Below are 112,173 nucleotides of genomic sequence, written 5' to 3'. Positions count from 1 at the left end.
GTGGCCTGAGACACTGACAGGGCCATCACTCTGGAGACCTGCCGCTCTCCCTCCGTGTGGCTCAGCCCCTCTTTAGGTCTCAGTATCCTCAGTGCTTTGTACGTGAGATGTTCTCTGAGGACCATTCCAACTTTATAATGTTTTAAGAGGAGGATTCATGGGCTTGGCAAATTCCAGAACCTGAAGAGAGATTAAGAATTAAGACTTCTGAAGTTTGGGTGTTACACAGAGGATGGGATTTAAAATGCCAGAGGGCATTTATGACTGAGCAAAGGGGCTTGCTTGGCAGGATAAGCCTTACCCTTCCCTTGACACTGATTTCAGGGGCCAGCTTAGCCATACCCCCCACTCGCCATTTGACACCAATGTGGTCTTCAAGCTCCATATTTGTAAAAAGGTCAAGAGGTCAAAAACCAAACCCATTGCTGTTGAGTCAATTCTGACTCATACTGACCCTACAGGATGGAGTAGAACTGCCCCATAGAGTTTCCAAGGAGCACATGGCGGATTTGAACTGTTGACCTTTTTTGAGTAGCTATAGCTCTTAACTGCTATGCCATCAGGGTTTCCAAGATGTCAAATAATGCTAAGCATAAAATAAGGAGCAGCAACTTTCACTCACTGAGTCCCAGTTTTGCTTAAGCCTGTGCTAAAAAAAAAAAAAAAATTGTGCTAAGTACTTTAAAAATAATATTCTCATAAAATTCCCACAACAACTTATAAGTAAGTTCTATTGATGTCTCCATTTTACATGGGACAGAACTAACAAAAAAGGTTACCAAACTTCCAGTGTCAGGACTGATTCATTAAAGTCAGGTTTGGAACTCACGTCCAAATGCTTTTAATTGCCATCGCTCAGTCTTCTGACTCTTGACAGACTTTGGGCTCAAGCATAGACATCTGTCTTTGGGGAAATTGCACCAGCTTCTGAGTAGGACTGCCACCAACAAGCGCACTACCGTGCCACATAGCTCCCTTGGGCCACGCACTTGTGACAACCAGGCAGCTGCAGAAAACCTAAGCCCATTTGGAGCTGAAATTAAGCCAGGTAACCTGTTGCCATTGAGTTGATTTGGACTCATAGCGACCCTGTAAGACAGAGTAGTACTATCCCATAGGGTTAGCAGGTGGCACCTGTTGATTGAGGACTCTGAGCATGCATGGTTCCAGGAGCAAGGCAAGGTGAACATCAGGTGAGAGATGCAACCTTCACCTTCAGAAGCCCTCACAGGCTGATGAATTTTCATCAGCGAAATGCTCCAGTGTGCTGAGGCAGAAGGGGGAACGAAGGATGGTGGTCCTGGATGGACACATGTGAACAACTGTACAGTGCTAGGCCATACCCTGCCCTGTCCCTTGAGGAAATTTCACTAAGTCTCATGCAAGATAAAGTGACATATGCCGAGCAGTGTCATTCTATCCTTGGCAGCACTCTGGAAATGTTAGGCTGGAACAGTCCCCCATGAAGTCAGCACAGGTTCAGTGGGTCTGTCCTGGCTCACCAATCCTGAAGACAATTCCCCAGTGCTCAGCTGTGGACTCCAAAGAGTGCCCCTGATAGGTTATTATTACACAAAGATGACCTAAAGATGAATGCAAAGCCACTCATTCATTCATCCAACAAGTATTTGTTGAGGCCTACCACAAACCAAGCATCATGATGGATGCTAAAGCACAACGATGAATAAGACACAGTTCCTGTCCTCCAGGAGCTCAGCATCTAGGGCAGGAGAACTACCTACCAAGTACAGTAGGAGTCCCCTGGGTGACACAAATGGTTAAGCGAGGCACTACTAACAGAAAGGCTGGCGGTTCAAACCTACCAAGAGGCTCCTTAGAAATAAGGCCTGGTAATCTGCTTCCAAAAGGTTACAGCCTTGAAATTCCTATGGAACAGTTCTGCTCTGCATACTTGGGGTCCTTGTGAGTTGGAATTGACTTGAAGGCAACTAACAACAACAATATGGTGGGAGCAGAGAAGAAATGACCAACTTGGTCTGACAGGGAAGGAAAAGCTTCCTAGATAGGTGTCATTGAGTTGGAGCTTAGAGGACAGGAGAATTTGCTATCTGAAAACAGCAAAGGGCATTCCATACAGAAGGAACAGCAATGTGAAAAGTTGGATCAGCTTCGAAGGCAGGGCATGTTCAGAAACAGTCAAATGTTTAGGATGATCAGAAGGAGGGTGAGTCAAAGAGGCATGTTGAAAGCTGAGAGTCTTGAAAAGGGTAGTAGGTGCAGGTATGAAAAAGAGGAGACCGTAACATGCTCTCAGTTCTGAGAATTGACAGTAAGAAGGGCTACAGTACAATCTGACTAAAAAATACCACACTAAAGAAACCCAATGGAAACAGTGTGTCTTAGTTATCTAGTGCTGCTATAACAGAAATACCACATTTGGGTAGCCTTAACAAACAGAAATTTATTTTCTCACAGTTTAGAAAGCTAGAAGTCCATATTCAGGGCATTGGCTCTAGGGGAAGGCTTTCTTTCTCTGTCAGCTCTGGGGGAAGGTCTTTGTCTCTTCAGCTTCTGCTTCCTGGTTCCTTGGAGTGCTCCACGTGGCTTGGCATCTATCTTCCCCCATGTCAGCTTGCTCCTTTTATATCTTGTAAGGGATTGACTCAAAACACATCTTATATTAATCATGCTCCATTAACATAACTAAGACAACCCATTCCTAAATGAGATTATAATTACAGGCATAGACATTAGGATATATAACACAGATTTTTGTGGAACACAATTCATAACATGCAGATTTGAGGTAGTTGGAAAATACAATGACAACCAGCCTCCTATCTAACTGCCAGGCACCCAGCTACGTACTTTAAAAAAAAACCAAACCTGTTGCCATCCAGTCGATTCTGACTTATAGTGACCCTATGGGGCAGAGTAGAACTGCCCTATAGGGTTTCCAGAGAGCTGCTGGTGGATTCGAACTACCGACCTTTCAGTTCTCAGCCAAGCGTTTAACCACTGCGCCACGTTCACCAAGACCCCACTTTGTATACATTGTCTCATTTTTTTTTTTATAATTTATCACCCACATTTTACAGAGACAAAAACCACGCTCAGAGAGGCTAGGTAATTTGCCTAAGTCTCACAGTTGGTGAATGGCAGAATTTGGTTTTAAACACTAGGTCTGTTTGTCTCTAAACTTCTGTTTCCCTCTCTATGCCCAATTTTTTATTTTGAAACATTTCAAAACTACAGAAAAGTTGAAACATAGTACAAGAAACATTCATATAATCTTCATCTGGTTTCACCAACTGTTAACAGCCTGTGCTTTTTGCTACAACATCACCCCCCTCTTCTAGAGGGTGCTGGTTGGGAAATGACTGGTACATAGGATAAAATCCAAGGTCTGATAGAAGTCATGGAAAAAGGAGTTACTTAAGAGAAATCCTTCTACAGATGACTGAAGAATGCATAATAATGTATAGACATCTGGAAGCCAGAGCTGGAATAGGCAGAAGAGCTATGAGTTGCCCAACTTCTGTCAACAGACCAGGGCTGGGGGAGTCATTGCCAATAGAAATGGAAGATCATCTCTAAAGCCCAAACACTGAAGGGAAAACAGCAAAATGGATTTCAAACCCTTATATCTAAATCTATATAGGTGTTTGGCCAACACCCATTTAGTGCTATTTTTTTTTTTTTATCCTGTGCTAGGTGTTTTTGTTTTTTTCAAACATTTTCTGTGTTCTTCAATGCATCCAAAAATAAACAAAAACCAAACCTGTTGCCATCGAGTCAATTCTGACTCATAGTGACCCCACAGGACAGGGTAGAACTGCCCCATAGAGTTTCCAAGGAGTGGCTGGTGGATTTGAACTGCAGACCTTCTGGTTAGCAGCTGAGCTCTTAACCACTGCACCACCAGGGCTCCTTTAATTCATCAGAATCCAAAAAATAAGACTCCAGGTTAAATGGTGAGTGCTCCTACCAGATGAAGAGTTATTTCTTTTTTTCTCAACTTCTAGACCACACACATGGCCCACACATGGCCAAGCTGAAGAAGAAACTTTGGGGTTTGCCTGAAGCAGTCAAGGGCTCGGAGGATAGAAGGATCAAAGTTCAAATCCTGATCTTACTACTTATTACATGACGTCTGATTGTTACTATATTTCTGAGCCTTAGTTTCCTCTGTAAAATGGACACAACTGTATCAATCTCAAAAGTTTATGAGAACTACACGTGATCACTTAAAAGTACTCCTGATAGTGTCAGTTACACCCCTTCCAAGTCACAATAAGGAGGAGGGAAACCACACGCCAGACTGAGAACAAAGACCTTGTCTTGCTCCGCTTTTAGCTCCAGAACTTGGCAGTGCAGCATAGGATTTTTATAGATTTCTTCTTCACCCCAATACCAAAAACCAAACCCTTTGCCGTCGAGTCAACCCTGACTCATAGCCATCCTATAGGACAGAGTAGAGCTGCCCCATAGTTTCCAAGGAGCGCCTCGTTAGCACACTCTCCTTCAACTGGGGGCTAGACATATACTACAGAAACTTTACATATATGACAATCAAGGGTCCCCGATTTCAAAATCTTGGCTGCTTGTCGGACCACGCAGTCAAGTGCGGTGTCACTGTCTGGACTATTTATACTGCTAAAAGGAAACCTAACGGCAAGGAAATCTCGGTAGCCTACACCCCGGCGTCCAGGGAGCTCCGAGGGCCGGATTCGGGCCACATCCTCGGCGCGGGGGATGCTGGGGATGGTAGTTTTTCATCTGGCTTCCGGGGGCGGGGTCAGAGGGATGGCGCTCGCCGTCACGTTTCCGGTCGCAGGCGTGCTCGGGAGGAGGATGAGCACCGAGGCTCCCCGCGGTGTTTCCGGTCGGAGGCGGGCTCTGGAGGAGGAGGAGATCCTAGGTTCGCGTTGCGTTTCCGGTCGCTCGCGAGTCTGGAGGAGGAGCACATCGGCCGACGCGCGCGAGGCCTCCTGGGAGATGGGGGCGGTGCGAGCGGGTGCGCGCGCAGTGGGCCGGCGGCGGCGGTGGCAGGTCTGGCTGGTGAGCGATGGAGGAGGGTGGCCGGGACAAGGGGCCGTTGCCCCAGCAGCCCCCAGTGACAACTCCAGGCAGCGCGGACGAGAAGCAGAGCGGCAAGGAGCGGCGGGATGCTGGGGACAAGGACAAAGAGCAGGAGCTGGTGAGGCACGGCTCCGGGAGCCAGCCGAGGAGGCCACGGGCTGAGTCACGGCGGCCCCGCAGGCCTCGGGCCCTACTCCCAACGGCCCCGCGGCGCCCTGGAGAGGGCGGATGGGGCGACCCTCGGGGCTCTTGGCCCCCCGCTCTCTGCCCCACCTCCCCCACCCCGCGCTGTCATCTCTGCGGTCCCCGCCAGCCCTCGCGACCGCCCCGCGAGCTGGGGTCGGGCGGGTCACTGTCGCCCACATTTCAGAGAACGGCGTTCAGACAGCCTGGCCCAGAAGCCAAGGTGCCTTCCCACCAGGTTTCCCCGTTCCCGCTCTTCTGGTCCACCTGGTCCCTCCTGAGGCGGCAGGCTCTCACCACCTGTCCCAGGGTGAATGGGAGGAGGATGATTGGGATTGCTTGTGTTGATGAGCTTCTTCCCCCAACCCTGCAGTCTGAGGAGGACAGACAACTTCAGGATGAACTGGAGATGCTCGTGGAGCGACTGGGGGTGAGTCAGGACGTTATCCTGAGCGGGTGAGGGCGTTAGGATCTTCCCCATTTGTCTGCTTTTTTCCATTTGAGGCCATAGCTGATATGTGAAGTGTGAGGAAAAGTAGACTGTATTTCAGGGTGATTGTTGTGATGATGGAGCCCTGGTGGTGCAGTGGTTAAGAGCTTGGCTGCTAACCAAAAGGTTGGCAGTTCAGACCCACCAGCCGCTCCTTGGAAACCCTATGGAGCAGTTCCGCTCTATTCTATAGGGTTGCTGTGAGTCGGGATCAACCTGATGGCAGTGAGTTTGGTCTGGTTGGTTGTGATAGTGTTGTGAGGGGAAGAATTGCAAATAATACATGAAAAATTATGTAGTTTTGTCTTGTCGGAGAAGTAGAGCCGTTGAGCTCTTAACTGGGGTCATTTGTGTTTCTGTGAGGGCACTGTGCAGGGAGTTGGGGAATCAAAGATAAATGAGATAGTTACTTTTTTAGAAGAGTTGTAATTTCACATCTCCATGTTATGACTTGGGGAGCCCTGGCGGTACAGTGGTTAAGAGCTCAGGGGCTGACTAAAAGGTCAGCAGTTCGAATCTACCAGCCACTCCTTGGAAACCGTGTAGGGCAGTTCTCTGTCCTTTGTGGGTTGCTATAAGTTGGAATCGACTCGACGGCAACGCGTTTATTATGTCTTGGAGAGATGTGAATCCTCTTTGTCTGAATCCTAACGTATCCTGAATCAGGAGAAGGACACGTCCTTATACCGACCAGCTCTGGAAGAGCTGAGAAGGCAGATTCGTTCCTCTACAACATCTATGACTTCAGTGCCCAAGCCTCTAAAATTTCTGCGTCCACACTATGGCAAACTGAAGGAAATCTATGAGAACATGGACCCTGGAGAGAATAAGGTAAAACTATCTCAGAAGCTGGTGGAGGTCTAGTTTAGGAATTCTTTTATCTAGGCTTTGGGGCTCATGATTAACACTGGAAGCCTGATAGACTAAGACCTGGGTTAGTTAACAAAGCTCATCACAGCCAAAATACCCCCAAGAGAGCTGAAAGAGGAGAATAAATTTTTCATTAGACACTTTCTGTCATTTATGTTGGACCCTGAGGCTTCATTAGTATGACTTAGTTGTTATGTTTAAGTTTGTTCTTTTTTTAATTTCCTTTATATCGCATATCCATCCATTTACTCTAGCTCAAAATATACTCTCAGTTCAAACACTTCTCCACATGTTGGTACAACCATAATCCAGGAAACCTTCCAGTTCTTACCTGAACCACTGCAACAGCCTCCTAAATGGCCTTTGTCCTTGACCTCCTACCAGGGCTTCAAACCAGTTCTTTTCAGGTTCAAACCACTGCTGAGAATTTGCATTTCCAACAGGATCCCTGGTGATGCTGATGCAGCTGGTCAGGGACCAGTTCTGACAACCACTAGTAGAGCAGTGGTTCACAAAGTTTATTGTGCGTAAGAATCACCTGAGGATCTTGTTAAACTGTAGATTCTGATTTGGTATATCTGGGGTAGAAGTTCAGATTCTCAGCTGGGGTTTGAACCAGAACAAACCAGTTTCAACTTTCTGCTTCCTGCAGTCTATTATATAGGAACCATAAGTGATCCTTCTAGATTTGTGTGTCTTCTGCTTAAGACTCTCTAATAGATTATTATTGCAATTAGACTGAAATTCAGAGTCCTGGCTTTCTCCACTCTCACCCTTGTTTCCCACCCTTTAGCCATGTTGGTTTAGAAACAAGATAGTGACACCAGCCTTAGGTCGTTGTGAGGCTTAGCTTAGATAACATGTAAGTTTGTAGTACAGAGATTGGTATGTGGCTAATACTGAATTTTGGAGGCAGTGACAGTGATCTGGATTGCATAATGTCATGCTCCCCTTCCCTTGGACCATTGGATTTGACCTCAAAGGACTGGTCTCTCTGCAGCGTTTTGCAGCTGACATCATCTCCGTTCTGGCCATGACCATGAGTGGGGAGCGTGAGTGCCTCAAGTATCGGCTTGTGGGCTCCCAGGAGGAATTGGCATCGTGGGGTCATGAGTACGTCAGGTAAGGCCTTTTCTTCTGAGGAGTGTGAGGGAGGGGACAGTCTGAGGTAGAGTTGTGATTCTGCCATGGAGTACCAGCGTACCCGGAGTTTCCCAGAACACTGAATTCCTTGCCACACAGGGAAGGACTTCCCGTGCTCTGCTCCTTTAATGGTCTGGGCCTGTTTGTAGGCATCTGGCGGGAGAAGTGGCAAAGGAGTGGCAGGAGCTGGATGAGGCAGAGAAGGCGCAGCGGGAGCCACTGCTGACCCTGGTGAAGGAGATCGTCCCCTACAACATGGCCCACAATGCAGAGCACGAGGCCTGTGATTTACTTATGGAAATTGAGCAGGTGGATATGCTGGAGAAGGACATCGATGAGAATGCATATGCGAAGGTCTGCCTCTATCTCACCAGGTGAGCAAGCGCAGTAGGGGCAGCAGGAGACCTGCCCTCCCCCGCTCTCCTCCCTCAGTGGTGCTGCCTTTCTCGGGTTTGTGCTTCCAGGTTTGCATCTGGCCGTAGTTAATCTGATGTCTGTGGGCTTCTTAAGGTCAGAGATGTTGTGTCTCTTTACTAGTCTCAGCATTGAGTATAGTACCTGGCTCAGAGTAGGCATTCAGTGTCTATTTCGGGTAAGCGAATTGAACGGAGTGAACGAACGCTTGGTATTTGCAATTCCTTTATTAATTTTACTTTTGTAGTTGTGTGAATTACGTGCCTGAGCCTGAGAACTCTGCCCTGCTGCGTTGTGCCTTGGGTGTGTTCCGGAAGTTCAGCCGCTTCCCTGAGGCTCTCAGATTGGCGTTGATGCTGAATGACATGGAGCTGGTAGAAGACATCTTTACCTCCTGCAAGGATGTGTACGTAGGGAAGAAGCTGGCAGAGGAAGTGATGAGCTCGCAGATGGGATATTTGCATGAAGAGCTAGGACTCCTAGTTTCCAGTTTGGGTTAGGGCCCGAAGGACTTCCTGGATGCTTGGCAGATGGAGGCCGAGCAGATACGGTGGCTGTCTCCCACAGGGTAGTGCAGAAGCAGATGGCGTTCATGTTGGGCCGACATGGGGTGTTCCTGGAGCTGAGTGAAGATGTAGACGAGTATGAGGACCTGACGGAGATCATGTCGAATGTGCAGCTCAACAGCAACTTTTTGGCTTTGGCTCGGGAGGTGAAGCCCTTTGCCCTTTTCCATCAAGGCTCTTTGGTTGTAATTCTGCTTGGCATTTCACCTCCCTGACTGTGCCTCTGACCAGACCTTCCTGGGTTAGAATTGCCATTCAGTGGGCTAGCAGAAGGGACAAGCGGGGAAGGACTAGGGGAGTAATTGTGACCCTCTGTCTTCTCTCCAGTTAGATATCATGGAGCCCAAGGTGCCTGATGACATCTACAAAACCCACCTCGAGAACAACAGTGAGTAGCTATCGCTGTGTGTGAGGAGATCGAGGGATTGTTAATTGTGCCCCTTGTGTTGGGAATGAGGAGCCATGGTGGCAAAGCGGTTAAGAGCTCAGCCGCTAACCAAAAGATTGGCAGTTCAAATCCAACAGCCGCTCCTTGGAAACCTTGTGGGGCAGTTCTGCTCCATCCTGTAGGATCATTGTGAGTTGGAATCAACGCAGGGGCAACTAGTTTGGTTTTTAGTAGGGATGATGGTTTGGCCCAACATGCTGATCCTTTCGAGCTCAGAATTCTCTAGACCCTGGTAGAGATTCCTAAGGGTACAGCTCAGGACCAGAGACCTGGCTGCCACACCGTGTTCCTTTCTTGTCCTGCTCTAACCCTTCGTTCCTGTCTCGTCTCCTCTTTGCAGGGTTTGGGGGCAGTGGCTCTCAGGTGGACTCGGCCCGCATGAACCTGGCCTCCTCTTTTGTGAACGGCTTTGTGAACGCAGCCTTCGGCCAGGACAAGCTGCTGACTGATGACGGCAACAAATGGCTTTACAAGAACAAGGATCACGGTATACTTCTGTTCTGCTTCATCTTCGTGTTGCTTTGGCTGTGCTTGGTGCCCTCCTAGCTTCATATGTTACCTGACAAGAGATTTTGTGCAGTTCCTCAGAGAGCCCTCTGTGACAGTGTTCTCAGGTAGGGCCATTTGAAGACTGATGGGTTTTTGTTTGGAATAGGCATGTTGAGTGCAGCTGCGTCTCTTGGCATGATTCTGCTGTGGGATGTGGATGGTGGCCTCACCCAGATTGACAAGTACCTGTATTCCTCCGAGGACTACATCAAGGTTGGTCTGGGCACAGCTTACCAGTGGGGACGTCACAATCCCGTGTCTTGGGGCCCAGCAATGCCTGCCTTTCACTGCTCGTGTCGTCCCAGTTTTTAACTCTAGTTAAGGTGGGTTGTTGTACTGAGGCCCACGTGGCATCCTTTGTGGCAAGGGGGTCCAGTGGTCCAAGAGTGGAATCTCTTCACCCTCTGCAGTCAGGTGCCCTCCTGGCCTGTGGCATTGTGAACTCTGGGGTCCGGAATGAGTGTGATCCCGCCCTGGCACTGCTCTCAGACTATGTTCTCCACAACAGCAACACCATGAGACTTGGATCCATCTTTGGGTAAGGCTTCTCACTTGTTCTTCTGGTAGCACTCAGCCTGTAAGCTCTGGGAGAACAGGAACTGGGTCTTTTTTGAATGTGTGTTGAAATGATGACTGAATGACTGGTCCTCCTCTTGTTCCTTCCCTGCCTTGTACCTGGGTGTGCCTTGATGGACTGCCTCTCCCTGGCTTTTGCAGGCTGGGCTTGGCCTATGCTGGCTCAAATCGTGAGGATGTCCTAACGCTGCTGCTGCCTGTGATGGGAGATTCCAAGTCCAACATGGAGGTGGGTAGTGGTTGTTGGTCACTTAAGTAAGTAGGGAAGGTGCTCTGAATCCTGTTACTCCCTGGGATAGATTGTGACAAAAGTGTGTTGGGGTGGGGGAGGTGGCAGTGTCACCACAGTGAAATTTCTGGGAACTGGGATTCTAAGTCTCAAGTGACGTTGAGTTTAAAGAGTTAACTATTAATTGCTTAAGGTGAAATCATATAGACTAAATTAGTTTCTCATTAAGCAGTTAACATACAAATTGTTTTATGACATTGGTTGCCAACCCTGCGATGTGTGAACACTCTCCTCTTCCCTACTCCAGATTCCCTGTTGCCATTCATCCAGTTTTCCTGTCCCTCCTGCCTTCTCGTCTTTGCTTTTGGGCTCGTGTGTCCATTCAGTCTTGTATACGTGATTGAACTATGAAGCACAATCCTAACGTGTGTTATTTGCCCTGTAAACATGTCTAATTTTTAGCTGAAGGGTGAACCTCAGGAGTGACTTCAGTACTGAGCTTAAAGGGTGTCCGGGGGCCATACTCTTGGGGTTACTCCAGTCTCTGGCAGACCAGCAAGTCTGGTCGGTCTTTTTTTTGTGTGTGTGAATTTGAACTTTATTCTACACTTTTCTCCTGCTCCATCGGGATAAAAGGTTAACATTCTGGCATTGAGTTTCTGCCTTTGGGATCCATGAGAAATACACCAACTGGAGTGCGGTGTAACTTAACCAGCTTGGGTTGGGTGGTTCTCAGTGCTTTAGTCATTGGCCATCCTTAAGTTATCTCACTTTTGCAGAGTCGCTTTAGTGATGGTTAAATCTAGTAGGCTTTAGAGTCAGAAAGGCCAGAGTTCAGATCCTGCTACATTTGCTTATAAGTTAGGTGATTTTGGGCAAGTAACTCAATCTTTTTAGGCCTTATTTTTCTCATCAATAAAAGAATAATGGTAGGACTTGTTTCATGAGGTTGTTGTGAGGGTTAAAAACTAATAGTATGCAAAATGCCTGGCACATAGTAAGTCCTTGGTGAATGGTTGCTGCTGTTGCTTTGATCTATTATTATTGTCTGGTGTGGTTAGTGAGGATGCCTTACAGTGGACTGGAGGAATCAGCTATCTTGAATCAGGATAACTAAACAAGTATTTTTAGTGATTTAACTTACATCTGTTTTTAGGTTGCAGGTGTAACAGCTCTGGCCTGTGGAATGATAGCTGTGGGCTCCTGCAACGGAGACGTCACCTCCACTATCCTTCAGACCATCATGGAGAAATCAGAGACAGAGCTCAAGGACACTTACGCTCGCTGGCTTCCTCTTGGACTGGGCCTCAACCACCTGGGTGAGGGCCTGCTTCTCCTGTTGGGCAAAAGGCTGACAGTAACTGGATCCAGCAGCGGGGGTTTACGTGTCAGCCTGTGCCAGATGGGGAGCAAGTGTCCTCTGACCCCATGAATCTGTTGTGCAGGGAAGGGTGAGGCCATTGAGGCAATCCTGGCAGCGCTGGAGGTTGTGTCAGAGCCGTTCCGCAGCTTTGCCAACACACTGGTGGATGTGTGTGCCTACGCAGGTCTGTGACTGGGGTGCTTCCTCGGTGGCTCTTCACTTCTCTCTTGATCCTTTTTTCAGGTGGTGGTTCTCCTCTCACTCATTCTGATCTGCTTTCGATTTTCTAGGCTTCCTCTATCTGCAGAGGGAGGTTTTCCCTGGTGGCTTCTTATCTCTGCTGTTTCTCCCCCCTTGCACCCTGCTGCAGGCTCAGGGAACGTCCTGAAGGTGCAGCAGCTGCTGCACATCTGCAGCGAGCACTTTGACTCCAAGGAAAAGGAGGAAGACAAGGACAAGAAGGAGAAGAAGGACAAGGACAAGAAGGAAGCCCCTGCTGACATGGGAGCGCATCAGGTTATGTGGGCCTTGAGTACACACAGAGTGAGGCCCTGAGAAAGGACAGGCTCGTCCGTGCGGGACCCAGGGAGCTGGGCTTGGCTGTGTTTGAAAGTCCCTCTGGGTATCTTTGTGCGTTGAAATAGTGTGAGCCTAAGTTCTATGTGTAAGAGGTGAGGTTGTTCCCTGTAGTGTGACTTTTTCTTAGGATTGAGCCAAGGGTGGATGTTTTCAATTCCTTGAGCTTACTGGGTTCTGCTGCTTCATTCACAGGGAGTGGCTGTGCTGGGCATTGCTCTTATTGCTATGGGGGAGGAGATTGGTGCGGAGATGGCGCTACGAACCTTTGGCCACTTGGTGAGCAGAGGGTGAAGATGACTGCGATGTTGGGCTCCCTGGGGAGACTTTCCTGGCAGGCTTTCTCAGCAGTGGAGTATGAGAAAATGGCCTTTTTGAGTGCCCTTTGTACCAAATTTGATGAAGCCCCCTTTTTACCAATCAGCCTGTTCCTGTATCTGAGTTTCTTCTTTTCACCTGCTTTCCCTGAGACCCTTGTTGTTTGCTTTTATCATCAGCTGAGATATGGGGAGCCCACACTCCGGCGGGCTGTCCCTTTAGCACTGGCTCTAATCTCTGTCTCAAACCCACGGCTCAACATCCTGGACACCCTAAGCAAGTTCTCCCACGATGCAGATCCAGAAGTTTCCTATAATTCCATCTTTGCCATGGGCATGGTGGGCAGTGGTGAGTAAGGGGCAGAAGGAGAAGACCACAGGCGGGCTGGGGGAAGGTCTGAGGCCCTGTTTGTTTTCAAGGCTCCGTAACGCTTTACGTTTCCAGGTACCAATAATGCTCGTCTGGCTGCAATGCTGCGCCAGTTGGCCCAGTATCACGCCAAGGACCCCAACAACCTCTTCATGGTGCGCTTGGCACAGGTAAATGTGGAACTCTTCCTTAGAGTATGCCAGGAGCAGTGCCTGGTGATGGAAGGGGCACGTGTCATGACATGAAGGGGACCTGGGAGGGAAGATGTGAGCGACTTCTGGGATTTCTGTGTGGCTGGCTTAGGTGATGGCTGTTTCTTCAGGCGTGACTCCCCACCTCCATTTGGTCCCCTCTCTTTTTTCAGGGCCTGACGCACTTAGGGAAGGGCACACTCACCCTCTGCCCCTACCACAGTGACCGGCAGCTCATGAGTCAAGTGGCCGTGGCTGGGCTGCTCACTGTGCTTGTCTCTTTCCTGGACGTCCGCAATAGTGAGTGCCCGTCAGGGGTCTTAGGGAATGGCACATGGCGCCCGTCTCCACCCTGCCAGGACCTCCACTAGCTTTGTACCACTCTGGGCTCCTGGGGTTCTTTGGGCCTGTGGTGAATGATCAGGTGCTGGGCTTCTTGACACTTTCACCTCCCGCGCTTTCCATCTGGCCCAAAGAGATTTTCTTCTAAGCGTGAAGATCTGAGCCAAGCGTCTACTCCTGAGGGGCCAGGGGAACCTGCTACACCTCTAACCACAGCTGTCCTTTGTGCTTCCTTTAGTTATCCTAGGCAAATCGCACTATGTACTATATGGACTGGTGGCTGCCATGCAGCCCCGAATGCTGGTTACATTCGATGAGGAGCTGCGGCCATTGCCGGTGTCTGTCCGTGTGGGCCAGGTGAGGGGTTGAGGAGGGGTGGAGTTCCACGGGCTGTACTTAGAACTCAGTAGATGTGGCTGGCTTCCTTGACACTTACGTGGGTAGGGGGTTGTTGCTGCTGTCCATCTGGAGTCCCTTCATGAGATTTTCTCACCCTGCAGGCAGTGGATGTGGTGGGCCAGGCTGGCAAGCCCAAGACCATCACAGGGTTCCAGACACACACAACCCCAGTGTTGTTGGCCCATGGGGAGCGGGCAGAACTGGCTACTGAGGAGTTTCTTCCTGTCACCCCCATTTTGGAAGGCTTTGTTATCCTTCGTAAGAACCCGAACTATGACCTCTAAGTGGCCTTCAGGGGGACCCGACCTGCAGCTGGTGTGTCAGTGGGCTATGCTTCCTGCTGCTGGGGTGGATGCTGCTCCAGACCTTTGGGGGAATTGTACCTCCTGTTTTTTTGTTACTGAGTGAGATAATGTTGGTGAATAAAGACCTTTATCCCCAAGGTCCCTCTGTGTCTCTTTTCTGGGATATTGTGACTGGAGGCTGGACTGGGGTAGCAGTGCATGTGAGAAGGCATTGTTCAGACCAGCTCTGAGCCTCAGCTAGCAGGGACTCTGCCTTGAATGGAAGGAACGCAGCCCCTTTCTCCTCTGCCCTTCCTTCCTAATCATGTACTGTTTTGTTTGCCTTAAAACAGTGGTTTATTTTTAGGAGCGTGAGCCTTGAGAATCCGTTAAAAGCAATGAATCTTCTTTCTAGGAAACATGTACACACAACCATGTAACTTTCCAAGGGGCTCTCTCCTTTCTCCACACCCACCCTCCCTGCCAACCAATACACCCACCTCAAGCCCATCATCCCCTGGTCTTAGGCTAAAGATCTTGCCCTCAGGAGCAGAGTCAGCGGCACGCTTTTCTAATGCAACCTCTGTGCTGCTGAACAAAAGGAATGGCTTTATGTCCTGTGACCCTCTGTCCTTGGGAGGCTGCTGTTTGAGAAATTTGATCATGTTAATATCTACTGGACTTCCTTGCAGAAATTGGGTGTGAGAAAGCTTGACCTTGACCTCTGAGAATAGCAGTGGGAATGAGGAGTGTCTGCCTTGTTTAGTTCTGGGCCTCCTTCCTGGAATGTAATCACTCTCGATCTGCAGTGCTCCTTCCTGGTGGGCCTGGTGTGAGTATAGCTACACTGGACTCCTGTGAGTGCAGTGGAGGAGTCCGTGTGGCTCTGACAGATAATCATAGCATTATCCAATACTTGCTGTGGGTCTAACCCTGAAATAATGGCTGGCACTTAATAAGTCTTCTATAAGTGTTGAAAGAATAATCATTCTACATGCTTTACATAATTATTTATTTGAGACCTCACAACAACTTGTCTTGCTTCATGAGGAATGTGAGGTTTGGAGAGGCCAGTAACTTCCCCAGAGTCACAGTGTATAAGTGGTAGATCCAGGGTTGGAACATAAGTTGTCTACCTGACTCAAAAGCCCATGCCATGTGCCTCTGTAGACTTGGAGAGTTGTGGACCCCCTTCTAGCCCAAAATCTTAGCTAGCTGGAGAAGCCACAACTTTGGGTTGAGTGTCTCCATTGTCTTTTTCTCTCCCTTGTCATTTGGCAGCCCTCTATGAAAGAAGCACTGGACTTGGAAGTCAGCAGACCAGTTGAATCCCTTTAATGTGACTTGCTCTAATCTTGAGCAGGTTAACATCTTTGATGAGCTTCTGTTATCATTTGTATAATGGGGACATAGGAATTGTCTTAATTTCTAGTGGTGGTGTGGTTAAAATAAGATGAAAGTGATTTGTAAACTAAACAAAAATAATGAGGTACGATGGGTTGCTTTTATGTGGCCTTTGTCACCATGGTCTTGTAACTCCTACCAAATGACTGGGTGGGACTATGCAAATAAGGTGCTTGTGGCCCACCCAGAAGATTAGACAGCTTGCTAATTATATAAATAACTGCATGGCACCCTTGTGGGGGTGGGACCGTGCATAAGGTGTACAGAACCCTAACAAGGGGATTGGTCAGTTTTGCCATCCTGCTAGACTTAAAATGAGCAATCTCAGAACACAGGGGGGCCCTGACTACCACCAAAAAGAAGAGATGGGAGTGGAGTGCATCCTTTGGACCTGAGATCCCTGTACTGAGACCCTCCTAGACCCAGGAGACAGAGCTGTAACACCGGAGATGGCAAGACAGCAAGAAGCAGTGGCAGAGAAACAGCAGCAGCAGAGGCAGCAGAACCAGGAGACCTACCAAGAGACAGCACAGTGGAATGAGAAAGCCAAACACCTTCCAGCAGGAGGTTTCTTGGTGGAGTTAAGAGTTTTATAACACTTGCCCAAGCAGAGCAGAAGCAGGGAGAGGCCTGCCTGTGGGCATGGCTGAGAAGAGGCTGTCTTGATTGAAGAACTGTATCCTGATCCTGAATTGTAACCTGTTACTTCCCTAATATACCTCATAACTGTAAGTATGGTCTGTGAGTTCTGTGTGGCCATTTCAATGAATTATTGAACCCAGCAGAGAAGTAGACTGTGCCATGGAAGGGACAGTTGGTGTCAGAACTGGTAAAAAGATTGAAGGGTGGAGGTGTGTTCGACCTCTGCCTCATAGGAATCAGCCTTGGGCTGTTGATCTTGAATCTCCTTCCTCTTTGTGAAGTTAGAGGAGGTCAGATGTCACCACCACACCATTTTTACTGTTGGTGTCAGAAATGGGATTTGTTGCAATGGCTCCAGACTCATGGAAGCGTGGAACTTTGTAAGAGAAAGAATGAAGGGGCATGGGAAGTGAAACTTGTGATTCTTAGGTGGTTACTTTGGTGGTTGTTACCTGTAATGACTGAAAGGAAAGAGATGTTATGCTGCAGCTGAGGGGAGAAAAGCTGCATCTGCAGTGGCCTGAGGCAAAAGCCAGTTTGATCAAATGAGATGAGGCCATATGTGTATGAATGGGAAGACAGTTAAGGTGTGAAGAAGAGAAGATGAAACTGGAATGTTTTAAAAAGTGTCACATGTTTATCTGCATGTACTCTGGATATTGAATGTTTCTCCTACTTGGTGTTGTAAAGCAGACCTAAATGTATGATGGAAGTGAACATTGGGAATTATACCTCCAGAGAGGCTCAGAGCAAGGGAATAATCTTCTGTTGATTAAATTTTTCCCATCGCCGTCAAGTCGATTCCAACTTGCATTTGAAGTATGGTGTTGGTGAAGAATATTGAATATACCATGGGCTGCCAAAAGAACAAATAAATTTGTCTTGGAAGAAATAACAGCCAAAATGCTCCTTAGAAGCAAGGATGGCAAGACTTAGTCTCACATACTTTGAATATGTTTTTAGGAAGGATCAGTCCCTGGAGAAGGACATCATGCTTGGATAAAGTAGAGAGTCAGAGAAAAAGAGGAAGACCCTCAATGAGATGGATTGACACAGTGGCTGCAAAAATGGGCTCAAGCATAGCAACAATTGTGAGGATGGCGCAGGACTGGGCAGTGTTTCCTTCTGTTGTACAGAACGGACTCGACGGCACCTAACAACAACATCAACAGTTAAATTTTATCAGAGGCTAGAAAAGATGAAGCCAAGATGGCTTTTGGAGACCTGACCAGATCAGATGGATACCTGCAGCAGACCTGAATGACTGGTACCTGAGTAACCTCACCCAGAGGCCTCTTTGCCCTACGGAAGTACTAATTGTTGATGACTGTTTTGGACTGACAAAATAATTGGAAGGGGGAGGTTACTCTCCAAGTATGAAAACTATGGCTAGAAAAGTCAGAAGGTGGCCTGCAGTGCAACTGATCACTTTTACACGGCCTTTCTCACCATAGAAACCCTGGTGGTGCAGTAGTTAAGAGCTACAGCTGGTAACCAAAATGTTGGCAGTTTGAATGCACCAGGCACTCCTTGGAAACCCTATGGGGCAGTTCTACTTTGTCCTCTAGGGTTGCTATGAGTCAGAATTGATTCTTCGGCAATGAGTTTGGTTTTGATTTCTCACCATGGTCTTGTAACTCCCACCAAATGACTGGGTGGGACTGTGCAAATAAGGTGCTTGTGGCCCACCAAGAGACCTGGACATCTTGCTAATAGTACAAATAAGTATATGGCACCCTTGTGGGGATGGGACCATGCAAATACAGTATATAGGAACCCAACAAGGGGATTGGTCAGTTTTGCCATCCTGCTAGCCTTAAAATGAGCAATCCCAGAGCACAGAGGGGGACCTGACTACCATCAAAAAGAAGAGAGGGGAGTGGAACACATCCTTTGGACCTGGGATCTCTGCGCTGAGACCCTCCTAGACCCAGAGACAGCGAAAGAGAACCGTAACACTGGAGATGGCAAGATGGTGAGAAGCAGTGGCAGAGAAATGGTGGCAGCAGAGGCAGCAGAACCAGGAAAGCTGACAGGGGACTACTTGGTGACCTACCTGGCCCATAGAGCAAGAAAGCTAAGTGCCTTCCAGCAAGAGGCTTGGTGGGGTGGGTTGCCTCTGGGCATTTATTGGTGGAGCTAAAGAGCTTTGTAACACTTGCTTGAGCGGGGCAGGGTCTAGGCTAAGGGGCCAAGGGCCAGAAAGAGGCCTGCCTGTGGGCATAGCTGAGAAGAGGTTGTCCTGATCCAAAGAAGTATATCCTGAATTACTGTTTCCTGAACTACCTGTTACTTCCCTAACAAACGCCATTACTTTGAGTATGGTCTGTGAGTTCTGTGTGGCCATTGCAATGAATTATCCAACCCAGCAGAGAAGTAGGGAGTGCTATGGGAGGGACGTTTGTCATCAGAATTGGTAAAAAGGTTGGACGGTGGAGGTGTGTTTGACCTCTGCCTCATAGGAATCAGCCTTGGGCTATTTTTGATTCTCCTTCCCCCTTGTGAAGTCAGACGCCTCTGCCATGCCATTTTTACAGATAATTTTCTTCCAAATTGGTTACTGTGTTTTAGAGTAAGAAATTTTCATAGTGGTTCTTAACCTTTCATATTCAACTGTTTGTTCAGCAACAAATATCAACAGAACCTTATTCTGCATTGAACCTTATTCTAGTTTGGAGAATGCAAAGATAGAAAAAAAGATCCAATCTTTAAAAAGCTTACACAATGGAAAAGAAGACGGATAATTACATGAAAACAATTGTGATATATTGTGATCAATACCGTACTGGGGGCGAACAAGATACCCTGGGATCATTGGGATAGGGCCTAAGTGCTTGGATGAGTGTGGTGAAATTTCTTGGAGGAAGCTGAGACTTGAAAAAAGAAGAGTCTGTCCAAGGGGAAAGAGGGTAGGAAAATATAGGTAAGCAATTAGCAAAAGCAGGAAGGAGGAAAAGCTGTATGTGTTCAGAAACCATGGATAGCTTGGTTTGGCTAAGTCTACAGGGACCAGGGAAGAGTATGGTAGCAGATACAGCTGGAGACACAGGTGTAGACCAGGTTTAGAAGAGCTTTGTCATGCCAAGAAATTGACAGTATCTCAACAGGGACCATTGTATGTCAGCAGGAAAGTGACATGATCAGCTATGTGGGTAAGAAAGCTCACCCTGGAAGCCCAGAGACTAGACAAGGGAAATGGACACCTGAATTAGGACAGTAGAAGTGGGGAGGTGGGTAGGGGTAAAAGGAAGTTTTGTTCAAAAAAGATAAAATCAATAAGACTTAGTGTTTGATTAAACGTAGTGTGTCGATGGGAAGGAGTGTAGGATGAAGCCCAGATTTTCAGGTTGGGCATTAAATTATGGCACTATTCATTGGAAAGCCGTATATGAGCATATTTGTTTGGGGTTGAGATGGGGGAGTCTGTTCACGAATTCAGGGAGAAGTGACAAATTCCTATCTGAACACACGCAATTTGAGATGCCAGTGGGACAATTAGGCAAGGACATCTTTTAGGTAGTACCTCGTTGTCACTGGAGTTTGAGCGTGGTTTCTGAGTTAGGAAGTCACTCTCATGAAGGCAGTAATTATTTGTCAGTGCATGGATGAGTCTCCTTAGGGACAAAGTAGAGAAATGAGAGAGCAGAGTCCTACATGACAACAATCACAGAGCGCAAATGAGCGTCGCGGAGAACACCAGATCCGTGTGTTTATTCTCCTCCAGGTGTCTCTTTTGGTCTTCGGAGCTGCTGCCCTACTTCTCTTAAAAGCAATGACTATTGGGTATCTTTGTGCCTAAGTATGCCCACCCTACAGCTGTACTTTCTTGATGGGGGTGATAATGGGGGCTGTTTTATGACACCCTCACCTAGCTACATCAAGTCCTGCAATATATATCAGGCTCTGCTTCCGAAAGGTCACAGTCTTGAAAACCCCGTGGAGTACAGTTCTACTCTGCACACATGAGGTTGCCATGAGTTGGTATTGATTCGATGGCAACTTTTGTTTTTATTTTGAGGTAACATATGTGCCGTGTAGATAGACCCTTTGCTAAATGTCTAGGCATTGTTTCAAACACTTTCACATGTACTAACTAATCCTCAAAATCCAATAGTGTAGATGTCATCATTGAGAGAAAGCATGGTGGTTAAAAGCTCAGACTTGATCCACACCACCTGGTTTCAAACCTCCCCATTTTACATCTTGCCCAGAGTCCTCAGGTAGTAAGCAGGTAGGTAGGTGACAGCCACGTGGTAAGTAGTGAAATCAGGATTAAAAACCAGTAAGTGAGTTGCACTCTAGGGCACTCCCGTCTGGCTTCCAAGATCTTTCTGGTGCCAGGCAGGGGTTTTGGGATTGACTCTCTGGTCATTATTCTCAGCAGTGGGTTTTTTTTGGGTTCCTTGATTAACTTTTGCCCCTCCCAGGAAGGGGTTGATCTTTGTATAAAACAAATCTACTCTTGCTAGTCTCCTAGTTAGAATGTTTCAGTCCTTTCAGGGTAACATTCAATCTCCTTTGTTAACGAGCCTTTCAAGCATCTAATCTACATTACCTCCAAAGACTGTATAATTCGCATTTCTTTGCATATTGCACCATGATTTACTTAGCTAGGACTCCTTAATTTCCATATTCTCCGCACTTCGCCTTGCAGTTAGTAGGCACCCAGTAAAGTCTCAATGGAGTAAAGGACCACCAAACAGAGACGCACAAGGCAGCTCGTCTGGAGTTCCACAGTCCGGGAGGGGACATGGGGGCGGGCTGTGGCTGTCACGTGACGGGGCGGGACAGAGCCATGTGCTCCGCGGCGCCCTGCGGCCGGGGCGAGGCTCCTCCCCCTGCGCCGGTCACGTGGGGCGCCGGCTGCGCCTGCGGAGAAGCGGTGGCCACCGAGCGGGATCTGTGCGGGGAGCCGGAAATGGTTGTGGACTACGTCTGTGCGGCTGCGTGGGGCTCGGCCGCGCGGACTGAAGGAGACTGAAGGTAAAGCCGCCATGTCCGGGCCCGACCCGGCCCCCCCACCCCCTCCCCCCGCATCCGCCGCCATCCGGGCCGGGACCGGCCGCCCTGCGCCGCCGCCCCGCCGCCCCGGCCCCGCGGCCCCAGCCCGGGCCCCGGCCCTCCAAGGCGCGATCCCCGGCCCACGTGTGCCCGGCGCGGCCCGGCCTGGCTGCTGGGCGGGGGCGAGGGGGCGCGGGGCCGGAATGTGCGCCCCCGCGGGCTGGGAGGGCGCCGGGCTCGCTGGCCGGGACGTGCCACCGCGGCCGGCCCGGGGAGGCCCCTCGGCCCGCCGGCACCGCGGCTTCTCGGCCCGGCGCCCCCTCCCCCTTCGCCGCCGGGCCGCCGGGAAGTGACACGTTGTTCTTTGGCACTGGCCGGCGCTGCGCAGGGAGGGCGCAGGCAGGGCGGCGGCGGCGGGCAGGGAGGAGCCCCCGGCCGCGCCCGCCCTCCGGGCCGACCCTCGCTTGCCTGAAACCGGCTCTTCCTCGGCCGCCGCTCGCCAGGCCTTTTAGGGCCCGGCGCCCGCCCTTCCTGGCCTCGGCTCCTGGGCGGCGGCGGGCGTCGCCTCCGGCCTGCGCGGTGCCCCCGCGGCCGCTCGCGGCAGGCGTGCCTTGTGTGTCCCCGGGCCGGGCCCCGAACCCGGTGTCCCCGGGTGGGGGGTGGGGACGCCACGGCCGAAGCGGCTAGCTCCGTTTGTGAGCCGGGAGCCTGGTGCCAGCGAGACCTGGAATTTCCGGTCTGGTTGGTCTGGGGCCCCGCGGAGCCGGGTTGATACCCCTCACCTCCCAACCCCAGGCCCTCGGATGCCCAGAACCTGTAGGCCGCACCGTGGACTTATTCTTAACCGAGGGGGTGAGTGAGAGCGCCGTTTCTGCAGGTCAGGGGGGTGGATGGCGGTGATGCGGGCTTGACAGCATGTTAGTGGGTACACACAGCCTGGGTCGTTAATGCTTCTTCACTCCCTTGGTGCCTCTGCGGCTCCGATTTGGACCCATCCCTTGCTTAACCCTTCCCCCACTCCACTTGCCTTAAACTTGGGTCTCTTCCTCTTTCCAAGCTCCACTCTTTCCCAACAGGTGTTGGGGGGACCCTGATGTGGCACCAAATGAAATGAACAAAGCGCCACAGCCCACAGGCCCCCCGCCCGCCCCATCCCCTGGACTCCCACAGGTAATTAGGGAGGGAGGCTGAGGAATTAGCAAGGACCAGAAGGGTGTAGGGAAGGCCAGGCAGCCGGTCAGGAACAGGTTCCAACCTCTGGATTTTCCCACCCCCATCTGCGTCAGGGCAAAGTGCAACGGCCTGTTGCCAAATTGAGACAGGGCCCCTGGGCTGTTCCCAGGGGCTGTCCTGGGGAGGGGGATGTGGACTGCTGAGGCCTTGCCACAGACTTACCCCTCTTACTTCACCAGCTTGGGTTTCTGCCCCACCCGGGTTTCCCCACTTGCTGAACTCTGGTCTCCCCCCTTCAGCCAGCGTTTCCCCCGGGGCAGACAGCGCCGGTGGTGTTCAGTACGCCACAAGTGACACAAATGAACACGCCTTCTCAGCCCCGCCAGGTGAGGGGCCGTGGGGAGGGGAGCAGGGGGCCTGGGTGGGGAGCTGTGGCAGTCTCGGGCCAGTTCGGGTCTCAGATGGAGACTACGGAGGCCATGTACCTGGTTCTCAGCTCCTGACACTTGCTCTGTGTTCTTCCGTGCAGCCCTGCACTTTGCGCTGTTGATTCCTTAGGTGGCTGGCCCCTTGGGGAGCGTGCAGCCGGTGGGGGTGGCGTTCCCGGGGACCTGGTGCTGCTGAGGACTGGAGGCAGTGCTTTGGGCCCTGGTGCCAACTCCTGTTTTCCTGTTTCTTTACCGGGAGGTGGACATTCCTCTTCCCTGCTTTCTCCTTGGAGCGGCCAGAGAATCACTCCAGGTGGTTCTTGCCCTCCTCTGTTCCCCAAGTTCTTCTTCGCTAAGTGGGAAGATTTTTGCTTTACTTCTTCCACATTTTCTGTTCTCATCACCTTGGGGATAATTCTCTTCTTTCCTGTCCCCATGTGCTCTCAGGGAGGATTCAGGTCTCTGCAGGTAATTCTTCTTTCCTAATCCTGGACCTCCTCCTGGCCTCACCCCACCGTACACCCAGTTAGGGGTTAGATCCAGGGACTGGGGCTCTTCATGGTGGGGACTTGGTTGTCGTCCAGGCTGTCACTGTAAGGCTGACCCATAATGCATGTCAGTGGCTAAGTTTTGCAGCGTGCGTGCATATCTGTCTGGTGATTGGGAGACTTGCATGTTAGGGGTTACCTCCTCAAGCACCTTAGGGTGGAGCGGTGCATGCTGGGGAGTGTTTGCCTGAAAGGGCCTTCCTTCAGCGTGTGGCATCTGGGTGTTAGGAAGCTTCTGCAGAGCACTAGTCTGGTGGAGGTTACGTGAGTGTGCATGGCAGTGAGAGGGTAAACACGTACAGAGTGCAAAGCCTGTATCTGAACACAGAGGACATGTGTGAGTACAGGGGGCCAAGTGGGTCTTGGAGAGTTGGATCGCTGTACTCTGGCGCCCCCAGGGCTCCTCTCCAGCCTGCAGTCCACTTCCTCCCCTTCCCTATGCCAACGGCCTTCCTCCCTCCTGACAGCACTTCTACACTAGCCGGGCCCAGCCCCCGAGCAGTGCCGCCTCCCGAGTGCCCAGCGCAGCCCCTGCCCGCCCTGGCCCAGCTGCCCATGTCTACCCTGCTGGATCCCAAGTCATGATGATCCCCTCCCAGATCTCCTACCCAGCTTCCCAGGGGGCCTACTACATCCCTGGACAGGTGAGGCTGGAGGCTTGGGAGCTGGAAGCCATAGGGCCTTGTCCTCCCAGTCCTCGCCCCCGCCCCTACCCTGACTCTCCTGTCCCATCTCTTCTCTAGAGGTGGGGCTTCCTTTGGTCATTGACCAGAGTCAGCTTGTCCTGTCCTGCCCTACGTTCTCTTTGTAGGCTCATGGGGTGCCTATAGCTCCCTAAACTCGTGTTCTCCCTGCCCCTTCCCCTTCTCCCCACCAGGGACGTTCCACATATGTTGTCCCGACACAGCAGTACCCCGTGCAGCCAGGAGCCCCCGGCTTCTATACGGGTGCAAGCCCTACAGAGTTTGGGACCTACGGTAAGCGGAGGCGGGGGGGGAGTCAGGTGAGAGTGTGTCCCAGGGAGTATCTAAACTCATCTGATTTCTGAACAGAAGACCCGGGTTTGGCTCGTGGTGTGCACATGATAGGGTGAATAGGTGGTAGGGATCGGTGCTTGGTTTCAGCTAGTGTTGGTGGTGGGGAGAAGATTCGTTCCTATCGTCAAACAAGTTGGAGTCCTCCCCAGGTCAGGGAATAAGATCAGGTGCCAGCTTGACACTCCTTCCATGGTTTAGGGGAGCCCTGTACACGGACTTGGGGTTTTTTCGTATGTATTTTTCATTTATGTTCTAGGGAAGGATTAGTCTGTCCTTTATGGCAGTGGTTTCCAAAATTTCTTGATCACCTGTCAGGAAAAATTTTAAGTATGTACTTTTAATGCATGTATGTTTTTGGTTGTTCGTGCATACATATAACTTGAACAAGTAATACAGTTCTGTTGTCGGTGGAAATGAGCCAGTGGAGATCATGAATGAGACTTAAGAAATATAGCCCACTTTGGAGACCATTGCTTTAAGGAGTGGATTTTAACTGATTTTGGGCCCCCTTCAGAACGTCCCTTTTTGGCTCTTTGCCCCTTAGCTAAGGGCTGGAGACTGGAACTGGATTGCGCTGGAGTGGAACAGGGCTGGCAAATCAGTTTTTCTCATTTGTAGCCAAAGACCTGATTCTGTTTCAGGTTAAGTAGTCGCTGCTCCCTCAGAGTGTGTGGCTATGCTGTGGGGGTGGGGTGGCTCACACAGTGCCTTCCAGGGTGGAAGAGGAACAGATCTAAGCCCTCCTGGTAACCTGTGTGGTGGGGAAGGACTGCATGCTTACAAGGCCTGTGTGTCAGTGTCAGGAGTTCTTGTAAACGCAGCTCAGACTGGTTTCTCAGCTTTGATAGACACTTAATTCCCTGGGGGAGGAAGGTGGGGCAGGGCAAGGGGCCGCCTGTGGGTGATGAGAGCTTCTGGGGGTGGGAGGCGTTCAAGCAGGCATTTGTATATGGTTGGGCCCTGACGCTGCCACCATTCTTCCTGTCCGTCTCCCCCTTCCCTCCAAGCTGGCGCCTACTACCCGGCCCAAGGCGTGCAGCAGTTTCCCGCTGGTGTAGCCCCCACCCCGGTTTTGATGAACCAGCCACCCCAGATTGCTCCCAAGAGGGAACGTAAGACGGTGAGTAGCAGCAAGGGGCTCTGGGACGTCAGGAAGGGGGAAGAGCAAGGTCAGGAGTTCCCGGGGCGTTGTGGGCCAGGGAGGAGGAAGCTGAAGGAGGTTCTTGGCTGAGAGTGGGCAGAGAGTGAGGGTCTGTGGAGTGCTTGGCTTCTATGGAGGGTGCTCACATTTCAGTGTAGAGAAGCTCGCAGGAAGACGAGTGACCGGTGGGGAGATTCCTGAGACCTGGGCTCTGGGGGGCCACAAGGACTAGGCTTGGTTTGGGGTTTCTGGTGGCTTGCCTTTGGAAAAGGTTTGTTTTCTGTGTCCCCCCTCCCCTACCTTCCCGCCCCTCCACCCTGGAAGCTCTTGAGGCCTCCGCCTCTGCTTAGTCCTCAAGCCCTGGGCATGGCGCCCAGAATAGGGTGCCAGGGCTGGGGAAGCCGCTGAGTCACCCTGGCTCCACCCACTGGATCTGGGCCCTGCCCCTAGAGATCAGACCAACGAGCCACAAGTGAGCTGATGGGTGCCAGGTGGGGGTCCTGCACCCTGTGGAGGGCAGCCACTGACTTGGGGACTGCTGGCGGGCAGGGGTGAGAAAGGGAGGGGCATTGTGATGTCCCGGCAGCTTTGTGAGGTCAGGGGTCTCCTAGGGTGGGGGCCAGGGCAGGGACTACAAGAGCAGCCGGATGGCTTAACAGTAGAACTCATGGGCTTCCTGGCACCCACCTGCCTGCTTCCCATTGGGTGCCGGGGGGGTGGCCTGGAGTCTTAGGAGTGGGGGCAAGGTGGAGAAGTAGGCTCCCCACTCATGACGTAGCTGTCTTTCCCCAGATCCGAATTCGAGATCCAAATCAAGGAGGGAAAGATATCACGGAGGAGATCATGTCTGGGGCTCGTACCGCCTCCACACCCACCCCTCCCCAGGTACCGCCTGCTCTTGGAGAGATGGCTCTGGCTGGGGTGGCTGTTTTGCCCTGGACTACCAAGCCTCTTGAGCCTTGCCTTCCACTAAGGGCTTTATTTCCCTGCTTTCCTGGATTTCTAGGTAGAGCTAAAGTAAAAATGGCTCTAGGGAAGAAGGGTGTTGGGAGTCTTCAGGGCAAACCTGGTAACCCTTTGTGTCCTGCAGACGGGAGGCGGTCTGGAGCCTCAGGCTAACGGGGAGACTCACCAGGTTGCTGTCATTGTCCGGCCAGGTAGGCAGGCAGATGGAACAGAGCTTTTCTGGGGAAAAGGAGTGTGACAATTTATAATGCTGAGGGGTGGAGTGACCTGAATTGGTGTCAAGAGAAGAATGACTTAGGTTTCATTAGTAGGATTTTGAGAGTGGATTGGGTTTGGGGTGAAAAGGGCAGATAGCTTAGGTGGGAAAAGATTGAGGGGGAGGCATTAGGTTAGGGGTGGCTTGGCTGGGAGGAGGAGAAGGGGAAGCAACAGCCGTGAAGGGCTTGCCTTTAATTGCTTATTCTTCCTTCCTGCGAGGCAGACGACCGGCCACAGGGAGCAATCTTTGGGGGTCGGCCAGGGCTGCCTGGCCCAGAGCACAGCCCTTCAGAATCCCAGCCTTCATCACCCTCTCCGACCCCATCACCACCTCCAATCTTGGAACCGGGGTCTCAGCCTAATCTTGAAGTCCTCTCTATTTCTGGGGACACTGTAACGACAGGGATGAGACAGATGTCTGTAGAAGAATCAACCCCCATGACCCATGAAGCTGGGGAGCCATATTGCCTCTCACCAGAACCCCCTGCCCTCTCTGAACCCATACTGGAGGTGGAAGTGACACTTAGCAAGCCAGTTCCAGAACCTGAGTTACCTTCCAGTCCTCTCCCGGTTCCCACCCCCCTCGCATCTCACAAGGTGGAAGTTCTTCATGAGCCCAACGGGGTGGCTGCATCTGAGGATCTGGAACCAGAGCTGGTGCCGAGCCCCGAGCTTGCCGCTCTCCCTCTGGCTTGCCCCTCCAAACCCCCCGTGCCCATTGCTCCAACTGCCCAGCCCGAGGAATTGCTCAACGGAGCCCCCTCACCGCCGGCTGTGGACTTGAGCCCAGTTAGTGAGCCGAAAGAGCAGGCTGAGGAAGGTACAGCGCCAGTGGCTCCCTCCACCATCCTTGCTACCACTCCAGCTGTGGCACCTCCAGCTCCTTCCCTTGCTCAGGAGGAGGAAATGGAGGAAGAAGAGGAAGAGGAAGAAGAAGGAGAAGCTGAGGGTGAGAAGGGAGGAGAGGAATCACTCCCCCAGGAGAACAACCCTGCCCCAGCCCACCTGTCCCAGAATCTGGAGGCGGCAGCAGCACCCCAAGGTAAGGTGTGGTTGCTGGGTGGTGGAGATAGGGCAGGCTGGGGGATGTGGCTCCTTGTTGCCATTGCTGACTTCCCATTTGTGTTGTTGTGTCTGGGCCACAGAAGGCCTGTGGTGGAACCCAGATAGATCTGACGAAGGAATTGGCAGCCTGGAGAGGGTGTGATGGAAATGTAGACGCTGTACTGCGGCTGCTTTTCAGTTTTCCCAGGGGTTAAGAGTACTAGGTAAATTATTCCCACCTTCATTCTGTTTCCTTTTTTTTTTGAAAAGTGGCAGTGTCTGTGCCAAAGAGGAGACGGAAAATGAAGGAGTTGAATAAGAAGGAGGCTGTGGGAGACCTCCTAGACGCCTTCAAGGAGGTAAGGGAGCAGGTGGTGGTGGAGGGGAGAGGACAGAGTATGGCTAGGTGGGGTCATCTGCAGCTTAATGCGGATGTTCTCTGGTCGCAGGTGAACCCAGGACTACCAGAGGTAGAAAATCAGCCGCCCGTGGGCAACAACCCAGGCCCAGACAATGAGGGCAGCAGCTTGCCTCCGCGGCCTGAGGAAGCAGATGAGACCTGGGACTCAAAGGAAGAGAAAATTCACAATGCCGAGAACATCCAGCCTGGGGAACAGAAGTATGAATATAAGTCAGGTACGTAGAAGGAAGGGCTGAGGGTGGCTGATGACACTTGCTGGGGCCCCAGGAGACAAAAGCGTGGTGGCTTCTCTGCTCTTCTTGTAGATCAGTGGAAGCCTCTAAACCTCGAAGAGAAAAAGCGTTACGACCGGGAGTTCCTGCTTGGCTTCCAGTTTATCTTTGCCAGTATGCAGAAGCCAGAGGGCTTGCCCCACATCAGTGACGTCGTGTTGGACAAGGTTGGTGGGCCTGGATGGGCTGGGGAGGAACCTGAGATCCTGAAGGAGTAGTCAGCAGCTGCAGTCCCCTAACACCACGGCTGATCTCTTTGCAGGCCAACAAAACACCACTGCGGCCACTGGATCCCACCAGACTACCGGGCATAAATTGCGGCCCAGACTTCACTCCACCCTTTGCCAACCTTGGCCGACCGGCTCTTGGTGCCCGTGGGCCCCCCAGGGGTGGGCCAGGTGGGGAGCTGCCCCGAGGGCCGGTGAGTGGGACTGCTTGGAAGGCAGGTGGGCCTGGGCTGTGGGGGTGGTTGGCTCCCTTGTGTGTTCTTGTTGGGGGCTGGGGGTAATCTGTCCTGGAGATGTGATGGTGTCACGTGTTGTGCTGACTAGTCCTGTGTCATGTCCTCATTCCTTGCTTATTAGCAGGCTGGCCTGGGACCCCGACGCTCTCAGCCAGGCCCGCGGAAGGAACCACGTAAGATCATTGTCCCAGTGTTGACTGAAGACATAAAATTGAACAAAGCGGAGAAGGCTTGGAAACCCAGCAGTAAGCGGACGGCAGCTGACAAGGACCGAGGGGAAGAGGATGCTGATGGCAGCAAAACCCAGGTACTGGCAAAGCCTGGCTCTCGGTGCCTGTTCCTTCTCCCTAAGCTCTGCCCTCCAAGCTGGTGCTGCCTGCTCTGTTTCTGTCCGTCCTCAGCGGCACATGGCTAGCCCCCAGCACCCTCTCTTGTCCTTCCCTGTGGTCTCTGTTGCGAGAACCTCACTGGATCCGGGTTTCTTCTCTGCCCCCGTTCCCCCAGGACCTGTTCCGCAGGGTACGCTCCATCCTGAATAAGCTGACGCCCCAGATGTTCCAGCAGCTGATGAAGCAGGTGACGCAGCTGGCGATCGACACCGAGGAGCGCCTCAAGGGGGTCATCGACCTCATCTTCGAGAAGGCCATCTCAGAACCCAACTTTTCTGTGGCCTATGCCAACATGTGCCGCTGCCTCATGGCGGTCAGTTTCCACTGTCCTTGAACCCACTCCTGTTCCCCCGACTTTGGAGTCTATCTAGCATCCTGCTCCTCCTCCAGCCTGTGCTGTGGGTGGTAGTTAGGAGGAGGCCCAGCGGGGGCCAGAGGCCTTACTGGGTCAGGTAGTCAGAGACCCCTAGAGGGCCTTCAGGTCCCTGGGTGATGCAGACAGTTTGCACCCAGCTACTAACCTAACGGTTGGCCATTCTGACTCACCCAGCAGCACTGTGGAAGAAAGGCCTGGTGATCTGCTTCCATAAAGATTAAAGCTAAGACAACCTTATGGAGCAGTTCTGCTCTGGAACACACGGGGTTACCACGAGGCAGAATTGACTGGATGGCAACGGTGTTTTTTAAGAGGACCTTTACTGTTCTAGGAGCCCTGGTGGCGCAGTGGTTAAGTGTTTGGCCTCTAACCAAAAGGTCGGCAGTTCGAATCCACCAGCCGCTCCTTGGAAACCCTATGGACGGTTCTACTCTGTCCTACAGGGAGGGTCTCTGACTTGGAATCAACACAGTAAAACATTGGCAGTTTGAATCCACCAGCCGCTCCTTGGAAACCCTGTGGGCAGTTCTACTCTGTACTGTGTGGTCGCTATGAGTCGGAATCAACTCGACAGCAACGGGTTTGGTTTTTTCTTTTGTTTTTACCAGCTCTGGTGTAGTCTGAGCATGGCATTCTCTTTGACCTACAGCTGAAAGTGCCCACTACAGAAAAGCCAGCGGTGACTGTGAACTTCCGAAAATTGTTGTTGAATCGATGTCAGAAGGAGTTTGAGAAAGACAAAGACGACGATGAAGTTTTTGAGAAGAAACAAAAAGAGATGGACGAAGCTGCTACGGTGAGAGAAAACCTCCGCCCACTCCACCCTGCCTGCCACCTCCTCCACCCAGCTATCCTGAGGCCACTCAGCTGTAGAATTTTGGGTGGGGGGTGAGCAGCGTCTGGGGGGTGTTTCTCTGCCTCAGGAGGATTTAGTGGAGTCGCTGAGTGCCTCCTCGACCTGATTCCTGTTCTCTGACTGGCAGGCAGAAGAACGAGGGCGCCTGAAGGAAGAGTTGGAAGAAGCTCGAGACATAGCCCGGCGGCGCTCTCTCGGGAATATCAAGTTTATCGGGGAGTTGTTTAAGCTGAAGATGTTAACTGAGGCAATAATGCATGACTGCGTGGTCAAACTGCTTAAGAACCACGATGAAGAGTCCCTCGAATGCCTTTGTCGTCTGCTCACCACCATTGGCAAAGATCTGGACTTTGAGAAAGCCAAGGTGGGGCTCACGGGTACTAGGAGACCTGGGGTGTTGGAGGAGGATGGGCTGAAGTGTGTTGGGCCCTTGGGCCAGGGTCACCAAGCCACAGAGATGGAGCTGAGGGCCTGCAGTTGGATTTTAGGTGTTGGAAGTTCCCTTTGCTCCTTTCCAGCCTCGAATGGATCAGTATTTCAACCAGATGGAAAAAATCATTAAGGAAAAGAAGACGTCGTCCCGCATTCGCTTCATGCTGCAGGACGTGCTGGACCTGCGACGGGTATGCGTCCTCTTCCGCTCCTGGTTTGCCGCCTGACTCGCAGCTGCACGTGCTGCCACAAGGTGGTAGTCTCACGACCCTGAGGTAACTACTCTGTGACTGGCTTGTCCCCACAGAGCAACTGGGTGCCACGCCGAGGTGACCAGGGTCCCAAGACCATCGACCAGATCCACAAGGAGGCCGAGATGGAGGAACACCGGGAGCATATCAAAGTGCAGCAGCTCATGGCAAAGGGCAGTGACAAGCGCCGGGGCGGCCCTCCAGGCCCACCCATCAGTGAGTTCAGGGCTGGGCTTGAGACGGGGTGAGGGCCTGAGGGGTATGCTTCCACTGATGACGTCATGTTAGTGCCACGTGTCTGGGCCACTGAGACTCCCTGATGGAACTGAGGATCTGAGGAAGCCTGGGTGGTGTCGGCTCGGGGAAGCGGCTGGCACTTACCCATTACCCCAGTGTGCCCTCCTCTTTGTCCCAGGCCGAGGTCTTCCACTTGTGGATGATGGTGGCTGGAACACAGTCCCTATCAGCAAGGGCAGCCGCCCCATTGACACCTCACGACTCACCAAGATCACGAAGGTAGGGGTGGTGTGTGCTGGAGGGGGCAGTCTTGGTGGTGGGGAGGGTCACGGGGGCTCAGGTGGTATTAGGCACACATTTGAGGGTTAGTTCTCCTTTTCTGAGGTAGGAAGGTGACAGCTAAATTTTTTCTCTCAGTTTGGTTATGTTGCCAGACACAGAGTTGCCATGCCGCCCAGCTCTAGGGTGGGTGCGCACTGGCCCAGGCCCGGGCCCAGCAGGTTGGCAGTCACACTGTGCACCATATCTGCCTGTCACCTGCCTCTGAACATCCCACCAGCTAAGGCTGCTGTTTATATTTTTAAATTGTTGAAAAAAGGTAGTGGTATTTTGCGATGTGAAAATTCTAATTTCAGTACCCATAAATAGAACTTTTCTGTAAGACAGCAGGCCCGTTCCTCTAAGTACCACCTATGGCTGCTGTCATGCCATGATGACAGAGAGTTGAGTAGCTGCAAACACGACTCTGTGGTCTGCAAAGCCTAAAACGTCTTCTGTCTAATCCTGGTGGTGTAGTGGTTAAGTGCTGCTAACCAAAAGGTGGGTAGTTCAGATCCACCAGGTGTTCCTCAGAAACTCTCCGGGCAGTTTTTACTCTGTTTTGTAGGGTCAGTACAAGTCAAAATCGACTCGAATGGCAACGGGCTTGGGGTTGATCTGGCCCTTCGTAGGAAATGAATGTCTGTGAGCTTCTGGTCAAGGCCACTCATGGCCTGTGTGGCCGTATGTGGTGGTGTTGGCTGGGGGCTTGGGTCAGGTCAGTCCATGATTTTCCTCTCTTTACTCTTTCTCAGCCTGGTTCCATTGATTCAAACAACCAGCTCTTTGCACCTGGAGGGCGACTGAGCTGGGGCAAGGGCAGCAGTGGAGGCTCGGGAGCCAAGCCCTCAGACGCAGGTAGGGAGGCTGCTGAAGAGCAGAGTGGTTATTCATGTGAGTGCTCTGGAGGGCTGAGCCTTGTTTACAAGGGAGCCTTTTATACAAGGTAGTTAGGTGGTGCCAGGGTGTGCACTTAGACTACCGGCTCAGCTGCTTTCTGGTGGGGGCTGGGACCAAGTGTGCATAACTGGGAGGTAAGAGAGATACGCAAGGAAGTGGAAAGGGATTTTAACCTAGCTTTTCTGCCTCTCCAGCATCAGAAGCTGCTCGTCCAGCTACCAGTACCTTGAATCGCTTTTCAGCCCTTCAGCAAGCAGTACCCACAGAAAGCACAGATAACAGACGTGTGGTACAGAGGTGAGGTTTCTTCCGTGTCTTTGTCTTCCCCACCGAGAGTGCTATGGTTGAGTCCTGGTTGTCTCCATAGGACTTCCTTACACCTGGAATGCTTGGGGCCCCTGGCTGAGGTTAGGGGAATATCCTGCTGCTGAGAACAGGCTCCGGCAGTTGTTCAGTGTGTCGGGCAATGATGCGAGAGAGCACCTGGGCGGTGCAGGTGGGGGACAACATGCTTCTCTGTCTTCCAGGAGTAGCTTGAGCCGGGAGCGAGGTGAGAAAGCTGGGGATCGGGGAGATCGCCTAGAGCGGAGTGAACGGGGAGGTGACCGTGGGGACCGGCTCGATCGCGCACGGACCCCTGCCACCAAACGGAGCTTCAGCAAAGAAATGGAGGAGCGGAGTAGAGAGCGGCCCACCCAGCCTGAGGGACTGCGCAAGGCAGCTAGCCTCACGGAAGATCGGGACCGTGGGAGGGATGCCGGTGAGGGCCCAGGAGAGGAACGGAGGAGAGGGGTGTTGGCTAATTTGGGACTCGCTGGTCCCCAAACAGCATTTGCTGGCCAGCTAGAAGTGAAGAAGCTGTGTTTTGTGCTCTCCGCAGTGAGGCGAGAAGGTACCCTGCCCCCAGTCAGCCCCCCGAAGGCCGCGCTCTCTGAGGAGGAGCTGGAGAAGAAATCCAAGGCCATCATTGAGGAGTACCTCCACCTCAACGATGTGAAGGTGGGCGAGGCAGGGGGCTGAACATGGAGAAAAGGGCTGATACCATGGGTGTGGGGTCTGGGCCAGGCTGACGCTCTCTCCCTTCCGTGCCCTCCCCCTGCAGGAGGCGGTACAGTGTGTGCAAGAGCTGGCCTCCCCCTCCCTGCTCTTCATCTTTGTGCGGCATGGTGTCGAGTCCACGCTGGAGCGCAGCGCCATCTCTCGTGAGCACATGGGGCAGCTGCTGCACCAGCTGCTGTGTGCTGGGCACCTCTCCGCTGCTCAGTACTACCAAGGGTATGATCCGCTTCTCTGGCTCCCGCCCTCGCATGTCCACAAATTTCCCTCCTGCTCTGCAGGACCCCTTGAGCCTTGGGTGAGGGTGTAGGCCCCTAAACTGGTCCTGGCCAACACTCCTGGTGGGATGTGACACACCTAAGGACAAGAGATGATGGCCCACGTCTAGAAAACGTCCCTGAGACGCTCCACGGTTGATCCTTTAACCATGCCGGGTCGCCCAAGAAGCTGGGTGGGGGCCCAGCTCATCTTCTCTAGAGTAACTCGACTTTGAGTTCCCGTTGCAGGCTGTATGAAATCCTGGAATTGGCTGAGGACATGGAAATCGACATCCCCCACGTGTGGCTTTACCTGGCGGAACTGGTAACGCCCATTCTGCAGGAAGGTGGGGTGCCCATGGTGGAGCTGTTCAGGTAAGCCCCCCGCCTTGGTGAAATTCAGGGTAGGTACAGGAGAAGGAGCCCTGGTGGCACAGTGGTTCAGTGCTTGGCTCCTAACCGAGAGGTTGGTGGTTTGAACACATCAGCCACTCTGCAGGAGAAAAAGAAAGATGTGTCAGTCTGTTTCCGTGTAGATTATAGCCTTGGACACCCAGTGGGGCGGTTCTACCCCGTTCTGTAGGGTCGCAGAGTTGGAATTGACTTGACGGCAACAGGTTTGGTTTAAAGACAGGTGGCAAGGGAAAGTGTCAGGAGGTGTGGGTGACTGGATGCTGGGTTTAAGGAGGGATGATGGGCAGTGTTGAGACGGCTTGTGAAAAATAATACTTTCTTCTCATAGGGAGATTACCAAGCCTCTGAGACCCCTGGGCAAAGCTGCTGCTTTGTTGGTGGAGATCCTGGGGCTTCTGTGTAAAAGCATGGTGAGTGAGAGGTTTTCTGAGAACATAACCACCGTGAGGTTTGGCCTGCTGGCGGTGGTCTTGAAGTCTCCTGGTCCTTGTGGTGGGGGTGATGGTGATGGTAGTATGGCATGGGTACCTGGGAAAGCAAGTGTCAAAGCTAGCAGTCTCCCTCAGACGGCTTTCTGTCTTGAATTATGGCCAGGGCTGGAGGAGAATCAGACGCTGACGCCTGATTGATCTGTTCATTCAGCTCGTGTTATTTGAGCATTTATTGCATGTTTATGTACTAGGCACTGGGCGGGGACACAGCCCTGAATAAAACAGGAAACCAGTTGGCAGAGAAAAAAGTAAGAAATGACAGCTTAAGAAAAACAACAGTATGAGGCAAAGCATGAAGTAAAATAGGGCGGACTGTCTGAGCATGTGTGGTTGCAAAGGAGCATCCACTGGTGATGTTGTAGACAAGGCTCCCCTGGAAGGGCCCTGAAGCTGCTTTGTAAGAGTCGATGGTGATGGGCAGGCATCGCGGCATGGAGGTGGGAGGAGCCAGGTCTGGTGAGGTGTTCAGTGGTGAGAAGTCAGAAATGTGCCATTTCAGAAGAGCTTGGCTATCTGGACCTGGAGGGATGAGACTCGATGAAAAGGAGCTGTTGTCTCTGCATCATTGCTGTCCTCTTTAACACTTTAGGTAGAGATCTGTACTGGACGATGTCTGGGTAGAAAAATCGTGTGTTAACAACTCGTGTGATTCACTGAAAGAAAAGGAGCTGTAGATGCATTGCTGTTTATGCACTGCTGAGAAAGAAAAGACTTCAGAGTCACACTTTGAAGATGTAGTATTATCAGTAGGAGTACAAACCAATTTTAGTGGTGTTCAGATGGGAAGAAACGGACATGTTTAATCTCCAGGAGCCACGATCATCTTTTGTTAGGGGCTGATGTCATCAGTCCCAGTATCTGTTGGTGGAAGTGAGTTAGTTGGGTAACGTGTTGGTAGAGAGTAAAGTAAGACGTAACAGCTGAAAACGTGAGCTAAATCTGACGAAACGGCAGAGTGTCTGGTCGGTGATGGTGAAGCTGCTTCGTGAAAGTTAACGGTGACTGGCAAGTGTGAAGGTGGCAGGCCTCTTGCCCCTTAGAGAAAATGGGCTCTCACGGCTGTTCTTGTGATGATTGGTGATCTCTTCTTTCAGAACATAGGAACCAAATAAGCATACTTGTTAGCAGTGAGCCTTTCCCATAAGCGTTTATCTGGAGTAATGAAGAACCAAGAAAAAAAAACTGGGTGAGATTAGAAAGTTAGGATGAGGTGTTTGGATTTGGTGGTTTACCTTTCTGAGGCCCAGTAATTCTTAGGAAATACTATAAAAGCTAGCTGACATCTTTCTTGCGACCTAGAGGTCATTTCCCCCGTCCTCGTCTTAGAGCAGGAGTCCTTGGGTGGTGCAGAGGATTAACTACTCTCGACTACTAGCCAGGTTTGCAGTTCGGGTCTGCCCATCAGTCATTGAAAACCCTGTAGAGCACAGTTCTGCTCTGACACACATGGGGTCACCATGAGTCAGAAACTAGAGGGAAGCTGATACTGATAGTCTTCAGCACTGTGGTGGGTGAGGTCTTTATCTGGGTGGTTTTTTGGGTGATGTTTGGGCCCTGCCCCGTAGACATGGAGGGACAGGAGCACAGTGCCTGTTTGGTACCTCTGGGGGATCTTTGGAGCCATGGTGGCACAGTGGTTAGGAGCTATGGCTGCTAACCAAAAGGTCCGCAGTTTGAATGCACCAGTCGCTCCTTAGAAACCCTGTGGGGCAGTTCTACTCTGTCTTCTGGGGTTGCTGTGAGTCGGAATTGATACGACGGCAACGGGCTTGATTTGGTGGGGTATGGCACCTTCAGCTCTACCAGGCACCCAGTGGACTTCCTGTAAATACTTGCTGGGTGACTGGGGTGGGGCTTGTAGGTCCTTGGAGAGAGAGACAGGGTTGCTGAGTAGGTCTTGTGTTTTCCAGGGTCCCAAAAAGGTGGGGACGCTGTGGCGAGAGGCTGGACTCAGCTGGAAGGAATTTCTCCCTGAAGGTCAGGACGTCGGTGCATTCGTCGCTGAGCAGGTTTGGGGCTGGAGTTCACTGTTGCATTTCGGGCCGGGCATTCTTCTCCCCCTTGCTTCGTCTCCCACACCGTGCACTTGACCTACTATCTGGGCGTTTCTGGTTGTAGAAAGTGGAGTATACTCTGGGAGAGAAGTCAGAGACCCCTGGTCAGAGGACGCTCCCCTCCGAGGAGCTGAGCAGGCAGCTGGAGAAACTGCTGAAGGAAGGTAGCAGCAACGAGCGGGTGTGTGACTGGATAGAGGTATGTTTTTCCTGGCTGTTAGGGGAGAGGGATGAGAGAGAGAAGGTGGTTTTTAAAAAAATTTTTATTGTGCTTTCAGTGAAAGTTTATGAATCAAATTAGTCTGTCATACAAAACCTTTTGTACACCTTGCTATGTACTCCTAGTTCCTCTTTCTCTAATGAGACTGCACATTCCTTCTCTCCACCCTGTGTTTCCGTGTCCATTCAGCCAGCTTCTGACCCCCTCGGCCTTAACAGCTCTTCTCTAGACAGGAGCTGCCCACATAGTCTCATGTGTCTACTTGAACCAAAAAGCTCACTCCTCAACAGTATCGTTTTCTATCCGATAGTCCAGTCCAATCCCTGTCTGAAGAGTTGGCTTTGGGAATGGTTCTTGTCTTGGACTAATAGAAAGTCTGGGGACCATGACCTCTGGGGTCCTTCTAGTCTCAGTCAGATCATTAAGTCTGGTCTTTTTACTAGAATTTGAGGTCTGCATCCCACTTTCCTCCTGCTCCATCAGGGACTCCATGTTGTGTTTCCTATTGGGGCAGCCATTGGTGGTAGCTGGGCACCATATAGTTCTTTTGGTCTCAGGCTGATGTAGTCTGGTTTATGTGGCCCTTTCTTTCTCTTGTGCATATATTTTCCTGTGTCTTTGGTTTTCTTCATTCTCCTTTGCTCCAGGTGGGTTGAAACGAACTGATGCATCTTAGATGGCCACTTGCTAGCGTTTAAGACCAGGAGGCATTTTTTTTTTGGTGTGAAAGGGGTAGGAGAAGTTTCTGGGTGGCACAGGCAGTTAAGCACTCGAGTACTAGCTGGAGGGTTGGTGGTTCAAACCCATCCAGAGATGCCTCGGGAGACAGGCCTGGCAGTCTGCTTCTGAAATGTCACAGCCTTGAAAACTTTACGGAGCACAGTTCTCTGTTACACGTGGGGTCACCATGCATGGGAAACAACTAAAAGGCGACTTGGAGCAGCAAGGCGGGTTGGGAGTGGGGACTTAGGGGCACAGTCTGGATTCATGCATGGACTCTTTATCTCTCCTGCACAGGCCAACCTGAGTGAGCAGGAGGTAGCGTCCAACACGTTAGTCCGAGCCCTCATGAAAACCGTCTGCTACTCTGCAATTATCTGTAAGAAGAGCCAGGGGGATGGAGGGCGAGGCACGGCGGAAGGGAGGTTTGTCTTTGCCTCCTGGTTCTGAGCCAGGCTGAGGCGTGTTTTTCTGCTCACCCCTCTCTCTCCCTGTAGTTGAGAACCCCCTCCGAGTGGATGTTGCGGTGCTGAAAGCGCGAGCGAAACTGCTGCAGAAATACCTGTGTGATGAGCAGAAGGAGCTGCAGGCACTCTACGCCCTCCAGGCCCTCGTGGTGGCCCTGGAACAGCCTGCCAGTAAGAGCCAGGCCGCAGGGAGGGGGCCGTGGTGGGGGGCTGTCAGATGGCAGGAGGTGGTGCGATGACCCAAGAAAGATGGGCAGTCACTCTGTGGAGAGCAGAATGCCCTGATGGTTTGGTCCCTTCTCTCCCGTATGACATCGGTTTCCTTACCTACAAGCAGAAGGAGCCTTGAGGTTAACTATCTCATCAGTGCCTAGTCATCTGCTAGGGGCCAGAAGTACAGAGGTGATACGGGATCACCTCTCCAGGTATCTCGTGCCTCTCTGTGGTGTGGGGCTGAGGTGCCTTGTCTGTCTTGTCTTATTTAGTCGTCACAGCTGTGGTCAGGGTAGATGGCATTACCCCTTATCCTAAGACCGAAGCTTAGGTTAACCTGCCCGGAGTTGTACTTGTTCAACAAGTGGATGTGCACTGGGCGCTGGGATGTTAGCGGTAACTGAGTCAGGCACCGTTCCTGTGCTGGTGGAGACCGCCATGGAGTCAGCAACAGTGTGCCGAAGGTTGGAAGATGAGCCCTGTGGGGTGTACTCTGACGGGATACACCTAGTTGGAGGGATGGTGATAGAGAAGCACTAAATGACAAGTGGGAGGAGGAGGGGAAAACTTTAAATGAAGGAACGGTGGGTGTGAAGGCAGGCGTAGCAACCAGGCATAAGTGAGGCAAAGTGGGGCTGGAGACAGGGCTGTGGGCCAGTCATGCAGGGTCATGGGAAGAGTATTTGGCCTTATCCTATGGGCAGTGGAAGGCCTTGTGGGATTTTAAGTAGGGAATAAGAAAACAGGTTTTGGTTTTAAGGCTGTCCTGTGGTTAGTGGAAAGAGTGGTTTGGAATGGCTGAGGATGGCTGTGCTGTGTGTGGCCTGTGAGGAGCGTGTTGGTGATGGCTGACGGCAGTGGAGTTGAGAGAGGAACGAGCAGGTTCAAGAGCTACTTAGGAAGTGGAATTGATAGCTTTTGGTCAGTGGCCTGGGAGGGGGCCAGTGAGGGATTAGAATCAGTCAAGGATGACTCCCAGGATGGTTTCAGCAGGTGAAGCCGTCTGGTGGCGCTGTTCACTGCAGTGGGGAACACTGGATCAAGATGAGTTTGATTGTAAGGGTTTGTGGTCCCACGGTGGTTGGGGATCAGAGATGTCACGTAAACACAGATGGCTATCTGGGACAGTTTGAAGGGGTGGGGGCCTGGAAAGGAGAGTGAAGCGAATTCTAAGAGTATATGGGATTGCCTTAGGGAGAGTGACAGGGGTCTGGAATAGAACTCTGAGGAGGTGGAGGAGCCAGAGGTACAGACCAAAGGAGCACTGGGTGGGCCCTATAAACGAAGGACAGGGTAATTTTAGCTGAGGGAAATAGTAATGCTGACTGCTGCTCGACACTTCCATAGGACAGGCCTGAAAGTCAAGGGCCTCTGGAGCATAGAAACAACAGAGGTCACCCTGGCAGACAGTATTTGGTGGCGCATGGGGCAGAATATGGATTAGAAAAGATTGAGGAGCCCTTGAGTGAGACTAGAAAAAAAAAAAAGTGTAGACAGAATCTTTTGTTTGGGTGTAAGAGATTGTGATTGAAGGGGAGGTGGGTGCTTTTTGTGTTTAGATGGCAGAGATTGGGGCTAGAATATACAGGACAAAGTGGATAATGGATTTATGGGGTCCCCAGGGTGAATGAGCATGGAGTTCGGAGCATAAGCTTGCAGGGTTTGCTCTGGCTGTTGCTGTGGGATGGGCTTGGGAGGGGGCTGTGGATTTCAGGGTGGGCATACCCTGAGGAACATCCTGGCTGTGGCTTTTCATAGACGGCTTAGTCAGGCTTTCACCCAGGTCTGGCCTAGATCTGTGCTTTACTCATCTCACTCTGCCTCTCTTTGCTTTCAGGAGTGTGAAGTTTAGTTTGGAAAGACAGGACAGGACAGAGAGGTGAACGGAGCAGCTTATGTTGGGGGTGGGGGGTGGGGGGTGGGGGTGGGGTGGTATTACAGGACAAATGCCTGGGAAGGCTGCCAAGCAGCCAGGGGGTGGAAGAAGAAAGGTCAGGTGCCGGGGTGGTGGAGTGGAGTCTTGAAGGAATTCATCAGGAAGGTGAGAAGACAAAGGATGGACCTTGCAAAGAGTGTAGCAAGTAAGAGCCTGGACACCAGCAAAGGGCGTGTTTGTTCAGGAGAGTATGGGTAGTAAGTGAAAACTGGGAATAAGTTCGTCAGGACTCATGCTGTTTGGGGGCGGGAGCTCTGGTGGCCCAGTGTTTAAGAGCTCAGCTGCTAACCAAAAGGTTGGCAGTTTGAATCCATCAGCAGCTCCTAGGAAACCCTATGGGGGAGTTGTACCCTATCTGTCCTGGAGGGTCACTGTGAGTCAGAATTGACTCAGCGGCAATGGCTTTGGTTGGTTTTGTAGTCTGTTTGGGGGCCAGCGAATGTTCCAGTTACCCTCTTGATGTTCGTGAGTGAACTTTTATGATTCCCCTAAATTCAGGACTTTGCATGTTATTTTCCCTATTACATGTGTCATGGGTGGAGAAGGTAAAGTGGCAGAGATGAGCCTAGGCTGGTTTGTAAGGTTTGTTCCATGGCCAAGTGACTCATTCCTGCACAGCAGTCTTCTCGGATCATAAGATCAGCATTCCATCTGAGACCTAGTCACCCGGGCATGGTCAGACCCTTAACTGCCAGGACTGTGGGTCAGGTCCTTGTTGTAACAGTGGCACTTTTGCCCTCCATTCCTTCGGGAGAGATCCGTGGGGATGGGCTGGGTGGCTGTGGCCACCTGCCTCTAACTGCAGTCCGCCTGTTTGCAGACCTACTCCGGATGTTTTTTGATGCGCTGTACGATGAGGACGTGGTAAAAGAAGATGCCTTCTACAGCTGGGAGAGCAGCAAGGACCCTGCTGAGCAGCAGGGCAAGGGCGTGGCCCTTAAATCTGTCACCACCTTCTTCAAGTGGCTTCGTGAGGCCGAGGAGGAGTCCGACCACAACTGAGGGCGGGTGGGGCCGGGGACTTGGAGCCCCATGGACACGAGGAGGGCCCGGCCAGCTGCCCGGACTGCAGGGGGGCGGCAGCGGCGGCGGCGGCATGGGCGCCTGTAGTGCGGTGTGTCTGAGCTAATAAAGTGGCTGAAGAGGCAGGCTGGCTTGGGGCTGCCTGGGGCCCCCCTCCAGGATGCTGCCAGGTGCCCCTCCCCTCCCCCTGGGGCACAGAGATATATATAAAATCTTGAAATTTGGTGTGTCTTGGTGGGGGGGGCACCACTGCCTGCCCTTGGGGTCCTTTTTTATTTTCTGAAAATCACTCTTGGGACGGCTGTCCTCGCTGCTGGGGGCATATGCCCCAGCCCCCACACCACCCTTGCTGCTGCCTGGGCAGGGGTAAGGGGGGCACGGTGCCTGTAATTATTAAACATGAATTCAATTAAGCTCACTGCCTCTCTGCTTTATAGCCTGCTCCCTCTGAAGAAGGGTGTGGATCGGTGGGCAGCCTCCTTTCCAGAGCTGGCACTGTAGCACTTCCCTGTGGCCTGGCACCCCTCCTGCCTTCCCCTGTCCACGAACTCGGGGGCTGGAGGGAAGGGGAGACGGGTAGCTGTGGGGTGTTTAATGGACCTGCCCCGCCGGCCAGAGTGATGCCGACCTGTATGGAAGCCCTGGCCTTTCGGGCTTCCAGTTCTAGCCTGTAAAATGAGGCGTGTGGATGCAGCTAGGTTTTCGGCCCGCGTGTAGTGTGAGCGGGCGGTCCAGGCCCGGAGCTGCCTCCTCCCCGGACTTCAGGACCTGCCGAGGTTCTGGGAGGAGGACCACGCTGCCGTGACACCGCCCTGCCCCGCCCCCGGGCGTTGACGCCGCGGTCACGCCCCGCTGACGTCACCGGCCCGCTTCCCTCTCCCGGGAGCGGCGGCGGACGCGCGGCTCCCACCCCTCCCCTCGCGGGCTCTCCCCTCCCCACCCCGCCCCGGCGGCGGCCGAGGCCTGATCCTCTGCAAGGCGATGGCCCGGGCCCCGAGCGCGGGCTAGCGGGCCTGGGGGTCCGGCCATGGGCTGCGTCGGCTCGTGGAGCCCTGCGGCTCAGGGTAAGAGGCGGAGACCGGGCACGGTCTGGCGGCCGGGCTTCAGCCATGGGGGCGCGGGCTGCGGGTGGGTGGGCGCTTGAGGAGGGGTCGGTGTCGTGAGGGGGAGGAGCCTGCAGCGGGGAGGCGGGTCCGGCCGGAGGAGCGGGCGGGCAGGGGGCTGAGGCGGCTCCGGGTCGCTCCCGTGGCCGCCCTGTCTCCGGGCTTTGACAGGCAGGCTGATCGCTTTCCGCCCGCATTTCCACCGCCGAGGGGATGGGAGGTGCACAGCCTTGGAGGGGCGAGTCAGTCTGCTGCCCTCACCCCCAGCCCACGGCGACGGGCCTTGCACGCCCACACCACCTCCCTCCCCCAGTACCCCGCCCTTCCTGTCCTGGGAGTGTCCCTTGGCTTGGAGCCGGCCTTCCCTAGCTATGGGTCCCTATCCCTTAAGGAGGTGGGCTGCAGACACAGGTCAACACCCAACCATAGAGTTTTCCCCTAAAACTCTCCCTTTCTGAGTCAGCTGGTTGGTGAAGGGGACTGCGATCTCATTTGGGGCACCTGTGAGCACCTCTCACTTATTAAAACTGTTTTAATTTCCTTCCCCCACCTCCACCTCCACCCCCACCCCCGCCCCTAACAAAAACAAATCGCCCTACCCAAGAGGGAGGCCACCCGTCAGGGCTGCCTTCCACACCCACCTGCTGGCCCCTGCGTGTGCCTTGGTTCTCATGGGTGGTGATGCATGCTGGGGCCTAGCCCTAGTCCTGTGCATTTGAGGTCTGCCAGCTTACTTTATTTCAGTGCCATGAGTTTCTCTGAGCCTAAGACCAGGCAGGGACTTGTGACATTGAGAGTTGGGTTTGGAATGAGTTCCAGGCCTTCAGAGTAGGTGTTCAGACACACAGGCCTTAGCGTGGTGGGTACTTCAGGTTCTCGAGCTGAGACTCTGGCTGAGATTTGTACGTCGCTTGGGTTCCCGTGAGGAATTGTGGGATTTGTAGTCCTAAAATAACCTCGTGGCTATTGAAGCTGGAAGCAGCAGACTGCTGATACCTCTAGCCCAGCTAAGGCTTACAGTTCAGGAAGGCATCCCCTCCTGTAGTCAGGGAAGTTTGGCTGACCTCAGGACTGGCCATGAGAGCCCTGATTAGGTACCAGCTGGGTGCCAGGGGTGGCCTGTAATCTCATATCTTCCTTCTGGTTGGTAGTGTTTCTGGGGACCACCAGCTGGCTGAGGCTCAGGGACAGAGACGGCTGCTCCAGCTAAAGGTCAGTTGTGATGGACACTGCCCACTTGGCACTGTCTAGGGGATGGCCCTCCACTCCCCGAGCCCCAGAGAGCTCGGCTGGGCCGCTTGCACCCCCACCTCCTTGAAGGCATGAGGCAAGAATGTTCTCCTTATGTGACTAGGCACAAGTTCCAAGTGGGGAGGGGACTGGCTCAGCATCCGGAGCCAAAACAGGAATAGAACTGGGAGCTGAGCCTGGAGTGGTTCTGGGCTTTTGGTTCTCGGCATCAACACAGCCAGTATGCCTATGATTTCTGTGCTGGGCAAAATGTTTGTGTGGCAGCGTGAAGGGCCTGGAGGACGATGGACTTGTCAGACAAGTCGCAGAGGTGAGACTAGGCACAGTGGATGTGACCCGGGAGGTGATGGGGAGCTGAGGACAAGGGCACTCAGGTGGCAAGAGGAAAATTACTACTCTGGTTTGGATGTTGGGAACCAGGTGGAAGCAGGCAAAGGACTTGGGGCCAGAGAGGGCAACAGGGAAAGGCTTTAGGGGGCTGAGGTGAAAATCAGAAAAAAAAAAAAAAAAAAAAAGAGTTTGTTTCATTAAAGAAGAGTAAAGAGCTGCATTCCAGCTGAGGCTGGCGAGAGCAAAGAACTGAGGCAGCAAGAGAAGAGAAGGAAGCAGCAAGCCTGCCAAGGGTCCAGGCTGTTGGCGGGGCAGAGGTTAGTGATGGTGGTGAGGGGTTCCTTGTGGTTTCCAAGAGGTATGGGTAGGCTGGAAAACCGGGAGAAGATTCAGAATTTATCATAGTTTGGGTTTCTTTTTGGGGTTTTGATGGTAAAATATATCCACAGGAGGAAGGTGGCCGGTGGGCTACCACAGAATGGCCCTAGGGGCATAGGGTCAGGGCTGTGGGTTAGGGGTTTTCAGAGTTAAGGAGAGCACCAGGTGGTCGCTGATATTCTGGGTAAAGAGAAGTGATACGGCAACACTGGATGAAAATGGGGTCCTGGCAGAAGTGGGGGCCCAGCTGAACAGCCTTTCCCACACCCCTCAGTAGCCTCGGACCCCGCGTGGGCTGTGGAGTGGATCGAACTTCCTCGGGGCCTCTCTCTAACCTCCTTGGGATCTGCCCGGACCCTCCGAGGCTGGAGCCGGTCCTCCCGCCCTTCCTCGGTGGACAGCCAGGACTTGCCAGAGGTGCCGGGCCCCTGGTGTTGGGGGGGGGGGCATTCACATAAAGGGGATCTGTATCTCTGCATCCCCACCCCCGCCTCGCCAGCCTGCTCCTGGCTCCCTTTTCCTGAGCGCGGAGGCGCTATCCGGCCGGCTGGGCCGCAGCCGCCCCCGCCGGGTCTGCTCTGCTCGGCGCTGTGCCAGCGGGCGGGCCAGCTCGCGCCTCCGGCGCTGACGTCAGCGCATCCCGGGCCGTATCCCGGGAGACCCTGTTGCATGGTGATGGGTTGCCAGGGAGACACACACCTTTTCGCTGGGCCTCCGCCGGCCGCAGCTGCGCGAAGCGCCGGGCACGGATGGCGGCGGCTAGGGGGAGTGAAGGGAGGGAGGGCGAGTGGGCCGGGAAACACCCAGCAAGTGCTCCTCCCCCCAGGCCTGGCCGGAAGCTACCGGCGCCACCCTGGGGGCCCTGCCCATCAGGTACCGAAAGGGATGGACTGGGCGGGCCTGAGGTCAATGAGCAGGTGGAGACTCGCTTCCGAGGGGTGGGAACGTGATCTAGGAGAGCGGGGCAGCGCGGGGAGGGGCTGTGCTCTGACTTCGTTCACTGAGAAGAGCATTTGCTGGGGCTGGTCAAGGCACTGAGCCAGGTGAATCAGATCATGGCCCAGCTACCTGGAGTTCTGTCAGGAGAGAATGCTCTGTGTGGGGTGGGGTGGGGGGGTGGGGGGGTGGGGGGGTGGGGGGGTGGGAGGGGGCAGAGGGCGCGAAGGAGGAGGGGAGAAAACTGGGCCGAAAGCTCTGTCAGGAGATGGTGGGGAGCATTTTGTCAGGGGAAAGCTGGGTTCCTTTGCTCGGAGGAGGGCTGCCCCCAACAGAGAAGGCGGAGAAGTGGCGTTTGTTAGGTAGAGAAGCTCAGCAGTGGATCAGTGCCAGGTGAGCCCGGAAGGAGGCAGGGGTCTCAGAGTGGATGTGAAGCCTGCGCTTACTTCATTGAGCTGTGGGGGTGCCCCGAAAGGATTTTAAATCATGTCATGCTGTGAGGAGTTGCACTCCAGGAAAATTGTTTACATTTATACCTTCCCTCATTCATTCAGCCTATGTTTGGGAAGGTTACCCTGTACCAGGCACCGTGCTGGACACTGGGGTGCAGCAGTGACCAAAACAGACTGAGCTCAAAGAGCTACAGATCAGTGAGGGAGACCAGAAGAAACAGAACATAGAGGAACAGACCTGTAACCACACACTGTGATTAAGGGCTGTGAATGGGGTACATCGACAGAGGGTAGTGATTTGTTAGAGACCACCAGGAGGATGGGCCACTGACAGTGGTTAGGAAGGCTCCTCAGAGGGGGTGATAGTTCAACCAAGACCTCAAGGATGAGAAGGAGCTGCCAGCTAGCCATGGGAAGAGAGAGGGAGACTGTGTGTGTGATTGTACGTACAACAATCTAGGCTGAGAAGATAGCATGATATTGGAGGAGGCTGGGGACCACTTGTGCTAACCTGGGCAGGAGGCTTTGTGGGCTCTTGAGGAAGGGCAGTGGCTGTGGAAGTAGAAGGAGTGAGGGTAGTATCAGAGGCAGTTTGGAGGTGGGGTCATTAGGTCTTATCGATAGATATGGACAAGCAAAGCTTAGGGGAAAGTCGATGGTAATGCCGAGATTTGGAGCCAGGGAGAATGGAAGATGGTGATACAGAGTAAGGAAATCAGGAACCAGAGGCAGATGTGGGGAGAAGGTGCCAGGCTTGATTTTGGTCATGCTGAGTTTGGGCTCAGCAGGCAGTCTAGAAGCAGCTAGAATGTGGGTCTGAAGACTGAGAGGAGGAGGGGGCAAAGAGGAGAAGACCTTGAGGAAGTCCATGATGCCATAGCCTCTCCCTACTCCCCCCGCCCCCCCAAGGCCTTGCTCCATGCTCTCCAGCCTCTCTCCCTCCCTGGGAGTTGGAAAGGTGGAGGCTTAGTAGAAGCCCTGCTCCCTTGGGCCTGCTCAAGTCTTTTTGCTCCCTGGGAAGACATAGTTCGCTGGTCCTAGCATGTTACTCTCTCATATTTCCTGGCAGCCATGGGGCCATGTGTGCTGGCCTGGTATCCTTTTCCAGCTCCCAGCTCCTGACACTGTGGGTGGGGTGTGGGCATGTTGGGGGGTGTCACTGCCGTCAGAGAGCACCGACCCTCCGATGATTGTCACCCAAGGTGAATGTTGGAGACACAGTCGCAATGCTGCCCAAGTCCCGGAGAGCCCTAACCATCCAGGAGATCGCTGCGCTGGCCAGATCCTCCTTGCACGGTATGCCCCCCTCCTGTGCCTGGGACCTTTCTCCTCCCTTTTGCCCATGCTTTTCCGGGGTGCACCCTATGACTTCTTGCTGGGGTCTCCCTTTTCCTCCCTTTCTCAGATGGATCTGGCTCAAAAGTCCACGTGGACCCTAGCCACCACCACCCTGTCGTCTCCTTGCCCAGGTGCCCCCTGGCCCACCTCCTTACCAGGCTTCTCCACTCTGCGCCTCCTGCAGGTATCTCCCAGGTAGTGAAGGACCATGTAACCAAGCCCACCGCCATGGCCCAGGGCCGAGTGGCTCACCTCATTGAGTGGAAAGGTTGGAGCAAGCCCAGCGACTCGCCTGCGGCTCTGGAGTCAGCCTTTTCCTCCTATTCCGACCTCAGTGAGGGTGAACAAGAGGCTCGCTTTGCAGCAGGTGGGTGGCGGAAAGGGGACCAGCCAGGCTTTTGTCACCGGGATGCCCCTTCTCATCTCCTGGGGCCTGATGTGGGGGCTGGAGTCTTTCCACACCCCGGTCTCTGGTCTCTTCCCTGTCTCGTCTCTAAGCTGAGCCCCGATTTTAGCTCACCTCTGCTAAGGAATTCTGTGTCCTTTCTGCAGGAGTGGCTGAGCAGTTTGCCATTGCAGAAGCCAAGCTCCGGGCATGGTCTTCTGTGGATGGTGAGGACTCGACGGATGAGTCCTATGATGAGGACTTTGCTGGGGGGACTGACACAGGTGAGGGCCATCCCTTGCTAGTGCTGCCAGCTGCGGTGGAACTGCTTGAGGGGCCCCGTGATGCAGAGCTGCACCCAGAATACCCCAAGCCTTTTGGAGGGGAGGGAAGAGGGATTAGGATGGGAGGGCCGTCCACACTCAAGGATGGGTAGTCAGGTGCTGAGCCTTTTCTGATACCTTCTCTGCAGCTGTGTTTGTGGGAGGGTCTGCCTGTGCCTCTGCCTGTCCAGCCTATTGGCTGCCTGTGCAGGACAGAGGGGTCCCAGGGCTGTGGCCCCAGGCAAACAGGAAAGTATGCTAGGCCTGGAATGGCCCTGCCTCCGGCTCTGGCTCCACCAGCTCAGTGTCCTTGCATTCTAGCTGAGACCTGCCTGTGGGCCTTTCTCTGGGCCCGGTGCAGGCAGAGGGGATCCTGCGGAGCTGTGCACAGCTACACAGCCCTCCCTTCATCATCCCCTCCCCACACCATGTGGCTGACTCTCTGTAGCTTCTGGACTGAAGAGTCACTGGCCTCCACGCCCCCGTCCTTGCCTTTGAAGATTGCCTCTACCCGCTTGCACCCCTCAGCTAATTAACAAGCCCTGTGCACTAGAGCAACTCAGAGGCTGCTGCTAGGGTCCAGGGGTTACCGATCTGGATGGCCAAGGCCGAGACAGAGCCCTAAACCACGAGCATTTTTGTTTGGTTGTGTTCCAGGCCTGCTTTGACCGCTGGGATAATGATAATAACTAAGATTTATGTAGGGCCGCTGCTAACCTATGTGGAATCTTTGTGCAAATTAGAAGAAGGCACCCCTTTCCCTGAGCAGTGCGGCCCCACGTCAGGGCATGCTGCTTGGTGAGCAGAGTGTAGGGTGGGCTGGATTTCAGCCTTCATCCCCTGCTTTGGGCAGGATTCTCTTGTGCAGTGCTCAACCTGCACAACCCTCCGTGCTGGCCCTGCATTTACTGCTTGCCCACTGCGTGCCACCTTCTGTTCTCTCAGCCACCCTGCAAGGTGGGAACTATTCGAATCCCCAGTTCACCATTAAAGAAACTGAGGCACCGAGAGGTTACATGACTTGCCTGAGGTTACCCACTCATGATCCTCCCACCACCCCCAGTGCTATGAGGGAGGGCAGAGGAGGCTGGGGGAGGGAGGAGGGGTTGGATGTAGCTAATTGAAATGGGGCCAGCTGAGCTGTCTTCTCTTCTCTCCCCCACCAGACGTATCTGGGCAGCTGCCCCTGGGGGCGCACCTCCAGGACCTGTTCGGTGGCCGGTGCTTCTCCCGGCCCCTGCGCCAGGGCTCCGTGGAGCCTGAGAGCGACTGCTCGCAAACCGTTTCCCCAGACACCGTGTGCTCTAGTCTCTGCAGCCTGGAGGATGGGCTGTTGGGTTCCCCGGCCCGGCTGGCCTCCCAGCTGCTGGGCGAAGAGCTGCTGCTCCCTAAACTGCCCCCCAGCCGGGAAAGTGCCTTCCGCAGCCTGGGCCCATTGGAGGCCCAGGACTCGCCCTACAACCTGCCGCTCGTGGAGTCCTGCCCTTCCCCTGCTGAGGAGGAGTCAGCCCCCTGCAAGGACTGCCGGGCGCTCTGCCCACTGCCAGCAGGCAGCTGGGAATGGCAGCGGCCGACCTCCGCCGTGGCCTCCTCTGGGGTGGTGTCCTTAGAAGAAGAGGAGGCAGGCCCAGAGGATCAGTGACCCAAATCCTGCCCCATGGTGGCACAGTCCCCTGGCTACTGTCAGGGCCAGGTCCTCCGTGTGTGCCCGAGGGCGGCTCGAGGCTTCTAGCAGAGCTCCACAGCCTGGAGGGCTCCTGGGAGCACTCAGTGTCCGTTGTGTGTTTTGCATGAAAGTGTGGAGAGGCGGCAGGGCCCGGGCTGGGGGCGCATGTCCTGCCTCCACTCCGGGGGTTTGCCGGGGGTTTCCCGGGGCCCCTGGGGCATGGCTACAGCCGTGGCCAACAGTGGTGTTCATGTTCTTAAATGAAAAAAGCCACACACACGGTTCCTCCTCGGGTAACGTGAACCCCTAAGGGGATTGTCGTGATTGGGCTGCAGGGCTGGCTCTAGTGGGAGGGAGCCTGGCCTCCCCTCCGACCTCTCCTCGCCTCCATCCTCTCTGCTTCTCTCCTCCCCTCCTCTGCGTGCAGTGCTTGATTGAATCAGCCCCCCAGGGGTGCCAGCTCCTGTGCCCTCCCGGAGCCCACCGATCAAGCCCCCCCCAGGGCCCCTTGCCCAGCTGGGCTTGTGTTTCACCTCTCCATCGGCTCTAAGTCGTCGTCTTTTTTCCTAAAGAAAGGGTTTTTGGTCTGTTCTTTCAGCCGGGTCTTCTCTGGGAGGTGTTGGAATGTTAAAGCAAGCATCCTCCACCCTTTTCCTGCCCCCTATGGGGCTTGGGCCTTTTGCAGCCCTCCTCGGGCCCTGGCTGGGGGACCCTGGCAGGGGGAGCGGAGGATGTGTGGGCAGGGTTCTGGCAGCTCACAGCCAGTTGGGCTGCCCATTCACCCAGAGCTGTCTTAGGGGTGGAATTGGAAGAAGGGGTGGCCCTAGTTGCTCCAGCACTGTGAATTTAGTGTTCTTCCAGAGAGGGCCACAAGAGGGCCAGGGTCTGTGTGAGGCAGGACTGTGCCAACCAGTGACAACCCGGGGGAGTGTCTCTCCTTGGGGATGTGAGAGGGGAGAACTTTTCTTGGCTGACTGGAAGGCCAAAGCTAATCCTGGGAACCCTGCCCCAACCAGGCTTTCATGACTAAGCCTCAGGCAGATCAGATCCTGTGTTTCAAGGACACAGGGCTCTGGGTTTTCATGGCTGTGGGCGGCTGTGGAATGAGGAGCTTTCCAGGCTTTGGCAGGTAAGAGGGCCCAAGGTAAGAACAAGAGCCAGCGGGCACAGGCATTCTATATATAAGTGGCTCATTAGGTGTTTATTTTGTTCTATTTAAGAATTTGTTTTATTAAATTAATATAAAAATCTTTATAAATCTCTATATACATCTGGTCATTGGAGGTTCCAGTATAAACCCATCAGAGTTCCACTCCTCTTCCCCTCAAAGGGGGACCAGAGTCAAGTGGCCACACTCACATGCTGCTAGGGGAGTGCTGGTCTATGAGAGCTGAAGGATCCGGGCTGACAGGGCCCCCACCATCCCCAGCTGCCTATCCAGGGTGTCATTGGCACTTGTCATCGCTGTCGGAAGGGCTGCCTTCCTGGGGGAGGCTGTGGCGGGAGCGGGGCCCCCAGAGTGCATGCACCTCGGTGGTCTCTGTGTCACTGCTGCTGGTGGCACTGTCACGGAAGCTGGCAAGGGGCGGCCGAACTTTGACACCCTGTGCTGTGACAGAGCCCTCGATAGCCTTCCGGAGCTGGAGGGTGAGAGGGTCGGGTGTCAGACGCCTCCCAGGCACTTCCCCCAGGTGAGCTGGACATAAACCTCCATGCCTCTTGGGAAGTGGTCGTGGCTTTGGTGGCCACTGTCACCTCACCTCCTTTAACGTGACGATTCCGATGAGTCGGCCAATACTGGTGACGTATGCATGGTCCACTCCCAGCAGCGAGAAGATGGTGTGGGTCTGCAGGGTGGGAGAAGACACACTGGGCTTAGTGTGTGAGGGACATCTTGACTCCAGACCAGCAGTGGACAGGGGGACAGAAGGAGTCATGCAGATGGAGAGGAAGGGGTAGGACCACTGGAGGGAAGATACTGCTAATGAGAGTGTTACTGTGCCCCGGCCTCAGAAACTTGAGAGTCTTGATGCTTCTTATGTTGATAGGAAATGGGGACAGAGGAAGGAGCATAGGAGAGACAAGCAGGTTAAATATGTTATCTAATGATGGGCCAGGCACGTGCTTGGTCTTTCTCACATTATCATTTAATTTCAATATTGTCCTGAGAAGTAGGTATTACCCCCGTACTACAGGAGTGGCAGCATGAGGCTTCGAGGTGTAGTGACTTACTTGCTTCAGGTCACCACTATGAAGTGGTTACGCAGGCCCAGGCTGCTTTCCATCACACTGTGCCCAGTGGTTAAGACCTACACTGCTAACCAAAAGGTCGGCAGTTCAAATCCACCAGGCGCTCCTTGGAAACTCTGTGGGGTAGTTCTACTCTGTCCTATAGGGTCACTATGAGTGGGAATTGATGTGGCGGTGATGGTTATGGTTATTTTATGGTTATGATCAGAGGGAGGAAGCACAGCCCAGTCCTGTGCAGATGTTCCATAAGTCATGGATATACCCAGAGAGGGCGCTCAACACCCGCTTAGGGACACTGGGCCCTGAGTGCCTCTTGGCCCATCTTCTTGCCCTAATGAGCTGGCTAGCCAGTGTTGATCTGCCTCCACTCTGGTCCAACATCCCAGTCTCACCTGAAGCCTTCTATAGCTTTCACAGTTTGCCTTTCTATAAACAGCAAGCATCCCAGGACCTGGTGAGACTCAGCTTGGGGTCCAGGAGGAACAACAGTCACCCCCGGGCCATGTTTTTTTTGCTTTGGGTCCTCCCCCAAGCTTTCAGATGTAATCACCAAGGGTTCAGAAATTGCCAGCCAGTACCCCTAGTGCTGTGAACGGATTTTCTTAAACCAGCTGTCTTGAAATACACTCGCCTGACTCAACAGTTGCTGGAATTTTTGACCCATTGTTTACCTCGCTGTTCTGAGTTCATGAATCTAAGCTTCTTGGCATAATGCTTGAATCAAAATGGGCTTCTTGAATATCGCTTACTCAGAACTCATTTCAATTGTTTAACACTTTTTAAATGTTTTCTTGTATAGTTGCTAAATTTTAGCCTTAGGGAGGGATTTCCAGAACTTTCCAGACTTTCCCCACTCAGGACATGACTGTACTTATAATTAAAAAGGGCTAGAAGTTGAAACTGTTTTGAACAAGCTCTTCTGAAATTCTTTGTTAACTTGAATGTGGTCAGCAAGTGCCTCTTCCTACCTGTCTTGAATCCTATGTGCTACAAGTTAGCTTGAAGTACATTGTCTGACTTCAGAGGGAAACATCTTTATTATAAGATTTCCTTTTTTTTAATAATTTCTTATCCCTGTTTTAGGGTCAAATAATCCCTCTCTTATCTTCTCCCAAGGATCCTATTAAATCGTTCCCCTGGATTTTTTTTTTTTCCTCCCACAATCCTAATCAGAATGAGTTAGGGCCCTGGTGGTGTAGTGGTTAAGTGCTCAGCTGCTAACCAAAAGGTCAGCAGTTCAAACCCACCAGCTGCTCCATGGGAGAAAGGTGTGGCAGTCTGCCTCTGTAGAGATTTAGAACCTTAGAAACTCTATGGGGTGGTTCCAATCTGTCCTACAGGGTCACCATGAGTCAGAATAGATGGCAACAGGTTTGGTTTATACCTTTTAAGGGGGGAACCCATTTGTCCCTGGCAGTCACCAAGTGTTAACGATCTAATTTCCTGAGCATCCTGGCCATTCTTCCAGCCTCACCGCCCCTCACCAGGACTGGGGCCCACATCCTTCAGGCTCTCCTGCTTTCTGCCTCCCTTCCCTCCACCTTGGCTCTGCTATCCTAGTGCTCCTTCTCAGATGTGAGTTAGAGCCCAAGCTCCCTAGAAGGGCCCTTGAGGCCCTTCCCCAGTGACCCCAGCCTGTCTTTCCAGCCTCAGATTCTGCCATTCACCGGGCTTCCAGCCCTACATAATCACTCATCCATTCCTGAAAACATCCCTTTCTTCCACATCTTCTGCCCTTCTCCTGTTACACTGTCTTCCAGGGAGCCCTGGTGGCTAAGTGGTTAAGCTTTTGGCGCTAACCAAAAGGTTGGTAGTTCGAATCCACCAGCTGCTCCTTGGAAACCCTATGGGACAGTTCTACTCTGTCCTGTTGGGTCACTATGAGTCGGAATTGACTCAACGGCAATGGGTTTTTTTGTTAATCCTTCTGGCTCTCCATGCAAAAAAAAAAAAAAAATCACCTCTCTGAGGCTGTTTTTAACCCTCCAAGTTGGGAGTCACCCTCTCCAAGCTCCTTCAGTATTGTGTGCTTGTCTCTGCCAGAGATTTGTATCACAACAGAGCATAATTACTGCTTGACAAGTCTATCTTCCTGAAGGGACTGGATTCCTTGAGGGCAGGGCTGGTTTCTCACTTACATCCTCCATTGTTCATCTCTCAGTGTAAGTAGTAATTCTTAACATTGAATACTATCCCGGGCACAGTGCTTCACATGAATTCACTCCTTTAACTTTCAGAAATACCCATGAGGTAGGTACTATTATTATCCCCATTTTACAGATAAGGAAAGCGAGGCACAAAGAGGCAGAGACCTGCTGGCATCACACAGCTAACGTGGCAGTGGTTAAGAGCCCAGCTGCTAACCAAAAGATCGGTAGTTTGAATCCACCAACTGCTCCTTGGAAACCCTATGGGGTGGTTCTTCTGTGTCCTATAGGGTCGCTACTGAGTCGGAATCGACTAGATGGCAATGGGTAGTCTGGCCCTAGTACTAGCACTCAGCCTCCCCAGCTCCTTCTCCGTAGGTGGCCTCTGAAGGAGTGAGGTGCTTATCTGTATGATGGTCTCCAGTTGCACAGGTCCCTAAATAGTTTCCAGGGCACTCTCTCCTCTCTGGATGTTCCCCTCTGAACTGGGCTACGACTTACTGATTCCTCAGGCCTTCGAGGACATTTACCTTCTTATCGCTTCCAGTTCTTTGTACTTTTTGTTACTCAGTTCCTCAAAGGCTTCTTCTCTTCCTCTGATTTTTAAGCTTGTAACAAACACCTATTTTGTTCTTTTTGATTTTAATTTAATTAGACACCCAGGAGCCCATTGGTGGGCCCACACTTCTCAGGCTTCGGAAAAGTGAATTGACAGGGAAAGGGACAACGTGGCCTTTTCAAAGAACCCTGGGACTGCGGCCAGGATATCTGGCTCTGGGCCTGACTGCTGTGCCGACTCGGGCAAGTCACCTCCTCACTGCAGGCCTCAGTTTCTCCATGGCGAAGACTGCAGTTCTGCCACTTCCTAGCTGTGTGACCTTGGGCAACTGGCTTCGTCTCTCTGAATCTCAATTTGCTCATCTATAAAAACTGCCGTATCACAGTAACTTACAGTGTGGTGTGAGGGTTAATGGAAACACGCGAAGATACTAGTGTAGTGCCAGCACCCAGCAAGCACTCAAGTCAAGTCAGCTGCAGCGATAGATTTCTTCATCTTCCTGCTGATCGTCATGAAATGTTTAAGGATTAGGATCACTGTGAAAAAGCTGTAGAGGTCTTAGGAAGAAGGTTTTTAAAGAAAAAGCCGAATGAATGTATTCTTCTCAGGCCTCTCTCCTTTTTTCTTGCAATATCACCACGGTTCACCCACTCACTCAGATTTGAGGTCTTTACCCAAAGGCTTGTAAGTTTATTACCTTTTGATTTTTTGTTTCTCTTTTGTCCTGTGTCCTTCCTGACTCAACCCCTACTTGCCTGTGCTCTGCTGGCTCTTAGGCAGGGTGGTGTGTGCCACAGGGCAGGAGCTGGAAGCCCAAAGGGCAGCCTTGGGAATGTTCACCCATTGTGCCTCTCTCCCCATGCCTTGGAGGCCTCGCATGTTAAATGTCAGAAATTTACCTTAAACACCCCTCAGCTTTTGCTGATCCCAGGAGCTCTCCCACCAGCCTGCTGCACATGCCTGTACTGCCTCTGTCACGTGGAAGCCTGGAGGCGCCCTGGGAAGCTGCTGCCCCCTCTTCAGGAGCATAGGAAGCAGCCTCTACAGAGAGCTCCTCCCTCTGAATTGGCCTCATGCACCACCAACCTGTCTGTGCTCAATTTCTCTCCCCTTTCCTGTGGCCTGGAGCCCTGATGGTGCGGTGGTTAAGACCTCAGCTGCTGAACAAGAAAGAGGTTGGCAGTTTGAATCCACCAGTTGCTCCTTGCAAACCCTATGGGGCAGTTTTACCCTGTCCTATATGGGGTCACTGTAGAGTTGGAATTGACTCAACAGTAACGGATTTCTGCGACCTCTTCTTGAAAGGCTGTTTTCCCATTCTGCTGAGCTGTCTTCCCTTCCTGCGTCCCTACCGGTTCCCCTTTGGCCCACATTAAATCAGACTTTCTGGGGTCTGACATTCTGAGCCCCCACTGGGCATTTCTCATCTATGTTTATCTCTTCTCTGCAGTGTCCTCACCCCTGCTTGGGAGTTGCTTAGCTTGTTTATTGGATTTTCTTATCCTGCCTGTTTTTCACCCATTTTTTTTTTTCAGCGTGGGTGTATCAGCCTTGTTAGGCTCTGGCAGCCTCCTGCCTAGCTCTGACCCTGGCCTGGCCTTTTGGCTTCCACCCAGTTCCAGCCCTGTCTTTGTTGCTGCTTTGGTCCAGAGTTCCCCGGGGGCAGGGCAGAGCAGAGGAAAACTGACGCCCGGCCCCACAGGAGAGCAGGAAGAGGCAGGGGGCCCTGGCTCCCTGTCCCCCGTTTTGCTGCCATTCTTGAAGCAACGTGGGTGGCTGCAAACATCTCAGCACTGAGCCCGCTCTCCGCACCTCTTTTCTTCCCCTCTGGCCCAGGGTCCAAACTTGTGTGGGGGACCTAGGTCCCCAGCCTGTCCTTCTGTGAGGCCAGGCCCAGGGCTCTACCTTGTGCAAGGAGGTGCGTTCCACCAGCTGGAAGGGGGCGGGGTCAATCTTACAGTCGCTGAAGTTGACCAGTTCATCCAGCTGCTGTTCTTCCCATTCGAGAATCTGGGGGAAAAAGACTAGGGGGGTGAGGGGGATGGTGGCAATAGCTGCTTTCACCTTCCTAAAAGCTTGCCTGTCTATTTTCCTACCCAGTGATCCCTCCCACGGGAACAGCAGCCAATACGCTGGCTGGACACACCCAGGAGGAAGCAGGGTCCAGAGTCCAGCCACACATTACCTCCTGAGGGGTCATCTCGCCTTCCAGGTCGGAGTCGCTCTAAAGAGAAGGAGGGAGGTTGGCAGATGGAGGCTAGGGGTGGTGGGTGTCTCCCGCTGCTCTGGGAATAGGCTTTACTAGCCTAGACCCTGGCCCTCCCTGCCTAGTGCTCCTGGGCTGCAGGAAGACAGGGACAGCTCACCGCCAGAGAGATTCGGACCCGCTTCAGCTTGCGCTTGTCACTTGATTCCGACTTCTCCAACTTTGCCAGAGCCAAACCAGAGAGGAGAGAAGAGAAGTTGATGTTATGGGGAGGAGAGAGGGGAGGCGGTGGAGCCCAGGAGGAAGATACACTGCAGGACCAGAGCTGACAGTCAGGAGTGCAGAAGGGCAGGGAGGATGGGGGCAGGCACTGCAGCTGGCGACAGTCAGGGTCAGACAGGGAGCTGGGGAGAAAGAAAACCCCAAGGAGAGGGCCCACCGCTCACCTCTGAAGCCCCCTCAGGAGGTGGGCTGCCACAGAAGAGGCTCCTGAGGGCAATGCCTGTGGTCTCCCTGTTCCCTGTGGGCCAAACACAAGGCCCCCGGGGCAATGTCATCTTTTGAGAGGGCCAGGAGAGGTGGGGCGGGGAGGGGTGTCCCAGCTCTACCTGCCCTCTGGGCAGCCTCTTCCAGCACATGGGCTGGGCAGGGACTTTAACCGAGCTTGGCCCAGCTGAGGCTCTATCGGAGGACAGAGGGGAGACGCTGGTGGGAGACGGCTCACCTGTGGGACTCTCCCCGAGGTTCATGGTGTTGCTGGACCCCCTCTTGAGAGCGGGCTTTAGGGGCTTGTTACTCTCCCTGCGAGCTGCAGAGAAGCCTGGGTCGTCAGCGTTCACCTGCATGGGAGGAAGGGGCTGGCGAGGCCGTGGCCCTAGGACACCCTCTATGCCGGCCTCCTGATTGTCTACACAGTGATGTTCAGGAAGCGTGGGTGGGGGGGCTTTTCCCCTCACCGGGAAGCAGACGGAAGTCTCCGGGCTGGGAGGACTCTCTTGATCAGATGGCAGAGAGGTTTGGGTGGCTCGAGGTGCCTGCATGTACTGCCGCCGTCGGGCCGGGCTCAGCTGGGCCCCCAGCAACGCCACTACCTGTGAGCGCTCGATGGAGCCCAGCAGAATCATGGACTCTAGACAGAGCAGGTGGGAGGACTCAGGAGCTGTTGGTGAGGCCCTCCCACCCTCCTGGGCCTTTTCTTGCACCTAGAGTGGGGCCTTGGACACGTGGCAACGTGGCTCATCCCCTTTGGAACCAAAGAGACTGGCCTGAGCTCCTGTCCCTTCCCCCTTCTTGACCATCGAGCTGTGGGAGGTGTCCCTAGCACCTGGGCCCCCTCCTGGCCTCACCAGGGGACTCCACTAGGGCCAACATGCGGCCCTTGGTCCTGTGCAGGGCCAGCCGCAGGTCCCGGAAGGTGCAGCTGAGGGCCACGTGGGGAACGTCCCGTACCATGATGTCCTCCACCCGCACCCGGTACTGCCTGGGGGCAGAGAGTGGCACTTGGTTTGTGGTTGGCATAGGGAGGGTAGCCCAGCACACCTCTCTCCCAGGCAAGGAAAGGCCCACAGTCAATGGAGACGGAAGACAAGGGCCAGGGAGTGCTTCCAGTCCTTTCCAATCTGGAGGGCCAGCCACAGCTCCTCAGGGTGTGGACCAGGCAGCTCCCACCAGGAGGGAGCCAGGTGGCTGTTCTCCAGGCTTCACTGGCTCAAGGCCTTGGTGGTGGTAGGTGCGAGAGGGTGAGCACCCTGGATGCCTTCTCTTGCCCCTCCCCGCCTCCCTCCCCACCCTCCATACTGGTGGTGGCCCCTTGCCCCTCCACCGCTCCCACTGCAGCCCTCCATACTGGTGGCGGCTCCTTGCCCCTCCCCCTGCCCACCATACTGGCAGTGGCCCCTTGCTCCTCCCCTGCCTCCATACTGGTGTTGGCCCCCTGCCCCTCTCTGCCGCCTCCCCCCGCCCCGCCCTCCATACTGGTGGTGGCCCCAGCCCAGCTCCGGCAGGTAGGGCAGCTTCTTGATGCGGATGATACTGTCATAGAGGGAGGGCTGCAGGCTCTGGGCAACGGCATTGGCCAGGATGACTGCGATCATGACAGGCAGGATGTGGGCGATCTGGCCTGTGAGCTCGAACACGATCACCGCTGTGGACACTGTGTGTGTCACTGCTCCTGCCAGCGCAGCCGCCCCTGGGGACAGCTCCCATCAGTCCCCCAGGCTCCAGAGGACCCTCTCCACCCAGGGGCATCTGCATCTGAGGGAAGGCCAGCGTCGGCCACCAGGGGGCACCAGAGCCTCAGACCCTGCGGCGGGGCAAGGGGTTCTCTCACCCAGATCAGGACCTGGGCACTCACCTACCACTGCGTAGCCCCCGGGCACAATCCGGTAGGTGCTACTGTCTGTGTGGATCCCATCTGGGAACCAGGCGGCCATGCTTTCACCCACCAGACGCCCAAATGCTGCTCCTTCAGGGAGGGGGGCGGGAAGAGAAACAGGTAGTGGAGGGGGAGGGCGGGGGTACTAGGAAGAAAGAGGGTCAGAGGGTGGGGGAGGGGCCAGCGGGTCATTCAGTGCAGGGGACAGCCTGCGGGGTGGGGATGGGGGTGGGGCTGGACCAAAACCCACTCCCTGAGCAGAGGAGTGGCCAGGGGATGGCCAGAGGGTGGCCAGGGGGCAAGGAGGGCACAGGCTGGGAGAACGGGCAGCTGAACTCACCAATAACAAAGACAGGCATGAAGGCCCCACAGGGCACAGGGATGGTGGTGGCCAGAGCAGACATCCAGAACTGTAGGTAGGAGGTCATCAAACAGGTGGAGGTGCCTCCCAGGCTTCAGGCAGCCATAGCTCTGGCCCAGAGGAACCTACCTCGCTTACCAGTCAGGCACAAACTTCCCAGCCGTTATCCCCCAGGGGTGGTGAAAGGAAAAGGAAGGGAAGGGGAAGATGAAAGGAAAAGCTAGGGCAGAGGAAGGACTCTGGAACCAAACTGTGTGATCTTGGGCCAATTTGTGCCTCAATTTCCTCATCTTTAACATGGGGGTAGTACCTTTCTCATAGCATTGCTGTAAAGTTTAAAGCAGGTAACAGATAGGAGTGCCTGGGGCTGTGCCTGGCATCTATAAACCCAACCAGACCCATTGCCCTCACTCACCTAGCAAGCTTGAGCCTATGTAAACATTAGCCATGTAAGTAAGGAGCCCCACCTTCATGAGAATGAAGATGACTAGTGTAAGGAAGACGTTGGCACGTGGTGGGCTCCAGGCCTGTGAGGTGCTGGGTGGCTCTAGCTCCTCCACCAGACCCTGGCGGACCCACGTCCGGTTGTCAAACAGGGTGACCAGTGTCTCTTTCTGTGAGAGCTATAGGTAAACAGGGTGCCTCAGGCTGGAAGCAGACGGGATGAAGGGAAGGGGCCCACAGGAATCCCACAGTCCTGCTGGGGCTGGGTTTAGAAAAGGTATATCCCACAAATCGCTGTGTAGCTTGGGGTTACCTGTCCCGCCATGAACTGTCCAAAGCCAGGAGGGAAGGTCAGAGTGGAGATAAGCAGGGTCACCAGAGCCGGGAAGAGCAGGCGTCTAGACAGGCAGGGTTCACAGCATCAAACATGGGTGCATGCTTACTACGGACTGTTGACAGGCTGGGCGCCCTTATGTCCTTCAGGGTTGAGTCAGAGCAGAGCCCTGGCTCTCACATAAGAGCACACATGCTCATGACATGATAGCTCTGAGGGTGATGGTGGATGGGGGCTATTGTAGGAGCCGAGGGTATGACCCAGGCCTTCTGTCAGGTCCCGACTCCATGAGTGGGCAGCAGCAGAAAGTCCACCTCCCAGCCCTCTCTTGGACACCTCTCAGCTGTGACCCCACCCCCCGCCCCCAGAATCCTCAACTGAAGGGCGCATTGTGTGCGGGTGTGGAAAAGTTTCTGCCTCCATGTTTCCCTGTGGTGACTTAGAGTGAAGGTCGGTGTTGGGGGGAACCGGGGTCACTCGTGGCAGTTGACCAAATGTGCCGTAACGAGCAGGTTTAGCTGGCTGCCCTCTCCCTGAAGGACATCAGTCCCAAGGGAAGTCACATTTCAGGCCTCCCCATCCCAAACCTCAGGGTCACAACTGAGAGGGCTCTGCAACTGGCAAAGCTGGAAAGGGGCTCTGGAGATAAAAACCTCATCCATCCCTAGGTTCATGGGGGGAAACTGAGGCTCAAACGAACACCCTCTAGAGAGCACTGCTGGCTGGGGCAGGTTGAAGAGCCTAAGGAAGCCTCAGTCTTTGATCCATATGCCCTCTGCCACTGACTAAAAATTCAAAAAGGCCAATTTTTAGGTAATTCATGTAAAATTAAAAATGTTCAGTCAGCCTGGGAAACGCTGTGGGCTGATTTTCTCAATGGGTTGCCTGTTTTTGACGGGGCCACTGTTTGCCACCTGCCTGTGACCATCTCCTGGCCCCACCATGACCCTCACACAATCCAAAGGCAGCCTAGAGCCAACTCACTTCTTCATGAGAAAGCGGTTGATGGTCTTTTGCTTCCTCATCACCTGGACAATCTTCCGGTTCAGGTAGACAAAGAGGGCGCCCCCGAAGCCACTAGCGATACTAGCGAGGGAAGAAGCACCAGGGTGAAAGGAGTCTTCTCGCTGAGACCCCTCTCCTCTTGACAGCCCCCACCCCCTCAGCTCCTCACCCAATAACAGCAAATGCCGGCAGCTCCTGCAGGTCAAAGGGGAAGTCAAGCCGGAATCGGGTTTTGAAGAGAGCAGTAATGGTCTCTGAGGTGAAGGCAGAGGGAGGCAAGTTTACCTCAAGGGCCCCCCACCTGAGCTACCTCAGGGGGTCCCCTCAGTGCCCACCCATACCTTCATCACGGTTCCAGACAGCCAAGACCCGGAAGATGAAGGCACTGAAGGTGGCGGCAAAGAAGCCCCGCCAGTAGTTCCTCACAGCGAAGAAGGTGGAGGTAACCTCGATGCTGAACAGGACACCTGTGAGGAGGCAGGGGAGGGTGCTACTTGAAGCCTGGGCTAAGGACTCAGACCCAGATGAGAGGCCGAGGAGGAGAGGACAAGGCCGGGGTTGAGGGCTGGACTGACTGAGGGGCCCTGCCTACCTCCGATAGGCGCCGCAAAGCAGCAGCCCACTCCCACGGCACAGGCAGCGGCCAGCATCTCTGTGTTCCGGGATTCATTCTGACGAGAGTGGTGGGAGGGGGTAGTCACCCATGGCTCAGCAGCACACACTTCCCCTCCTCCAAAGTCCCCCTTCCCTCACTTAAAAAAAAAAAAAAACAACCAAGCCTGATGCTGTGGAGCTGATTCTGACTCATAGCGACCCTATAGGACAGAGTAGAACTGCCCCTAGGGTTTCCAAGGAGTGGCTGGTGGATTCGAATTGCTGTCCTTTTGATTAGCAGCCGTAGCTCTTAACTAGTGCTCAACCACAGTCCCCTTTACCTCATAGATGCCCCCAAAGAGGGAGAGGAACTTGCTGAGCAAGGCGGCACACATGCTCGCGATATGCACAAAAGGGCCCTGGGGGAGGGGGCAGATGGTGAGTGGAGTAGAGGCCCACCTTGGCCTGGCTATTCTCCCACTGGGGAGGGGCTCCATTATCCCCCAGCCTGCAGTCACCTCTTTGCCGAGTGGCATGCCACTGCCCAGGGCACAGGTCAGCCCGATGACCTTGGCTACAAACGTCTTGAGAGTGAGGTATTCCTTCAGCACCACTCCCCGCAAGATGGTCTTCATCTCGGGGATGCCAGACCCTGGAGAGGTACATCCCCAGGAGAGTCATCTGAGGTGTTCTTTTCAGGGGTCCCCCTCTGCCCTCCCCTTCTCTCCTATTGTACCGACAGCCTGAGGAGCCAGGATCTGTGTAAATCCTGCTGAGAAAGTGATCAGGACGATGGGGTAGGTGACCCAGGCCAGGTACTGGAGCAAGATGTTGGTGTTCAAGCCCCGGGACATCCACTGCTGAGCTGTGGAAAGAAGACATGCTGCTGGGCTCCCGATGCCCACCCTTGCCGGGGCACTGGGACATGTGAAGAGTTGTCCCAGGGAATATCAGACAGAGCCTGGGCTCAGGCAGTGGGAAGGGGCCCTAGAGGGCACTCACTGGGACAAAGACCAGTATAGGAAGGAGGCTCAGTGAGAGAAGGAAGTGGTCAATGGCCAAGTGGCTAAGACACCTGGACAAGTGTGGCATAGCGGAAGCAGGGTGGCCCCTGCCAGTTCTTGTCCTCACCTTGCAGACAGGCAGCAATAGCATAGTCCATGATCCAGCTGACCAGTGCCATAAGGAGTCCCAGCAGGACCAGGAAGATCCAGTCTTCACCGACCCTGGACACCAGGAACTTGTGGCAGCGGACGGAGCAGACTGGGAGCAGGAAAGGGAAGGGTGAGAGGCTGGAACCAAGGGGCGCCTACCCTTCTAACCTACCTTGCCCATGGGTGGCTCTAATGGCGTCCACCTCTTCCAGCCCAGCCCAGCCCAGCCCAGCCCAGCCCAACTGGTTCTCACTGCGGCACCCAGTGCAACGGTTCTGTCCATATTCCAGGAGTTCTGGGGAAGTCCGAGGGGAGGAGGGGCCCCTCCGGGGCTCAGGCCCTCCCAAGCGGATCCGAGCAGCTTCTTCTTTGGCAAAGGCCCCAAGGTCCTGAGTGTATCGGCCATACATCTGGAGCAATGGAGAAGGTGGGACATTAGCAGATGTGGGCTGTGTGGGGAGTGATCCTGGGGCCTCACATCCCCTCTTCCCAGCCTCCACATTGCATAGCTCCTCTTGAGCCCACAGTTCCCACTCTGGCTTGAGGTGTGGGAACAATGCACACTCAGGCTGTGAGGGCTGTCTTGGCTGGAGCGATGGGGACAGCCAAGGTACACAGCTCTGGGGGTGGCAGAATAATCAGTCCCCTTCTCACAGGCCTTGGGGGTGGGGCACTTTGGGGGAGTAGGAGGGAAGGCCCCAGAGGAGGAAAAGACTGAAAAACCTAAGGCACAGAGTCTGAAAGTGGGAGGAGGGAAGGTCAGGGAATAAGGGATGGTCAAGGGCTTAAGGTCAACGATAACGGCCTCATGGAGCTGGGGGCAGCTCAGAGTTGGGCCTAGGAACATGCGGGGCCCCAATCCTTATCACGTTCTTGCTGGGCCTCTGGCCTGTGACTGACTCTGCTGCACCCTCCCACCCCCCTTAATCCCCTTGTCCCTATTCCCCACCCCAACCCCCACCAGCCTGTCAGCCAGCTGCTCTCAGGATGGGTGGAGAGTGTTTGGTGGCCTCAGCCCCATTCTGGAGCTGCCCTGAGCCCAGTGGCGGTTTGGGGGACACCAGAGCTGCTGGTGGCTGGGCTGTTACTGGATGCTGGGGCGATGGGACAGGACAAGGGAAAGTCGGAGAGTTGCCGCGCCAGAGCCATGGCTAGACCTGCCAAACTAGGCATGTGTCGGGGGGGTGGGGAGGAGTAGATTCTGGCAGCCACTCGCCCAGCTTCGGGACACAAAGGGCTCCTGTTGGGGCTGGGGTGGGGAGGGGAGAGGGAGGGAAAGATAGAGACAGAGAGGGTGAGAGACAGAGAGCTAGGAGAGGAAGGCGAAGCACACAGCAAAGAAAGAGGAGAAAGCAGGAAAAGAAAGGTGAGAAGAAGGGATGGAGAAGAGAAAGGAGACAGGAATGGGGAGGAAGCACGGAGGAGAACAGAGAGAAAGCTGCTCATAAAGAGGCAGATAGAGTAGGAGGTGGGAATCAGTATGTGAGAGAAAGACAAAGGAATCAGGAGCAGAAGGGGGAGAGGCTGGAGAGAGAATACCCGGGGAGAGCATTTGACCCTCAGCGCTAGCTCATTCCAGAGGTGGAGGGGGGGAAGCCTGAGGAGGTGGAGACGTGGCTGGAGACAGACTCCATTTCAGAAGCAGGTGCCCAGTTGGCCTCCGCCTTGACCACTGTCCCTATCAGCCTGAGCAGATTGAAACCTCTTGCCCTATCCCGACGTCTCATTCCCTTCCCCTCACTCCAGCACCACTCCTGCCACCTCCCCCTGCCATCCTGTTTTATATAGTGACTCTCCTAACTGGGCACCTCCCAGCCTGAGTTACAGCCTAGCCCCCCTTCTCCCTGAGATGTTCCCTTCCTGCCACCTTCCTGGGCAAATTCCAGGCCAAGCAGATGAAGAGACTATTGCCTTCCCTGGGGCTTGGTCCCCTGCCCCAGTGACAATGAGAGGCAAATGCCTTCTCACACACTAAATGACAGTGGAGGCCATGAGTCAGCTCAGAGCCCCAGGACCCCTGCTTCTAATGAGGTCAAGGGACACCCTGGGGGAAGGTGGGGACTGGATACCTAGAGTCAGCATGGACAAAAGTCCCAATTCCCAGACCCAAAGCGCCTGTCCCCCAAGGTGGCAGGCCACCTTTTTTTTTTTCTTTTTCCAGAGTGGGCAGAAGGGTTCCTGCTAATGCTGGTTTGCAAAGCCTCAGGGGTAGGGCTGGGGCTGGGTTTGGGTCTGATTATGTCCCAACACCCCCTTGTCTCTGTCACCGTGCCATGCACATAGTGGGAACACAAGGGCTGTCTTGGACAGTGGGGACACTGGGAGAGAAAGTTCAAGCGTGTGAGTGGTCATGAGGGGCGGAGTGAAGGCGCTGAGGCTTGGGCTTAGGTGGTGAGGGGAAGGAGGAAGAAAACGTGTGTGTCTGTGTGTGTGTCGTGAAAGAAAGGCACCTGGGACAAGTACCTGGTATCCTTGTCTTCTTCAGGCCCCCAGCCTCGGCCAGAAACCTGCAAGCAGCTTTCGGCCCCTTTGGCCCTTCAGCTTCTTAGACCCCCGAGCCTCAGTTTCCCCAGCTGAGAAGGTTGGGTGGGGTTCAGGTAGGCCCCGCTCCCAGCGCTTCCGAGGGTAACGTGGAGCCGCGGTCCTGGAGCGCACGCTCGTGGCCGGGCACCGCTTCACTCACCAGGGTCTGCTCGTACTGCAGCGCCCGCGGCTCCATCCCTGCCTCTGCCGCCACCGCCCCGGCCGCCATCTCCGCGCACTGCCCTCTCGTCTGCCGCTGAAGCTCGGGCTCCGGCCGGCACTCGGCTCCTGGTCCGCAGAGCTCGCTCCGGACCCGGACCCGGACCCGGCCCGCAGCCCGAGCTGCCGAGCGCAGAGTGCAGCAGGTCCCGAGCGGGCGCCGTGAGCGCAGCCTCCCGCTCTTGTACTCTCCCCGGCGGGCGGGCCGAGGGCGGTGTTCTCTGCGCGCTCCGCCCGCCCGCCCATCCTGAGGGGCCGGCCCAGCCCGGCCGGGGTCTGCTTTGGGGCCACTTCCAGGCTCCGAGAGGCGGCAGGGGGCGCTGGGGCCTAGCGAGAACGCGTCCCCTTCCCGCCGAGGCCGGGGACAGAGACGGCGCCCGGGGCCACGGCGGGGGCGGGTCCGTTGGCCTGTGGAGAGGCCGGCGGGGTACGCTGCTCCTTGGGCCAGGGACGCCGGAGCTCAGTCGAGCTCGGGGTCCGGGGCTGCAGAGCCGTCTAAATCGGACTCTTGGGGCTCAACTCTTTTCTCTGGAGCGGCACCCTCTCTCTCCTCGGTAGGGGCAAGCGGCTGAGACGGGCCGGGAGCGGCCTCTCTGCGCCGCCGGGGGTGAGAGCAAAGCTGCGGGGACTCGGAGAGGAATTCTGGGCCCAGAAGGGGCGGGGACAGGAGGATGCTAGTTGCTGAGACCCTCGGTCTCTTTTTCCCTTCCTCCGGGCTTCCCCAGGGAGGTGCACCTGGAGGAACCTGGCCTGGGGTTGTGCGGGGGTGGAGGTGGGGAGGGGAGAGGCGAGGCCCGAGGGAAGGGAGGTCTGGGCGCCTGAGAGGCCACTCCTGGGAGGCGGGCGTGTAGGGGCAGAGGTTGCTTCTCCTTGGCAGGGCCCAAGGAGAAATCCGAGTTGCTGCTGATGTCTCGCTGCCACGGGGGAACGGCTTGCTGGGGCTCTGCGTTCCCTATCAGAGTTCGGGGAAGGATAGGGCAGAGGGTGGGGTGAGCACAGACTGGATGGGCAGCGTCAGGGGTAGGGTAGCTAGAGCGGAGACGGCAGTGCCCAGGAAACGGGCAGAGATAGTGTGCGTGTGTGTGTGGTGAAGGGGCACGTGGAGGCAGAGGCGGTTCGCGGGGGGAGGGGGCACTGCCCAGGAAACTGGAAGAGCTGGTATCTGAAGGGGTGGCCAGTGCCAGAATGAGTGTCCAGAGGGACAGGGCAGTGGTGGAGGAATGGGCAGTACCAGGCTGCGGGGGCTAGTGCCAGGCTGAGGCGGGGTGTAGGGAAGGGAGCAGGGCCCAGGGAACAAGGGCCGTGGGGGGCGGACGCTGTGCCGGAGGAGAGGGCACGGCGGGCTTTCCTCTTCCCCATAGTGACATCTTGGCAAATTCCCAAAATGGACGGATCCGGCTCGGGTGACATCCAGCAGGGCCAAGCCGGCCTGGGGCCGGGGGGCCTCAGGGCCAGCTGGAGTGGCTGGGCACTGCGCCCTGCCCCGCTCCTACGCTGAGGCCGGGGCTCTGCTCTGCCCGTCCCAGCCCGGACTGTGTCCTCGGCGGGCACGCGGACCGAAAGGGTAGGGCTAGGGCCGGGCTTCTCTGGGCCAAGGATCAAGGTCCTAGCCTGGGATAGGCCCCATGCATTACATTCTTGAGGACCCCGCCTCTGAAGAGGGCGCATTGGAGCCCCTGAGCGCGAGAATCCGTGCCACTTCGACCGGAGGCGGGATCTATTGCGTTCCCGCCCAGGGGCGGAATCACCTGGACCCGAGACCCGCCCTCAGTACAGAAGCGTCTCGGCTGCAATCACTCGGGGCGGAAGTTAACATACCCCGAGAGGGAGGTGGCGGAAGTGGGGCCGGTACTGCAAGCCCTTGCGCGTGTGCTGTCCCGCTACCTCCCGGCCGCTCTCTGGGCGCTCTCCCTTTGCCTTGGCTTCTAACCCACGCGAGGGGTTGTGTGTATTCCCCCCCGCCGTCTCGGTCGCGCGCTCAGCACCCTTCAGCGCCCCCCTCACTATGGCAGGCATCCTGTTTGAAGATATTTTCGATGTGAAAGACATTGACCCAGAGGGGAAGAAATTTGACCGAGGTACGTAAGGTCTGTAGGGGCGGTTTGGGGGAAAGGGGTCACGCCTCCGGGCCCCACGTCGTCCAGCTTACGTGGCCTGCCCCTACCTGCAGGCCCTGATGTTGGGACCTCCTTCAGGAAACGTTTATAGACGAGAAGACTGAGACTTGGAGCTTTCCCTGTTTCACACATGCTGTGCCCAGTGGCTGGGTGGCTTTTTGTCCTGGTCCTGGCAAACTCCGGGGCGTCTTTCGTAATAACAGTCGCCACCTACTCCGTAAGACACGACTGTGCACCCTACACACCCCTTGTCTTAATTGCTCCTCTCAACAGTCCCCATGAGGTGTGGGATGCCTTCCCCGTTTTGCTCTGAGAGGTTCAGTAGCCCGCCCAAGGCTGAACAGCGAATGATCTGACGTCAGAGCCTGTAATTTTGTATTGCCTTTGGAGATCCTGGAGGTCCAGTGGGTAAGAGCTACAGCTGTTAACCAAAAGTTCGGCAGTTGGAATCCACCGTATACACTCCTTGGAAACCCTTTGGAGCAGTTCTACTCGGTCCTATAGGGTCGCTATGAGTTGGAATGGACTCAAGGGCAAAGCTTTTTTTTTTTTTTTTAACTCTTTAAGAAGCAGTCTCTGAGTTAGGATTAACTCACGTTAATTCTTTATTCTGTCATTGATCAATAATCGTTTCTCCCCCATGTCCCTTCCTTTGCCTGGAGACTGAGATGTGCTTTCAGGCAGATACTGGTTCTTAAACATCCTGATAAGCCCCTCAATGTAAGGCTTAGCACAGAAAGACTAAACTTTTGGGTGGTTGTTTCTTGCTAAAACAAACAAGCAAACAAAAAAAACCATTGCCCTGGTGTGGATTCTGACTCATAGTGACCCTGTAGGACAGAGTAGAACTGCCCCATTGAGTTTCCAAGGTGCTGCTGGTGGATTTGAACTGCAGACCTTTAACCTGGATATTATTCCCTACCAGAGTACCTTTCTGGTTTTCTCTCCCCCCCCCTTTTTTTTTAGTAATACTTTATTTTATATTTGATGATGGTTTACACAGTTTACTACATTCCCATTTGACAATTTCTATATAAATTGTTCCGTGATGTTAGTCATGTTTGGGCATTCTGTTCCCTTGAAACGGTTTTCCTTTTTGCATATGTAGTTCTGATTGAGTTTGCCCTTATATAAGCGTAGGTGAGAGACTGGTAGATGCAGGCTGGTTAGATTGAGTGTTCTGTTACGTGTAATCCCCAAAGCGAGGTCTGCCCTGGACCTGGCAGTTCCCTTTGCCACTCTTTCTCTCTTCCTGCCAGTGTCTCGACTGCATTGTGAGAGTGAATCATTCAAGATGGATCTCATCTTAGACGTGAACATTCAGATTTACCCCGTCGACTTGGGTACGTGCCGAACACAGACCATAGCAAGGGGCTTTTTGCCATTTCACTTGTCTTCACCTTCAGATGTTGCCATTATTTTCAGGTGACAAGTTCCGGTTGGTCATAGCCAGTACCTTGTATGAAGACGGTACACTGGATGATGGTGAATACAACCCCACAGATGACCGGCCTTCCAGGTGAGAGTGGAGGAGAGAATGCTTGAAATATACGTGGAAGACTTAAGCAGAGAAGCGGTATAGAAAGATTCTTATTTAATTATTGGAATAAGTGATTATTAACAGAATCTGAGTAATAAGGAATGTGCTACACTTAATTAATTCAGACAACTGGGCATTTGTCGACAGGCATGATTACAAGCTTCTGAGTTGCAGTTCTTTGAAGGCCCAGGGACTAACCACTGAGTGACCTAGGTTATGTGGACCTTGTGTCTTGGGAGGGAGCTTGGTGTGTGGCAAGGCTTTGGAGCGCCACTGAGTTCAAATTTCAGCTCCACCTCTAATTTGCTGAGTAACCTCCTTGAGCCTGAGTTTTCTCATCAGTAAAATAGAGATGGTCAGGTCCAGGTCATAATGTTGCCAAGGACTAGACGGCATCGTAGTTGTAAAGGGCCTGTTTTTAAAATACTGGCACTTACTTACCAGTTGCCATTTTTAAAGGGCCTTTTGTTGTTCATTACTGTCCATTAAGAATAACTGCCACTGTTATTCCACAGGGCTGACCAATTCGAGTATGTAATGTATGGGAAGGTGTATAGGATTGAGGGCGATGAAACTTCTACGGAAGCAGCAACACGCCTGTAAGTTCTGTGGTCTCGTGAGAATCCTTTTTCCCCCCTCCCTGTTCTGAGAAGTGGGGCCGTGCTCATGCTTCCTATGTTGGGCCCCTCTTCCCAAGCACTTCAGACTTAGGTGAGACCTAGGAAAAAACTTTCTTAGGAACAGTTTTCAGGAGAAATACAGGCTGCTGGTCATTTTGCTCTTTGTCAGGACCTGGGGGCCAGTGGTCTCAATGAGAGAGAAGTTGGTGATCTAGGCGGGCAAAGATACAAAAGAGAGTTGCTTCCTTAGTAGCTAGAAGTGGCGTCAAGTGACTAAGCTGCTGTCTCTGTGTGTGTGTGTCTGTGTGTGTGTGTTTTGCTACTATGCAACCCAATCCCTAGTTCTTCGGTTTCCCTGCCCAACTATTTTTTTCTTTCCTTTAAAATCTTATTAAAACAATATGTGCCCATTGTAAGACATTCAAAAAGCACAGAAAAGTAATGTGAAGAAGGGAAAAAGTCACCTATAATTCTATACCCAGAGGGAACCTTATACGTAAACATTTTTGAATATTCTCCTTGTTTTTTCTGTGTGCTTTTTTTTTTTCCCTTGGAGAGCATGTTGTTTATGTCATTGTTTTTTGCTTCTTTTGCTTAATATTATGTAAAACACATTTCCTCATGTCAATTTAGAACCGTTCCTAAACATTCCGGCAAATGGATATATCTTTTTTAAAAAAGCTGTCTTTTTTTTTTTCTTTTAAATTTATTTTGTTGTTGTTGTTGATGAGAATGTACACAGCAGAGTATTCACCAACTCAGTGATGTTGGTTACATTCTTTCAGTTGTGCAGCCATTCTCACCCTTTACTGAGTTGTTCCTCCCCCATTAACATAAACTCACTGCCCCCTAAGGTTCCTATTTCATCTTCTGAGTTGCTATTGTTAGTTTGATCCTGAATGGATATATCTTATTTCATTTGACCATTTTCCTAATTTCAGGCGTGTAGATGTTTCCCACTATTGCTAACATAAAGAGCACTGTCTTGCATGTATCTGTGCATTGATCGTTGTTTGAACTTTGGTTGCTAACAACAAAACTAAAGGAGGGTGACTCCTCTTAGGCTGGGATGGAGAGCTACTCTAGAGCTTGGACTCACGGGCCTGGGGGCCCTCTGTTTCAGCTCTGCCTACGTGTCCTACGGGGGCCTGCTCATGAGGCTGCAGGGGGATGCTAACAACCTACATGGATTTGAGGTGGATTCCAGAGTTTACCTGCTGATGAAGAAACTGGCCTTCTGAACCATCTGGGATGCCAGCCTTGCTGTTTAGCCACTCAAGTCACGGACATCCTGTCCCAGACTCCTGTCTGACTTGTCCCATTGAGGGCATCACCATCCAACTTCCCCCAAGCCTGAGTAGCAGTTGCTGTCATTCACCTGTTATGGAGGGACTGGCTCTGCCCACCGCGAGTGCACCTTTTGGTGGGCAGAACTCAATGGGAACTGGCTTGCCTTTGGAAGACCTAGTGGGAGAGCTTAAAATGAATTAGAAGTTGTTTTGTGTATATGGTTTTTTAATTAAACTTTAATTTTTCAGATTCTCTTCCTTTTTTAAACAAAAAAACCCTTCTATTTACTTTAAAATCATTTTTTCCACTTGAGTATGGTATATTATGTTTCTGGCCCATAGCCTGATGATCACGTGTCAACATAGGCTCTATCCAAGCCTTTTGGTGTCTCACTTCAGGGTTATCTCAGTCTCCTGGTTGACTAGTCCCAGCATTTATCCTCCAATGTGGCTTTCTCTCAGGGAGAGAGAATGTCGTTGTGCTTTTGGCTCCTGAGGGCATCCCAGGCCTAGAAGATACCACCCATTTGGCATCAAATTTTGAATTGGTGAGGAGCCCTGCTTGTGTCCTTCCAACACTTAGTCTCTAAGGAAGTCAGTTCATGTTAACTTGAATGAGTCATTCGCATAGCCTGGAAGTGTTCGTGATTTTGATGGAATCTTTGGGTGGAGGCTTTTAGACACAGGCATGGGGTACGACTGTCTAAGACAGTAGGAGAGGACTTGATTATGAAGCAGGTGGAGGAGCCATCTGCTTGACATTCTGGTGGTGGCATGGGTTGGAGGGTAAGTGATGGTGGTTCTTAGCACTGACACTGAACAGGGGGCTGCTGCACAGACCAGTGAAGTGGACAGGGCAGCAATACCAATGACACTGGCAGTGCAGTGCCAGTGCCCGGGACAATGCAGCTACCTGCCTGCAGTCCCTGGCTGGCCTGTAAGTGGGGGAAGGGACTCCAGCAGAGGATCTGGCTCTACAGGCTGGAGTTAGTGGTCTTTGAGAAAGTATAGGAGACTCTGTTTTTCCCTAGGAAATCCGGGGTAACAATCCAGAAAGATTCTCTCGGGGTATGTATTAAAACAATTGTCGCTTTTGATCTCCTGGTTTTGCCACGGGAGCTGGCGCCCTGCTGGGATGCCTAGGGTATTTCCTTCCCCGTCGTTTTCAGGTCTTTCCATGAGGTGTTAGAAATAGTGTTTAGGGAAATGGGTTGAAAATGACCTCTGCAGGGAGCAGAAAAGGTGTTTCTTTTGCCTCACTGGAGGGGGAAGGAGGAAGGCCTGAAGGTAAGGGGGGTGCAGTGGGGGTGGGTGAATTTCTGTGGGAATCCTAGAATCTCTGTGGAGTCAGGTTTTTGGGGGGTTGGAGAAGGATGGGTTTAGGTTAGATGGAGAGAACTCAATTACTGGTAGTAGCTTGTGAGCCATCATAGCAGGCTGTCCTGGTGCCCTGGGGTAGCAGAAGCCAGAGAATTGGCATAAAGTTGAATGGGGTTAGGAGTGTTCTGGTTGTAAAAGCTTTTTGCCTTTTGTGTCAAAGGGTAGAAGGGATAGAATTAGCCAGTCAGGGGTTAGAGTCTCAGTAGTGGCAGATTAGTCACACTGGAGGAGCCTGCCAGTGCTTTGCATTTGCCCGGGACCAACCGGAGTTAAGTCCGACGCCTGAAACTTTCTGGCTATGTCCTGGCAGTTTTACCCACCTTGCCTCTCGCCCGCCTGTGCCAGGAACACAGAACTCTCTGCCTCTGCTTCCTGTGGCTTACCTTGTCCCGAGTGTTGGCACTCTCGTGTGTCGTAAAGTGTTTTGGTTTGATCATTAAATGTACATTACAATTTCCACTCCCCAGTCCCTCAGCTGCCTTCTGGAACTCCTAGTGTGGATGAACTAATTCTCTCCTGCGCCGAAACCACCACTAGCCGGGATTTGGACGGCATCAGGACCCTGTGCATCTGTTGTCCCCTTCCCCATGGTAACTGCTCTGTCTGTGAAGGCAGACGCAGATACCTGGCCATGTCTAAATTGGTCATCCCCACCAAGAGCTTTGGTTTTTTACCCAGAACTCTTTAACTCTTGATGTATTTACTCCCTAAGGGTGGAAACTGTGGTGGCATAGTGGTTAAGTGCTATCACTGTTAACCAAAAAAGGTTGGCAGTTCAGATCCACCAGGCACTCCTTGGAAACTCTGTGGGGCAATTGTCACTATGAGTCGGCATCGACTCAACGACAGTGGGTTTGGTTTTTTTGGGGGTAAGGGCTGGAAATCTTTCACAAGTGAGTAGAATCGCCAAATGACATATAGGACAGTGCATTAGAGCAGAGAGAGTACGAACTGCACAGTGACCTAGATGGGCTGTGTAACCATTGGAAACTCACCTGGCTTCTCTGAGCCTCAGTTTCCTCGTGTGAAACAGAAACAGTACCTACCTTATGGAGTTGTTGTGAGCATTAAGGAAGGCAACATACATCAGGTTCACAGCATGCCGGCTTCCGTTGTACTGGTTTGGAATGCCGCTGGTGATCCTTTGGCATCACTGTGATGGCTTTGGGTAATTGTGGCAAGAACTCTGGGCTCTTGGCTCTGCTACCTACATGCTAACCTCTTTATCTCCTTTCCTTTGGTGGGGGGGTGGAGCGGAGAGGAAAAAGCCCCACTAGTCTTTCTTCAGGAGCCTCTAGGTGGCAGGTTGATCTTTGCCACAAAGTTTGTGTTTTGTGCTGCATAAACCTGCTCTTCCTGAGCACTAAGACAGCTTCAGCATTTATTTGCAAAGCCCCATAGCCTGCCTTGGTTTCTTTGTAGAGATGCCCCAGCATAGCTTGTGGTGGTCACACAGGACCACTGTGTAGATACCATGAGCTGCTGGGAGTTGGAAAATGAGCCTTCAACTTGTACTTGTCCCTCCTGCTGAGAGCGGGAGGAGCCCGACTCCTGCCACTTCCTGCACTTCCCCTGGGCCTCCACAGGAGGGAGGCAGGAACCCGTGCCTGGAGAAGCTGCCCGCTGAGCTGCCTGGCTTCAGCTGTTTGCTCAGCTGTCACATCCGGGTCCTGTCTTGACTGAGCTGTCTGCAGGGCCTTACCTGGGGTGTGAAGGCCTTACCGGGGATGTGAAGCGCTGCCCGGAGCCTCCCTGTTAGCTTTTGTGGTGGGGGGCCGGTCTGTGTCCCTCTCCAGAAGGACAACTGTCTCTGCTTTTCAGGTAGTTTTTGAATACCCTCATTTACTTTCTATCCATACAGACTTAGTTTTGTCTATAGTGTAGGGACAGTCTGAGAGACAACCTCTCATTTATTCCCTGAGAGCAAGGATCAGAGCCTCCCTGGAGTGATAGTAAAGAGGTTGAGGGCATCGGAGGGCCTAAAGCTTGAAGCAAAGGGAAGACCCTCTGTCTGTTTTCTGACGTAAGTGTTAGTCTCTGCCCCTGTTCAGAGACCAAGCTAGTCTGGGCCTTTGAAGGCTTATATGAAAAAGAGCATATTGATGGATTCCAATTGCTGACCTTTTGGTTAACAGCCGAGCGTTTAACTACCGCACCACCAGGGCTCCATATAGAGATGTAAATATGTAAAGAGAGTAGACCAAAGGTAATTAGTTGCTCTGATGAATATTATTGATAGCTTAAAAAAATAGCTTCTGAAGTTTTATAATATGCAGTGAAAAACGTCCCTTTTTCTGTCCTGTGTATCTGTCTTTATCGAGGCTTTGGGTTTCAGGTGGAAGCAGGAAGTCTGGTAGAAGCATATTTGTCTGCCAGGGCCTCTCATCCTGGTAAGGGAATTCTGCATGAGGGACAACACCCTTGGTGTTGGTAGTGCCCCGGTACTTTACCTTTCCTGAGACAGATTTTGGGAGGAAGAGGGGGCTTGAGATTACAGGACTGTGGGTAGGATTGGGCTTGGGCAGGTCGCAGAGGGGTCAGGAAGCTAGGGATGGAGCTGGACCATGGGGGTGGGGGAGGTGGGTGGGGGAGAGAAGAGGGTGTACTGTCCAGTAGGAGGATGGGCTGGGAAAGGAGAATATCCAGGCCAGAGGTTGGGTGGCAAAGAGCCTGTGTCTGAAGTTCCTGGGGGGATGTCTGCGGCTCCTAGGGCCCTGGGTGAGGGCCCAGGGAAAAGTCCACGAGTTCCATTCAAGGGTCCATGCGTCCTGTTCAGGTATCCAGGGATTTGGTCCAGGGACTTGGAGGTTTGGTTCATCTGACCAGGAATCTTGGCTCTGAATCCCTGCAGTCTGTTGAGAAGTCCAGAGCCAGTAGTTCTGGCTGAGGCACTGGGATTTCTCTCCAGCAATCCAGAAGTCCTGTTTGGGAGCTTGTTCACTATGAGGGACAGAGAGGCACTGCTTGGGACAGCTGTGGCGGGCAGGGCCCGCCTGGCACAGAGGGTGGGCCCTACCACAAGCAACAGGAAACGCACCTTTCCTCGGAGCAGCTGTTGGAAACTCAGGAAAATGGCATTGGGATCCTTGTGAGCTGTGGTCCTGCCCTGTGGAGGAAGCTGAGGGCAGAGAGTGGGCCTGAGGCCAGAGACTCGGGCTAGGTACGGCCACCTCCCTTGCCTCTGTGGGCATGATAGGGGACCGGCACACAGGCTTTATGGCTGGAGTGAGTATCTTGGTGGGTCAACTCTTCTGCCCTCAAAATCCCCAGAATCCCCTCTTTCCCCTCATGTCTTGTAGGCTGACTGGGTCAGAGAAGAGCAGCCCTATAGACCCCTTGACTGGGGGCTTACCTGGGTTCCCAGGAGGCCCTGCAGGGCCCCGAGGAGGAGGCGGACCTGTCCAGAGAGCTGCTCCAGTAGGGATGAGAGGCAGGTGGGGCCCACTTGTCTGCGTGCTGCCATCACCCCCTCCAGCAGGAGAGTCACGGCTCCCAGAACGTCCTGTGCCTTGTTCTGCTCCTGGGAGAGAGAGGGAAGGGAGAAGGGACTGCTCTTCAAAGGGCACACTAACAGCGGGTGGGGAGCCTGTGGGAGCAGCCAGCGGGATGAATCATAGGAGCTGAAAATTGGACAGGACCAGGGTCCCACCCAGTGCAGGAATGCCTTCACAGTCTCCGGACAGTTGGTCATCAGCCTTTGCCTGAATAACTCCAGTGTCCAGTAACCCAGCCTGGTCTTGTGCTTACTTTTAGGAAAGGTTTTTTTTTTTCCTTTTCCCTTTTCCCCTTATAATATGCTGAAACCTGTCATACTATAATGTTAACCTCTTGGTCCTGGGACTGCAAATCTACTTTTTCTGTGGCAAAACCTTAGGGTCATACGATTTTTTCACAAGGAACCTTGAGAAACTCCAGTGTAACTTAGTATACAGATAAGAGTCTATCATAAAGATCATAAAGATGAAGGGGAAGGACAGAGCTGGAATTACCTTCAGGGACCCATAGGAACTGCCTCTTCTAACCCAGTCACCCTAGGAAACCTAAGGGAATGGAGGGGGAGTCCAGGGGTTTGGAGGGTAGAAGGAGTCTCAAGGTTGTGCAAAGGGTTAATGTGCTTGGCTGCTGACTGAAAGATTGGAGGTTCAAGTCCACCCAGAGGTACCTCAGAAGAAAGGCCTGGCGATTTGCTCCCAAAAAATCAGCTGTTGAGAACCTCACGGAGCACACTTCTGCTCACATATGGGGTTGCCATGACTCAGAATCCAATCAATGGCAACCGGTCACTGACTGAGGGTAGAAAAGTTGGCCTACCCAGGAGTGCTTCCTTCCTGAGCCCCAGCCACTTCTCGTGGTACCACAAAAACCCAAAACCAACCCAGTTGCTGTGGAATTGATGCTGACTTCCGCTGACCCGTGTGTTGCAGAGTAGAACTTGTGCTCCATAGGGTTTTCAAGATTGTGACCTTTCTGAAGGAGATTGCCAGGCATTTCTTATCAGGTGCCTCTGGGTGTGTTCAGATCACCAACCTTTTGGTTAGTGCTGAAGTGATTAACCATTTGCATCACTGGGAAGACAAATTTGTTGTACAGGGTCTCTGCTGTACCACAAGACTACCACTTTCTTCCAAGCTAATCAGGTGTTTTTTTTTTTTTTTTTTTTTTCACTATTTTTTCCTTCTAATTTTGGTGAAAATATACACAGCAGAACATACACCCATTCATCAGTTTCTGCATGTACAATTTAATGAACATGGGTTGTATTCTTCACTTTGTGTCGCCATTCTCACTGTCTCTGCCCATATTATTTCACCACCATTGCCTTAGACTCACTCCCCCCTAAATTTCTCATCTGTGCATCAGAGTTACTGTTGACAATTAGATCTCATACAAACAATCCTTTAAAGAGTGCAATGCTCATGGCAAACATTGTTTACTAATTTAGCTAAACAGTTGTTTAGTTTAAAGATGACTTCAGGGGATACTTTAGGTTCATGGTCAGAAGAGCTAGAAGGATAGATTCGGGAGTTCCTTCAGTTTCAATAGATCTGGTAAGTCTGGATTCTGGAAGAATCTGAAATTCTGTTCCACATTTGATCCCCTTTTGATCAGGATTCAGCTATTGAGTCCTTGACTGAGTTGTTCAATAATGATAGCTGGGCACCATTCAGCTCTTCTGGTCTCACGGCAAAGGAGGCAGTTAGACCTGCAGTCCAGTTCCTTCAATTCCTGGATTTCCTCCTCCTGCCGCTGCTCCAGGTGGATAGAGACCAATTGTTGTATCTTAGATGGCTGTTTGTAAGCTTTTAAGACCCTGGGCCGATTTTTTTCTTAACTATTCCTCATGAGACATGTTTTGTAACCTCACTGTTCAGGTTGCCTCCTGGACACATGCCAGCTTAATATGGTCCTTCTAATTAAAAAAAAAAAAGTACTCAATCCAGTACTTTTTAAAGTGCAGCCTGATCAGAATAGTTTTGTGGGAATATTTTCACAATCTGGATGTAAGCATCTAAAGCAGCCTAAAGTTGCTAGCTTTTAAAATAGCTGCTTCAATAATATAATATGGCAAGTTTGGGGTCAGCTCACCTCCCCCAGATCTTTTTCATAGGAAGTGCTACAGCTAGAAGTTTATATGAGGGAAGTGGAGTCGTTCGTGGCATGAGCGCTAGAGTAGGACCTTACTCAGTTAACTGACATAGGCAGAATTTTATATGTATCTCTGTTCAATTTCACCTTGTTTTTGACCCAGCTTTTCAGCGATTTGAATCTTGATTCTGCCTTTTTGTTATTTTAGCTATGCTTTCCAGCTTTGTGTCATCTGTGGATGACAGGTCAGTCTTAACTTTTTCATGCCAATTTAAAAAGGTCAAAGGCACAGCAATGAAAGACTTCTGTCCAGCTTTTCATGGTGTTCAGCTTGGAGTCTGTGTAACATGTTGGGCCCACAAGCCCAAGATGATTCTCGTTCACAGGATATCATCAGAGGAGAATGTGGGTCGGGTTAGTGTGGCCAAGCTGAAGGGGAGATATTTTTAGGGCGCTCAGTAATTTTGAAGAATTCACGGGAAGCAGTAGAAAACTGGTGAAGACAGGGCTTAGGAAAACCAAGGGAAGGAGTGGCCTTTCTTACCGTCTGGGTTTTCCATTCTCCCAAGCTGAAGTCCACCGCGGGCAGCGGGACAGGTGTGGACAAAGGGTTAAAGTCTGGGCACTGGCTCTGTTGAAGAAGATTGGTTGAGCTTATGAAGGAGCTGAAGCAGAGGGAGGTATGGTGGCCCAATGACCGGGACAGGCTTCCATGAGGAAAATGTTCAGACGAGAGCTTTTAAAAGAGGACGCTATCGCAAATCACAAGCCTTGTCAGGGAGTGGTGATCAGTAATGGTGGTTTTACTGAAGACGGTAGGGGAGGAGGGAGGCGTAGCGATTGGATCAGGGAGTCAGGGGGCAGTGATGGGAGTGTAGGTATCGTACCAGTGAAGTGGATAGAGGGGACACTTCTTGGGGGTTCTCACCAGTCTGCTGTGAAGGACGTGGGAGTCGCGAAGCAGTTTATTTAGGAGTCGGGGGTCACAGGCAGGAGGAGCCGGGCTGGACAGAGTTAGTCTTGCAGTTAGAAGGAGCATGACCACGAGGAGCAATTCTTGCATGAGGAGAGGTGAGGTTGAAAGGCATGGATAAGGAAGAAATCATTGTGAGTGGTGGAATTCCCATTTAGGACCCAGACCTGACATCTGGGGACGCATTACTCCTGGAAGATGGGGCTCCCCTGCTCCCGCCCCTGTGGCGTGTCTGCCTTCTCTTTTGCCCTCTACTGTGTTCTGATCTGGCACTAGACCCCTCAAGCGTGTTCTTACCAGTCAGCTCCATTCTGGCCGTGGTGTCTGGCTGGAGTGGCTCCCTGTGTGGGGCCTCTCCCCTGAATCCTTCCTGGTGCCATGGAGGCGGCTTGGGCTCTTGAGCTTCTGGGTAGCGTGGGGTGGGGCACAGGTGGGCCAAAGAAGAGGGTCTGGAAGCTATCCTGAAAGTGACAGGAATAGTGAACTTTTAACCAAATTTCAAGGGAAAGACTGCCTGGCAGGGGAAACAGATGCCAGGAAGGCTTGAGATGCCGACCAGCCTACAACTGCTAAGGCTCTGACTGGTCCCCTGCTTCCTTGTAACTGCACCATATGGTGTCTCCTCTTTGTCAGGGGTTCTCAGTGAATCTGACCTGGGTTTGGCACTCACAAACATCCTCCAAGAGGAGAAGGACACACCCATCCACACATCTTAATTTCCCTCAAATCCTGAGCAACCTTGGTTGTTGGTTGAAGAAAATCTGGGATGAGAGGAAGAATGGAAGTCCTGTGGCACCAGCTCAGAGAAGGGAGTGAAAAACGGGATATAGGGCCAGGAGGAGGAACCCATGAACATGTATAGTGTGTGGAGGGATAGCTTCAGAGTTGGGGAGTGGGCAAAAAGATAACTGGGGCTACTAGAGGTCGGTGAGCAGAAGGTTAGGAGACTTAGATGTGGGAGAAGTTAACCTTTTGTTCTTTCCCTTTTCACCTCCGTACATGAAGTCTCTTAGAGTTCTCCTTTGCACTCCAAGTTCTGAAATACCTGGATGTGCAAGGCGTAGAGATGGACTAACAGCCTTGGGACTTCCCTCCTGAGGCAGGTTGCTCAGGAATGAGTGAGGTGATGCCTGCCTTTGGGAGGTGGGGCACTGTGGGTTACCTCCCCTGGATTCCCACCAACATCTCTCTCTCTTAGCCTGCACCTTCTTTCCTGCCCCCTCTGCAGACCCCTTCCGGTTCCTTTACAGGACCCCCCACATGGCTTCCTCCTTCTTTCACAAGTTGTGCAAAGAGGCCTGCACCTGATTCAATATTAGGATTTCCTGGAGGTCTGTCAACATGTATGAGTCCTCCCCTCACCCTCTCCTTGTGCCTTGGCTTCCCTCACCCAGCTTCCCCAGCCCCAGGACCCAGAGCCTTGAGCTAACAAGAAATGATCTGGTAAAGAGATTTGGGGCTGTGTCCCTAGGCCCTAAATGTGCCTCTTTTCCTCTCATCTCCCGGGGCCCATGTTCCCTGTCCTGAGGGCCACGGAGACTATGCCGTATGCTCCCAAGTCTGTGATCAGTCCCTCAGAAACCAGCACCCCACCCCCTACCCCTGCTCTGTCCTGCTCCTCCCATTCTGGGAAGGCGACACTCTTCTCGACAAAGGTCAGTGCCTGGAGGTTCCAGTTTGCCTGCCCCTCCCCCAGCTGAGAGCCCAACTCCTCTTTCCCGGCCTTCTACCCTCACTTAACCTAACACCCGGCTTGCCACTCACCAGGTGGAGAAGGGCTCAGGGACCCAGGTGCAGAGCAGGCCGGACTCTGGGGAGCAGATAGGTAGGAAGGCATGTGGCGTTGGGACACAGCCCCTCCAGGGCAGTGGGGTCACAGGCCTGCCCTGGCTACTTCTGCCCAATCAGAGAGCAGGGAGCCACCAGACACTGGCGAGGGCCCCCGGAAGTGACGCCTTCTCCTCCCACCCGCACTGGACCTGGAGCCCCTGCCTGGACCATGGTCCACCAACGGAGCCCAGCTCCTCCACCCACACACCACAGGGAGGATTTGAATACGGGGATCCTGTCTGTTCCTGGAGATGGGGAAACCTGGGACCCAGCTGGGGGAAGAGATGGGTGGGAGCTGAGGTTTTTCCCTGGGCGAATCTGGCAGGACATTTTTGTCTTGTTTTAGACGGGTGGGTTTTTAAGTTCCTGGTTGTCCAAATTTCTTTTCTCCAGACACCACACCTGCTGCTGAAATCCAGTAGGGCTGTTGCTTTCCTGCTTTTTCTCTGCATAACCCCCTAAGGGGTCCTGCCTCATCAGTCCCCCTTTCCAAGTGGGAATCCGGGTATTGCCTGTACTAGAGAAGGACTCTGTTAGGGGTCAGCGTTACACGGAGAAAGGCCTTGGACAGTTTGAGAGGACTGAAGTGAGATGTGTGTGCTGGGTTAAATCCGGGCTCCGCTGGGGACCGATGGTTCTGACTGCTAAGCCCGCTTATCTCTCTCCTGGCCCTGTCCTTCTCCCTTTTCCATCCCCGACCACTCCACATGTGACAAGAGGCATAACCAGGCCCATGTGTCCCTGTCTTAGGAGAGACAGCTGCTGAACCTCCCCCGCAAATACCTCCCTGCTGGCCCCTCTTCCTCTGGCCCAGGCTCTAGTTCCTTTGCTTTCCCCTCAATCCAGTCTTCTCACAGTCCCTGTCCTCAGGGGCCTCCTGGCCTGACCCGGTCCCCAGCAGCCCCCCACCCCGCCCCCACTTCTTCCTCAGGCCCTCTCCTGCTCCTCCTCCTAAGGATGGGGCTGTGGGCTAAGGAGTATGGCCTAGATCCCAGAATTCTCCAGTTCAGCTAGACGAGATGCCTCCGAAGATTAGGAAGGAGGGTGCTGGGATGGCTGGGAGGCCGGTGGGCCTGTGGGGGCTGCAGGGGAGAGGGCGTAGTCATGACCAGGAAACCAAGACAGAGGAGGTTGGGAGTGAGTGGAGAGGCAGAGCGCCCCTAGGTGAGGGCACTCAGGGTGGGTGCAGGGATGGTAGGACAGGCCTGGGGATGGGTTCCAGGGGGTGAGAAGCACAGGAGACCACTGCTCTTTCTGGTTCAGGGGCTGAGCCAGGAGAACATCCTGGGGAACAGTACAATGAGGGATAACAAGACTAATATAAAACCTTCTTCTTTGTGCCTCAGAGAAGAGGTAGGACTACTGGCCAGTGCACAGAGGTGTGGGCAGTGGTATGGGCTTTGAGGGGTGCTGTGGGCTGAGTCAGGGGGAGATCAGTTGATGGGTCTTCCCTGCACTTTGTCATCCTTGAAGACAAGTCTTCCTTCCTGGGCAGGACCCGGGTCCTTTGCCCAGTGGCCAGCACAGGCCTCAGGCCCAGCCTCTGCCCCTCCCTGGGCCGGACACGCACCTCCTGGTCCAGCTGCCCCGTGGCCACTAGCAGCGGGGGGCTCCGGGCCCCTCCTCTCCTCCCCCTCTTCGCGCCCCCTAGTTCCTCCCCTCCCCCTGCTCCCTCGTCTCCCCCTTCCCCTCCAGCCCCTCCCTCCTCCCCTGCCCGGTCCCAGCCCCTCCCTCCCTTCCCCCCCTCGCGATCCGGGCCGCGGCTGCTGGGCCGGACCCCCCCGGGCTCAGCCCGGCCCCTCGCCGAGCCGCCGCCGCCGCCCCGTTTGCTGAGGAGGAGGCCCCCGGCCGGGGCGCCGGGCGCCGGGCATAAAACGGGCCGGAGCCGGCGCCCGGGGCACTAGAGCCGCGTACGGGCCGGGTCAGCGCCCGCCGGCCCGCCGCGCTCCTCCCGGCCTCCGCCTGCCCCGCCCGGCCCGGCGCCGACTCCGCGGCCGCCCGACGAGCCCCTGGCCACGGCGCCCGGCCCCGGCCCCGGCCCCCTCCCGCTGGCCCGCCCCCGGCCCGGCCCGCCTCCCTCCGGGCGCCCTCCTCCCTCCCGCCTCCCCAGCTGTCCCGTTCGCGTCATGCCGAGCCTCCCGGCCCCGCCGGCCCCGCTGCTGCTACTCGGGCTGCTGCTGCTCGGCTCCTGGCCGGCCCGCGGCGCCGGCCCCGAGGCCCCCGCGCTGCCCATCCGGCCCGAGAAGGAGCCGCTGCCCGTTCGGGGAGCGGCAGGTAGGTGGGCGCCCCCGGGGAGGCGCGGGCGGGGAGTCCTGCTTCGGGCCAGTCCGCTACCGCCCGGAGGGGGCGCCGGGCGCAGGTGGCTGGGCGCGGAGAGCCAGGAGGGATGGGCGCGGGCCGCGAGGCGCTTGGTGCCCGGGGACCCAGGCCCGGCTGGCAGCGCCCGGCAGGCAGGAGCGGGGCAGCGGCCGCCAGCCAAGCCCGTTCCCGCAGGCTGCTCCTTCGGCGGAAAGGTCTATGCCTTGGACGAGACGTGGCACCCGGACCTGGGGGAGCCCTTCGGGGTGATGCGCTGCGTGCTGTGCGCCTGCGAGGCGGTGAGTGGACCCCGCGGCCAAGGCCAGGTCCCTGGGGCGTGGGAGAGCGCTGGGGTCCTGGGACTTCGGAGTGCACTGGGAGCTGCTGAGGAGAAAGGGGCGAGTCCGCAGACAAGGATGTATTGGGATATTTTTCCAGCAGAGAAGGGGGTGGGGGATGTCCCCTTCAAGTCTCAGGTGTTGGCTATCATCGATCGCCCACACTGTGTCCTGCTCTGTGCCAACACGGTTATGTGTTGCTCAATTCCCACTACGACTCGGCTAGATAAAAAAAAAAAAAAAAAGATATTATTATTATTCCCCCCGTTTTCCAGGTAGGGACCCGAAGGCCCAGAAAGGTTAGGTCATGCAGTTTCTAAATGGCTGAAGCGGTCCGACTCAGCGAGACGACCCTACCCTGGTCCCGGGACCCTCCCCCATCGCCCCTGGGTCTCTCCTTTTGCACTCACCCTGCTTTCTGTCTTCTCATGAACAGTTCCAGTGGGGTCGCCGTGCCAGGGGTCCGGGCAGGGTCAGCTGCAAGAACATCAAACCCGAGTGCCCAGCCCTGACCTGCAGGCAGCCGCGCCAGCTGCCGGGACACTGTTGCCAGAGCTGCCCCCAGGGTAAGGCCGGCTCCACCACAGGGGGAGGGCGGCAGGGTCAGGACGCGAGGTCCCGGGCCACGAGGATCGGGGCGGCCAGCTGATCTCCCCATGGCCAGCTGAAGCCCGGGTCCTCCACCCCCGGCGCAGAGCGCAGCGGCTCCGAGGGGAAGCCGTCGGGCCTGGCCTTCGAATATCCGCGGGACCCGGAGCACCGCAGCTATAGCGACCCCGGGGAGCCGGGCGCTGAGGATCGGGTGCGGGGCGACGGCCACACGGGTAGGCGGGGGCCGAGGGGGGGATGGGTGGGCCGTGGTCGGGACAGACCGCAGCGGCGGTTGACAGTGTTCGGGCCCTCTCCCTTCCCTCGCAGACTTCGTGGCGCTGCTGACCGGGCCGAGGTCGCAGGCGGTGGCACGGGCCCGAGTCTCGCTGCTGCGCTCTAGCCTGCGCTTCTCCATCTCTTACCGGCGGTGAGAAAGGGGCGGGCGGGAGGGAGGAGGGGTCAGCTGGGGGGGAGGAGGAGGAGAATTGGGAGAGTTGGGAGGGGCTGCTTCTAGCCCAGGCCGAGAGCCCCGCCTCACCCTACTTCTCTTTCTCAGCCTGGACCGCCCCAGCAGGGTTCGCTTCTCAGACTCCACTGGCAGCGTCCTGTTTGAACACCCTGCAGCCCCCACCCAGGAAGGCCTGGTGAGATGATGCCATTTATGAGCACTTGTCCAGTCTGAGCGCTGTGCGAGGGCTTGCTATGCACTGCTTCCTTTGGTCCTCACAACAGCCCAGTGGGAGGAAGGCACTGACATTATGATGCCCATTTTACAGATGAGGGAACAGAGGCTCAATAGCAGAATGTGATTTGCTCAAGGTCACACAGCTAGTAAGTGGTGGAGCCAGGATTTGAACCCAACCGTCTGGCTCCAGAGCCCCCTTCTTAAGCTTGCTAGGAGAATCTGGGGTCTTCTGCCCATATTTTTTCCTCACCAGGGCTGGGCCTCTCAGCTGGCCCATCCTGTGTACTGTCTGAGTAGGGCCTCCTTGTCTCTTGCTCCAGGTCTGTGGGGTGTGGCGGGGAGTGCCTCGGTTGTCCCTGCGGCTCCTTAGGGCAGAGCAGCTGCATGTGGCTCTCGTGACACCCACTCAACCGTCAGGGGAGGTCTGGGGGCCTCTCATCCGGCACCGGGCCCTGGCTGCAGGTGAGGGCAGTCGATTGCCCTGGATGTGAAATTCCGAGGCATCTCTGTTTCCAGGAATGGGGTGGGCTGAGGAGGGGACTTTTGAATTGGCTCTTACGGCCCCCCTTCCCTAGAGACCTTCAGCGCCATCCTGACCCTGGAAGACCCCCCACAGCAGGGCGTGGGGGGCATCACCCTACTCACCCTCAGTGACACAGAGGACTCCTTGCACTTTTTGTTGCTCTTCCGGGGGCTGCTGGAACCCAGGAGTGGGGGTAAGTGGGATGGGGGCAAAGCACATGCGATGCCTGGGGGACCCCTGCCTCTCAGAGGTGTCCACATGTATGGCCGTTGCAGGACTTGCCCAGGTTCCCTTGCGGCTCCAGATTCTACACCAGGGGCAACTCGTGCGAGAGCTCCAGGCCAACGCCTCAGCCCAGGCAAGTGAGGGTCAGGCTCTGGCTGCCACCTACTCAAGCCTCTGGCTGCTGTCTACTGCTTCCTGCTCTGTCTCCAGGAGCCGGGCTTTGCTGAGGTGCTGCCCAACCTGACAGCCCAGGAGATGAACTGGCTGGTTCTAGGGGAGCTGCAGATGGCCCTGGAGAGGGCAGGTGGGCCAGGGCCACGCATCAGTGGACACATTGCTGCCAAGCAGAGCTGCGATGGTGAGGCGGAGTGGGGCCTGGCACCTGGGCACAGGCATGCATAGCTGAGGCACAGACAAGGGCCAGTGAAGGGGCAGGGAGAGGTGTGGGAGGGGAGCTGAGAGTGTGAGTGACCGTGGGCAAGACTGCCACCTGTCCTGTCCCTCTGCAGTCCTGCAAAGTGTCCTTTGTGGTGCCGATGCCCTGATTCCAGTCCAGACGGGTGCTGCTGGCTCAGCCAGCCTCACACTGCTAGGAAACGGCTCCCTGCTCTACCAGGTGGGCATCGGGGCCGCAGGAGCTGGGGAGGGCAGCAGGGCAGGGACTTGGCCTGTGATGCTCAACACCAGCGGCTCCCATTCACCTCCCCCCAACCCTGCCCACCAGGTCCAGGTGGTAGGGATAGGCAGCGAGGTGATGGCCATGACTCTGGAGACCAAGCCTCAGCGCAGGAACCAGCGCACTGTCCTGTGCCAGATGGCCGGCCTCCAGCCTGGAGGACACATGGTGAGGACTCCAGGCAGAACGGGGCTCCAGCACCTGGTCATACAGGGCCTGTGCACCAGGGCTGCCGGTGCTTGGGCTGGGGAGAGCCAGGTGGGGTGAACAGGGCTATTCAGTAGCATTCACTCATTCACAGGTTCTTTCATTAATTCATTTAGCCCATTTTTAGTGGGCTCCAAGCTAGGGACTGGAGTACAGAGAAACTCAGATGTGGTTCCTGTCCTCAGCCTATTCGCAGCCCAAGGAAAGGGGTTAGACAGGGAAACTGGTACAATAGACTGAACAGAAACCGAACTGAACCCGGTTCCGTCGAGTCAATTCTGACTCATAGCGACCCTATAGGACAGAGTAGAACTGCCCCATAGAGTTTCCAAGGAGTGCCTGGCGGATTCAAACTGCCAACCCTTTGGTTAGCAGCCGTAGCAGCTAACCACTACTCAGTAGACCAGACAATAATAAATGTGATAATAATTGCCACGGCTGAGCTTTTCTACCTGCCACGGACTGCACTGGTTGCCTTACTTGTATCATTTTTGGCCCTCACAGTACCCATTTTATAGAGAAGGAAGTGAAGGATAGGAGAGGCTAAGTACAGTAACTGGTCTAGGGTATGTAGCTAGGAAGTGGCCAAGGCGGGACTTGAACCTGGGCTGTAAAGCTCTCATCCAGTGTTACTGATGTTATGTGGACGGGTGCATGGGTATAGTGGGGTTACTAAATGTGGGAAGGCTTCAGAATCTTGAGCTTGTGGGAAAGCTGAGGAGGGGTTTGTCTGGGGTCTGGTAGGCCATGGCTAGGGCTCACCCTTCCTGGCCCCCCAGGCTGTGGGTGTCTGCCCTGGGCTGGGTGCCCGAGGGGCTCATATGCTGCTGCAGAATGAGCTATTCCTGAACGTGGGCACCAAGGACTTCCCGGACGGAGAGCTGCGGGGGCATGTAGCTGCCCTCCCTTACAGTGGGCACAGTGCCCGCCACGATGGTGAGTGTCCCCAGGGATCTGCCTGCCCTTTGGTGTCTTCTAAACTGTGACTCAAGCGTGTGAGGGATGGTGCCAGAGGGCTTGAGCCTGGTGTGTCCTTCTGTGTGCTGAGCCTCCAGGCTGCCATCTGGAGAAGCTGGGGATGGACGGGGTGGCCTGTGGGCAGACCCACCCTGCTGTTACGGGGCAGGGGTCTAAAAGTTGCTGCTCACTGGGCCCATGGACAGTGTTTTCCAGCTCATGGAGTCTGGGTCGGGGGATGCGGGGAGTGCTGGGGTTGAGGTTGCTCTAGGCCACCTTCTCACCTGTCACCTCTTCTCTGGACCCAGCGCTGCCTGTGCCTCTGGCGGGAGCGCTGGTGCTGCCTCCTGTGCGGAGCCGGGCGGCTGGCCATGCTTGGCTTTCCCTGGATACCCACTGTCACCTGCACTATGAAGTGCTGCTGGCTGGGCTTGGTGGCTCAGAACAGGGTACCATCACTGCCCACCTCCTTGGGCCTCCTGGGATGCCAGGACCCCGGCGGCTGCTGAAGGGATTCTACGGCCCAGAGGTGAGGACACGACGGCAAATATCGACTGTTCAGCATGGAGGGCTGCGTGGGCCTGTGGTGGGGGAAGCAGAGAACAGGCAGCCTGGTGTGGTAGACTGGCCTGGGCTCAGGAGTCAGACAGACCTGGGTATGCCTCTGCCTCAGCTGCTTACTAGCTGTGTGATCTTGTGCAAGCGACATAGGCTCTCTGAGGTAATCTGAATAACGCACTTGCAGTAAAACAGCTTTCGCTATGCATTCTCCTCCCTGGGTCCTTTCTTGGACAGTACATAGTATCCTGGCCCTCCACAGGGGCTGGGGGGATGGACCAGCCCTAAGAGGTGGGCGGGTTGCAGTGGATTGGAATCAGAGAGACCCGGCTTCCAAGCTCCACACCATTGCTACTGGGTGTCACTACCTCCTTGGGTCTCAGTTTCTTCATTTGTAAATTGGGGACAGTGGGCTCAGCCCTGTCCCTTCTCCCATCCACTTGTGTGCAGGCTCAGGGTGTGGTGAAGGACCTGGAGCCGGAGCTGCTGCAGCATCTGGCGAAGGGCACTGCCTCCCTGCTGATCACCACCAAGGGTAGCCCCCGAGGGGAGCTGCGAGGGCAGGTAGACCAGCAGTGTGGGAGGTGGGGACAGTGCAGAGCTGGGCTGGCACTGTGTCCCCTTGGCTGGGGCCATTTTGGCGTTCTGGGGGTGGTAGTGTAAATGCCCTGGCTGGCTGGGAGGATGAAGCCAGACAAGGTGTGTAAAAAGGCTGGCACAGGACCGCCGGTCGCTGACAGCTGGATGACTGCTCTGGCTAATGGCATCCTCCTGGGGAGCCTGGCTGCTCAGGGGGCGGAGGTGTCTCAGGCTTCCTGGCTGGTCGCTGCTGGTGGAGACACGAGGTGGAGCCACCGCACCTCCTCAACCGGCCTCTCCTTCCAGGTGCAAGTCGCCAACCGCTGTGAGGTGGGCGGCCTGCGCTTGGCCGCGGCAGGGGCCGAAGGGGTTCGGGTGCCCGGAACCCCGGAAGCGGCGGCCCTGCCTGCGCTGCCTGCCGCGTCTGGCCCCGAGGCCTCAGCCCCCGCCAAGCCCGGTGGCCCCGGGCGGCCTCGAGACTCCAACTCGTGCTTCTTTGAGGGGCAGCAGCGCCCCCACGGGGCTCGCTGGGCCCCCAACTACGACCCGCTCTGCTCGCTCTGCACCTGCCAGGTCGGAGGCTGGGGCTAGGGAGGGAGGTAGCGCGGGCGTGGAGGTGGGGCGCACTGGGACCTGGAATCTGAGGCAAGGGGGCTGGGCAGCCAAGTCAGCGCCCCCACCTCGGCCCGCAGAGACGCACGGTGATTTGTGACCCCGTGGTGTGCACGCCGCCCAGCTGCCCGCACCCAGTACAGGTGCCCGACCAGTGCTGCCCAGTGTGCCCGGGTGAGTGCCTGGTGGGGGAGGGCAGCCAGGCAGAGGATGGGGTCTCTAGGGAGGGAAGGGGGCGTCACCCTCGGCCCTAGACATGCCTCTGGCTCTACAGAGAAACAAGACGTCAGAGACCGGGCGGGGCTGCCCAGAAGCCGAGACCCTGGAGAAGGTGAGCTGCGAGTGTGTGGCGCCGAAGGGGCTGGAGGGGGCAGGAGAATGAGACTATGTGTGCAGGGGTGAGGGCAGGAGGGGGCAAGAGGATGAGTGTGTGTGCAGGGGTGGGAGCAGGAGGATGAGACTGTGTGTGGAGGGGTGAGGGCTGAAGTGGGCAGGAGGATGGGACTGTGAGTTGAGGGGTAAGGGCTGAAGGGTCCGGGTCCCTAGTGGCACCTGGCAGGCTCATTATTGTTAACAGTGTGTGAGTGGGCTCTGAGGTTAGCCTAGTGTGGGTTGGCCTGAGGTGCCAGCCTTGGTTGTGGGCCCAGCTGTTGAGCTCAGCACTAACCGAGGCTGGACACTCTCCCCCACCAGGCTGCTATTTTGATGGTGACCGGAGCTGGCGGGCAGCGGGTACCCGGTGGCACCCTGTCGTGCCCCCCTTTGGCCTAATTAAGTGTGCTGTGTGCACCTGCAAGGTATACCTGCCCAGTTGTCTCCAGTGCCTAACTCTGGCTGGACCCAGCTCAGCCTCCAGCTGGGTCTGCAGAGATGGGGTGGGGCTGCCGGGGCAAGAAAGCCACCCTTGGGTGGGGGGGTTCAGGGATCGAAACAATACTAGAAAAGTTCCTTAGGCTTTGAGAGTCAGCTTCCTGTAGGAAGAGGGCAAGGCTGACCAGGGTGAGGATTCTGACTCTGCTCTATGTAGATTGTGGGCACCTTTCTGTACCTACGTGGGCCTCACTTTCCGCTCCTAGAAGCAGAGATGACAGCACCTACCTTGCAGAGTTAGAATGAGGGTTTGAGTTGAGATATATAAAGCACCAGTTCAGGGACTCTGAGTAGAAGGCCCTGGATATATTACGCTTGAGATATGGAAAAGGAGAAGAAGGAAGCAGGAGGCGTATATGTCCCCCTCCTTCCTGACACCCCTTACCTTACAGGGGGGCACTGGAGAGGTGCACTGTGAGAAGGTGCAATGTCCCCGGCTGGCCTGTGCCCAGCCTGTCCGCGCCAACCCTACCGACTGCTGCAAACAGTGTCCAGGTGAGGGAGGTGGGTGCTGAGGGGATGCATAGTGAAGGTGGGGGGAAAGGATTTCTCAGTTAATTCAGCACTTACTGAGCACTGGTCTGTGTCTAGCCTGGAGCCAGGGCTCTAAGGCAGTGAAAAGAATGTATGTGTGTCTGTGGGGCACGATGAGTTCCAGTTCCCAGTCCACCCATCCATCCACTCATCCTTCTGTTCACCCATCTATCCACTCATTCATCCACCCATCCATCTATTCACCCATCCGTCCATCTATTCACCTGCCCATCCATCCATCCATCCATCCATCCATCCATCCATCCATCCATCCATCCATCCATCCATCCATCCATCCATCCATCCATCCATCCATCCATCCATCCATCCATCCATCCATCCATCCATCCATCCATCCATCCATCCATCCATCCATCCATCCATCCATCCATCCATCCATCCATCCATCCATCCATCCATCCATCCATCCATCCATCCATCCATCCATCCATCCATCCATCCATCCATCCATCCATCCATCCATCCATCCACCCACCCATCCATCCACCCACCCACCCACCCACCCAAATTTATCGTCTATAGAATGCCGGGAACTACTAGGTGCTGGAGGTTCAAAGTCAAATAAAACATGGGCAGCCCTCACAGAACTCACATCTGTTGACCCTTTCCTTCTTCTCTCCCTTCCTTCCTTTCAACAGTGGTGTCAGGGGCCCGCCCCCAGCTGGGGGACCCCATGCAGGCCGATGGGCCCCGGGGCTGCCGTTTTGCAGGGCAGTGGTTCCCAGAAAGCCAGAGCTGGCACCCATCAGTGCCCCCCTTTGGGGAGATGAGCTGTATAACCTGCAGATGTGGGGTAAGTCAGGAGCAGGGGACTTGTATGAGGTGGGCATTGGGGGCCTGGCTGGAATAGAGAAAACTTCCCAGGGAGGGCAGGTTCCTGGAGACAGGCTCCCCTAAAGAGGCTGAAGGCAGCCATGCCCTAGAGCCTCTGGGGGACCCTCATTTTCTGTGCTGCTCCAGTCAGGGGTGCCCCACTGTGAGCGCGACGACTGTTCACCCCCACTGTCCTGTGGCTCGGAGAAGGAGAGTAGATGCTGCTCGCATTGCACACCCCAGAGGCGTGAGTGGGGGCTGACTGGGAGGCCTGGGGAGGGCAGTGAGCACCTACTGTGTGCCAGACCCCTGCTGCCTGCTTCACAAATGCCATCCCCTTCCACCCTCACAGCCACCTGGTGGGCTGTTGTTTATTACCTTTGCTTAAAAAACAATATTCTTTCTTTTTTATTGTGTTTTAGATGAAGTTAATTTCTCCTACAAAAATTTATACACATATTGTATTGTGACATTAGGTGAAATCCCCACAATGTGGCAGCACATTCACCTTTTCCACCCCGGGTTCCCTGTGTCCATTCAACCAGTTCCTGTCCCTTCCTGCCTTCTCATCCTGTCCCTGGACAGGAGCCGCCCATTTGGTCTCATGTGCCTGATTGAACTAAGAAGAACACATGTATTATTTTTTGTTTTATAGTCCTGTCTAATCTTTGTCTGAACAGTGGGCTTCGGGAATGGTTTCAGTTCTGGGTTAACAGTGCATCTGGGGGCCATAGTTTTAGGGGTTCTTCCAGTCTCTGTCAGGCTATTAAGTCTGGTCTTTTTACGTGAATTTGAGTTCTGCTCCACACTTTTCTCCTGCTCCATCTGGGACTCTGTTGTGTTCCCTGTCAGGGTGGTCATTGGTGGTAGCCAGGCACCATCTAATTCTTCTGGTCTCAGGCTGATGGAGTCTCTGGTTCATGTGGTCATTTAGTCTCTTGGACTAATATTTTCCTTATGTCTTTGGTTTTCTTCATTCTCCTTTGCTCCAAGTGGGATAGGACCAATTGATGCATCTTAGACGGCCACTCACAAGTTTTTAAGACCCCAGACGCCACTCACCAAAGTGGGATACAGAACACTTTCTTAATAAACTTTGAACAAACGGTACTTATGAAGCTCAGAGCAATTAAGTAACTAGACTAAGATCACACAGCTGGTGTGCACTGACTTGCTTCCACAATTCTGACCTTTTTGGGACCAGAACAGAAAGGCTTTGCTCTGCGTTCCTGCCTTTCTCTAGGCCACCCATCCCTTCCCTCCTCGTCCCACTTTCACCACCTTCTATCTCCAGCAGCCCCAGAGACCAGGACTGTTCCAGAGTTGGAGAAAGAAGAGGAGAGCTTGTAGTGAGCAGCCAGAAGGCAGCATGACCAAGAGGATGGGGTCTGGGCTGGGGAAGGGGCAGTGCTGAGGACCCTGGACTCTCCTGTGGGAAACCCAGTGCCTTTGGCTCCTCTTCTCTGCCCCTTCTCCCTCCCCCACTACCTCTGGGAACCACTGCTCCACAAGGGGGAGCGGCAGCCCCTTTGGGCCAGACCAAGGCCATGTCCACTCCCACTCCCGCCCTGTCACCCTCTGGTCCGTCCCTCCCGGCTCTGCCCTAGAAGCCCAACCCTTTTCCCTCTGTACATAATGCCACTGGCTTGTTTGGATTTTTAATTTATCCTCACTCAGCACCAAGGGTCCCCCCCGCCCCCCCCACTCCACTCCTGCTGCCCCTGAGCTGAGCAGAGTCATTATCGGAGATTTTTGTATTTATTAAAAAAATTTCTTTTTCAGCTTTTGGGCTTGTGGTTGTCTTTTTATGGCCAGGGACCTGAGTGGGTGCCAACGGAGAAGGGCCTGAGAGGGAGGAGCTTCCCTGTCACCCTTGGGGAGCGGGTAGGGAACTGGAGAGGGAATGGAATGGCGGGGCAGTTGGCTGGCATACCTGGATTCCTCAGAGGAGGTTGGAACTGTCCTTGAGATGGACTAGAGCCTCGAGAACTCAGGCAGCCTGATGCAGGTTTAGACCCGAGATGAGTTTCTACTGGTCTATCCACATGCTGGCATTTTTGCTTGCCCCATGATTGAAGATGCTCCAAACAGAAAGAGAAGTGTCCCAAACCTTTGTCTTCTCTGTCTAAAAGAAGGAAAGCTTTCCTGTTATCCATCTTTTCTGGAAATTAATTATGTTCTGGACCAGTTCTGGGACAAATCTGTATCAGAGTGGGCGGGTATCATCCTGGTCCAGCTCTTGGTTGAGCTTATTTTGGGACCAATTAATGTTAAGTCGCCTCATTCTCATTCCTGCCACCAGGAACTAGGGATTCCACAGCCTCACAGGCTACAGGGAAACAAGGGCATGGGAACAGAGATCTAACAAATATGTGAACTTACAGATCTAGCTTTTGTATCAACGCTGCGGAGTACACAGAGTCTGGAATTCTATGATCTGGTAGGGTAGTTGTTGCTGGGTGCCAGTGAGTCAATTTTCGACTCATAATGACCCCATGAACTGCCCCATAGGGTTTTCTAGGGTTTACAGAAGCAAATCACCAGGACTTTCTCCCATGGGGTTGCTGGGTGGGTTTGAACCACCAATCTTTTGGTTAGCAACTGAGCGCTTAACCGTTACACCACTAGGGCTTCTTTGGTAGGGTGGGGGAAAGGGAAATCATCCACTTCTTATTTACTGTTAAGCATGAAGTTATTGTCACAGCCTACAGAAGCATCAAGTTCCAGGTCTGCCCTTAACTAGCTGAGTTATTTAGCCTCTATGAGCCCCTGTTTCCTTATCCGTAAAACAGATATACCCCCCCTCACAGGATTCAATCAGAAAACATGGATTAAGCAGCTCAGTGCCTGGCACAAATTAGCTAGGAAAGATCACTAAAGGAGGTAGGATTTTTGGAGCTGGTTTAGAAAGAAATAGGGTTCCGATACATCTGTGTTTTGAAGAGAAAACGACCCCATGGCGAGTCCTCCACTTTGCCATATTCTACCTCTGAGCCACGTTTTCTGCATTTCCTGGTGACACCCTTTCCCACCTCTTATACACCAAACCCAGGTTTTGGGACCTCAGGTGAAGAAGAGCCCTTGAAACCATACTATGGTGGCACTACCCGAAGCTACCGGCAGTCAACAGGTGATGCCTGTTTCTGAATAGATGATGGCGATGACTTAACAACGGTAGTTTTCAAACTGTGGCCACCGACTTGTGAAGGTGCCAAGGGGCAGAGGAAGAGATGGGAGCTGGGGTGAGCCCAGGAACCTGCTGGAAGAGAGGCATCCAGGGCCTCCTACCTGACTCTCAATGTCTAGGAAAGTCTACTCCAAAGAAGGGTTGGTTGCTTTAAAAAAAAAGTTCCAGAACGATTGTTTTATTGTATCCCGGCCTTAGTCTTTTATGAAAACAATAACAGAAAAACAAAAGTACTGATGCAGTGATAGAAAGCGGAGGTTGCTAAAGTAATACAGTCCAAACTATGAGAGCCAGAACACAACAGGACTGCCTTGTTTTTCTGGGTCTCGGAGCTTTCCGCCTTTGACAGTGAGCAGTCACCACTTTTCTACTGCTCCCTATTTAGTGGATAAGATTTGCATTTTCCTTCTCTGGCAGGTTTCTGTCTTATACACAGGTTCCAGCTTTCGAAGATTTTGCTGTCAAATTGGGACCAAGAGAGAGTTCACTGGGTATGCTGGAAAGGACTCATTTTAGCTCGCTGGATTTAAGGTAATCAGAGATGATGTGTGAAAGAAAAAATCACAGAGAACATGTGTGAAATGCTGGGAATATATTGGTGAAGATGGTGATGAAAGGGGAGGGATTACTAGGGACCCTTTGATTGTAGTCCTTAGGGCCTTGTTTGACATGTTTTCATGTAAAAGGGGGGGGGGTGGTGGCAGGATTATTTTTGCTCCTTGTAAAAATAAATCATGTGAACAATTGTAATACAAAATGCGTGGGCAAGAAAGAAGCATTCACCTCTTCCTTCAACCCCTGGACAACCACCGTTAACATTTTTACACATTTCAAACTTAAAGAAATGCGCTTATGTATATTTATAGGTATATGTAGATCTGCTGGAAACCCTGGTGGTGTAGTGGTTAAGCGCTGTGGCTGCTAACCAAAAGGCCAGCAGTTCAAATCCACCAGGTGCTCCTTGGAAACTCTATGGAGCAGCTCTACTCTGTCCTGTAGGGTCACTATGATTCAGAATCGACTTGACGGGACTGGGTTTGGTTTGCTTTTGGTTTGGGTAGTTCAGCTGCAAAAGATCTCTTTAAAGTGTTAAAAAGCAAAGATGTCACTTTGAGGACTAAGGTACGCCTGACCCAATCTTTGGTGTTTTCAATCGCCTCATATGCATGTAAAACCTGGACCACGAGTAAGGAAGAGCAAAGAATTGATGCCTTTGATTTATGGTGTTGGCGAAGAATATTGACTATACCATGGACTGCCAGATGAATGAACAAATCTGTCTTGGAAGAAGTACAGCCAGGATGCTCCTTAGAAGGAAGCCTAGTTCCGTCAACAAGTGCCCTGGTGTACCCGACTCTGGCAGCAAGCTCTCTTGCTCTGTGGATGGGCACACCCGCTGCGCAGGCTCACGCCAGTCTCCTGGTTCTGCTGCGGCTGTTTCTCTGATGCTGCTTCTTGCCTTCTCATGCCATCTCTGGTGTTACAGTACTCTCTCTGTCTCCTGGGTCTAGGAGGTTCTCAGTGCAGGGATCCCAGGTCCAAAGGATGCGCTCTGCTCCCGTCTCTTCTTGGTGGTTATGAGGTCCCCTCTCTGCTCTGGGGTTGGCTCTCTTTTAAGCCTAGTGGGATGGCAAAACTGATTAAGCCTCTTGTTAGGGTTCCATACACCTTATTTGCATGGTCCCACCCTCCCAGTGTTCTGCATTATTAGCAAGCTGTCCAATTCCCTTGGTAGGCTATAAGCACCTTAATTACTTAGTCCCACCCAATCACTTTGCCGGAGTCACAAGATCATGGTGAGAAAGTCCATATAAAAGCTTATTCATCACACTACAGGTATTTATTATTTTCTTAGCAATTTGTAAGATTTTAAGATAGTGTCTCCCTCTTTTTTGGAGTTAACTCATCTCTTTTTTTTAAAGTTTTATTGAGATGTATTTAATATACCGTAAAATTCACCCCTATTTATTGGTGATCAGGTCATGTTGTTGTTAGTTGCTGTGGAGTTGAGTGGATTCCTACTCATGGCTGACCCCAGGTGTGCAGAGGAGAGCTGCTCTGGAGGATTTTCAAGGCTGTGACTTTTCAGAAATAGATTGCCAAGCCTGTCTTCCTAGGTGCCTCTAGGTGGATCTGAATTGCCAACCTTTTAGTTAGTAGTTGAGGGCTTAGCCGTTTGCATCACCCTGGCGGGGGGGTGGGGAACTTTGCGGTCGAGTTGATTTTGACTCATAGCAGCCCTATAGGACAGAGTAGGACTGCCCCATATAGTTTCCAAGGCTGTAATCTTTACGGAAGCTGACTGCCACATCTTTCTCCCGTGGAGCAGCTGGTGTGTTCGAACCGCCAACCTTTCAGTTAGCAGCCAAGTGCTCAACCACTGCACCACCAGGTCTACTAAATTCGCCCCTTTTTAAAGCATACAGTTTAAAAGTTTAAAAGTGTGCAGAGTTGTGTAACCATCACTGCAGTCTAATTTTGGAAAAATTTGAACACCCCCAAAAGAAATCCTGTACCCATGAACAGTCACTCCTGGTTTCTCCCTTCCCTCGTCCCCTGGCAACCACTAATGCACTTTCTGTCTCTATGGATTTACCTATTCTGGAAATTTCACATAAATGGGATCATACAATATATGGTCTTTTTTTTTTCCCCCTGGCTTATTTCACTTAGCATAATGTTTTCAAGGTTCATCCAAGTCATAACATTTTTCAGAACTTCTTTCTTTTTTGTGGCTGAATAACATTCCATTGTACAGAGACCACACTTTGTTTGTCCATTCATCTGTTGATGGACATTTGGCATGTTTCCATTTTCTTGTTTTCACTGTGAATGGTGCTACTATGAACCTCTGTGTACAAGTTTTTGTGTGTACATATGCTTTCAACTCTCTTGGGTATATATATACCTAGGAAAGGAATTGCTGGGCACATGGTTCTCTATGTTTAGCATTTTGAGGAGCTCTCAAACCGTTTTCCATAGTGACTATACCATCTTACATTCCCATCAGCAAAGTATGAGAGTTTAAATTATCCATATCCTCACCAACACTCGTTATTGCCTGTCTTTTTTATTTTAGCCATCTTAGTGGATGTGAAGTGGTTTTGATTTGTGACTAATAATGCTGAACATCTTTTCTTATGCTTATTGGCAATTTGTATATCTTCTTTGGTATATAGTGCCCTTTCACATTAAAAAATTTTTATTCATTTATTTTTATTTTTAGAATTTATTAAAAATTTTTAATTAAAAAATGTTAAAATTCTGGGTATAGAGCCGTTTTGTATGTCAAGTGCACTGCATAGCTTTAAAACTTTGCTTTTTCACTTTGTTCTCGTATTTTTTTCAATGTTAAATTTAAACTTTTTATCCAGGTAAAAGATTCAATCTTTTCCTTTACGATTTTCTTCTTGGCATCATGATTAGAAAGTTCGTTCTCCTCTCAGAATGGTAGCAATACAGCAAGGAGTACTGTGAAGAACAATAAGAAGGAAAGCTGCCATTTACTAAACTCCGATTCGTGCGGGACACTTTTTCCACACTGTCCTGTTTAGTTCTCACGACAATCCTGCATCGTAACTATTATTGTCATTCCTGATCTACAGATAGAGAGACTGAGGCTCAGTGAGAGAAGTGACTTGTCCAGGGCCACAGAGACAGTCAGTAGTGGCTGGAATTTAGTTGGGAGGATATGTTAGATGCTGGAGCCCAGTGTAAACAGCCTATGCCCTGTGATCAGATGGACTCAAACAAACAAACAAACAAAAAAAAGCAAAAACCAAACCTGTTGCTGTCGAGTCGATTCCGACTCATGGTGACCCTACGGGACAGAGTAGAACTGCCCCATAGGGTTTCCAAGGAGCACCTGGTGGATTTGAACTGCCGACCTTTTGGTTAGCAGCCTTATCTCTTAACCACCATACTACCGGGGTTTCCGAAATGGATTCAGCCAGTTTTAAATCTGACTTTCCCGTGTGACTTTGCTGAAATTACTGTGGCTCTCTGAGCCCTGTAATGGGGTGACAATGGCCACACCCTTAGGATGTGGAGAATCTAATAAGAAACTGGTCTAAAGGAGCTCCCAGTCCCACACCTCTGCCTGGGCACCCCGAATCTGTTCCCACCTCTTCTCATGGGATTATGGGGAGCTGAAGGCCAGGGACAGAGCTGCCCACAAGTAGGGCTAAAGGACCACGATTCTGCCTTGGTAAGACCGAGATTTGAGCAAGAAAACACAGGAGAACATGGGGGTGTCATTAAGAATGGCTTCTCAGTAGGGAATCCCCACACTGGGGGAAGCAAGTGAATATGTTAAAAATTAATTTAGTCAAACCCCAAGTGTTGGAATGACCAAAAGTGATTCACCAAACGGCCAATTCACCAAATCTCTGGGTGCTTTTTTGCCCAGCCCCAGCCCCTGCAACACCTCTGCCCCACCTGTGAAAGGTCTGTCCTTGACCCAGATTAGGTATTTGTGGGTATGCATGTCTGCACAAATAGAGAAAGCTTTGGACTATGTTTCAGGGAAAGCTGACCCTTTGCATTTAAAATGACCAAAAAAACTAAACCAGTTGCTCTGGACTTGGTTCTGACTCATGGTGACCCGATGTGTTACGGAGTAAAGTTGTGCCAAAGGATTTTCAAGACTGTGACCTTTCAGAAGCAGATCGCCAGGCCTTTCTTCTGAGGCACCTCTGGGTGGGTTCTAGCTGCCAAACTTTCGATTAGTAGCAGAGCACTTACCTGTGGTACTACCCAGGGAACTCCTTTTAAACTGAGAAGGCAGGCAAAAAACCAGAAACTTTGAAAAAATCCTCAGCAACTCAGAGAATATGGCAAACTGGCATTCAGCAATTTGATTTTCAGCGAAATTTGCTGGGGCCCTCCAGTGGGGCCCCAGCGGCTCAGCTAATGGGCGTTGGGTAAACCTGGATGTTGCCCTGTCCTTCTGTAGGTGGCAGGGGTTGGCCATCAGGAGCCATCTCTTGGTGGGCTAGGACCTCAGTCATTCCTTCTGTGGAGTTGGTCTCAGTGTCTTCTTGTCCACCTGCTTTAGCTGGGTTGGCTCAGTGGGACCCTCGTGGGACCCCTGCTCTGGGGCTTTTACTCCTCTTTTTAGTCCCCCCTATTCCCTGCAAGGAGCCCTGGTGGCACAGTGCTTAAGAGCTTGGCTGCTAACCAAAAGGTCAGCAGTTGGAATCTACCACCTGCTCCTTGGAAATGCTATGCGGCAGCTCTACTCTGTCCTATAGGGTCACTATGACTTGGAATCGACTCGACGGCAAGAGGTTTTTTTTGGTATGCCTTGCTGAGGTCCTTAGTCCTCACTCTCTCATTTGCGCAGAGGGCACAGGTGGAGGTGGCAGGTGCCAGTGGAAGGGGTGAGAAAGGGAGCTACAGAGCACTGAGTACTTCTCCATCAAGGGGTGGATGGCTGCTGACGGGGCCTGGGAAGACAATGTGGCCAAGCACACGCTCTTCCAGCTCAGCAGCTGGTGGATGTCATGAGCTCAGCCTGGCTAATGAAACAGCATGGGAGCCCACAGCAGGTGGCCATGGCTGTGGCTTTCCACACTAGGGACTAGAACACCCTGGGGATCTCTGTGCACAGCCTGCTGTTGCTGCCTGTCTTTCTGGTGGTCCTGGTGCTCCTCATAGGGGCCTGGGTCCCTGACAGCCCTGGCTCTGGGTGGAGGTGAGGGATGGTGAGAGGAGGAAGGGCCAGGCTGTATCTTTTAAAGTATTTGTTGGGAGTGTTAGTGTGCATCTCTGTGTGTGTGTGTGCATGTATGTGTGTGTGTCTGTGGCTGATGTGTGTTGTGTGAGAGAGTGGAGCATCCACACTGCGTTTGCCATTGGCACTCCTGTTTTTTCCCTGCTTCATCCTCCCCTACGTGAATATAAAACCCAAGCCTTCTGTAGACTTCTGCCTTCTAAGCAGCTAGCAGCAGAAACATTCTTTTCACTGGTCTGGAGGGAACGCTGGGGTGGGGATAACAAGCAGCAAGACAAGAGGCTACAGAGAAAGGAGGCCCAGGAGAAATACCCCATAGAGTCCTAGTGAAAGGCCTTTTATTATGCACTATTTATCTTACGGAAACACTAGTGGCCTAGTGGTTAAGAGCTACAGCTGCTAACCAACAAGTCCGCTGTTCGAATCTACCAGGCGCTCCTTGGAAACCGTATGGGGCAGTTCTACTCTGTCCTATAGGGTCACTATGAGTCGGAATGAACTGGATGGCAATGAGTTTTGTGTGTGTGTGTTTTTTTTTTTTAATTTATCTTTTGGGACAGTGGTGGTTCAGTGGTAGAATTCTTGCCTTCCATTCAGGAGACTTGGGTTTGACTCCCAGTCAATGGACCTCAAGCGCAACCACCACACACCTGTCAGTGGGGGCTTGCGTGTTGCTATGATGCTGAATGGGTTCCAGCGGAGCTCCAGACGAAGGCAGACAAGGAAGAATGCCTGGAAGTACACTTCCAAAAATCAGCCAGTGAAAACCCTAGGGATCACAACAGGATAAGTTGGGGACTGACTCGATTGCAAATGACAACTTTACAAGTAATTGATTTAACTGCTTTTGGATAGGCAATAAAACCACTGGTTGCCATTGAGTCGATTCTGACTCATGGTGATCCCATGTGTTACAGAGTAGAACAGTGATCCAAAGAGTTTTCAATGGTTGTGATCTTTAAAAAGTAGATTGCCAGGCCTTTCTTCTGAGGCACATCTGGGTGAATTTAAACCACCAACCTTTCTGTTAGCCGCCAAGTGCTTAACCATTTGCACCACGTAGGGATTTGTTACATGCAAAAGATACAAAATGATACCTAGGGAATAGTGTTTTCCTCCCTCTCATGTCCCACAGTCATCCAGGCCACCTCCGCAGAAATACCCACTGTTAACAATTTCTTACATGTAAGAAAGCCTTTTAAGAACAGGGAAGTCTAAGATCCAAGTTTCAGTTACTTGCATTGTTGTGATAAATTGTTGTTAGGTGCCACTCATAGTGACCCCATGTACAACAGAACGAAACACCGCCGGGTCCTGTGGCATCCTCACAATCATTGTTATGCTTGAGCCCATTGTTGCAGCCACTATGTCAATCCATCTCGTTGAGGATCTTCCTCTTTTTCGCTGACCCTCTACCAAGCATGATGTCCTTCACCAGGGACTGGTCTCTCCTGATAATGTGCCCAAAGAATGTGAGATGAAGCCTTGCCATCCTTGCTTCTAAGGGGCATTCTGGCTGTGTTGTGATATAGATCAGTACTTTTCAAACTTTAATGAGTATATGAATCATCCGGGGTCTTATTTAAATACAGATTTTGAGGGTCTAGGGTGATATCTTAGTTATCTAGTGCTGCTATAACAGAAATACTACTTCGGTAGCTCCAACAAACAGAAATTTATTTTCTCACAGTTTAGAAGGCTAGAAGTTTGAAATCAGGGGAAGGCTTTCTCTTTCTGTCGGCTCTCGGGGAAGGTCTTTGTCTCTTCAGCTTCTGTTCCTCGGCTCTTTGGCGATCTTCTTGTGGCATGGCATCTCTCTTCCCCCCTCTGCTCACTCGCTCACTCGTTTCATCTCTTTTTTAATCTCAAAAGATAAAGCCATCCTACACGAAAACTGTCTCACTAACATAAAGAAAACCCATTCGCAAAGGGGATTATAACCACTGGTACAAAAACCAAGAAAACACACCTGTTGCAGTTGAGTCAATTCCAACTCATAGCGACCCTGTAGGACAGAGCAGAACTGCCCCATAGGGCTTCCAAGAACTGGCGGCTGGTGGATTTGAACTGCTGGACTTTTGGGTAACCAAGCTCTTAACCACTGCGCCACCAGGGCTCCAACTACAGGTATAACCCACTGCCGTTGAGTTGATTCTGACACACAGCAACCCCATAGGGTTTCCAAGCTGTAAATCTCTATGGAAGCAGACTGCCACATCTTTCTCCCGAGGAGCCGCCGGTGGTTTCAGACTCCTGACCTTTTGGTTAGCAGTTGATTGCTTTAACCACTGCGCCACCAGGGCTCCTTTACCACAGGTATAGGAGTTAGGATTTACAACACATTTTGGGGGACGTGACTCAATCCATAACAGATGAGGCCTGAGACTCGACATTGCTGATAAACTCCCAGGTGATGCCGATATTGCTGGTCCAGGAACACAGTGTGATTAGCAAGGATGTAGACAGGCCATTATTCCATGTTGTCTGCAAAGTCCGGCAGGCCACCGATGCCTCAGGTAGTGATATTCATTGAGCATCTCCTTTGTGCCGAGTATTCTTTTAGGTGCTGGTGTTTTAGCAATCAGTAAAACTGACAAAAACCCCTGCTGGTGTGGAATTTACCATCTTCTGGGGGTAAGACAGTCAATAAGCATAATGAATAAGTCAATTATATAGTGTGCCAAAAGAAGATGGCGCTGTGGGACAAAATAGAGCAGGAGAAATTGAGCTGGGAATTCAAGGGAAAGAGGATGTGGGTGTGAGGGCAATTAAAAAAATGATGGTCAGAGAATACCCTAGAGGGGTGACATTTGAATAAAGACTTGAAGGAGGGGAGGGAATGAGCCTACAGGATACCCAATGACTTAAAAAAAAAAAAATTATGAATAGGGTTAAGTTCCACACCAGCAGAGAAGAGGGGAAGAGAATTGCCATAATTGGGAGATACAAGTAAAATCAATAGGTTAATAGATGTTAGAACTCAGAGTGAGAGGGGGCTACGAGAAAGAGCTCCCTGGAATATTGAAGAAAGAACTGGACCTCCAAAGGAAGAGGAATGAAGTCTTAAGTCAATTGTATTTAAAGCTCAAAGGACATGGTGACTCAGCTAGCATTTAGATTAATACGATATAAAGAAATATGACTAGAGTAAGATTTAAAGAAATATTTGCGACCTGGTACAATTAGGTCACATATACTAACATGTCAGTTGTGTCTGCATGAGTTTGCTTACAAGATACAGCCCACCTGGCAATTGTGAGTCCGGAAAAGGAGGAAGAAGGGGGTAGATTCTGCCCATAGAATGAGAAGGGATCCTAACATGAAATCTCCACTGAGGAAGAGGTTGCAATTCAAGCACATATTTTGTGGTCAGAAGTATTGTCAGAGGCCAAAATGCCACATGAAGCAGAAAAAGATTTCCAGACTGGTAGATGAGGCCGGCCGTCGTTTGAAAATCTCACTGAATGTCACCTAAAGAAGCACCATGGGTTGGAGAAAGCCCAAGAGTAAGGCCCCCAGACTCCCTTTTAACTCAGTACTGAAGTCACTCCTGAGGTTCACCCTTCAGCCAAAGATTAGACAGGCCCATAAAACAAAACAAGATTAAATGCGCGTACCAGCTCAGGGGCAAGGATGGGAAGGCAGGAGGGGACAGGAAAGCTGGTAATAAGGAACCCAAGGTCGAGAGGTGGAGAATGTTGACACATCGCGGGGTTGGCAACCAATGTCACAAAACAATTTGTGTATTAATTGTTCAATGAGAAACTAATTTGCTCTGTAAACTTTCATCTAAAGCACAATAAAAAACAATAAAATAAATAAACCGAGTAAGTATGATATGAAAAAAGTCACCAAAAAAAAAAAAAAAAAAAAAGCAGTACCATGCCAGAAAATACAAATGACCCCCCAGAAAGTTCGGGGCAAGGGGTTAATATGAAAGAAGTGGAGCCAGGGAAAGAAGGGCAGAGGTACCAGGTAAACACTCCTGGATAGGCAAAGTCCAGATGGTGGGGGACAGAAGACGCCACATTTTGCCCCAATGGCTCCACCAGCTGCAACCAGGCCAGCTGAGCTTACCTTCCTGGGGGAGCAGGGAGCAAACTGGGGAGAAGCCCAGCATCCCTCCTTGTGACAGGCTCACGCTGAGGTCCCAAACCCACTGCTGTCAAGTGGATTCCAACTCGTAGTGACCCTATAGGACAGAGTAGAACTGCCTCATAGAGTTTCCAAGGAGCGCCTGGTGGATTTGAACTGCGTGCCTTTTGGTTAGCAGCCATAGCTCTTAACAACTACACCACCGGGGTTTCCTCCTGATGTCCCAGGAGGTCTAAATCAGATTTACTTTCAGGATCCATCCCTCCCCCTCCTCACCCCTTGGCAAACACATCTCTGCACCTGCTGGCTGGTGAATGAAATTCCTTCAATGGGTTTTTCCTTCTGGAGGTGGAAGATGGGAATTTTAAAATGCTAATGGCTGCTTCAGGTATTAAGTCATCCGCTGAGGTAAAATCCGCCAGTCAACAAACGATTATTGTCAGATGCTTTTCCTTTTTGACCAGGGGAACATTAGAGAGAGGGAAGAGGATGGATAATGGAAGGGTGAGGAGGTGAGGACGTGGGGACTTCACAGCCAGCCCTCCAACCAGGAAAACTGCAAAGGCTTCAGCTATTTACCTTCAACAGCCCTGTGGACTGGGAGCTGCTATGAGGGGAGCAATTTCTGCCCTGGACATCTGTGCACTTACCCAGCTTAGCGGGAACTCAGCCACTCAAACATATGATTCACATCAACTGTGTTTTTCATGAGTTTTGGAGGCTTTTTTTTTTTTAAGACAAGGTTGACGTCATTATGAAGGAACTTTTTTCTCATCGCCTCCAACGGAGGTATCATTTTATGGTGCATTTCCAGAGAAGACCTTCAGATGTAACCTTCCCCCCGCCCCCACCCCGACCCAGAGATAGATGAGTGAGGGAACTTCCTGACAGGGGTAAAAGAAATAGTGTTTTATTTTTGTCTGATGATAAATATAATGATTCTTCATTGGAGAAATTTAGGAAACTAGAACAGTAAAAAAAAAAAAAAAAAATTAAAAAAGAAGAAATTTTAAAGCTAATTACTTAGTAAAATTAAAACTCAAACTCAGAAATAATTCTTATTTATCTTTGATTTTTTTCCCTGATCTTTTTTTCTGAGCGTGAACATACCATGATTTATTTTAAACTCTCTGATGGTATTTCTAGTGAACGATCTTTTTTAATTACAAAAGTGTCTGCTCAAAATAGAAAATTGGTAAAACAAACAAAAGCAGGAAAAGCAAAGAGACTACAAAGTTTTTTTTGAAGTATTTTCTCCCTTCTGTGTGTTTTGTTCTGTGTGTTTTGTTGAGTTTAGCCTGTGTTTATAGCTTTATGTTTCTCCTTTTGCTTGGCCTTCGTATCACACATGTCATAAGGTTTTTTTTTTTTGTTCCCATGGCTTGTTGGAATCTTCAGAGAGACAATGCCAGGTGGCCGCTGTTTTGCTGTTTTTCCACATCTGGACGAAGCTGGACGCGGAAGCTGGAGCATCAATTCCAGCAGCCTGGGAGCCATCTTGGTTCAGTGGGTGAACGCCAGGGCAGATCGTTGGCTGACGGCGCCTTGGATAAAGAAGAAATAAATTTGGACACCCCAAACCAACCACAGTCAGGAACAGTGGGAGCCATCAAGGAGCTGGGAAGTGTTATTTCCAAAGAGGTGGCAGCAGTCAGAGGGAGTCGGATGTGACTCCAGAAGAGGAGCGGCCGCTCTGCCTGACAGCAGTCAAAAGCTGCTCCAAAGCTGGATGAGCTCTGTCCACATAGCTGTGGTTACCTTAATAGTTCGCAACGTGTGTATTCATTTTGGTTGCCAAGAAGACTCAGCTGAGTGGATCTGGGCTCAGTAGAGGACATTTTGTGAGAAGAACGGAGACAGCGAGGGGGGAAAATCTGAGGAGCAAGAAAGCCTTCTCCACTGGTCGTTCGACCTCCATTGTCTCAGTTTACTTGTCTGTGCAAGCTTCCTGGAAGTATGGCAAGTCTTGAATTGGGAGCAGCTTAGTGTAGTGGCTTGATCCAAGCTCTGAAACTCATTAGCTGTGTGACCTTGGGCAAGTCATTTAACATACCTGAGCCTCAGTTTCCTGCAAAATGGTGTAATCACCTGCCTGGTGGGTGTAAGGACTATAGTAAATGTCAAGTGCTTGGGAGGTGGATACTACTCAATAACATCACTATGATTATGTCTGATAATGGGGGTGAGAATCACTAGGGAGGTAGGTCTCCATTATGTCATGGGTCAAAATTATTACTGTGAGCGTGAGCACAGCCTTCCCATCTTCTGCATCAGTCCAGTGAATCAGCCTAATCCCTCCTTTCCAATTCCAGAGAGGAAGCGTTCTTTCTTGCCCAAAATGAGGCTAAGTCAATCTACCTAATCAAGTGCTGAGAGAGGCTGGGCAAAGGCTCTGGGGCTGAGGGTGATGGCAGAGGTTTTGGTCCTTTGTGGTGGTGGGGAAAGGAGGAGGCACATGTAGAACGAGGGGGAAGTGGATACAAGAGTTGAGAGATTCTGACACGTTGCTGAGGACTATTTATGTGTCCACTTTAAAATTTTTCAAGAAATGAATAAAAAGTGAAATCCTTTTTTTTAAAGTGCCTTTGGCTGTCAAACTGCATTTTTTTTGTTCTTGCTATATTTCTGAAATCCTTTCATTCTATTATGTTGTTTTTGTTAGCTGCCATTGAGTCAATTCCAACTTTGTTGACCTCACGTAGAATAAAACAAAATTTTGCCTAGTCCTGCATTATTCTCACAATTGCCAGCATGTTCCAGTCTGTCGTTGCAGCTCTAGTGCCAGTCCACCTCACTGAGGGTCCCCCATGCCCTTGTTGACCCTCTACTTCACCAAACATGATGCTCTCCTGTATGAATAACTCCAAATATAAGAATCAGCACAAAGCCAATTCCTGTGAGGCAGAGGTCAAATATATCCCAGATTTCCCAATTCTCCAGGCTGCTGCACCGCTCCGTCTCTGACACCAGCCACTCTCCATCCCCTCGGCACTCTTCCCTGCCTTGTTTGGGTTCCACAATTCACTGCAACATCTCATAGAACTCACGAACTGTACTTACAGTTCAATGGTTTATTAGGAAGTAACACAACTTGGAATCAGGAAGTACGTAGGCAAGGTCTGGAAGATTCCCCCAAAGTGGAAAGCATATCCCTCCTTTCTTCAGTACAGGACAGCTCTCTCAGCTCCTCTCAGTGGGGCAAGTAAGCAGGTCCTTCTCTCGGCTGTGCGTACTCCCTCTCAGCTGTTCAGGCCTCTCAGCCCCTTCAGGACAGGCCTCTTCCTGGCCCCCTCAGGACAAGCCTCTTGGTCCTGCATGTCCCCTCTCAGCCGTGCAGGCCTCCTCTCAGCTCCCACAAGACAGGCCTCCTCTTAGCCATACGCTCCCGCTGTCAGCCATGCAGGCCTCTCTATCTTCGGCTTCCCTGCTGTCAGCCTCTCCACTGCTAACTGACCCAGCTCACAGTCTGTGTAGCAGCTTTGCTCAGCTCTCTACAGTGCATTCCTAATAGCAGATTTCTGCTATCAACAACTCTGCCACAGGGCCCTTCTGGACCTCTTGCTGTCTTCAGTGTTCTAGCCCTTGACCCCTGTTACAGCTCTTTTAGGAGGTTCCTTACCTCCGCTCTCTCTCTGCTTCTTTCTTCTCTCTCCTTGCCTCACTTGACTTTTCTCTTTTGCTTCTTTTCTGAAACCTCTGTGGTGTCGGGTGTATACATGAGCAAAGTTGTTGTCAATTTCAAGACATGGCCCTCCCAGCAGGGCCATGCACTGACCAATTCCCTTAGTGGACCATAGTCACCTCATTTGCATAGTCTATAGTATCTTGACCAATCCTGCTAAGGTGTATAAAATAGACGAGTCACAGGGCGGGCTACAGCCCAGGGCCAGACCAAAGTATCAAACCATCAAGTTGTTTACAGTTTATCTAGGAAACATCAAGCAATCTGGACAAAAGTAATAAACCCTCTGGGGTAGAAAGCTAGGGCAAAAGTAACTCCTCAGAGTTTAGGGGAAAAGTCTCTCAAGCTGCTTTTCCAAAGAACCAAGGCAGAAGGCCACATAAAGGAACTCATTTCACCACACCTGCTCCAGTGATTGACTCCTCCTGACGACAAGCCAGTCAGCAGTGTTTTGTTGTCATCCACAAGGTTGATGTTGGCTAATTTTAGAAGTAGATTACCAGGGCTTTCTTCCTAGACTGTCTTAGTCCGGAAGCTTCCCTGAAAGTTGCCCACCATAGATGCTACTGCTGGTTTTGAGATACCAGTGGCATAGCTTCCAGATCATAGCAATAACCAGAGAATGACAAACTGACAGACAGGTGGTAGTTCATTGTATTATGTTGCTGTTGTGTGCTGTTGATTCAATTCCAACTCACAGTGACCCTATAGGACAGAGTAGAACTGACCCATAGGATTTCCTAGGCTGCAATCTTTATGGGAACAGATGGCCAAATCTTTTCTCTCTTGGAGCCGCCGGTGGGTTTGAACTGCCAACCTTTCAATTAGCAGCTGAGTGCTTCACCACTGAACCACTAGGGCTCCTTATTCTATTACAAAACCAAAATAACGAAGCCCTTTGCTGTCGAGCCGATTCCGACTCATAGTGACCCTATAGGACTGAGTAGAACTGCTCCATAGGGTTTCCAAGGCGCAGCTGGTGGACTTGAACTGCTGACCTTTTGGTTAGCAGCTGGGCTCTTAACCACTGTACCACCAGGGCTCCTATTCTATTATGGTCCTCCCTTTATTTCATGTGGTTGATTTGCTGGAGACACTGGATTGTTTGTTTCTAGAGAACGATCCACATTCTAGATTTTCCTGTTACTTTTTCATAGTGAAATTTAATTTACTCCTTTATCCTCTGTTTTCCTCTAAACTGAAAGTTAAATATAGAGCCTTGACTGGATTCTGGTTCAAGTGTTTGGCAGGCATATTTCAGAGGGTGTTCATGATGGCCAGGGTTGGGTTGTATCAGGAGGTACAAAATGTACTTCTTAAACATAAACACACTGAGATATCTGGGCTTATTAGGATGAGAATTCTTCGAAATGGATTTCATGGGAAAAAAACAGGACCAAGAAGTAAGTGTCAGGGGCTGCAGTGCTCCTCCAGGTTCCCCAGCCGTGTCCCCTATCCCACCTAAACATCCCTCGGGACCTGGCCTGGCCCAGAGCTCTGAGATGAAGCTCAGGTCCCTGAGTGCTTCTGGAGAGCACATATTGGGCCGGGAGGATCTGAACCCTGGACAGAGGAGAAAGTAAAGGATGGGAGGAGAGGGCCCTGCACCTGTGCTTGGGCTTTGTACATGGCTGATGCTTAGGGAATGTTTGTCCATAGTGATGAATGTTTGTCTATGGATGAAGGGAGGAAAGAACAAAAAAGATATCATAGACAATACCAAATGGTGGTGAGGATGCAGAGAACTGGAACTGTCTTGCATTGCTGGTGGGGGTGAAAAATGGAAAATAGGTAGTTTCTTAGAAAGTTAGACATATATTTATCATACAACAAACAACCTTACTCCTAGGTATTTACCTAGTGAACGGAAAACTTATGTTCATACAAAAACCTATCCATGAATGTTTATGGCAGTTTTGTTAATAACTCAACAACTGGGAACAACGCAAATATTTTCAGCAGGTGGATAGATGAACACACCGTGGTACATCCAGAAAACAGAACAACACTACTCAGCAATAAAAAGTAATGAACTACAGATACACACAACAGCATGGGTGGATCTCAAATTCATTATGCTAAGTGGAAGAAGCCAGATGCAAAAGCCTACATACTGTGTGATTCAATTCATACGACGTTCTGGAAGAAGGCAAAACTATACGGGCAGAAGAGAGTCAGCGAAAAAGAGGAAGACCCTCAATGAGATAGACTGACACAGTGGTTGCAACAATGGGCTCAAACACAGCAACAATGAGATAGACTGACACAGTGGTTGCAACAATGGGCTCAAACATAGCAACAATTGTGAGGATGACGCAGGACCGAGCAGTGTTTCCTTCTGTTGTACATAGGGTCATTATGAGCTGGAACAGACTTGATGGCACCTAACACCAACAACTAAAACATATGGACAGAAAAGAAATCAGAAACCTGGGTCAGAAACCAGGGGCAAGGGGAAGGATGACCACACAGCAGCATGGGACTTTTTTTGGGTGGCGGAACAGTTCTGTATCTTGATTGTGGTGTTTACACAACTGTACCCATTCATGAACTTGCAGAACTATACGTTAAAAGACGAATTTTATTGTATGTAAATTATACTTTAATAAAAAATGGTGAAGAGGGGGAAGTACTGCAGTGACGGTTTGTTCTGAGGGTGCCAATCAGATCTCCTGATCCCATTTATTCCCAGATCACCTATCTTTGGAGTCCTCCACTCAGAGAGGTCTCGATAAGAGGCGTGCCCACCTTCCATTAAGGAAACCAAAAGGGCCTCTACCCCCTCTCTCTGAGTGGGAGGATGGCTTAGGCTCAACCATATGGATGCTCTGTCTTGGGATTTTGAATCTCGAGAATAGGTAAAAAAAGGTTTGAAGACGGTTACAGTTAAGTTTCACTGTATCAACAGCAGCAGCCAATGGACAGATGGCTCCTGAGCTGTGACCTTCACATTCTTCGTCCCTCTCTCAGGAGCTTCCCTGGTTCCTCCTCTTTATCCTACCAATTCCTGTTTTCTCATAATGGCTAGGGTTGGGATCTGCTGTTTGCAAACTCAAGAACCTTGACTGATACAGATGGGATGAGAGCAGGTAGAAATGGGGAGAAGGAGTAGGAGGGGAGATGAGAAAAGAGGAAACAGAAGAAGAAGGTGAGTAAAGGCAGAGAGAGAAAGATGTGAATCCAGGGCAAGACCGTTAGAGAGGCCAGTCGTCAGTACAGAGAGGGTGTTTGATTTGGTCCTGATAATGCTGCATGCCTGCAGTGTCATCTGGCTCACCCACTGCTGGGGTTTGTGGAAGTGGTGGCTTGTTATAGCAAGAGTACTCATATGCTCATTCCATTCTTCCTGGCCTGAGGTTAGAGGGGTGGGGAGGAGAGAATAACAACAGCTTTCATTTATTAGGTACCTGCCCTGTGCCAGGCATTCTTAATTTCAACCACAATGCCCTGGGGTAGGTATTATTATCCTCACTTTACAGAATAGGAAAGTGAGGTTTAGAGCAATGAAGTAAGACACGCAAAGACATCATTAGTAAGCAGCTGAGCCAGAATTCGAATGC

At 52.7% G+C, this 112,173-nt stretch overlaps 7 protein-coding genes, 1 long non-coding RNA gene and 2 other non-coding genes across 33 annotated transcripts; 8 read left to right on the top strand and 2 right to left on the bottom strand.

The window, feature by feature from the left end:
- Positions 1-4,970: 4,970 nt before the first annotated feature.
- On the top strand, positions 4,971-14,506 carry PSMD2 (proteasome 26S subunit ubiquitin receptor, non-ATPase 2). The gene is made up of 21 exons (XM_049881442.1): positions 4,971-5,161; positions 5,600-5,656; positions 6,383-6,547; positions 7,587-7,708; positions 7,879-8,103; positions 8,391-8,549; positions 8,711-8,855; positions 9,037-9,097; positions 9,498-9,644; positions 9,813-9,919; positions 10,117-10,244; positions 10,424-10,511; positions 11,668-11,830; positions 11,957-12,058; positions 12,245-12,390; positions 12,646-12,729; positions 12,948-13,116; positions 13,213-13,307; positions 13,502-13,628; positions 13,909-14,027; positions 14,171-14,506. The coding sequence occupies exons 1-21, from the start codon at positions 5,030-5,032 to the stop codon at positions 14,351-14,353; spliced, it is 2,724 nt and encodes a 907-aa protein (XP_049737399.1). The 5' UTR covers positions 4,971-5,029; the 3' UTR covers positions 14,354-14,506.
- A 6,745-nt stretch (positions 14,507-21,251) lies between these two features.
- On the top strand, positions 21,252-42,174 carry EIF4G1 (eukaryotic translation initiation factor 4 gamma 1). Of its 5 annotated transcripts, none has more exons than XM_049881417.1 (33): positions 21,252-21,382; positions 22,196-22,252; positions 22,477-22,570; positions 22,873-22,959; positions 24,017-24,193; positions 24,427-24,526; positions 25,594-25,706; positions 26,520-26,612; positions 26,818-26,884; positions 27,175-27,993; positions 28,266-28,354; positions 28,445-28,631; positions 28,722-28,855; positions 28,951-29,109; positions 29,276-29,458; positions 29,656-29,853; positions 30,566-30,712; positions 30,900-31,136; positions 31,291-31,395; positions 31,512-31,671; positions 31,871-31,971; positions 32,766-32,868; positions 33,105-33,207; positions 33,438-33,670; positions 33,791-33,909; positions 34,013-34,185; positions 34,473-34,598; positions 34,966-35,047; positions 37,039-37,137; positions 37,247-37,381; positions 38,420-38,501; positions 38,620-38,760; positions 41,559-42,174. In XM_049881417.1, the coding sequence occupies exons 3-33, from the start codon at positions 22,511-22,513 to the stop codon at positions 41,738-41,740; spliced, it is 4,794 nt and encodes a 1,597-aa protein (XP_049737374.1). In that variant the 5' UTR covers positions 21,252-21,382; positions 22,196-22,252; positions 22,477-22,510; the 3' UTR covers positions 41,741-42,174. The 5 variants fall into 5 exon arrangements, with proteins under 5 accessions (XP_049737374.1, XP_049737357.1, XP_049737366.1 ...); XM_049881400.1 differs by having other exon boundaries at positions 29,273-29,458; XM_049881409.1 differs by lacking the exon at positions 22,196-22,252 and having other exon boundaries at positions 29,273-29,458.
- On the top strand, positions 28,052-28,131 carry LOC126058017 (small nucleolar RNA SNORD66). Its single transcript, XR_007513054.1, has one exon. It is a non-coding gene; the product is annotated as a small nucleolar RNA SNORD66 (small nucleolar RNA).
- LOC126058013 (small nucleolar RNA SNORD66) lies at positions 31,721-31,796 on the top strand. Its single transcript, XR_007513050.1, has one exon. It is a non-coding gene; the product is annotated as a small nucleolar RNA SNORD66 (small nucleolar RNA).
- Positions 42,175-42,630: 456 nt separating the features above from the next.
- On the top strand, positions 42,631-51,148 carry FAM131A (family with sequence similarity 131 member A). 7 transcript variants are annotated; one of them, XM_049881439.1, is made up of 6 exons: positions 42,631-42,825; positions 44,016-44,076; positions 47,414-47,507; positions 47,734-47,916; positions 48,102-48,218; positions 49,424-51,144. In XM_049881439.1, the coding sequence occupies exons 3-6, from the start codon at positions 47,438-47,440 to the stop codon at positions 49,897-49,899; spliced, it is 846 nt and encodes a 281-aa protein (XP_049737396.1). In that variant the 5' UTR covers positions 42,631-42,825; positions 44,016-44,076; positions 47,414-47,437; the 3' UTR covers positions 49,900-51,144. The 7 variants fall into 7 exon arrangements, with proteins under 7 accessions (XP_049737396.1, XP_049737395.1, XP_049737393.1 ...); XM_049881436.1 differs by lacking the exon at positions 44,016-44,076 and adding an exon at positions 45,101-45,240 and having other exon boundaries at positions 42,635-42,825; positions 49,424-51,143; XM_049881435.1 differs by lacking the exon at positions 44,016-44,076 and adding an exon at positions 45,098-45,240 and having other exon boundaries at positions 42,635-42,825; positions 49,424-51,143.
- Positions 51,149-51,368: 220 nt separating this feature from the next.
- CLCN2 (chloride voltage-gated channel 2) lies at positions 51,369-66,824 on the bottom strand. Of its 4 annotated transcripts, XM_049881430.1 has the most exons (24): positions 66,035-66,821; positions 63,605-63,761; positions 63,329-63,460; positions 62,934-63,062; positions 62,716-62,849; positions 62,539-62,616; positions 62,196-62,274; positions 61,945-62,070; positions 61,773-61,857; positions 61,583-61,684; positions 60,578-60,662; positions 60,288-60,443; positions 59,800-59,869; positions 59,439-59,549; positions 59,060-59,273; positions 58,432-58,565; positions 58,042-58,214; positions 57,810-57,924; positions 57,532-57,605; positions 57,246-57,305; positions 57,065-57,103; positions 56,785-56,889; positions 51,684-51,770; positions 51,369-51,563 (listed from the first exon to the last, which is right to left on the bottom strand). In XM_049881430.1, the coding sequence occupies exons 1-24, from the start codon at positions 66,101-66,103 to the stop codon at positions 51,369-51,371; spliced, it is 2,709 nt and encodes a 902-aa protein (XP_049737387.1). In that variant the 5' UTR covers positions 66,104-66,821. The 4 variants fall into 4 exon arrangements, with proteins under 4 accessions (XP_049737387.1, XP_049737385.1, XP_049737386.1 ...); XM_049881428.1 differs by having other exon boundaries at positions 57,810-58,214; positions 66,035-66,823; XM_049881429.1 differs by lacking the exon at positions 66,035-66,821 and adding an exon at positions 65,815-66,023 and having other exon boundaries at positions 57,810-58,214.
- A 560-nt stretch (positions 66,825-67,384) lies between these two features.
- Positions 67,385-71,907, top strand: POLR2H (RNA polymerase II, I and III subunit H). 2 transcript variants are annotated; one of them, XM_049881440.1, is made up of 5 exons: positions 67,397-68,171; positions 69,470-69,553; positions 69,636-69,729; positions 70,266-70,349; positions 71,494-71,907. In XM_049881440.1, the coding sequence occupies exons 1-5, from the start codon at positions 68,099-68,101 to the stop codon at positions 71,609-71,611; spliced, it is 453 nt and encodes a 150-aa protein (XP_049737397.1). In that variant the 5' UTR covers positions 67,397-68,098; the 3' UTR covers positions 71,612-71,907. The 2 variants fall into 2 exon arrangements, with proteins under 2 accessions (XP_049737398.1, XP_049737397.1); XM_049881441.1 differs by lacking the exon at positions 69,470-69,553 and having other exon boundaries at positions 67,385-68,171.
- A 2,747-nt stretch (positions 71,908-74,654) lies between these two features.
- LOC126074049 (uncharacterized) lies at positions 74,655-79,912 on the top strand. 2 transcript variants are annotated; one of them, XR_007516901.1, is made up of 4 exons: positions 74,655-74,860; positions 75,375-75,429; positions 75,948-76,199; positions 76,339-79,912. It is a non-coding gene; the product is annotated as an uncharacterized LOC126074049 (long non-coding RNA). The 2 variants fall into 2 exon arrangements; XR_007516902.1 differs by having other exon boundaries at positions 75,948-79,912.
- On the bottom strand, positions 75,262-79,976 carry THPO (thrombopoietin). Of its 5 annotated transcripts, none has more exons than XM_049881368.1 (6): positions 79,896-79,976; positions 79,554-79,681; positions 79,170-79,256; positions 76,392-76,559; positions 76,077-76,157; positions 75,262-75,999 (listed from the first exon to the last, which is right to left on the bottom strand). In XM_049881368.1, the coding sequence occupies exons 1-6, from the start codon at positions 79,906-79,908 to the stop codon at positions 75,577-75,579; spliced, it is 900 nt and encodes a 299-aa protein (XP_049737325.1). In that variant the 5' UTR covers positions 79,909-79,976; the 3' UTR covers positions 75,262-75,576. The 5 variants fall into 5 exon arrangements, with proteins under 5 accessions (XP_049737325.1, XP_049737329.1, XP_049737316.1 ...); XM_049881372.1 differs by having other exon boundaries at positions 75,262-75,960; XM_049881359.1 differs by having other exon boundaries at positions 75,262-76,157.
- Positions 79,977-83,510: 3,534 nt separating this feature from the next.
- On the top strand, positions 83,511-93,605 carry CHRD (chordin). Of its 5 annotated transcripts, XM_049881338.1 has the most exons (23): positions 83,511-83,702; positions 83,922-84,025; positions 84,501-84,630; positions 84,760-84,888; positions 84,983-85,082; positions 85,212-85,299; positions 85,661-85,802; positions 85,916-86,056; positions 86,139-86,221; positions 86,299-86,446; positions 86,598-86,704; positions 86,813-86,932; positions 87,751-87,907; positions 88,237-88,457; positions 88,937-89,050; positions 89,372-89,638; positions 89,758-89,851; positions 89,952-90,008; positions 90,371-90,474; positions 90,940-91,042; positions 91,741-91,895; positions 92,063-92,162; positions 93,210-93,605. In XM_049881338.1, the coding sequence occupies exons 1-23, from the start codon at positions 83,555-83,557 to the stop codon at positions 93,263-93,265; spliced, it is 2,868 nt and encodes a 955-aa protein (XP_049737295.1). In that variant the 5' UTR covers positions 83,511-83,554; the 3' UTR covers positions 93,266-93,605. The 5 variants fall into 5 exon arrangements, with proteins under 5 accessions (XP_049737295.1, XP_049737287.1, XP_049737279.1 ...); XM_049881330.1 differs by having other exon boundaries at positions 83,511-84,025; positions 93,213-93,605; XM_049881322.1 differs by having other exon boundaries at positions 83,511-84,025.
- Positions 93,606-112,173: the final 18,568 nt, after the last annotated feature.

Source organism: Elephas maximus, chromosome 1 (assembly GCF_024166365.1).
Source record: "Elephas maximus indicus isolate mEleMax1 chromosome 1, mEleMax1 primary haplotype, whole genome shotgun sequence".
Lineage (NCBI taxonomy): Eukaryota > Metazoa > Chordata > Mammalia > Proboscidea > Elephantidae > Elephas > Elephas maximus.
The sequence above is the reverse complement of the archived record's forward strand: the minus strand, read 5'-3'. Positions and strand labels throughout refer to the sequence as shown.

Bases quoted from the DNA above. Each gene is read 5' to 3' on its own strand.
- PSMD2 (XM_049881442.1), top strand. From the start codon at position 5,030: ATGGAGGAGGGTGGCCGGGACAAGGGGCCGTTGCCCCAGCAGCCCCCA. The intron at 9,645-9,812 runs GTATACTTCTGT...TGTTTGGAATAG, and splicing joins TTACAAGAACAAGGATCACG to GCATGTTGAGTGCAGCTGCG. The intron at 13,629-13,908 runs GTGAGTGCCCGT...TGCTTCCTTTAG, and splicing joins TTTCCTGGACGTCCGCAATA to TTATCCTAGGCAAATCGCAC.
- EIF4G1 (XM_049881409.1), top strand. From the start codon at position 22,511: ATGAACAAAGCGCCACAGCCCACAGGCCCCCCGCCCGCCCCATCCCCT. The intron at 24,527-25,593 runs GTAAGCGGAGGC...CTTCCCTCCAAG, and splicing joins TACAGAGTTTGGGACCTACG to CTGGCGCCTACTACCCGGCC. The intron at 26,613-26,817 runs GTACCGCCTGCT...TGTGTCCTGCAG, and splicing joins CCACACCCACCCCTCCCCAG to ACGGGAGGCGGTCTGGAGCC.
- FAM131A (XM_049881433.1), top strand. From the start codon at position 44,338: ATGCCTATGATTTCTGTGCTGGGCAAAATGTTTGTGTGGCAGCGTGAA. The intron at 47,917-48,101 runs GTGGGTGGCGGA...TCCTTTCTGCAG, and splicing joins AGAGGCTCGCTTTGCAGCAG to GAGTGGCTGAGCAGTTTGCC. The intron at 48,219-49,423 runs GTGAGGGCCATC...CTCCCCCACCAG, and splicing joins TGCTGGGGGGACTGACACAG to ACGTATCTGGGCAGCTGCCC.
- CLCN2 (XM_049881428.1), bottom strand. From the start codon at position 66,103: ATGGCGGCCGGGGCGGTGGCGGCAGAGGCAGGGATGGAGCCGCGGGCG. The intron at 63,063-63,328 runs GTGAGGACAAGA...TTCTTTCCACAG, and splicing joins TATTGCTGCCTGTCTGCAAG to CTCAGCAGTGGATGTCCCGG. The intron at 51,771-56,784 runs GTAGAGCCCTGG...CCCACCCTGCAG, and splicing joins AACGCACCTCCTTGCACAAG to ACCCACACCATCTTCTCGCT.
- POLR2H (XM_049881440.1), top strand. From the start codon at position 68,099: ATGGCAGGCATCCTGTTTGAAGATATTTTCGATGTGAAAGACATTGAC. The intron at 68,172-69,469 runs GTACGTAAGGTC...TCTTCCTGCCAG, and splicing joins GGGGAAGAAATTTGACCGAG to TGTCTCGACTGCATTGTGAG. The intron at 69,730-70,265 runs GTGAGAGTGGAG...GTTATTCCACAG, and splicing joins ACAGATGACCGGCCTTCCAG to GGCTGACCAATTCGAGTATG.
- THPO (XM_049881359.1), bottom strand. The intron at 76,560-79,169 runs GTAAGAAAGGCC...TCTCTCTCCCAG, and splicing joins GAGAATGGAAAACCCAGACG to GAGCAGAACAAGGCACAGGA. The intron at 76,158-76,391 runs GTAAGCCCCCAG...CTCTGCCCTCAG, and splicing joins AGGGCCTCCTGGGAACCCAG to CTTCCTCCACAGGGCAGGAC.
- CHRD (XM_049881322.1), top strand. From the start codon at position 83,555: ATGCCGAGCCTCCCGGCCCCGCCGGCCCCGCTGCTGCTACTCGGGCTG. The intron at 88,458-88,936 runs GTGAGGACACGA...ACTTGTGTGCAG, and splicing joins AGGGATTCTACGGCCCAGAG to GCTCAGGGTGTGGTGAAGGA. The intron at 90,475-90,939 runs GTATACCTGCCC...CTTACCTTACAG, and splicing joins GTGCTGTGTGCACCTGCAAG to GGGGGCACTGGAGAGGTGCA.